The sequence below is a fragment of the Mytilus californianus genome, unplaced genomic scaffold (assembly GCF_021869535.1).
Source record: "Mytilus californianus isolate M0D057914Y unplaced genomic scaffold, xbMytCali1.0.p SCAF_6, whole genome shotgun sequence".
NCBI lineage: Eukaryota > Metazoa > Mollusca > Bivalvia > Mytilida > Mytilidae > Mytilus > Mytilus californianus.
Window position 1 is genome coordinate 114,637,203 of NW_026262712.1, and position 144,179 is coordinate 114,781,381.

General features: G+C 33.6%; 4 protein-coding genes, 2 long non-coding RNA genes and 1 pseudogene across 6 annotated transcripts; all 7 read left to right on the forward strand.

The window, feature by feature from the left end:
* Positions 1-363: 363 nt before the first annotated feature.
* LOC127704545 (uncharacterized) lies at positions 364-45,964 on the forward strand. The gene is made up of 2 exons (XR_007983322.1): positions 364-440; positions 45,423-45,964. It is a non-coding gene; the product is annotated as an uncharacterized LOC127704545 (long non-coding RNA).
* On the forward strand, positions 24,538-38,056 carry LOC127704543 (uncharacterized). Its single transcript, XR_007983319.1, has 2 exons — positions 24,538-24,773; positions 37,515-38,056. It is a non-coding gene; the product is annotated as an uncharacterized LOC127704543 (long non-coding RNA).
* Positions 45,965-48,773: 2,809 nt separating the features above from the next.
* On the forward strand, positions 48,774-54,397 carry LOC127706734 (arylsulfatase I-like). Its single transcript, XM_052211391.1, has 4 exons — positions 48,774-48,811; positions 50,790-50,853; positions 53,528-53,625; positions 54,257-54,397. The coding sequence occupies exons 3-4, from the start codon at positions 53,530-53,532 to the stop codon at positions 54,395-54,397; spliced, it is 237 nt and encodes a 78-aa protein (XP_052067351.1). The 5' UTR covers positions 48,774-48,811; positions 50,790-50,853; positions 53,528-53,529.
* A 24,294-nt stretch (positions 54,398-78,691) lies between these two features.
* Positions 78,692-82,860, forward strand: LOC127704530 (actin, cytoplasmic-like). Its single transcript, XM_052208623.1, has 2 exons — positions 78,692-78,928; positions 81,702-82,860. Exons 1-2 carry the CDS (start codon positions 78,803-78,805, stop codon positions 82,704-82,706), a joined length of 1,131 nt encoding a protein of 376 aa, XP_052064583.1. The 5' UTR covers positions 78,692-78,802; the 3' UTR covers positions 82,707-82,860.
* A 22,799-nt stretch (positions 82,861-105,659) lies between these two features.
* LOC127704531 (actin, cytoplasmic-like) lies at positions 105,660-108,615 on the forward strand. Its single transcript, XM_052208624.1, has 2 exons — positions 105,660-105,897; positions 107,461-108,615. Exons 1-2 carry the CDS (start codon positions 105,772-105,774, stop codon positions 108,463-108,465), a joined length of 1,131 nt encoding a protein of 376 aa, XP_052064584.1. The 5' UTR covers positions 105,660-105,771; the 3' UTR covers positions 108,466-108,615.
* A 20,004-nt stretch (positions 108,616-128,619) lies between these two features.
* LOC127704533 (actin, cytoplasmic 1-like) lies at positions 128,620-132,849 on the forward strand (annotated as a pseudogene).
* A 3,741-nt stretch (positions 132,850-136,590) lies between these two features.
* LOC127704529 (actin-like) lies at positions 136,591-139,436 on the forward strand. The gene is made up of 2 exons (XM_052208620.1): positions 136,591-136,780; positions 138,276-139,436. The coding sequence occupies exons 1-2, from the start codon at positions 136,655-136,657 to the stop codon at positions 139,281-139,283; spliced, it is 1,134 nt and encodes a 377-aa protein (XP_052064580.1). The 5' UTR covers positions 136,591-136,654; the 3' UTR covers positions 139,284-139,436.
* The last annotated feature ends 4,743 nt before the right edge of the window (positions 139,437-144,179 follow it).

Genomic DNA, 144,179 nt, shown 5'->3' on the forward strand with positions numbered 1-144,179 from the left:
AAGGAAAACCCCTTCTGTTGTATTTGTTTCTTCGTTTGTATCCGGAACCTTACATCAGAAGTGTTATGTATAAAATCAATATTATATCTATGTGTTACTTAGTGTGCACCCCCATTATATAAGTATTTACAAACAACTTACTAAACTATCCTGAGTTTCGGTTTCCTTTTCGGTATCGGTTTCGATTTCGGCTTATGGTGAAGAAGGATTTTCTATAAACGTTAATTGGTTTTCCAGAAAAAAAGCATACTACTATTATAATTTAAATAAGTTATCAACAAAAGATAATAAAACTACTGTCAAGGCTTCATTCAGATATGATATAGATAAATTTATCCATTTAAAAACAGCACATTGTTCTTTCAGTCATAACAATACGCTGACAAGTATAAAGTATCAGTAATATTTTACCGTTTTCAAATATTTGGAAATCTTAAGAGGTATGTAGAATACATTTAGTTTTTTTTTCAACAGATATTTTGGTACTGATCATTTGATCAAAATTGAAGTTTTAAAGCATAAAAGAGAGGCGAAAGTCGAAAATAAACTGACAATGATAATTAACATGTAACGTGAGGGTACCCAAATTGCACCCATTTTGGCAGTTTGTGTCTCGCCTAAGACGAGAGTCGCAGTATGCGAGACATAGGGATTACAATCTGGCGACGGCGTAAAATATTTGTATAATAATAATAATAATAATAATGATAACTAGAATTGCTATTGCAAGCAATAGCGGATGTCATTCGCCCCCATTGCAACTAAGTGGCAGCCATTTTGAAAATTCCAAATTTGAATGCCAGATATATATATGCCAGTTAACATTTCTGTAAAGTTTCAGAAAGTTTGGAGCATTTTGAAATATTCACATATTTGCTGTTTCCATGGCAATGGCGGCCATTTTGGAAATTCCAAAGTCAAGTCTCATCTATATTTTGCAAGTTAACATTTATATTAAGTTTCATTAAGTTTGGAGCATTTTGAAATTTTTAAAAATTTTTGCTGGTTTCCATGGTAAATAGTTATCAAAGGTACCAGGATTATAATTAAATACGCCAGACGCGCGTTTCGTCTACATAAGACTCATCAGTGACGCTCAGATCAAAATAGTTATAAAGCCAAACAAGTACAAAGTTGAATAGGAAAAATTGAGGACGCTAAGGTAATCTATTCCTGGGATTAGAAAATCCTTAGTTTTTCGAAAAATGCAAAGTAAAAATGACCATATAATTGATATTCATGTCAAACAGTGACCATTCCCAAAATTTTAATGACAGATTCCACATTGGTACATGAGAGGGAACATACCATCAATTTTTCAATGAGTTTGACCTACCTTTTTAAGAGAGGAAATGCTACTTTAAGTTTTTTGAAGCATTTTGACCTTTCTTAAATTGTTTCCATGATAACGACAGCCATTTTGAAATTTCCAAAGCCAACTGCCACATCTACACATGCCAGCCAACATTACAGTAAAGTTCCAACAAAAATGACCATTTCGAAATTTTTGCTGTTCTTTCCATGGCAACATAGTAATTCCGATGATTGTCAAAATTATCCAAATCCCGTATATAGTGGACAACGACATTGTATTAAAATCAAATGATTTTAAGTTTAAGGATACTCAAATAATTCACCAAACTCCAAAATTTATTTTTCACTTTTTCGGTTTCCATGGCAACGACAGCCATTTTTTAGTTCCAAAGTTGCACTGCAAAAAAAAGGTGGAAGAATAATAATAATGAAAAAAAAGAAACGGAGGAAAAGCAATCTGTCACCCGACATTGTCGATCGGTTGACATAATAAATTCTTTATTTAAAGAGGGCCATTCAATTAGAACTAGTCTAATTTTCAATAAGGCCCTCAAACAAAATACATGTATATAGTTTACATTCATACATCAAAATACAACATATGTCATAGGTTTGAACGTTGTTTTCAATTTAGACTTGTTTATATTTTTTCGTTTGGGCTTGTATTTTATTTGCCTTCGGGTTTATATGATCCGTTCATCCTATTTCGACTCTTCAAAATTCAAGAGTCAATCCCAAATTGAGGTAAATTATATGGCCTTCCAAATACCGTTTCGATTCCTAACATCACTGAAGAGACATTAATTGTCGAAATCCGGATATGGTGTACAAATTTTTGCACCTCATGTTTGCGGTATACCATCTTAACCGCAAGTTTTTTTTTGTTTTCTATTTGGTATTAGATTAAAATTAAGATCCATTTTGTTACATCTGTGATCTGTTTATTTTGCAATCGCCATGGCAGTCAGCAGGGTTTAAGAACATCCGTTGTTCGACCTGCTAGTCAAATGCGTTTTGTTAAAATGTACTTTTTCACTGTTTGGTCTTTTTGGAAAATGTTGTTTGTGCTGTATTTAGACCCCTCTACCAAGAAATTTGTTTTGCATGCACACGTATAAAAATTGCGGTTTTTATCCAACGCATTCATAGGTTTGAACGTTGTTTTCAATTTAGACTTGTTTATATATATATATATATATATATAAGTGGCTTAAAATGTAACTATAACACATTCTCAAGACTTTGAGACTCCCAAAGGAGAAAACAGAGAGAAAGGTTCTGGATGCATTAGCTACGTACTCTTAAACCCGATGGACTTAATGAGAGAGATAAAAAACAGTTCTAACCAAAACCAAAAGAATAAATCCCGAACTTCATTCTATTTAACTAAAACAACTATTTGTGTTGATTAAAGAATTGCTATGTACAATAAGCGGCAAAAATATTTTTCTAGACATTTAACATTGAGCTGCAAAAATTTATTCACAGCCTCTAACTTTAACCTTGTTGGCTACACGCGCCTGATGAAGCTAATTTGTTTACAGAAATATTGCGTGAATAATATAAAATATAACAACTAATTTCATAACACTCATTAGTGTGTTAAAGTTACATTATTAGGTACTTATATAGTTTAATGTAGTAACTGCATCAGTTTATTTACAAACTGATCCACGCCTAGATAGATTGAATGTTGATTGTTGCTATTTTTTAACACTATATATATATATACATATATATATATATATATATAAAAGTCTAAATTGAAAACAACGTTCAAACCTATAATTGCGTTGGATAAAAACCGCAATTTTTATTCGTGTGCATGTAAGACAAATTTCTTGGTATAGGGGTCTAAATACAGCACAAACAACATTTTCCAAAAGACCAAAAAAAGTGAAAAAGTCTATTTTAACAAAACGCATTTGACTAACAGGTCGAACAACTATGTTCTTAAACCCTGTTGACTGCCATTGGCGATTGCCAAATAAATTGATCACCAGATCTAACGAAATGGATCTTAATATTAATTTAATACCTAACAGAAAACAGTAAACTTGTGAAAAGATGGTACACCACAAACATGAGGTGCAAAATTTTGTACACCATATCCGGATTTCGACAATTAATGTCTCTTCAGTGATGTTAGGGATCGAAAAGGTATTTGGAAGGCCATATAATTTACCTCAATTTAGGAGTGACTCTTGAATTTTAAAGAGTCGAAATAGGATGAACGGATCATATAAACCCAAAGGAAAATATAATACAAGCCCAAACGAAAAAAATATATAAAAGTCTAAATTGAAAACAACGTTCAAACCGATGATTGCGTTGGATTTCTTTTAAGGAAGAGTCATTTTCAGTAAGACGCCAGTGCTTGCGGACAGTAGTTTGTCAGATCGGTATGAAAGGTGAAAACAAATGGAATTCTATCTGTGCGGATCGTCTTATCTTTGTATTCCATGAGGATCTTTCGATCTTTTTCTTGGGCTTTATCGATAGTTTCTGTGGCATTTTTGTTTTTGTATCCTCTTGATTTTAGTTGTTTTCTGAGTTGTCCCAAACGGTAGTTGAGTTTGAATTCCGAGGAGCAAATTTGCTTTAGTCTGATGGCTTGACTGAAAGGAATATCCCTGAAGCAGTGTTTCGAGTGACAACTTTTCAGAGAGGGAAACTGGTGTTTGTCAGTTTTCTTAGTGTGGAGATCAGTTGTCATGACCCCGTTTTTTACATGGTGTCGAGAAATGCAATTGTCTCGTTTGAAAATTCATATGTAAATTCTATTGAATGATGCAACATGTTACAATGATCTTTAAAATCTTGCAGATGTTCGGAGTATCGTTCCATTTCATGTCAATATCATCAAAAGGATGCGTTCTTCACGATACTCCATAAAAATGTTGGCAGAAAAGGGTTCCATTTTTGTTCCAATACTAGTACCGTCAATCTGTAAAACGTTCTTGTCGTTGAAAATAAAGTTATTTTTAAGCACTGGCTTAAGAAACTGATCTAGACAGTCAGTTGGGGGATGTTTATCCTTTCGAGTGTTCCATACTTTTTCACACGCGGTTATTCCTTCATTTTCGGAATATTAGTGTATAAAGAACACACATCCATCGAAACCAAAATTGTGTTGTTACATGTAGGTAAGGGACTTAAGGAATTTGTTTTCTTCAAATAGTCAGTTGTATCTTGAATATGAGATGGCAGTGTCTAACTTGTGGTCTAAGGTGGTAATCAACGAATTTCGGTAGGATGACCATTTGCTTTATGGAGTTTTGGAAGTAAATAAAATCTACCGGCTGTGCAACTTTCATCTGGGTGTAGATAATCGTACGTGTCATCATCAATTTGTTTATCTTTATTCATTTCTGAGATGACGTCATTTATTTTTATATATATATATATATATATATATATATATATATATATATATATATATATATATATAAGTCTAGAGATTTGCACAACGATACTAATATAAGATGGTATTATACGAAGCTATTGAGCTATTTTTATACATATAATCAGTATTGTTAAAATAACTGACACTGAAGAAGGCTATTTGTTAAGCCGAAATATTTGTCAACACGATTTATTAACAACATCTTCGTGCATAAGAATGTAACTTTAACACACTAATAAATGTTATAAAAATAGTTGTTATATTTTATATGTTCACACAATAATTCGCTAAACAAATTAGATTCATCAGGCGCAGGCGCGTGCAGCCATCCAGGTAAAAATCGGATGCTGTAAAGAAATTTTTGCAGCCTATTGTAAATTGCGATTGATCGTTTCTTCCGGTAGCCATATTGTATAGCAGCACGAAAATTCACAGAGCACAGTTTTTAGAGTTTTATAGTGTTTGAGAGTCTGTTTTCCAAAACGTTTTAGCATCTTCACTAATATTTTTATCCCATTTCTCCATCAGCATAACTTTTTTACCTCTTTTGTAAATATTCATCGTGTGTAGACTTTTTTACCCACGCACCTGTATATATTTATAAGGTCATTTTTATAAATTTCCTGTTACAAAACTTTGAATTTTTCGGAAAACTAAGGATTTTCTTATCCCAGGAATAGATTACCTTAGTCGAATTTGCACAACTTTTTGGAATTTTGGATCCTCAATGCTCTTCAACTTTTTACTTGTTTGGCGTTATAACTATTTTAATCTGAGCGTCACTGATGAGTCGTATGTAGACGAAACGCGCGTCTGGCGTATTAAATTATAATCCTGGTACCCTTAATACTTATTTACACCACTGGGTCGATGCCGCTGCTGGTGGACGTTTCGTCCCCGAGGATATCACCAGCCCAGTAGTCAGCACTTCGGTGTTGACATGAATATCAATTATATGGTCATTTTTATAAATTTCCTGTTACAAAACTTTGAATTTTTCGGAACACTAAGGATTTTCTTATCCCAGGAATAGATTACCTAAGTTGTATTTGGCACAATCTTTTTGGAATTTTGGATCCTCAATGCTCTTCAACTTTTTACTTGTTTGGCGTTATAACTATTTTAATCTGAGCGTCACTGATGGGTCTTATGTAGACGAAACGCGCGTCTGGCGTATTAAATTATAATCCTGGTACCCTTAATACTTATTTAAAAGAGAGAATGGCGTCAATTGTTTTTGAGTTGAGTTTGGTACCCCCTTTTGACTTAGTTCAGCATTACTTTAGTATTAATATCATATAGTGGTACACGTGCATGAAGTTTTGAAGCTTGAAAGATTTTATGAAATTTCGTCTTTTAGAAACTCGTATATAGTATAGTCTGATAACGAGCATTCAAGTACAGAGCACTCCGCGTTTTTATGACTGTTGTCTGAACCAGACAGTGAGATAGTGACACTTTTTTATAAATTTTTATACATTTGTGAGTTTTAACTGAAATTTAAATACAGTAATAATCGCTTTAACACATACGTATATATACTGCTTATTGTGACGCCTCTGTTATCTTTGAACAAGCTTTTGAACTTTTATTTCCGCTTTACTACAGTCCTTACAGTGAGTAGGGTGTTTATCCAGTGATTACCATCATGTCGCTTCTATCATTACGTTCACAGAGGGCTCGTAGACCAGCACAAAACTTTGCACCTTCAAGAAGCCATCTACGTCCTGAAAATCGAGGGGACTGATGTACGTACTATGTCCTACACATTAAATAAAAAGAAAGCTTCGAAAAAGAAAATTGATGCATCGGATAGAGAATTTTCTGTAGTGACGACTTTAAAACGAAGTAATTTCGTTCTTGAATGTGATCATCGGGTATATGAGGTATTGAAAGTTGAACTTTACAGATATGTGAATGATCCTGTCACAAAAACTACAGATGAAGACGGTCTGACTGTTGAAGAAAAGATTACAGTTAAATTAGTCAATTAAAAAAAACAACTATATAAAATCAATCTATATAATACAACCTCTCGCATCCTTGTCAACGGATCTCAATTTTTAGAATTTGTGAAAACTGACTTACCTAAATTATTAGAAGCTAGTAATCCCCTACTTAAAGAAATAAATGAAAGTATCAGGAGTGCATGTCTAGCAAGTCTTGCAAAAAATAGAGGCACAAGTCAACCCTGATACTGGTTGTGGTCTACACAAAAAAAACAAAACAAAAAACAGTGTAACATAGATAAAAAATTTAAACATACTGCAAATTTTAGATGTGTCTTATAACGAACTCATAGAAGATCTTCAGGTTGACCTACTGCGTGATCCCCCACTTGATAAACAATTAGCAACTCATGAGTAAGATGTCAACTCCTTGTCAAACAATAAACATCCTACAGCTATGGATTCATCACAAACAACTAGCTCTGATTATACATTCTCTGGGGACAATTATGTCTTGTCATCTCAAACCATTTCTGAATTAGCAAAGGACGGTGATTATACTTTAATATACGAAAGTAATGGCACTGAAGACATTGTTGTAAAATCAAATATAGGACCAACTAAAATTACATTTAAGGTAACTCAAAAAATACACCAACAAAAATAGTCCCTTCAGATAATTCTATCTGTGATTTTACTGACTTTGAACAACAGTTGAAAAAGAAGGAAAAGGGGTTAGAAAAGTGGGAGAAAAAAATAAATGAACGAGAATATGACCAAAGAGCAGTGACAAAACAGCTGACATTATCTCGATCGAAACTTTTGGCATTAGAAAAGTCAGTCACTGACTTAGAACATTCAAATAGATTATCAAAAAACTTGTTTACTCATTGAACATAACAAAAATGTTGAAGACCTAGCTTCTCAAAGCAATGAAACGAAAAATGCAAATCTCTCAAAAGACCGAGAAACCTGTATGTTACCACAAAATTTCACAAATGAGACTATGCAAAGCCAGACTATTCAAACACAAAAGTTGATTGACACCCAGATGGATTATTCGAGATTACAGATGACTCAGTCTGTAAGGATGTGTGATTTTATATCCAGAATCTGCTCGCTGGAAATAGAGAAAGTCAATATGAAACATGAAATTAAAAAGATAAACAACAAGCTTAAAAATTCTCACCATTCAAACCATAACAATGTGCCTTTAGCTCAGCAAAATATGCATAACATCCAACCCAACCTGCCTCAGCACTTAATATAGGCAGATCAACTACTGTACCAGTTATTCCCCCTCAGCACTTCATGCCTGATAGAGGCACATCAATCGCATAATCATATTTTGTACCTACAGTTCATCCTGGGCCAGGACATTTTCCAACACAAACTGTTTCAAATTTTGGTACCTCAATACCACAAAAAGTGTATGGTCTATGGTCGGGTTGTTGTCTCTTTGGCACATTCCCCATTTCCATTCTCAATTTTAGTTTAGCCTAGCGTACCTGTAGTCATAAGATTGAACACTTCTAAGCGGGAATCGAATTAAGAGGCACCGAAAGTGATACAAAATAAATCAACAATGTCAAAACCCGTATTAGACTCCTTAGAAATAGACACTCGTACTCAGAACACATCTATCAGTAGCGAATATCCAAGTTGCGTCCCAAGCAACCCTTCATTGTGTAATGTGGATACAAACTCTGAAACCTTAAGTTCGAATCATTTTTTAGGGGGAGGCCTAACGTCAAACCATCCACCGCAAAGTCAAGCAAATAAAACGATGTACTAAATCTAGCAACCTTAAATATTGAATGCCTCACATCAAACAAGGAATATCTTTTATCTCTGATGACAAATCATTCTAGTTTTGCCATTCAGGAAGATTTCTCATATAACTTTGAAAAATTTAAACTTGTGACGTTATGTGCCGAAAATAACTGGAGTATGGATGACATGGATCCAATTACGAATTATATCAAACCATGAGGGATTGCAGGAACTACAATTTTATGGAAAACAAAATAGTGAAGCATATCAAAATATTGTCAGAAGGTAGTCATAGAGTGTGTGCTGTGTTACTCAGTACTGATATTTTAGTTTTTATCTTGTGTTGTGTTTATATGCCGTGTCAAAATTACACATTTGAAAGTACTCCTGACGAATTGGCGAAATTATGGCAACATATGGCAACTCAGCAACGATTCTTTTAGGTGTTATGAACGCTAGTTTGAATATATTAAAGACTTATCGTCAAGATAAAGTTTTAAAAACTTTTATAGATGAGAAACGTCTGACCCTGCAAAAGACTATCCAGAAACTCATACTTATTACCACCATAGTGGGAAACAGAATTCTCAGATTGACTATATTTTGATATCTCTAACCCAAATAGACAGAATCTCTGGAATTAATGTTGTAGTGAATGACCCACTGAACACCTCATCGCATAGGTTAGTTCAAACAAAACTGACATGTTCCTTTTCTTCAAAAACGTTTCCATCAGAAAAATCAGTTATGACTATGAAAAAAAATAATTGGAAAAAGTTAGATGCTGAAAAATATGAGCAATTACTGAAATAGCGACTCAGTCGTATGTACATTGATAACAGTACTTTCTCTTTTATTGCTCTTCAACTTTGTACTTGTTTTGGCTTTCGAACTTTTTTGATCTGAGCGTCACTGGTTAGTCTTGTGTGGACGAAACGCGCGTCTTGCGTATTAAATTTTAAACCTGGTACCTTTTGTTAGCTATTATTCGTATGTTTCTCTGTCCTATATGTTCTCCTATTTATTCGTATTGTAGTCATGCCATGTAATGTTGTCATTTTAATGTTATATTTAACATTGCCATAAAAGCGGGAGGTTTGGCTAGCCACAAAACCAGGTTCAACCCACCATTTGTTTCTTAAAATGTTCTGTACCAAGTCAGGAAAATGGCCATTGTTATATTATAGTTCGTTTCTGTGTGTGTGTGTGTTACATTTTAATGTTGTGTTTCTGTTATGTCGTAGTTCTCCTCTTATTTGATGTGTTTCCCTCAGTTTTAGTTTGTAACCCGGATTTGTTTTTTTCTCAATCGATTTATGAATTTCGAACAGCGGTATACTACTGTTGCCTTTATTTATTGAAATGAGCTGTGAAGAACTATTTGATATATTAACTGCATTTGAATCTGCACCTAAAATATCTGTGGGAAAAAGAAAACGCACTTGGAACTCTTCATTACAACAACTTTGTAAACAAAGTAAGGATGCGCATTAGCAATGGAAAATCCACGGATGTCCCTAAGATAATGACAATCCTATCAACGTGAACTTTAACAACTTTAAAGACAATTAAAAGCAGAAGAACGACATTCTCTGTACGAAAACATTACGAGTGTTCAATGTGGTGATAATGCCACCTTTTATGAGATTATTCGCCGTCAAAGGCAAATTAAAAGTAGAAAACGAATGATGGATTATCTTATCGTTGATGATTACCACTATGACACGCCGGATCTTATTCGCGAAGCATGGACAAACCATTTTAGTGAATAATCAACTCCGACAGTAAAATCAACAAACGAGCAATATCGCAAAGATGTGGAGTTAGACTGCATTTTGCCCCAGGAGATATCTGAAAATGAGAAGGAAAAGTGTATTGAATTTGACATAAATACTATTAAAACTGTTTATCAAAAATGAAAACTGGGAAAGCAAGTGACCAATTTGGAATTTCTGCAGAGCATATAAAATACGGAAGCGATAAGACCGCTGAAAAACTAACCTATTTGTTAAAATGTGGCATTTAAATTTAAACGTGTTCCACAATGTTTTACGGAAGGCATTGTCTTGCCACTCTTGAAGGGACACGGAAAACCAGTATACTTACCAAAATCGTATAGAGGAATTACAGTTTCTCCATCATAAGAAAGTTGATTAAGTCAGTGCATCTCAATCTAGAAGAACCCAAATTGCTGGAGGTATAATTTAGACTACAAATTCACAGCCGGGGTGAATCCTACCTTTGCAGCACTCCCGCTTACTGAAGCGATCATTGAAGCAAAAATACTTAATATTTGTTATATACTACCTTTATCGATGCCTTATCAGCTTTTGATGTTGTTTGGCATGCCTCTTTTTTAAAACGGATATTTCAAATTGGAATTTCTGGTCAAAGCTGTCAGATTTTGAATGACTTTTACACGAATATGAAGTCGACAGTCTGTTCGGAAAACAAATTATCTACACCGTTCTCAGAACTCCAAGGTGTCCGGCAAGGGAGCGTATGGTCACCTTCTGTTTACAAACTCTTCGTTAATCCTCTTATTAATAAACTAGAAACTGAGAGCCTAGGTTTTAAAATTGGAAATGTCTATATTGGAACGCCTATGTGTGCAGACGATCTGCTTCTAATATCCAAAAAACCCGAGGAGCTTAAGACTATGATAAACTCTACAACACATTATGCAAAAACAGAAGAATATAATATTAGTAAGGAAAAATAAAAATTATGGTTTGGAACTCATCTTTAAATTGTGAAAACTGGAATCAAATGTACAAATTTCATATTGGCACAGAGGCTTTGGAATGTGTTGAAAATTATACACATATTGGAATTGATTGAGACTCCCGTGAATTAGAGGCAAATAGGACTATTGTTGGAAATCGTCGAAGAACTGCGAACAAGACTTCTTATGCGTTGATGGGCACAAGTCTATAGGTCTAAATGAACTCAACCCAGATGTTTCATATAAACTATGGTCAACATATGTGGTTCCAGTGTTCCACGCCTGTTATTTGGACTTTAAATCGTGAATCTAAATTCTAAAGACATTCATCGTTTGGAAATGTGTTCCAATAACTTTTAAAACAAATACAGAACCTTCATACTAGAGCATCAAATGCTGGAGCATATCTTCTTCTTGGTGAGTTGCCTATTACAGCTCTGTTACACAAAAAGATTTTAACAACTTTTGATACAAGAGTCAAAATACAAATGGAAAAAGAAAGTTTAGAAGTCTGTGGATTCCTTCTGGTTCAGCAAGATGTCAACCGAAGCGAAATCGAAATCATCCCTGCGGTTCCTAAATGTCGAAAATTGTATGGTTGGTGTTATCAGCTCTATATGGAAAAATGCAGGAACTGAACATATGTTTATACGCAAAGCCTATTATAATGCCAACATGCTATTGGATACATACATTTTACAGTATCACCGTTCAAAATTTTCAAATGAACAAAATATTTCAGACTGTCCACTATGTGGGAAAGGAATAGATGATTTAGAAAATTTTCTTGTTGTGTGCTCCGCTCTCTCAAATGTAAGAGACTTTTTGAAATTGTGGTGCCAAGGATTGGCATGAATGCCTGGTCTGATATCTTTCAACGGTCTGATCAATTGTTGTTGTAACGTCTTAACTGTCGTCCCCTGTGAAATTTTAGAATTGTACCAATTCATATCACACATTACTATTTTTATTTGAAGCATATCTTTGCAGTCTCTGTTGTAAATAGCTATATAACCTAAGTCATTTTTGAAATTTTAGAATTGTACAAGCGTCGTCCTTTGGTTTTCGTTGTCTACGAATATAGTCCCTAGTGTGAACAGTGTATAACTTGCATTTTGTTTTATACACTTTCCCAATTCATTTCTTGATATTTTATGCATGAAATATTAAGTAAGGGGATGAAATTACATGTTAAAAAAATTTGGGTGCTGAATCTTTATGTTAAGTAGTGATTTGGTCCAGTAAAAAAAGGTCAAAAATTAGAATGTCTGAAGCTGTGAAACTGAATTTTAGCCCCCCTTAACACAGAATTGTCAATATTTTGAGTTAGAGCTGGTAGAAGTTTCTATAATCTTGATATTATTTGTATCAATAGTAGTACACTACACTGTAAAAATCTTTTTGAGATAGAGCAGGTGCGATTTTTTTAATTTGAATTTACTGTCTAAAAGAAATGCACTACGAAATAACTGTTCTCGGGCCTGATGTTCGGTTTAACTGTTTTATTGTATAAATTTCAAGATTGTTATAGTTTAATCAGAATAGCTATATAAATTGATATGATTCATTTTACATCATAATCATACTGATGAAGGATATATGTTATCCGAAATATTTATAGATAATTACATTTAATGTTTCCTTTTTTTCTATTGCTGTTGTTTGGTACACTTTTTAGGCGTTTATATATATATATATATATTATATGAATAACACATAGCTGAAAGGGTGATAGAGCAGATTGTTACCCCGAGAAAACATTGCCAACTGAGATATGTGTCATTTAATTTATTATACTGAATGTTCAATTATTACTGTATATCAAATTTCAAATTCAAAGTAATAAACTATGACGTCTTGAACATACCAACCATCTGTATTTAATAAAGCGTACACTTGATCAAGTGTCTCCGTGAAGGGCGATAGAGTATTTACCATGGGATAGAGTATATTACCTCCCTCGTATTAACCAATCAAAATCTGGCATTTTGACATGAAGTATAATAAAATATATAAATCAATCCTTTTATAGATTGTTACCCCGAGAAAATATTGTCAACCGAGAAGAAGCCAAGGCTGACAATGTTTTTTTCGAGGGGTAACAATCTGCTAGATCACCATCTCAACTAATTAATTTATTGACATTTTTACCTATTATGTCTGTTGTTTTGTTCACAATTCGTTGTCAATATAATGGAATTTTATGCGACTGTCATACAAGTGAGAGGTTTAGCTAGCTATAAAACCAGGTTTTATCCACCATTTTCTACATAAGAAAATGCCTGTACCAAATCAGGAATATGACAGTTGTTATCCATTCGTTTGATGTGTTTGAGCTTTTGATTGTCATAAAATGTCTCCCGGTGAGCCATGGGATAGTGTAAATTATCTTCCGCCTATTACCTAATCAAAATCTGGCATTTTAACGTAAATTATAATAACTATATTTGGTATATGGGTTCCTTGCAACGTCAACAAGTTCGTCAGATAGGATTTACCTGACTTCGACCTCATTTCATGGATCAGTGATCAAGGTTAAAGTTACGTGGTCAAATCCGTATCTCAAATACTATAAGTAATAGGGAAACTATAATTTGTTTGGAATGATTGTAAGGTGTACATGTCGGACTGGCAGGTTCATCTGACCTTGCCTTCATTTTCATGATTCCTTGGACAATGTTCAGTTTTTGTGGTTAGGTATATTTCTCAGATGCTATAAGCAATAGGTCAATTATGTTTGATATATGGAATGATTGTAAGGTGAACATGTCTGTCTGGCAGGTTTCATATGATCTAGACCTGAATTCATGGTTCATTGGACAATATTTACTTTTTGTAGTTTAGTCTTTTACTCAGAAGTATAATTCGGTAGGTCACAATCGGGGAAAAAGGACGGGATTGTTGTTACAAAAATTAAAACATATCCGTCGTCATCTCTGAAACAGATATTCCATAACGGTCAACCAACTCGTGATGGCGTTCGTAAAGTTTACACAGTGATGATTTCAACTTCACCACTTAAAACTCTTGGTTTAATAGCTTCCTTGTGAGCAACAATAGGTCAACTGCATTTGGTGTATAGAATGAGTGTAAGGCGTACATGTGTGTCTGACAGGGTTCATATTACCATGACCCAATTTTCATTGTTCATTGGTCAATGTTAAGATTTTGTTGTTTGATCTGTTTCTCGGGTACTTTAAGCAATAGGTCAACTGTATTTGGTGTTTGGAATGATTGTAAATTGTACATATAAATAAGAAGATGTAGTGTGAGTGCCAATGAGACAACTCTCCATCCAAATCACAATGTATAAAAAGTTAACAATTATAGGTCAAAGTACGGCCTTCAACACGGAGCCTTGGCTCATACCGAACAGCAAGCTATAAAGGGCCCCAAACTGACTAGTGTAAAACAATTCAAACAGGAAAACCAACGGATTAATCAATATAAAAACTTTGTAAGGGTTCCGCGGAACCCAGTGTCTTGCCTACTTTTGCTGTTAGTCGCAGGCTCAACAAAAATGGGGAAAAAATTATTAAAAATCTTCCTCTAGATACTATCTTTTGATTGTAAGAAGCTTCTATCCAAGTTTAATAAAATTTTAGGATGGTTTATGAATCTAATAAATGTTTTAAAAACTTTTACTGCAGACTGTATGTAATGTTAACTGGAAGAAAAACTAAGTCCATTTATAAGTAATATACGGAAAATCAGGAAATAAATTTTTACAAAATGTCCTTCTAGATACTAGCTTATGATCATAAACAAGTTTCTGTCAAAGTTTGGTATAAATCCAGGATAGTTTAAGAAAGTTATCAAAATTTCAAAAACTTTAACCACAGAGTGAATATTTGTTGACGACGCCGACGACGGAATGTAGGATCGCTATGTCTTGCTTTTGCGACAAAAGTCGCAGGCTCGACAAAAACGAGAAACGAGAAACACCTATGAACAATAACAACAAACGACAACCACTGAACAACAGGCGCCTGACTTATGACAAGTGCATAAAAATGCAGCGGGATTAAACGTTTTTACAGGCGCCAACTTTCACCCTAACATGAGACAACAGTGTAACATTACAACATAAAAAGACACACTATAAAATATCAATTGAAATGTATTAACTCAATCAAAAAGACATTTAAACAAAAACAAGTAAACATACACTGAACGAATAAGTTTGATCTATGACACAATATAAATTTATCGTCATACTAAATACTTATCAAAGGTGGTACATATTAAAAATAGTGAGACGAGATATAACACAAAATAAGTAAACATTGAATTACAGAAATGCATTACAAATTGTGTCAACAGGTCAATTTAACACGAAAGTACGATTTGAGAGTACTCGCAGTTACTGAAAGCTAGTTAAAAGCCAAAAACAATTAACAATAAAAAATCATGTATCAGAGACTAAAATCAATTAAACCACATCCCAGGGATTTAGTGTTTTAACGCCATGGACAGTCAAAGAAGACATGACTTGTGCAATGCTTAAATAAAAGTATCCACAAGCAGTAGGATCGTTAGGATTTAACCTTATAATAAATATGTTTCACGTTATATATAGATAAAGTAATCTCTAAATAGAGAATTAACGTGGATGTATGTCTGACATGGTTCATCTGACCGTGAACTCATTTTCATACAACATTGATGATGTTAAGTTTATATGATAATTGTAGTAAAAGCTTTATATTACAGATTTTCAACATAAATTCATTTATAAATAAAGCATTGCACAAAGCACAAAAACATTAAGACAAAAGACACAAAGTTCACTTACTGAAAGCGGGTTCAAAGTCATTGACGTTGCCTTGGAATATCTATATTTAGGTACACGGACGCTGTTCCAAATCTTATATTAACCTCTCGTGATTTTTGCAGCGGTGAATATAATGTTTTATCAAAGAGGAGTTCCTATGCTTTTAGCCAATGAGAAAACAGAAAATTTATAGTCATATAATAAAATCTGAGGATAAGTTTACTCAAAGGATCGAATAGATTACAATTATCTAAATGTACGGGCCATTAAAGTGGTGGTATTGGTGCCTAAAGGAATATCTAAAACCTGTATTTTACCATAAAAACTTATCCAGTATCAGGCTTATAATTTGGTCCCATACTGACGTTTGTCTACATAAAACTCATCATTCTAATGCAATTCGTTCGTAACGATCATTTTCATTGGACGTTAACAAATATTTTGAAGGGTTAGATTCCACGTTCTACCAGTCCGTAACTAAGAAAGCCACCATTTTGAATTCCGATTTTTTTTTCATATGTAATTTCTCAAAAAAAAAAACCAAGAAAGTCACATTTTGTGCCTCAAAATTTTCTTTTTGTCAAAATTGAATCCATTCATAAGCGTACAAAAAGTATAAATACGTCTAGTGTTTATGTTTGACACCGGGAGTATACATATGACGTCACATTGTTTAGATACCAAAGACCATGCAACAGTTTCGCGGACTTTTTCATTTATTGCATTTTAAGCCAAAATATTTATCAAATGGAATTCATTTTAATATGTGGCATTAGAATGGAGATAACTGTATTGTATTTTAAGCTTGTACTTCGTAAAACTTGATTTTACTGTCGCAACTATCCGTTTACCTAGCTTCGCTACGCGTCGCTAGGTAAACTCAATTTGCGAAAGTAAAATCTACGTTTTACGAAGGCCAAGCTTAAAATACAATACAGTTATCTCCTAAGTGACGCTTTAATCAAAACAGGTGGAAGGCCTAATCAAATACGAAGTTGAAGAGCATTACAACCCGAAAATCTTTCCTTTCAAACAATTCAACATTGAATGTAAAAAGGCAAGTATATCTTAATACTAAAACAATAAAAAAATAACACAGAGACCTAATGGGTACCTTTTTTAATCAAATACCAAAATATATGAAATAAATAGTTCGTATATATTATAGGATTAAACGCCTTTTTAAAGGAATTTATTGGTGTATAAACTCGACCAATTCACTCACAAACAAATAAAAGTCCAATGACTTTTATGATATGTTTGTGAGTGACTTGGTCCTATTAATACATCAATAAATTCCTTTAAAAAGGCGTTTAATCCTTATTATTCTTTAATATTGGAGAAAAAGAATTGATTTTCCCACATTCGTAACCTCTATCACACGTATATTGTTTATTTGTGTTATTGAATTGGTGCATGAATATATGTGCAAAAATATGTACTCCGTGAAATTTGCTATCTGATAAGAAATTAACTACAAAAATAAATTGTTATCATTCAAATGAATGTTTTTGTGTTTATTATTTTAATTTAACGATTAGCGCGAAGTGAACATAAATATTTTTAACGTTGAGCCGGATTGTGTAATTATCGCCGCCATCTTGTTTACATTGGTTACAAAAAGTAGTTCGTCAACGTCGTCGTCAAGATCCACTATCGGAAACCCTCTCGACCAATCATATTAACGTATTCCATAATATGCAAACCATATAAGAATTATCATATATTAACATACATCAAGAAAAAAAAACATTGATTTGAAAAAATGGATTTGTTAAGAATTTTTTTATGCAATTATATAGATGTAAAACAGACTATACTAAGCTTCTAAATTATGTGTCACAGCTTAGGGGTAAAACAGGTTGCTTTATTATACGTCCATATGAAAATAAGAAGATGTGGTATGACTGCCAAAACTCTCTACAAGAGACCAAATGACACGGAAATTAACAACTATAGGTCTCAGTACGGCCGTCGACAATTAGTAAAACCCATACTGTATAGTAAGCTATAAAAAGGCCCCGGAATGACAAATGTAAAACAAGAAAACAAGAAAACTAACGGCCTGGTTTAAGTACAAAATAATGAACAAAAAAACAAATATGATATACAGCAACAAACGACAACCGCTTACAGGCTCCTGAATTGGGACAGACACATACAGAATGTGGTGGGGTTAAACTAGTTTGAAGGCGCCAACCCTCCTCCTAATCTGGGACAGTGGCGTAACAGTACAACATAAGAACAAACTGTAAAAATCAGTTGAAAAGGGCTTAACTCATCAGATGGATACAAAGCAGAAATACATCTAACAAAGACAGAGTGGACGTGGCAGGGTACTTATACATCCCCACAACAAAAAGACACTAACTACAGATCTGAGAGTACTCGCGGTTACTGACAGCTAGTTCAAAGCCAATAGCAACTAATAAAAAAAATCATACATCTAAAACTAAAATTTATACATGTTTCTCTGAGATTCAATGGAATTTTTTTTATGGTAATAAGTTAAAGTAAAATTGAAAACGTTTGATATTTTAGAATGCTTAGGCTTTATTTTTGGGCAAACTTTGACTATCCTTGTTGAATTTATCCACTCTTGTTCTGGTTCAGGACAGTGAATTGTATAAACACTAGTCTACTGTTACTTTTGTTTTACCTTTTTGTTTTTACGTTTTATCAATAATCAAGTTGATTTATTTGGATTTTGCATTTTTTTCAAGGGAAACATTGACATAGTTTTCTTTGATATCGAACTGTTTTGTATCATCATTGATTGTTTCTGAACTCTATGCATTTAGGTTTTAATTTATTTAGATAGGACAGAACAGATGGATGTTTATAGGCTCTTAAGAACAGGCGAGCATCCAGCGAATGGCCTCTCTGCCAAATTTAAGCTCCTAATCATGCAACTTCAGTTGTACATCATGTTGCACGTGGAACCTACAGCCAATCCCGTTTTATTTCGGCTTGTGGTTCTCTAGAACATGCTATTAACTTCAGAGAGAAAAATCAAGCAAACGATTATCCGAATGGACCGATTGTTAAGATCAGTATTGGTGATGGAATGACCAGTCATGACCTACGTACTTTTGGACAAAGACAACAGATTTTGCTGTCAGAGAACTTGATTCATCCACAAGAAACCATAAACAAATTCCATTCTTTCGCTGAAGCGTTTCAGGAAGTTTTAATAGAAGAACATGTTCCTCCCAAAAACATCGTTGTCTTGAATGTTTAGATATCTATAGCATTCAGTGCATGAAAGACCGTTTAAAGCTAGGAAAGACTCATTTTAACTATGTGTAGAAGGTACTTGAACATTTATGTTTTATATCTGAGCAACATGATATTGGAATTTTTACAATTGTAACAATGTACACTGATACCGTCGTTTTTATACTTGGACAAATAAAAAGCCAGAAATAGAGCACAACATTTTAAAACATTGAGATTATTTTGATTGCCGATGAGACGGCTTTCCACCACAGAACACAAGGACAAAGATGTGAACCAGGACGGTCCAAAGTACGGCCTTCAACAATCTAGGTCCATTTGTCGAATCCTCGTGCCTTTTATTCTTCCATCATTTATAACAATCACAGACTGATACTTTTCATGGAAGATTTACTTGTCATTGTCAATACTACGACCGCTGCTAGTGCCTGAATATAGCACAATTTGTAAAAAAGAATTAAATGTTGCTTATGTTTCGTTTTCTGTGATGAATTTATAATATTTCATCATATATCTTACATTTCTTAACTGTCTCGTAACTGTTTTGTTTATTATTATCTGATAAACTGCGCTTTGTATTTTTAATTTCTTATTTTGTCTAGGGGGAATATAATTCACATCTACCAATGGATAGTAACTTATGTAACATATACATGTGTATATGTATTATCATAAAGTCTGGAACATGTCAATCTGATATTGTATAATGACTTTTTTGAAACCAGTCATTATCGAATGTTTTTGTTTTTATATATGAAATTTTATCACGACTTTCGGTGTTTTTTTCAAATTTTTTTGGGAAGAATACACTTTTATCCTACTTCAAATTTGCTTAAACGTTGTTAAACCAAGTCTGTTTACATATGAATGCCAAATTTTGTGTATGTAATGCTTGTTGTTATTCTTGTTATTTATATATATTTATATATGGTCAAAAGCTCTCTCGAGCTTGTGTTGTATGGTTTTATAAATGCCGAATCAAAATAAAATTTTCTCATCTTATCTTATCTTAGGCATAATGTATTTTATGGAGTGGGGTGTTGGAGTGGAGTATTGAAGTGAAATTTTGGAGGGAGATTTTGGAGGGAAATTTTTGGAGTGAGCTTTTAGAGTGAAATTTTGAATTAAAATTTTGTAGTAAATAATGTACTTCACCTGCAAACTATACTGCAATGAAAATAAAAAATCTGTATGCAGTGAAACGTCATACTCATACTGTGAAGTGAATGACCTCATATAAACAAGACCTTTACAAACAATTCTAAATTCTCCTGATTTAATGATGCATAACTTAGAGTTTGGCATACTTTATAATTACTTTTACAGACAGTATAGTGATTTCCCAGTCCCACTGAAGTTCAACCGTAAAGAAAATCAAAAGACAAGATATGCTTACATAAAACACAGGAGTAAATATAAATAAGAAGATGCGGTACGAGTGCCAATGAGACAACTCTCCATCCAAGTCACAATGTGTTAAAAAAAAAAAAACATTTATAGGTCAAAGTACGGCCTTCAACACGGAGCCTTGGCTCACACCAAACACCAAGCTATAAAGGGCCACAAAATGACTAGTGTAAAACATTTCAAACATAAAAAAAACCGGTCTAATCTATATAAAAAACGATAAAACGAAAAAACGCTGAAGAACCACATCAACAAAGGACAACAACTGAAACAGGTTCTTGACTTAGGACAGGCTCAAACAAATGCAGTGGGTTTAAACGTTTTAACAGGCGCCACCCTTCACCCTAACCTGAAATAGTAGTGTAACATTACAACATAGAAAAACACACTATAAAATATCATTTGAAATGGCTTAACTCAATCAAAAAGACATATTAGCAAAAACAAGTAAACATACACTGAACGAATACAATTGATCTATGATACAATGTCAAAAAGACAACTATAACCTTGGACAAAATGGCGTTAAATAAAATAACGTACACAGGTAAAATATTTTTATAATAATTTTGTTGTTAGGAGTACGGAGATATTTTTTACAAAATAAATAAATTTTTTGTTCAAAGTACGAGAACAGCAGTGAAAATTTATCGTAAATGAATGAGAACAAACAAAAAGACATATGCCAACAAATATCATTTGGCAAAAATTGAGATTCTAGAGAACCCTATGTCTTTGGTAATGAGACACGAAATGGAAGAGAAAACACATCTTTTGACATAATGAAATTACTACAAATAGGGACAAAAATAAAATCATACGGCTAGCAAAGAATTCTAATACGGATTTTGTGTTATTATAATTTGTAGTTGCAAAATATTGGAAATTATATTAAAAGGAATATATCTCCCTCATGCAAAGCTTTTATTCCTTGCCCGACTTGGCTTTATTTTTTGTCCGTTTTGGTTTTTAAAAAGCTCTTCAAAAGCTTTGGATTTTCAAATATTTTGGCCTCGAGCATCACCGAAAAGAAATTTGTTGTCGAAACGCGCATCTGGTCCAGAAAAATTGGTACCGTTAGTGTTATTACACACTGAGCAACAACAAGGATTACAATACCCCAAAAATGACGAAAACACAAACAACAAAACAAAACAAAGAAAATAAGACTGGGCAACACGAACCCCACTACAAACCGGGGATTATTTCAGGTTCTCCGGAAGGGTAAGCAGTCCTGGTCCTCATGCTACACCAGTCATTATGCACATGGCTATGTATTTTGTGTTAACAATTTTCGAAAAAAAACTCTTTTAAACGTGTTCATGTTAATTTTCTAATACGTTTCCAATGCTAGCTTCTTTGTCTTTTCAAATTAATTACATTACTAAGGCTTTTTCCTAGCAAGACCAAATAAATAACACATATAAATAATTTGTGTTTATAAAAATATAATTTACAAACAAATGTACACTTAATACTGCGTTTTCAGTCTTTCTGTAGTATTAAGAAAAGAAAACATTTAAAAAAAAATGTTTGTGCAAATTTTGCAGTTTAGTTTTTCAAAGAAACGATAGATATTCTGTCCGACAGACTTTTCTGTTTAAGACAGATAGAAGGAAATCCGCTGCCTCTTTTTAGTTGTGTGTAATTTCGATTGTTCACACAACGGAAACCACTATCAACGACTGATTCCTAGAAAGACAAAATAAATAACATTTCAATAGTTTATGGGTATAAAAGTACACTTTACAAAAATGTACACTTAGTCATCAGACAAAAAACTGAGTAGTCTCTTGTTCTGTATTAGTAAAAAAAATAATATTTTACTTTATTGGTGACGGTTTTTTGTAGAAGAAATTGCAATCCAGCTAATTTTTCTCGGCCATAATTGTTTTTTCTTTAGTTCGGTGTCCCTGATCTCCAACATTGCTGACTATTGAAACAAGCCAAATGAATGTACTCTACTACTTGATCTGCTTATCCTTCCGGTTTTAATTAGGGTTTTTGTTGCTCAGTCTTTCGATTTCGATGTTAATCTTTTAAGAATTGCTTGTCATTTTATTGTTTTTGCAATAACTTTCTCAATTTCTCTTCGAGTACCTCAGCTTCATTAGTTTTCGACAATGCCGATAAGAAAACGCAATGTTTTTGAACAGAAACATTCACAATCATTTTCCAAACGTTCAAACACGGTTTTGGGCGTATGGTACATACAACCTGGGTTTTATAAACGACGTCGTCAATTCATGTAAACATATTTCCACAATTTGTTGCCGTCACTGCCGTCGTAGCTAGAGCTGTACATTTTCATGTATTTTATATATTTGAAATGATCCTGGCTGTGCCCGTAGAAAACTTAATACCGCTAGAAAAAATCACGAATTTCGCTCCATTCCGTAAACATCCAGTATTGACTTCCGATCAAGTGAAGTTCCTTCCGGTCATCCACTTCATGTTGACATGTAATCAAAGATTTCGCTTGATGATCGGTTTCTCAAAAAGGGTGAATTTGAATGTTAAAATAGGAAAGGTAATAAGAACAGGATTTTGAAAGTGAAACCCCATCTTTTGTATTTGTGCTTAGTCCAGTCATTCTAGCCAAAATATGACGAAACCTCAAACAAATTGCAACAGAATGTACTTCAAGATTTTCTAGCTAATTTTTGTTTACTTTTGAACATATAAAAAATCGAGAGAGTTTGGCAGAAGGGGTTTGATGAAAAATCGCTGAAAACTGGAAATTTCCCGTGACTAAAAAAGGAAAATAGCAAGGTAGATAATTTTTAATCAAGTCAATAGATCTTATTACAACAATGAATTTTTAAAAATATGACGAACTTCAAAGTGCGGGAAATTGAAAATTTTGGGTGAAAATGTAAGGTTTTTAGTGAAAAATCGCTAAAAAACGGGAATTTATATTTTCTTAAAAGAAAATAATGAGGGAGATCAGATATCAATAGATCTTATTTCAACAATGAAAACCGATTAACCGGTATGATACTTTTTCCTGCAACTAAAAAACTAACGTTAGAAGCATAACGAAAAAATGTAGTAATTTTTACCCAAACCCCTAAACTATGCAAATTAAGTCTTTATTTATATTCTACATAAATCTTTTGAAGTTAATTGTCACTTAACTTTCCATGTCAACTGTTTTGTTAGAATTTGTGCAACCAGTTCCTTTACATTCGCCACACGCTACTGAACATTCAAGTTCGTTTTTTCTACAGGACTGGTACATCTTTTAGTGTCACAGCTTGTCTTACAATTGCATCGAATAATGTTGAGTAATTTAGAGGGAGCTGCGTCCATCGAACATATAACTTGGAACATGGAACAAGCTTTTCATTAACGACTTTCCAACCCCATTCACATGGATTTAAATTGTCCTTGTCTATCCACATTTTCATTTGAAGATAAGCCCTCTGGCTATGAAATGAAGCCGCATTTGATGTTGGCGGCAAAGTATGTATTTGAACGCACGTTTTGTGTGTCAATACTATGACAGCAAACTTTCTTTAGCGGAGAACGTTCAGTCCTTCATATGGAGCACCATTATATAGAGAGAAAATAATGTTTTCATCAGCAGAATTTACAACATCCTTTGTGTTTGCATTTTATAATAACTGTTTTTGTTTGTATCCGGAACCTTGCATCAGTAATGAGATTAATAAAATTCATATTATATTTAGTGTGTAACTTAGTGTGCATTCCCATTATAAGAATGTTTATAGACCACTTAATAATTCTTTTCTGGTTATCGGTTTCATTTTCGGTATCAGTTTTGATTTCGGTTTCGGCTTATGGTGAAGAAGGATTTTCTAAAAACGCTAATCGGTTTCCAGAAAAAACACTAAAATTTAAATAAATTTAAACATTACCATTGTCATATGCTTCTCTCATATATGATATCGACAAATTTATCCATTTAAAAACAGCACATAGATCTTTCATTCATAAGTATTATATCAATACGCTGACGAATATAAAGTATCAGTAATATGTTACCGTTGTGGTGAAATTGAGCACTTACCCGGGGATTTTGTTAAGCTTTTGTGGCTGGCAATGAAGTCACGTGATTTACCGGCAGGACCCTTGTCAGCCATTCAATTTGCAGCAGCTAGACAAGTCGTAGTATATTATAGAGGTTTCTTTATACCGTTTTCAAATATTTGGAAATCTAAAGAGGTATGTAAAATACATAGAGTTGCATTTTTTTCAACAGAAATTTTTGTACTGATCATTTGATCAAAATTGAAGTCTAAAAGCATAAAAGAGAGGCGAAAGATACCGAAGGGAATTTCAAACTCATAAGTCGAAAACAAGCCGACAATGATAATTATACATGTAACCTGAGGGTACCAAAATTGCACCTATTTTGGCAGTGTTTGACCCGCCTGACACAAAAGTCGCAGTATGCGAGACATAGTGATTACAATCCGCGGCGACTGCGAAGTCCTAAACTATTTGTTTAAAGCTTTATATTTCAGGAGGTAGAAGACCTGGATGCTTCATAGCTGGTATGCAGCTACCTAATATTGCAATGTTTGCGCCTGTCATATGTTCATTGTCCTCGAACTCGTGACTGCCTTAAAAAAATACATTTTTTTGTTAAGTGAAATACTCATTATGAGTAATAGAAGAACTTTATTTGGTATAAGGTAAAATAACAAAAATACCGAACTCCAAGGAAAAATTCAAAACTGAAAGTCCCTTATCAAATGGCAAAATCAAAAGTTCAAACACATCAAACGAATGGAAAGCAACTGTCATAATCTTGACTTTGGTACAGGCATGTCCTTATGTAAAAATGGTGGATTAAAGCTGGTTTTATGGCTAGCGAAACATCTCATTTGTATGACAGTCGCATAGAATTCTATTATATTAGTTGACAACAACGTGTGAGCAAAACAAACAGACATAATAGGTAAAAATGTCAAAAATTGGGGTACAGCAGTCAACATTGTAATATGATCTTAATCACTATAAAAACAAATAACTATTTCAACAAAGAAAAACAAATGGCATATAGACACTTTATAGACAAAGTATATAGCAAAATAGAAAGACAAGAATAGAAAATTAACTATAGCACAATAACACAATTTCAGGATGTATAAGTACCTAGCCACGCCAAAAGTATATTAGCAAAAAAGTGGACTACACATTAAAGGTTAAAAATGTACAAGGACAAATAAAAAGAACACTAAAACAAGATATTAAGATGATAAACAACGTCAGTACCTAGAATCTATACTTCAAGACCATCATGTATTATTTGTGAAGTTAATACGGAATATTTATCAACAAGATGTCGGTTACTTCCAATGAATTTTTTTTAGAAAAAGGGCGAGACGTTCTTTAACATAACCTTGGCTAACCAACTTTCTGCTTAGAAACTGGTGACGTTTTATAAAATATGAGTAGCAGCTGCAAGGTCTTGAATACCTAATGAGTTGGGAAATGTATATTCCATATAAAGTTGGTATATTGCTGCTTAGGTGGGGGAAATAATTTCAAAATTAAAATCGTCTCGTTTGTCATGAATTCTGGTACTGCGATGACCGCTTATGTCAAATTCGAGGTATAAGTCTAAAAATGAGGCAGAGGAAGCCGTGTCTATTGTTTCTATAATTTCTAGTTCTGGAGGATATATTAATGGAATCCTATCAGAAAAGTTTGGATTGTTAATGGAAAGAACATCACCAATATATATTTGAATGTGAAATTAAATAATCTGGCTTCTTTGATCTTCTTGTTTTTGACAAGTATCTGAAGGAACTCTGACTTATATGAAAATAAAAAGAGGTCGGCAAGGAGAGGCGCACAGTGTGTTCCCATAGGAATGCCAACAACTTGTTGAAAAGTCTACCAACACTGAACACTTTAAATTTGCAAGACACTCATTTGCAAATCTGGCGCCACACTTTTTTTTAGACCTACAGTGTCATGTTAATAACCAAAATGTGCGTAACAACATGGGATTTACTAAACATCACGTTTTAAGGCTATAGACTATAAAGTTCTTTTGCAATTTGAATTTAAATAAACATGGGATTCCCATGGGATTTAGCCTAATCCTAATGGATTCTGCATTATTTGAATAAATCCCATGGGCCAAAAAAATCCCATGGGACAAATAAAATCACATGGGACAAAATAAAATCCCATGGGATTCAAATTATTGATATACAGTAATATGTTTGTTAAAATGAATTCTGTTTGGTAGTAAACTGTTATAAGTTTATAAGACAGTTGATGAAGTATCAGAAATGCAAGTCAATAAACTACAGTACAAAGGGTTGAAGAAATCTATTGACTTAACTAAACATAGTTAGTACTTGTTTCTCTTATGATTTTTAAAACATTTGTAATGTCTCCTTTTAAAATATTTCTGTCAATAACTACATTATATCTTTTTTCAATTTACCAACATGGCAAAATTATATGCTCAAACTTTAGTCAAATACATGTCTTAAAAAATGAGCTTTGTAAAGGATTATTGAAAGTTTTTGATAAACAACAAAGTAAAATGTCAGATGCAATTTAATTTAAAAATTAAAAGTGATATGTCAACAGATTTATGAAAAGTCCGTTAAAAAAAACTTTCTGAAAAAGAACCAATAAAATTTTAAGTTTTGGATGATAAAAACAATTTTGCAGGTACCATTGACATATCATTTTCAATAAGATACCGTGCTAATAGCCTACTAGTTACAATATATCAATGCTTGTACTTTTCATTCTAAATAGAAACAACAAATTTCACATAATGATTTCTTCACTTGAAAACAAGAATTTGTTTTGATGGTACAACATCCATAATGGATAAGGAAAACCCTTACAGTATTCTCACAACTATGTTAGAGGGTTATAACATGGCATATTTTTATCACTTTATTGAAACCATGCATGGAATCTGTAATTCAGTGGTTGTCTTTTGTTGCTGTTTATCATATTTGTATTTCTTTTATTGTTCTTACATAAATCAGGCCATTAGTTTTCTTGTTTTACAATTGTCATTTCAGGACCTTTTATAGCTTACTATGCAGTATGGGTTTAGCTCATTGTTGAAGGTCATACGGTGACCTATAATTGCTAACCTTATATGTCATTTGGTCTCTGGTGGAGAGTTTTCTCTCTGGCAATATTCATACCACATCTTCTTATTTCTATATTACATAACAATCAATTTAACCATTCTTCTTCGTAACATTGGTTATTTTTCCCAGGTAAATGTATACATCAGATTCACATTTCATTTGTCACAAGAATTTGCAATATATACAAAATGCAACCAACAGAAGCAGCAAAACTTCAAGCTTCTGTGAAAGTTCAAGTTTTTTTTTACTTCAAATGACACTATCTTAACTACCCCGGCAAAAAATGTTTGGGCTCAATGGTAACTAATATCTGGTACTGTAACGGACCATCAACAGACAAAGAAAAGATAGGATATCTGTTTATCCATTTGTTTTTTTTTATGATATTGAAGAATATCTGGGCATGTACCTATATTCACGATGTAAAATTGTATTCAGGTTATGTAAAGCTGCGTTCACACGGTACGATTTTCCTTTCGATGTTCATTCGATTTTACATAGGGATTACAATACGGCGGCGGCGGCGTAAACTATTTGTATAAAGCTTTATATGTCAGTAAGTAGAAGACATGGATGCTTCATACCTTGTATGCAGATACATTATGTTACATCTATCATATGTCACTCTTTCTATAGTATTAAGAAAATAAAACATTTAAAAAATAATGTTTGTGCAAATTTTACAGTTTAGTTTTGAAAGAAACGGTAGATATTCTGTCCGGTAGCATTTCCCTTTTTAGGCAGATAGAAGGAAAGGAAATACAAATTTTAAAAGGAAAACCCCTTCTGTTGTATTTGTGTTTTCGTTTGTATCCGGAACCTTGCATCAGTAATGTGATTTAAAAAATCCATATTATTTTTATATGTAACTTAGTGTGCACTCCAGTGGAAAGAATGTTTACTAGAATAAGACTATTTTATTTTTCCTAATCATAGGGATCATAACAAGCTTATTAATCAAGTTACAGATACAGACAACACAATATAATTATGATTATTAATACATATAAAAGACAATAATAGCTCATTATATATAATAGTTTACTGACAACTAACTAAACTTACCTGGGTTTCGGTTTCCTTATCGGGATCGGTTTCGATTTCAGTTTCGGCTTGTGGTGAAGAAGGATTTTCTAAAAACGTTAATTGGTTTCCAGAAAAAAACATATTATAATTTAAAAAGGTTTTCAACAAAAGATTAAACAAAACTATTGTCAAGGCTTCATTCATATATGATATAGATAAAATCAACCACTAAAAACAGCTCTTTCTTTTATTCATAAGTATTATATTAATACACTGACAAGTATAAAGTATCAGTAATATTTTACCGTTTTCAATTATTTGGAAATCTTAAGAGGTATGTAGAATACATATAGTTATTTTTTCTACAGAAATTTTTGTAAAAATCATTTCATCAAAATTCAAGTCTAAAAGCATAAAGGAGAGGCGATTGACCGAATGGATATTCAAACTCATAAGTCGAAAATAAACTGGCATGTAAAGACATATACATGGAACGAAAGGGTACCAAAATTGCACATATTTTGGCAGTTTTTGTCTGTTATGCAACGAAAGTCGCAGTATGCAAGACATAAGGATTACAATGCGGCGGCGGCGGCGACGGCGTAAACTATTTGTATAAAGCTTTATTTATTTATTTTATTTATTACATAGCTTTTATATAGCGCCTATCTAATAAACATAATACTCTAAGCGCTTAACATATAAAATTGAAGGAAAATATATATCACAATGCATACAATAATAGCAAATATATATGAACATAAGAATGAAACAGAAATTAAATAGAATAATGATGTAAATTAAAAGCATTGAAAGGGGAAATATATATCACAATGAATACCATAAAAACATATTAGAATATAACAGTCAACCAAAATTAAATAAAATAATGATGAAAATTATAAGTATTTACATTCCCTGCGGTATATACACAAGTAAAACATATAAAAAATTTGCATTAAAGGATTTATTCACTTAGCTAAGAGAAAATATAAGGTAGAAATTTAACCAGTAAAACACAGAGAAAAAATAAAATAAACAGTCTCTTAAATAAAAACTTTAAAACTAGAAATTAAAAATTTAAATAAAATAAAAATAAAAAGGCCCTATCACTTAAACTGTTTGAATAATAAATATCACAGGTCTTACACATCACAGTACGCCAGTCTAAAAATATGTGTCTTTAAACCTTTTTTAAAACGAGGAAACGATTGTTCTTTCCGTAAATAAATTTGTAGGTCATTCCACAATGTAGCTCCAGCTCGGTCGAATCGCCTTTCACCGTATGTTTTAGTGCGGACATCTCTTGGTTTCGTTATGAGTCCTTCATTTTCTGACCGAAGTGTTCTAATAGGAGCGTATGGTACAATCAGTTCTTCCAAATATTTAGGTGCTTTATCGTGTAATGCCTTAAAAACGTAAAGTAAAAGTTTAAAATGTGATCGTTATTGCACGGGGAGCCAATGCAGCTGCATCAGAACAGGTGTTATGGAGTCAAACTTCCTTTTTCTTGTGATAAGTCTAGCTGCTGTGTTTTGAACGCGTTGCAGTCTTGCTATAGTGGAAGAGTTTACATTATATAACAAAGCGTTCCCATTGTCTAATCTGGAGGTGACAAGAGAGCAAACTAGTGTCTTACACGCATTTTCAGTGATGTATGATCTAATGTTTCCGATGGTTCGAATCTGGTGGTAACATGATTTTGAGACGGCTGTTACCTGCTGTTCCATACTCAAGGTCTTATCAAATAACAGTACGTAGAACACATGGATGTTTCATACCTTGTATGCAGATACATTGTGTTACGAAGTTTACGTCTATCATATGTCACTCTTTCTATAGTATTAAGAAAATTAAACATTAAAAAAAAAATGTTTGTGCAAATTTTACAGTTTAGTTTTGAAAGAAACGGTAGATATTCTGTCCGGTAGCATTTCCGTTTTTAGGTAGATAGAAGGAAAGGAAATACAAATTTTAAAAGGAAAACCCCTTCTGTTGTATTTGTGTTTTCGTTTGTATCCGGAACCTTGCATCAGTAATGTGATTTATAAAATCCATATTATTTTTATATGTTACTTAGTGTGCACTCCAGTTGAAAGAATGTTTACTATAGAATAAGAATATTTTATTATTCCTAATCATAGGGCTTAAAACAAGCATATCAATCAAGTTACAGATACAGACAACACAATATAATTATGATTATTAATACATATAAAAGACAATAATAGCTCATTATTATATAATAGTTTACTGACAACTAACTAAACTTACCTGGGTTTCGTTTTCCTTATTGGGATCGGTTTCGATTTCGGTTTCGGCTTGTGGTAAAGAAGGATTTTCTAAAAACGTTAATTGGTTTCCAGAAAAAACATACTATAATTTAAATAAGTTATCAACAAAAGATTAAACAAAACTATTGTCAAGGCTTCATTCGTATATGATATAGATAAAATCATCCATTTAAAAACAGCTCTTTCTTTTATTCATAAGTATTATATTAATACACTGACAAGTATAAAGTATCAGTAATATTTTACCGTTTTCAAATATTTGGAAATCTTAAGAGGTATGTAGAATACATATAGTTACATTTTCTACAGAATTTTATGTAAAAATCATTTTATCTAATTTCAAGTCTAAAAGCATAAAGGAGAGGCGACTGGTACCGAATGGATATTCAAACTCATAAGTCGAAAATAAACTGGCATGTACTGTCAGTTTAATTGAAGTCTGGAGCTGGCATGTCAGTTAACTGCTAGTAGTCTGTTGTTATTTATGTATTATTGTCATTTTGTTTATTTTCTTTGGTTACATCTTCTGACATCAGACTCGGACTTCTCTTGAACTGAATTTTAATGTGCGTATTGTTATGCGTTTACTTTTCTACATTGGCTAGAGGTATAGGGGGAGGGTTGAGATCTCATAAACATGTTTAACCCCGCCGCATTTTTGCGCCTGTCCCAAGTCAGGAGCCTCTAGCCTTTGTTAGTCTTGTATTATTTTTAATTTTAGTTTCTTGTGTACAATTTGGAGTTTAGTATGGCGTTCATTATCACTGAACTAGTATATATATTTGTTTAGGGGCCAGCTGAAGGACGCCTCCGGGTGCGTGAATTTCTCGCTGCATTGAAGACCTGTTGGTGGCCTTCTGCTGTTGTCTGTTCTGTGGTCGGGTTGTTGTCTCTTTGACACATTCCCCATTTCCATTCTCAATTTTACATATACATGGAACGAAAGGGTACCCAAATTGCACATATTTTGGCAGTTTTTATCTCTTATGCAACGAAAGTCGGAGTATGCAAGACATAGGGATTACAATCCGGCGGCGGCGGCGACGGCGTAAACTATTTGTATAAAGCTTTATATTTCAGTAAGTAGAAGACATGGATGCTTCATACCTTGTATGCAGATACATTATGTTACGAAGTTTACGTCTATCATATGTCCATTGTAATTGACCTCATTTTGACGTTTCAGCGACCCCTTAAAAAAACATATGTTTTTGTTAAGTGGAATACTCATTTATTATGAGTAACAGGATCACTATATTTGGTATAGGGTACATGTCCGTCAGGTAGGATTCACCAGACCACAACCTCATTTCATGGATCAGTCATCAAGGTTTTATTTACGTGGTCAAGTCCGTATCTCAGATACTATAAGCAATAGGGCCATTATAGTTGGTGTATGGAATGATTGTAAGGTGTATATGACGGCTGGCAGGTTCCATCTGACTTTGATATCATTTGTATGGTTCATTGGACAATGATTGGTTTTTGCGGTTTGGTCTATTTCTCAGATACTATAAGCAATTTGTCAATTATATTTGGTGTATGAATGATTGTAAGGTGTACATGTCTGTCTGGTAGGGTTTATATGACCTTGACCTCATTTTCATGGTTCATTCAACCAGAATCATTGGTCAGTGATTGGTTTTTATGGTTTTGTCAGTTTATCCGATACTATAAGCAATAGGTCAACTGTATTTGGTGTTTGGAATGATTGTAAGGTGTACATGTCTGTTGGGCATGTTTTATTTGAACGTGACCTCATTTTCATATGTCATAATTGTAGTAAAAGTTTTAAATTATGGATTTTCAACATACATTCATTTATAATAAAGCAGGCGAGACATTTCAGCGTGTGCACTCTTGTTTCTCCACATTTTTAGAACAATTACTAATCATTTTGTAGGAAATATATGCTTCTTGACATATGCCAATTTTTTTTTTAAGTTAACTTTTTGAGGACGTCGATTTTTTCTCGGGATACTTTATTTTTAAATATATAATTTGACTGTTTTGTGAAATATATTTAGCTATGTTGGAAGACGTGCATAATGTCAAATTATAAAAATACAAATTATTTATTTTCTAAAAAAACTTTTAAGAGTTCCGCTGCTTTTTTTGCAAAATGGGTGCAATTTGGGTACTGTGACGTTAGCAACAAAGCATAATCTGATAAGTATCCCTTTCGAGATAAAAAAACAACAGTTATAGATACCAATCTTTAATATATCTTGTGTATATTAAATGAATTTGAAGGATGCCGTAAAAGGCCCCAACAGCAAACAATGTGAAACAATTAACGAAAAGAAAAACCCCGCCCGACTTAATTTAAAAAAAAATAAAAATACAACAACCACTGAATTACAGGCTCTTGAGCTAGGATAATTATATATACAGAATGTTGCGGGTTCAAACATTTTTGTGTATTCTCAATGTTCCTCCTTATAACCTTGGACAGTAACCTTGGACAGTAACCTTGGACAGTGGTGTCTCAACACAACATAAGAACAAATGGTTGGAAATAACATGACTCATCAGATCGGCACGAAGTACAAACACATCTAAAACATCAAGACAAAAGACACAAAGTTCCGAACTAAAAGTACTCGCACTTACTGAAAGCTGCAGTGGCGGATCCAGGGGAGGGGGTCCGGGGGTTGGAACACCCCTTTTAAAAAAGGCTGGATATGTGCCTGAGCTGGTTCAAAGCCAATAACAAGTAAAAGATAAATTATGTTCTCCTATAGTGTCAATCAGTTAACACCCAACGAATTTAGTATGAAGACGTCATAAACAGTCAGAGAAAGGCATATGACCTTGTACATGTCGTGCAAAGCCAAAATTTAAGTACATTATAATGACAGGATGTAGGACCTTAAGTTTTCATAGATGTACAGTCATACATTTTAGTTATGTTTTAATCCATCAAAAAGAACAATCAACGTCATTATTGATAAAAATGGTATTATAAAGTATTACTATGGTGTTAAATTAATATAATTTAAGAATAAGTTTATTCAAAGGATCGATAAGATTACAATGCTTATCTACATTTACGGGTCATTAAAGCGGTGCCTAAAGGAATATCTTTAACAAGTCGATATGTAACAAAAAATTTGTTCCGGCGTGACATTTGTTCCGCCGGAACAAATTTCATAGGAAATATGCTCCACAGGAATTTATATAACAGAAAATATGTTGCAGCACTGTAAAATTTGTTCCGGGACAAATTTTTTTACCAAATGTGAAATAAGTTCCGAAACAAAAAACACAGCTTCATGAATTTTGTTCCAATATTAGAATTTAAAAAAAAAGGGAAATAAGTTCCTGTGATATTAGTTTTGAACGAAGATATTTCATAGAAATCAATGAATAAGTTCTGCTCAAACATATTTCAAAGAAAATAAGTACCTTTGCAACATATTGCACAGAGATAATTTTCTTGTTATACTTAAAAATTATAATGCAAGCTGGATGCTGTACTGTGCTTGCATAGGGTAAATTTGCAATTAAAGGCATGACTGTGACTGTAGGATGAAGATAAGAAATAAAAGCGATGGTAATGTATCATAATTTGCATTTATGTTTTATGTGGTATTCCCCCTCCCTGTTAATCTGTCATGGGTGTTCTAGTCGGCATACATGTACTTAGCTATAAGGTCATTGCACAGTTTCAAAAGAGTGTGTCTTTCGATTCTTTATGTCTTTTAATATAATTTATCAGTCACTTTGTCCTTTTCAAATTAGTACAAATTTTCTTCTTTAACTATACTTTTTCTGAATGATTATTCTTATTCTACTCTTTTCTGGCTCATAAGTGTCATTTTGGTATTTTTTAATGAGTATGTTATTAAACATTTGCTTTACTTCACAGGATCCAAATTGGATGTTTACACTTTTTATTTATTACATTATCAATATAATACGTCTTTATACTGTACTTGAATGATAACTTTAAACTCACTGATGACAAGTGCTCAGTATATATGAAAACTTGTTTAACCAGTGGATCATATTTCACAGACAAGGAACTTATTTCACCAGGTGAAGAACAAATCTCACAAACCCAGAACTTATTTCACCAGGTAAGGAACAAATCTCACAAACCCGGAACTTATTTCACTAGGTAAGGAACAAATTTCACAATCCAGAACTTATTTCACCAGGTAAAGTGAGGAACTTATTTTATAGAGATGGAACAAATTATATAGATATTGTCTGTGAAAAAAGTTCTCTCAGAACATATTTCCTGTGAAATTAGTTCCACTGGAACTTTTTTCACAGGAACAAATTTTGCCTCACACGTTAGTGACTAAATGTCAATTTAGATGTTACTATATAAAAAACCTATGAGATATCAGGCTAATTATATGGTACTCACGTTTTGTCTACATAAAATTCAAAAGTGACGCTTTAATCAAAACAGGTGGAAGGCCAAATCAAATACGAAGTTTAAGAGCATTACAACCCGAAAATTGTGTGTCAAATTAGTCTAAGGCAATCTATACCGTTTTTTTTGGGGGCAGGGGAGGGGGGGGGGGGGATGCTGTAGACCTTTCCTTTCGAATAATTGTAAAAAGGCAATAATAAGCATATTTATATTAAAAATAAATGGGGAGTGTGTCCATGGGACACAGATGATGCCCCGGCTTGCATATTACATTATAAAGAGACATAACTCAAGAAATGTAAAAGTGACGCTAACCAAATTTCAAAGTTGATCTGTGTTTTGTATTCATATTATTTGGTTGAGGCAAACTAAAGTAAGAGAACGGAAACGAATATTTTAGCTATTTTTCCAATTTGTAAAGGGACATAACTATAGAACGGTATAAGTGATGCCACCAAAATTCAAACATGATCTGTGATTAGTGGTAATAAGCATTGTGTATAAGTTTCATAACATTTAGTTGAGGCAAACTAAAGTCAGAGGACGGAAAAGAAAAATTCAGCAATTTTTCCATTTGTAAAGGGGCATAACTCTGGAACGGTATAAGTTTTAGTACATTTGGTTGAGGCAAACTAAAGTAAAGTTAGAAAACGGAAACCAATTTTGGGACGTACATACGTACAGACGGACAAGGGTAAAACTTAATCGCCCTCCGCAAGGTAGGGGGGGGGGGGGGGGGGGGTGGAATAAAAAGTATTCTTCTTAAGCTCACATAATTCTCGTATGCATATCTTTAGTACGTAAGCATAGATGCATTTTTAAAAAGGAACTAACCGTGTCAGTATTTATGCTTTTAAAAACAAATACATATACACATACGAACAACGAATATCAGTACAACTATTTAGTATACAATACGCTTTTACCGAAGTTTACATTACGGTATTCACTTTTCCATATGTAACTTTGACAATCAAACCTACCACGTATGTAAGTTTAATTATAATTTGTCATCTCATTTCGATACAAATAAACAATTATAGCAATTTAATACGAACACGCTGATCAAAGGTATAGACGGTTTGACTTCTATATATCATGTCTATTAGATTATTTATCCTTACTCCAGCAAGCTTAAGCATGTCTTAATACCTCAAAAAAATAAAATTAACACAGAGACTCTTACAGAGACCTAATAAGTAACTTTTTAAACTAAAGACCAAACATGTTGAAATTAATAGTCAGTGTTCGTATATATCATAAATTAACATACATCAAGAAAAGAATTAATGGGTTGAAAAAAAAGGATTTTTAAGATTTTTTTTCTGCAAATGTAGAAGTCAAAAGGACTACACAAAGCTTATAAATTATGGGGTAAAACAGTGTTGCTTTATTATACGTCCATACATGTTTCTCTGGGCATGTACCTATATGAACGATGCAAAATTGTATTCAGGTTATGTAAAGCTGCGTTCACACGGTACGATTTTCCTTTCGATATTCATTCGATTTTTACCTGTGCACATGCTTTCGACTAAAATGGAATCGTGTGAACACTAAAATCGGATGTCGTTTGTTTAATTAATCGAATGGAAAATCGTATTGTGTGAATAGAACGTTGTACGATATACCTGGGCAACGGTATCAAATTGGATGGAAAATCGTACCGTGTAAAGGTAGCTTATAAAAATCGTTTATCTAGAATATATTCCTTTAGAGATCTTTTCCTAGATTCGATATTTTGTTGATTGTTTTAGCAACCTTTAAGTATTGCTAGTGGGTTATGTTCAGTATTTTTCCTTTAAAATATGTGATGAATGCGACTTCCAGAACTGAAACCAATTTAAGTTTAGGAAAACGCATCTTTGTTAAATTTATCCAGCCTTGTTCTAGACTCCGGGCAATGAATTGTATAAACACAAGTATATTGTTGATTTGTTTTTAATTTTTTTTAAAGTTTAATCAATATTCAAGTTGATTTGTCTGACATCAAAATATTTTTAAAAGAGTTTGCATTTTTGCAAAGGAACATAGCATAGTTTTCTATGGTATCGAATTTTGTTTTGTATCATCATTAATTGTTTCTGAACTCTACGCATTTATGTTTTAATTTATTTAGATATGGCAGTGCGGATGGAAGTTTATAGGCTTTTAAGAACAGACGAGATTCCAGCGAATGGCCTCTCTGCCAAAGCTCCTTACTATCCAAGTTCAATAGTGCGTCATGTTGCATATGGATCCAACGGCCAATCCCGCTTTATATCGGCCTGTGGTTCTCTAGAATGTGCTATTAACTTTAGAGCAAAAAATCAACAAGAACATGGACCGATTGTTAAGATCAGTATTACTGAGGGAATGACATTTTATGACCTACGTACTTTTGGACAAAGACAACAGATTTTGCTGTCAGAAAACGTGATTCATCCACAAGATACCATAGACAGGTTCCATAATTTCGCTGGAGCGTTTCAAGAAATTCTAATAGAAGACCGTGTTCCTCCGGAGAACATCTTGGTCTTGTAGGTTTAGATATGCTATAGCATTGAGTGCAAGAAAGACTTTTTAAAGCTAGTGTTTCATGAGAAGAGAGAGATTTTTGATATTTTTTTAAGATTGAATTATTTCCGTTTGTACGGTTAATGAAATAAAGTTTAGAAATTATTTTTGATTCAGTCATGCTAAAGATACAAACAATACATTTATTGAACTTAAATTAAATAGACAAACACAGACAATACAGTAAACTAAAAATACATTGAAAACACTGATCTTACCATGTATATGGTACACAGGTCTATATCCTATATGGAAACATCATAATAACATCGAGATATTCTGGTCCTGTTAAAAATACAAATATAACCTACATAAGTCTAATGAACTAAATTATATCTGCATATCATTTATACACAATAAGTTTAATATTCAATAAACATTACTTAAGACCTTTTATAATAATAATATAACTGTACCAATACATGTATCATTAATATATCTATGATATATTAATTCTCTGAGTTCATGAAAATACTTCTTTAAAATAAAATATCTATCATTCATACACAATCATTCTGACTTATTCAAAAATACATTTTCTCTCAGATTCAAACTAAAGGAAAACTGTGTAAATATTAAAGACTTAGAAATATTAGTAACTTACCTGATTAATGTGGAATTAGTATCCAGAATATAATGTAATTTAAATATTTTAAATATGGCTGTTATGATGTGTATCTTTCTCTCAAGGTATTCAAAAAGTGTAGTAAAACTTTGAACTCAGTGACTATGACCAATAGAAGACAAGATATTATGACTCATGACTGGCTGACTAATGAACAAGAAAAATAGAGTAGAACTACAGTACTAAGAAGATATAACATACCAAGAAAATAAGATTGCATAAGAGAATAGAAGAATTGATGAACTCTTAAAACACATATAATAAAACTCCTAATTAATATTAATTATTCTGAAAGAAAATAAATATTAATGTAAAACACTCTACCACAATAGGGCTCATAACAAGCATATCAATCAAGTTACAGATACAGACAACACAATATTATTATGATTATAAATACATATAAAAGACAATAATAGCTCATTATATATAATAGTTTACTGACAACTAACTAAACTTACCTGGGTTTCGGTTTCCTTATTGGGATCGGTTTCGATTTCGGTTTCGGCTTGTGGTGAAGAAGGATTTTCTAAAAACGTTAATTGGTTTCTAGAAAAAAACATACTATAATTTAAATAAGTTATCAACAAAAGATTGAACAAAACTATTGTCAAGGCTTCATTCATATATGATATAGATATAATCATCCATTTAAAAACATCTCTTTCTTTTATTCATAAGTATTATATTAATACACTGACAAGTATAAAGTATCAGTAATACTTTACCGTTTTCAAATATTTGGAAATTTTAAGAGGTATGTAGAATACATATAGTTACATTTTCTACAGAAATTTTTGTAAAAATCATTTTATCAAAATTCAAGACTAAAAGCATAAAGGAGAGGCGACTGGTACCGAATGGATATTCAAACTCATAAGTCGAAAATAAACTGGCATGTATAGACATATACAGGAAACGAAAGGGTACCCAAAATGCACATATTTTGGCAGTTTTTGTCTCTTATGCAACGAAAGTCGCAGTATGCAAGACATAGAGATTACAATCCGGCGGCGGCGGCGACGGCCTAAACTATTTGTATAAAGCTTTATATTTCAGAAAGTAGAAGACCTGGATGCTTCAAACCTTGTATGCAGATACATTATGTTACGAAGTTTACGTCTATCATATGTCCATTGTACTTGACCTCATTTTGACGCTTCAGTGACCGCTTAAAAATATATGCTTTTATTAAGTGGAATACTCATTTATTATGAGTAACAGGATCACTATATTTGGTATTGGGTACATGTCCGTCAGGTTGGATTCACCTGACCACAAACTCATTTCATGGATCAGTGATCAAGGTTTAAGTTACATGGTCAAGTCTGTATCTCAGATACTATAAGCAATAGGGCCATTATAATTGGTGTATGGAATGATTGTAAGGTGTATATGACGGCTGGCAGGTTTCATCTGACTTTGACCTCATTTGTATGGTTCATTGGACAATGATTGGTTTTTGTTGTTTAGCCTATTTCTCAGAGACTATAAGCAAATGGTCAATTATATTTGGTGTATGAATGATTGTAAGGTGTACATGTCTGTCTAGTAGGGTTTATATGACTTTGACCTCATTTTCATGGTTTATTGGTCAGTGATTGGTTTTCATGGTTTTGTCAGTTTATCCGATATAATAAGCAATAGGTCAACTGTACTTGGTGTTTGGAATGATTGTTAGGTGTACATGTACATGGCTGTTTGGCATGGTTCATCTGACCGTGATCTCATTTTCATATGTGATAATTGTAGTAAAAGTTTTATATTATAGATTTTCAACATAAATTCATTTATAAGTAAAGCAGGCGAGAAATTTCAGCGTGTGCACTCTTGTTTCTTCACATTTTTTAGAACAATTACTAATCATTTTGAAGGAAATATATGCTTCTTGACATATGCCATTTGGTTTTTTTTAAAGTTAACTTTTTGAGGACGTCGATTATTTCTCGGGATACTTTATCTTTAGGGACCGGTCAAAATTTCTCAAGGCATGGGACCGGTGCAAATTAGCATGGGATATGCACTTTTTTAAAGCAAAATTTCCATGGGACCTGACTTAATCTTACATCTTAATTAGGTGTGCATGGGACATTGACTTTTTTATTGAATCAAATCAAAAAGGTTCTGACTGCAAACTATGTATATGGCCCTAACAGACACAAGGAAGTCACTTAAATCAATTCCCACATTTCACTTATATCATTTCCCACATTTGTTGGCATCTAACATTCTGCAAGTTAAAATTTTCAGTTCAGACAAAATTCAGAAAGTCACTTTTAAAAATTTCTATAACTTTTTCAAATCAACTTGGATTTTCATAAATTTGCAATTTGGATACTGTGACGTTAGCAACAAAGCATAATCTGATAAGTATCCCTTTCTAGATAAAAAACAACAGTTATAGATACCAATCTTTTATATATCTTGTGTATATTAAATGAATTTGAAGGATGCCGTAAAAGGCCCCAACAGCAAACAATGTGAAACAATTAACGAAAAGAAAAACCCCGCCCGACTTAATTTAAAAAAAAATAAAAATACAACAACCACTGAATTACAGGCTCTTGACTTAGGATAATTATATATACAGAATGTTGCGGGTTCAAACATTTTTGTGTATTCTCAATGTTCCTCCTTATAACCTTGGACAATAACCTTGGACAGTAACCTTGGACAGTGGTGTCACAACACAACATAAGAACAAATGGTTGGAAATAACATGACTCATCAGATCGGCACGAAGTACAAACACATCTAAAACATCAAGACAAAAGACACAAAGTTCCGAACTAAGAGTACTCGCACTTACTGAAAGCTGCAGTGGCGGATCCAGGGGAGGGGGTCCGGGGTTGGAACACCCCTTTTAAAAAAGGCTGGATCTGTGCCTGAGCTGGTTCAAAGCCAATAACAAGTAAAAGATAAATTATGTTCTCCTATAGTGTCAATCAGTTAACACCCAACGAATTTAGTATGAAGACGTCATAAACAGTCAGAGAAAGGCATATGACCTTGTACATGTCGTGCAAAGCCAAAATTTAAGTACATTTTAATGACAGGATGTAGGACCTTAAGTTTTCATAGATGTACAGTCATACAATTTAGTTATGTTTTAATCCATCAAAAAGAACAATCAACGTCATTATTGATAAAAATGGTATTATAAAGTATTACTATGGTGTTAAATTAATATAATTTAAGAATAAGTTTATTCAAAGGATCGATAAGATTACAATGCTTATCTACATTTACGGTTCATTAAAGCGGTGCCTAAAGGAATATCTTTAACAAGTCGATATGTAACAAAAAATTTGTTCCGGCGTGACATTTGTTCCGGTGGAACAAATTTCATAGGAAATATGCTCCACAGGAATTTATATAACAGAAAATATGTTCCAGCACTGTAAAATTTGTTCCGGGACAAATTTTTTTACCAAATGTGAAATAAGTTCCGAAACAAAAAACACAGCTTCATGAATTTTGTTCCAATATTAGAATTTAAAATAAAAGTGAAATAAGTTCCTGTGATATTAGTTTTGAACGAAGATATTTCATAGAAATCAATGAATAAGTTCTGCTCAAACATATTTCAAAGAAAATAAGTACCTTTGCAACATATTGCACAGAGATAATTTTCTTGTTATACTTAAAAATTATAATGCAAGCTGGATGCTGTACTGTGCTTGCATAGGGTAAATTTGCAATTAAAGGCATGACTGTGACTGTAGGATGAAGATAAGAAATAAAAGCGATGGTAATGTATCATAATTTGCATTTATGTTTTATGTGGTATTCCCCCTCCCTGTTAATCTGTCATGGGTGTTCTAGTCGGCATACATGTACTTAGCTATAAGGTCATGGCACAGTTTCAAAAGAGTGTGTCTTTCGATTCTTTTTGTCTTTTAATATAATTTATCAGTCACTTTGTCCTTTTCAAATTAGTACAAATTTTCTTCTTTAACTATACTTTTTCTGAATGATTATTCTTATTCTACTCTTTTCTGGCTCATAAGTGTCATTTTGGTATTTTTTAATGAGTATGTTATTAAACATTTGCTTTACTTCACAGGATCCAAATTGGATGTTTACACTTTTTATTTATTACATTATCAATATAATACGTCTTTATACTGTACTTGAATGATAACTTTAAACTCACTGATGACAAGTGCTCAGTATATAAGAAAACTTGTTTAACCAGTGGATCATATTTCACAGACAAGGAACTTATTTCACCAGGTGAAGAACAAATCTCACAAACCCAGAACTTATTTCACCAGGTAAGGAACAAATCTCACAAACCCGGAACTTATTTCACTAGGTAAGGAACAAATTTCACAATCCAGAACTTATTTCACCAGGTAAAGTGAGGAACTTATTTTATAGAGATGGAACAAATTATATAGATATTGTCTGTGAAAAAAGTTCTCTCAGAACATATTTCCTGTGAAATTAGTTCCACTGGAACTTTTTTCACAGGAACAAATTTTGCCTCACACGTTAGTGACTAAATGTCAATTTAGATGTTACTATATAAAAAACCTATGAGATATCAGGCTAATAATATGGTACTCACGTTTTGTCTACATAAAATTCAAAAGTGACGCTTTAATCAAAACAGGTGGAAGGCCAAATCAAATACGAAGTTGAAGAGCATTACAACCCGAAAATTGTGTGTCAAATTAGTCTAAGGCAATCTATACCGTTTTATTTGGGGGCGGGGGAGGGGGGATGCTGTAGACCTTTCCTTTCGAATAATTGTAAAAAGGCAATAATAAGCATATTTATATTAAAAATAAATGGGGAGTGTGTCCATGGGACACAGATGATGCCCCGGCTTGCATATTACATTATAAAGAGACATAACTCAAGAAATGTAAAAGTGACGCTAACCAAATTTCAAAGTTGATCTGTGTTTTGTGGTAATAAGCATTGTGTATAAGTTTCATAACATTTAGTTGAGGCAAACTTAAGTTAGATAAAATATCCAGCATGTTTTCCATTTGTAATAGGCATAACTGTAGAACGGTAAAAGTGACACCACCAAAATTCGAACTTGATCTGAGCGTTGTGGTAATTAACATTGTGCATAAGTTTCATATTATTTGGTTGAGGCAAACTAAAGTAAGAGAACGGAAACGAATATTTTAGCTATTTTTCCAATTTGTAAAGGGACATAACTATAGAACGGTATAAGTGATGCCACCAAAATTCAAACATGATCTGTGATTAGTGGTAATAAGCATTGTGTATAAGTTTCATAACATTTAGTTGAGGCAAACTAAAGTCAGAGGACGGAAAAGAAAAATTCAGCAATTTTTCCATTTGTAAAGGGGCATAACTCTGGAACGGTATAAGTTTTAGTACATTTGGTTGAGGCAAACTAAAGTAAAGTTAGAAAACGGAAACCAATTTTGGGACGTACATACGTACAGACGGACAAGGGTAAAACTTAATCGCCCTCCGCAAGGTAGGGGGGGGGGGGGGGTGGAATAAAAAGTATTCTTCTTAAGCTCACATAATTCTCGTATGCATATCTTTAGTACGTAAGCATAGATGCATTTTTAAAAAGGAACTAACCGTGTCAGTATTTATGCTTTTAAAAACAAATACATATACACATACGAACAACGAATATCAGTACAACTATTTAGTATACAATACGCTTTTACCGAAGTTTACATTACGGTATTCACTTTTCCATATGTAACTTTGACAATCAAACCTACCACGTATGTAAGTTTAATTATAATTTGTCATCTCATTTCGATACAAATAAACAATTATAGCAATTTACACGCTGATCAAAGGTATAGACGGTTTGACTTCTATATATCATGTCTATTAGATTATTTATCCTTACTCCAGCAAGCTTAAGCATGTCTTAATACCTCAAAAAAATTAAATTAACACAGAGACTCTTACAGAGACCTACTAAGTAACTTTTTAAACTAAAGACCAAACATGTTGAAATTAATAGTCAGTGTTCATAAATTAACATACATCAAGAAAAGAATAAATGGGTTGAAAAAAAAGGATTTTTTAAGATTTTTTTTCTGCAAATGTAGAAGTCAAAAGGACTACACAAAGCTTATAAATTATGGGGTAAAACAATGTTGCTTTATTATACGTCCATACATGTTTCTCTGGGCATGTACCTATATGAACAATGCAAAATTGTATTCAGGTTATGTAAAGCTGCGTTCACACGGTACGATTTTCCTTTCGATATTCATTCGATTTTTACCTGTGCACATGCTTTCGACTAAAATGGAATCGTGTGAACACTAAAATCGGATGTCGTTTGTTTAATTAATCGAATGGAAAATCGTATTGTGTGAATAGAACGTTGTACGATTTACCTGGGCAACGGTATCAAATCGGATTGAAAATCGTACCGTGTAAAGGTAGCTTATAAAAATCGATTATCTAGAATATATTCCTTTAGAGATCTTTTCCTAGATTCGATATTTTGTTGATTGTTTTAGCAACCTTTAAGTATTGCTAGTGGGTTATGTTCAGTATTTTTTCTTTAAAATATGTGATGAATGCGACTTCCAGAACTGAAACCAATTTAAGTTTAGGAAAACGCATCTTTGTTAAATTTATCCAGCCTTGTTCTACACTCCGGGCAATGAATTGTATAAACACAAGTATATTTTTGATTTGTTTTTCATTTTTTTAACGTTTAATCAATATTCAAGTTGATTTGTCTGACATCAAAATATTTTTAAAAGAGTTTGCATATTTGCAAAGGAACATAGCATAGTTTTCTATGGTATCGAATTTTGTTTTGTATCATCATTAATTGTTTCTGAACTCTATGCATTTATGTTTTAATTTATTTAGATATGGCAGTGCGGATGGAAGTTTATAGGCTTTTAAGAACAGACGAGAATCCAGCGAATGGCCTCTCTGCCAAAGCTCCCAAAATTCCAAGTTCAATAGTGCGTCATGTTGCATATGGATCCAACGGCCAATCCCGCTTTATATCGGCCTGTGGTTCTCTAGAATATGCTATTAACTTTAGAGCAAACAATCAACAAGATAATGGACTGATTGTTAAGATCAGTATTACTGAGGGAATGACATTTTATGACCTACGTACTTTTGGACAAAGACAACAGATTTTGCTGTCAGAAAACGTGATTCATCCACAAGAAACCATAGACAGGTTCCATAATTTCGCTGGAGCGTTTCAAGAAATTCTAATAGAAGACCGTGTTCCTTCCGAGAACATCGTGGTCTTGTATGTTTAGATATGATATAGCATTGAGCGCCTGAAAGACTATTTAAAGCTAGTGTTTCATGAGAAGATAGAGATTTTTGATATTTTTTTAAGATTGAATTATTTCCGTTTGTACAGTTAATGAAATAAAGTTTAGAAATTATTTTTGATTCGGTCATGCTAAAGATACAAACAATACATTTATTGAACTTAAATTAAATAGACAAACACAGACAATACAGTAAACTAAAAATACATTGAAAACACTGATCTTACCATGTATATGGTACACAGGTCTATATCCTATATGGAAACATCATAATAACATCGAGATATTCTGGTCCTGTTAAAAATACAAATATAACCTACATAAGTCTAATGAACTAAATTATATCTGCATATCATTTATACACAATAAGTATAATATCCAATAAACATTACTTAAGACCTTTTATAATAATAATATAACTGTACCAATACATGTATCATTAATATATCTATGATATATTAATTCTCTGAGTTCATGAAAATACTTCTTTAAAATAAAATATCTATCATTCATACACAATCATTCTGACTTATTCAAAAATACATTTTCTCTCAGATTCAAACTAAAGGAAAACTGTGTAAATATTAAAGACTTAGAAATATTAGTAACTTACCTGATTAATGTGGAATTAGTATCCAGAATATAATGTAATTTAAATATTTTAAATATGGCTGTTATGATGTGTATCTTTCTCTCAAGGTATTCAAAAAGTGTAGTAAAACTTTGAACTCAGTGACTATGACCAATAGAAGACTCATGACTGACTGACTAATGAACAAGAAAAATAGAGTAGAACTACAGTACTAAGAAGATATAACATACCAAGAAAATAAGATTGCATAAGAGAATAGAAGAATTGATGAACTCTTAAAACACATATAATAAAACTACTAATTAATATTAATTATTCTGAAAGAAAATAAATATTAATGTAAAACACTCTACCACAATAGGGCTCATAACAAGCATATCAATCAAGTTACAGATACAGACAACACAATATTATTATGATTATTAATACATATAAAAGACAATAATAGCTCATTATATATAATAGTTTACTGACAACTAACTTAACTTACCTGGGTTTCGGTTTCCTTATCGGGATCGGTTTCGATTTCGGTTTCGTCTTGTGGAGAATTGGTTTCCAGAAAAAAAAACATACTATGATTTAAATAAGTTATCAACAAAAGATTAAACAAAACTATTGTCAAGGCTTCATTCATATATGATATAGATATAATCATCCATTTAAAAACAGCTCTTTCTTTTATTCATAAGTATTATATTAATACACTGACAAGTATAAAGTATCAGTAATACTTTACCGTTTTCAAATATTTGGAAATTTTAAGAGGTATGTAGAATACATATAGTTACATTTTCTACAGAAATTTTTGTAAAAATCATTTTATCAAAATTCAAGTTTAAAAGCATAAAGGAGAGGCGACTGATACCGAATGGATATTCAAACTCATAAGTCGAAAATAAACTGGCATGTATAGACATATACATGAAACGAAAGGGTACCCAAATTGCACATATTTTGGCAGTTTTTGTCTCTTATGCAACGAAAGTCGCAGTATGCAAGACATAGAGATTACAATCCGGCGGCGGCGGCGACGGCCTAAACTATTTGTATATTTCTTTATATTTCAGAAAGTAGAAGACCTGGATGCTTCAAACCTTGTATGCAGATACATTATGTTACGAAGTTTACGTCTATCATATGTCCATTGTACTTGACCTCATTTTAACGCTTCAGTGACCGCTTAAAAATATATGCTTTTGTTTAGTGGAATACTCATTTATTATGAGTAACAGGATCACTATATTTGGTATTGGGTACATGTCCGTCAGGTAGGATTCACCTGACCACAAACTCATTTCATGGATCAGTGATCAAGGTTTAAGTTACATGGTCAAGTCTGTATTTCAGATACTATAAGCAATAGGGCCATTATAATTGGTGTATGGAATGATTGTAAGGTGTATATGACGGCTGGCAGGTTTCATCTGACTTTGACCTCATTTGTATGGTTCATTGGACAATGATTGGTTTTTGTTGTTTAGTCTATTTCGCAGAGACTATAAGCAATTGGTCAATTATATTTGGTGTATGAATGATTGTAAGGTGTACATGTCTGTCTAGTAGGGTTTATATGACTTTGACCTCATTTTCATGGTTTATTGGTCAGTGATTGGTTTTCATGGTTTTGTCAGTTTATCCGATATAATAAGCAATAGGTCAACTGTACTTGGTGTTTGGAATGATTGTTAGTGTACATGTACATGGCTGTTTGGTATGGTTCATCTGACCGTGATCTCATTTTCATATGTGATAATTGTAGTAAAAGTTTTATATTATAGATTTTTAACATAAATTCATTTATAAGTAAAGCAGGCGAGAAATTTTAGCGTGTGCACTCGTGTTTCTTCACATTTTTTAGAACAATTACTAATCATTTTGAAGGAAATATATGCTTCTTGACATATGCCATTTGGTTTTTTTTAAAGTTAACTTTTTGAGGACGTCGATTATTTCTCGGGATACTTTATCTTTTAAATATAAAATTTGACAGTTTTGTGAAATATATTTAGCTATGTTGGAAGACGTGCATAATGTCAAATTATAAAAATACAAATTATCTGTTTTCTTAAAAAAAAATTTTAAGAGTTCCGATGTTTTTTTTTGCAAAATGGGTGCAATTTGGGTACTGTGACGTTAGCAACAAAGCATAATCTGATAAGTATCCCTTTCTAGATAAAAAAACAACAGCTATAGATACCAATCTTTTATATATTTTGTATATATTAAATGAATTTGAAGGATGCCGTAAAAGGCCCCAACAGCAAAAAAAAAAAAAGTGAAACAATTAACGAAAAAAAAAGAAAAAACCCGCCCGACTTAAGTACGTGTATTTATATCTACCATACCAAGCAGTACACACCCCTCTCCAAGTACGTGTATCTATATCTATCATACTCTATTTGTAGAGGGGTATGAACTGCTTGGTATGATAGATATAAATACAAGAACATGTAGAGGGGTGTGTACTGCTTAGTATGATAGATATAAATACACGTACTTCTAGAGTGGTGTGTACTGCTTGGTATGATAGATATAAATACACGTACTTAGAGAGTGGGGTGTACTGCTTGGTATGATAGATATAAATACACGTACTTGTAGAGGGGTTTGTACTGCTGTGATTGATTGATATAAATACACGTACTTGTAGAGGGATGTACTGCTTGGTATGATTGATATAAATACACGTACTTGGAGAGGGATGTGTACTGCTTGGTATTTACACACCCCTCTACAAGTATCATACCAAGCAGTACACACTTCTCTCTAAGTACGTGTGTTTATATCTACCATACCAAGCAGTACACACCCCTCTACAAGTATGTGTATTTATATCTTTCATATCAAGCAGTACACACCCCTCTTCAATTACGTGTATTTATATCTACCATATCAAGCAGTACACACCCCTCTACAAGTACGTTGTATTTGTATCTATCATAAAAAGCAGTACACCCCCCTCTACAAGTACGTGTTTGTATATCAATCATACCAAGCAGCACACACCCCTCTACAAGTACGTAAAGCTATATCTATCATACCAAGCAGAACACACCCCTTTACAATTATATGTGTATTTATATCAATCATACCAAGCAGTACACCCCTCTACAAGTACGTGTATTTCTATCAATCATACCAAGCAGTACACACCCCTCTTGAAGTACGTGTATGTATATCTGTCATACCAAGCAGTACACACCCCTCTACAAATACGTGTATCTATATCTATCATACCAAGCAGTACATATCCAGAAATCAACGCCACTTTGCTTATTTGAATATTATACTAAAGAAATCGGACACGGGTCACGGAAATTATATTGAAATGATATGGAATTTTGAAAAAATGTCTGTTTTAACTTTAATTTAAGTGATAGACAGGTTGCGGGGACAGAAAATAAATATACACAATATACACCATTTAAACGAAACATAATGACTGTCGTTGCAAAAATCAAGGTTCCTGAGCTATTCTAAAAATCGAAGCGAGAGGCTTTTAACATTGCAGTATAAAATACAGGCTAAAATGGCTGAAACGTCAAATTTGCAAACTTCGTGTTGAAAATTGGCTAACAAGGTCATTACAAAAACAGGTTGCGGGAAGAAGCTTGAAACTTGAATGTCCAAAGAATAAGCAAGTCCAAACCTTGTATGTGTAGTCGTTGAACTCAAGGTTCCCACGTAAAGTTAAAATGCCCCTATTTGAAGAAGAATAAACTCACGAAAACTCGAAAAATTCACTATAAAATTCGCGTTCATTGTTTTGATTTTGACCGCCTGACAACTTTACGGAAATATCAGAGTGATTATAAACAAGGACTCTGTGACGGGCAACTTATAATATCCGTGTTTTAAAGATTTTAATGATATCAAGCCAGTCCAGTTCAAAGGTGAAACTATTATCACGTGGTACAATTCTCATTTACATATTATGAAGAATAATTAGCAAAAGTACTACTAAATTCTGCCTATGACACCCCCTCTCCAAGTACGTGTATTTATATCTATCATACTAAGCAATACACACCCCTCTACATGTTCTTGTATTTCTATCTATCATACCAAGCAGAACATACCCCTCTACAAGTAGGTGTATTTATATCTATCATACCAAGCAGTACGCACCCCTCTAGAAGTACGTGTATTTATATCTATCATACCAAGCAGTACGCCCCCTCTAGAAGTACGTGTATTTATATCTATCATACCAAGCAGTACACACCCAGTTCTAAACTGGTTAATGAAAAAATAGTCTACACTTGTATTTATTGAAGAAAACATCATAGAGATCCATTTTCAAAATCGTTCTTTAAAAGTAAAACATGTTTCCCTTTGCTATTTCAGGTTCCAAAGAAATATGAGCGTATATACAGACATGTTACAAATAAAGATCGACGAACCTATAATGGTAAATATGAGCGTATATATAGACATAATACAAATAAAGATCGACGAACCTATAACGGTAAATATGAGCGTATATATAGACATAATACAAATAAAGATCGACGAACCTATAACGGTAAATAGGAGCGTATACATAGACATGTTACAAAAAAAGATCGACGAACCTATAACGGTAAATATGAGCGTATACACAGACATGTTACAAAGAAAGATCGACAAACCTATAATAGTAAATATGAGCGTATATATAGACATGTAACAATAAAGATCGACGAACCTATAACGGTAAATATGAACGTATATTTAGACATATTATAAATAAAGATCGACGAACCTATAGCGGTAAATATGAGCGTATATATAGACATGTTGCAAATAAAGATCGACGAACCTATTGCGGTAAATATGAGCGTATATGTAGACAAATTACAAATACAGATCGACCAACCTATAACGGTAAATGTAAGCGTATATATAGACAAGTTACAAATAAAGATCGACGAACATATAGCGGTAAATACCACCACGTGAAAATGTGAAACAATTCGAGAAAACTAACGATCTAGTTTATAGCTAAACAATCTACGAAAAACAAATATGACACACATGAAACAACGACAACCATTGAACTACAGGCTCCTGACTTGGGGCAGGCATTTAAAGAAAGTGCACGCGGCGGAGTTTAACATGTATGTAAGCGTTAATCCCTATCCTAACCTAGTGTATCATAGCACAGCATAAGAAGAAAATGTAAAGACAGTTTTGATTGGCTCAACCCAATAGATCAGTATGACTGGGTAACATAAATCCATCAGCGTGATCTCGGGTGCTTTGGAAGGGTAAGCAGATTCTGCTTAACTTGTGGCACCCGTCGTGTTATTAGTAAAAGTACAAACTCAGTGATTTGATTTTATTTGGTAGTTTACATTCGAGGAAAAGATGATGGGATTGTGGTTACGACAACTGGGACCTATTCGTCGTCATATGTGAAACAGATATTTCAAAAAGTTTTTTTTTTCAATTAGTGCGTGGTATATCAGAAACTGCAATTAATAAAAAAAAAGTTTAATATTCATATGTTCAAATGAACATACACGCTAAAAAAACCTGGAGAATTCTTATTATATAGAATTGATGCTTTGTTGCTTAGTCCCCCTCCCCATTTCCCTTTAACTTTAGTGCGAGTTGATTTAAAGTGTCTGATTTGTTGAAAATACGGTTGAGTTGTGTCGTACCTGCGACAATAATGCACGAAGCGACAGTGAGATACAACAAACCTACATGCCGTTGTCGGTAGTATCGTCGGCGTCTTCATCATTTAGATTGTTAGGTTTCTAGTTTGAATTGTTTTTATATTTTTCATTTCGAGACCTTTTTAAGCTTACTATGTGGTATGAATTTTGGACATTCCCAAAAACCATACATTCACAAATATATGTTAACTTCTACGTCATTTTGGTATGTGGTTGAGAGTTGTCTCATTGGCAATCATACCACATTTTTTTTATTTCTATATAGGGTTTTTTTTTGCATTGAATATTACCGAATTAAACTATTTTGACATGATAAATTTGTAAATCTACATGAATCGTTAAAAAACTTGTATAGGAGTTTTTCTTCAAGACCAAGATAAAGCAGTGTTCCATGGAACCATTTACGAACTTAGTATAATACTGCTTCCAAATACTGCTTCCATTTGAGAACTAAGGAAAAACCGGCAAGTGGTTTTGGGATATCCCCCTTATGTCCGAATTACTGTAAATGTTTTAGTACTTTTTTTCTTAATTTTGTCTGTCGTTCCACTTTTTCATACCAAATAACTCTGAACAACAACTTGAACTTTAATTTGAACATTTTAATGGATAGCGGTACTCATCCAAAGCGCATTACACAAACAGACAAACGACATATGGAAATCGGTCTAAAAATAGAACATATTTTTTTCCAAGATGGTCACGTGGTTTTACCTCATAGTAGTAATGGGATAACCACATCAAAGAATGACATGACCACATCAAATACTGAAACAAACACATCATGTAGTGTAAAATCGTAAAGTTTTGAAACATCATTACGTTATGTTAAAGCCATATAAAGAATTGACAAATCATCATTACGAAATAACAAGACCACATGATGTAATGAAACAACTACATTACGTTAAGTCACATACACATCAAGTTATGTGAAAACCACATTGACTAATGACATAACCACATTAAGTAATGGTGAAACCACATCGAGTAATGACAAAACCATATCAAGTAATGACAAAACTATAGCAAGTCAATACGAAACCATATCATGTAATATCGAAATATCATTATGCAATGACTATTCCATATTGACTTATATCAAAACATCAATACGTAATGTCAAAACCATATTATGTAAAGACAAACTATCATCAAGTATAATAGAACAACATAACGTAATATCAGAGTTCCACATAAGGCAGATGTGGCGTTCCATAAAGGCTTAAACACCTTACACAAACTGCATTTCTGATTCCCTGAACCATTAAAAATATATTCCAAACATTTGCAATTGCATATGATGGAATACTCGACTACTGCTTAAATGAGTTTAAATGACACAATGTCATCATAATTTCGTTTTGTATCATTATTATTCCTATACACAGCCAAACATGATTTTTTTAAATACTTTTACAGGAATGGTAACGGCAATGGACCAATCTGTTGGTACAATTATCACTGCTTTGAAGAAATACAAAATGCTGCGAAATTCAATTATTGTATTTACTACTGATGTAAGTTACTGGTTGAAGCCTCATTATGACTTTGATCTAACACAACAGCAATACAAGTGTTGTTCATTTGCTTTTTTTTCTTGTGTGTGTGTAGTGTATTTGTGTGTGTAGTGTATTTGTGTCATGAAATGATAACCTTATTCTTTCTTTTCCACCTGTTAAGGACAACAGTTTTTATATTTTATAAATTGTAAGGATTGTATAATGTATTAAAAAAAAAAAGATCAGTATTTGTGGTAGGAGTACAAAAGTCATTATGTACACATTTTCTAGTAAGGTATCACATTTAATTACCGTTTCTAGTAAGGTATCACATTTAATTGCCGTTTCTAGTAAGGTATCACATTTAATTGCCGTTTCTAGTAAGGTATCACATTTAAATGCCGTTTCTAGTAAGGTATCACATTTAAATGCCGTTTCTAGTAAGGTATCACATTTAATTACCGTTTCTAATAAGTTATCACATTTAATTGCCGTTTCTAGTAAGGTATCACATTTAATTGCCGTTTCTAGTAAGGTATCACATTTAATTGCCGTTTCTAGATATTTTAGATTTAAAGATTAAAAACGAGTGAGCTGTATTACTATTAGGTTATTATAAATTTTTTAAATACTTTATTTCTATTTTCAGAATGGAGGAGCAGCAAATATTGCAGGCAGTAATTTGCCTCTCCGTGGGTCTAAAACGACATTGTGGGAAGGTGGTACTCGTGGGGTTGGTTTTGTGTACAGTAAGAGATTGTTCAAGAAAAAATACGTTCATGAAGGGTAAGTAAAGTCGTATTAAACAAAGGGGAAGGATACTAGTATCAAGGGATACACATTGTCATGACTATAACCGAAGGAATGCAGAAAACAGATAAACAACAATCCACACTCCACTACACAGAACACTACATATTAGTACCTGGGAGACACATATATTTCATATGTTTGTACTAAATATGAGAAGTTCACAATAGGAAAATTAAAAATAAATCTCTTTTTAAAGAAGGCCAATTTTGTTCACACCAGGGCCATTTTCAAAAAGTCTTTCAATCTTTACTTAAATTCACATTATCACAATCAAATAAGTAAACTATATAGATTTTACAATATTATGGCTCATTTCTAAACAGATCACCTTAGTATGAACACCAGAAGAGAGCCCCAGATCACCTTAGTATAAACACCAGAAGATAGCCCCAGATCACGTTAGTTTAAACACTAGAAGAGAGCCACAAACCGCAATTTTGAGTATTTACCCCCAAAAATATATAATCAAAGTACTGAAGTACTGAACATCGGATGACCGCAAGTTCTTGTGGATGCTCACAAGCACTTGTCTCATAAAAAAAAAATCACATTTCTATACCTGAAAGTGAGGTTAAGGTACATAGATATATTTTTTTCAGAGACAAGTTAGTGCGTGGATGATGAATAAACGACAGGGAATTCAACCTCACCGTAATATCTATTATATTGTAGTGGTACAAATCAGTATACTCTGGTTTGTTGTTATAACAGTTACATATATATAATTTTCATCCATTTGTATATCGTTCTATTCTACTATTCAAATAATAGGCATGCAGTGCAAGTGCATGGTGGACACTCTTCTGTAATAATTCGATTTTTCTAATAGATTGGATTTGAGTAGGCATTCATATTTTCCCGCAAAACGTTCTTGAGATATTCTTCCGCATGCGTTAACTCAAATTTTCTGTGTTCTTGATTTGTTATGTATATATATATATATATATAGATAAAAACCGCAATTTTTATACGTGTGCATGCAAAACAAATTTCTTGGTAGAGGGGTCTAAATACAGCACAAACAACATTTCAGAAGTCCGGAAAAAGACATGAACTTTATTAACATATTTTAAGTATATACACCGGTTAAAACTTTCACAAATTTGTGGTAAAATCCTTCAGTATTTAGCAACTATCGATCGCTTCATGCACAAATTAATATAGGTTGAGTACCCCTCTGTCAGAAATAAGAACATACCTCCACCTAATTTTAGTTAACTGATGAAGAAACATTCAAAACTATAAAATGTTATCTAATAGACTAGCTGCAATGAAATCCCAGTTTTCTAAAATGGTAGGTGGAACCTAAAACTTAAAAGATTTTAAACTATGCATTTTAAATATTGCAAATATACATGCAATAATAATTCTTCTCAAAAATTCGCTATATTTTTCCTTATTTTGTCTTTTGTTTGAGACTGTATATTGACCTCTAGATGTCTTTCAATTACATCCAGTTTGGCGTGGGTTGATGTTTGATTGTTGTACATGTTATATATCGACGTGGGATTTGTTTATATAAATTAGGCGTGAAATAATTTTGGTTTACTGAAATCCTTTAACTTACTTCCAAATTAATGTTAATACTGAGGGAAAAAATTACATTGCTAAATAACCACTTTAAAACACATGCAAACTTTTTGAGAGGAAGGCATAATGCATGTAACATCTATTAGATCCTTTTTTAAACCATTCTAAACTACTGATAAGTGATAAAGTTTGTTAACTGTTACTTACCTTCAAAAAGGCGGTTGCATTCACTTAACTACATATACATATAAATATAATCAACAATACTGAGTGCAACACCTAGGATAAATAGAGGATTATTTTGTAATAGTAGAATAAAAAATATTACAGGACTGTGTTTTAAAGTAATAAGCATTGTGCTTACGTTACCATGCTACTGGGGCGACAAAGTCGCTTTCCCGGTCGCCACTTCGCTTTGACCGACCTTCAAAAGCGAAATCTATTCACAACAGTTTCATGCAAATTGGTGAAAGTGTTGAAGAGTTAGTGAACAAAGCATTTTTAGAGTTAATGGGCGTTAACATGAAAATCCTCCTTTTTTAATGAATAAAACCTCACATTTTGAAAAGGTATCTTATAAAATTCCTAAAAATCTAAAAGGGAGCTCACGTCAGTAGATATAATCAATTCACCAGAAAATATTACTGAGTTAGTGAACAACATGCTAGAAACAGACAGATCAGGGCAGACAGACGGACAAAGGCATACCATAATATTTCTCATGAACAGGCGTATGAAAACTGCAGGTTACCTTTCCAGGCCAACATCCTCTGAAGGAAACACTATAAGGGAGCTTCCTTTCCATTTTTATGGGGGGAAAAGGGGGGGGGGGAGGCTAGGATGAAAAATTCTGTCCTGCATTTTTTTTTAGTTCGAGATGTAATCTGTCCTGCCTTTTTTTCTATTAGTTTATCCCGACTTGTTTTTACATAAATTGTCATCCTGCCTTTTTTTTCATATTGTCTCATCCTGCCCTTTTTCAAATTTCATCCTAGACCCCCCCCCCCCCCCCCCCTAAAAATCAAATAGTAGCTCCCTAAGTTAGCAAACAAATTATTTTATTTTTACATTGACAAACCTGTATAACCTTGAAGCAGTATTAAGTTCATGTATTATCCCCCATATTATTACATGTACATTGAACTAAAACAAATTGTGGTCATTGTCAAAATTATAATTTACGGTTTACTTTTCCAATGCTTTCAATTTAAGATTAGGGCATTTTTGTCATTGGAATTGAGTTTTGTAGTCCGAGATTACGCTAACCTCCAACGACTGTTTTGCGACACCAGCTAGGGCAGTGGGACTTCAGCTGGTCCCATATCAGATAGATGATATTTGCCCGTCCAAAGTGGATGTGCTGCTTCATTGCTTCTGGAGGCGACTGGATCCATATAAATCAAGCCTCAATTTATTCATTTTTCTCTTCATTTAAGTAATTTTGATCAACCTGCCACCCGTTATCTTCTCATATTTGGACAGTTTTCACATTGACCCATCAATACTGGCATTTTAGAGGGTATGAATGCCCTTTACCGTCAAACGGTCAATTAGGCTACCGTTAGCGTCAAATATGTTAACATTTTACCGTGATTCAACAACATATCCTTATCGTGATTCGTCAGAGGTCTCAAATAATTATTGTTACCGTTTTTTTTGGGGAAAAATTAACGTGATTCATCAAAATCTGTCGATTTTTTTATCATCTTGAAGAAAGTCTTCATTTTATCGTCATGCACCAAAAATTACCGTTAACATCATTTGGCAAGATTTTTTACCGTTATTCGTCATGAAGGTACCCCCATTACCACCCTCATTTTAACTTACACTTGATAAGAATGTCACATGACCAACATTATGGGATCAAGGGAAGCAAATGCTCTTTAAATTATGCATGTTTCAAAAATTGGGGAAAAATTACACAGAGAGTTGAGTCATTTTTTTCAGACTTAATTTAAATAATGACTAATGTAGACTTGCCTTCTAATTCTATAAAAAAAAAATCACAACTACTGAACAGGAACAATCATGGTACTTTTTTGTCTATGAAACTACACTATGACATCTGATCTGATAAACCTACAAACAGACACAGAAATATCATCAAATAGTGAAATATAAGATTGATTGCACCTTGTATGGATAGTTCCGATACGTGTTACATGGGGAGCCCGTTTGTTTACAAATAATAATGTCACGTGATCACGCACTGACCGTCACAAATTTTTATCCCCCGCCATTAATGCATTATTCTTATTTACTGTACTTACACAATTCACAAATGCATAACCCATTTATCTTGCGGACATGCAATGGGAATGTGCACGGTTATCAAAAACTACAAAAATATTGCATGTACAGTTAATGAAGAAGTTATTTCATCAAATAGATAAGATTTTCGCTCATGACACAAATCGACTGTGTGTCATCGCCATCGGCATCGGGGATAATTGATAAATGGGATTAAATTGACCGCCAAGAAGGTGTAGAGAACCACCTCTGGAGAACCTTTACATTAATAAGTAATACTCACCAAAATTTCTCTATAATTAACGCTATTTTCTGTTGGAAAATTTCAGAAGGATGCTGATAAACTTATTTTGTGACACAGATTATTTTCTTGTTTTGGCGCGAAATATATTCTTACTCTTAATGCTTGACGTAACAAAATTTGTATAGAATTATATTTAACTAAAGCTCAGCGTAAATATGCAGAAGCATGACAATACATTAATGATGAAATGTGTAAATATTTCTGTAAAAGAATATAATTTTACTTTACCAGTATACTTCACTTAGAATTACATTTGAGCGGAAGAAAATCTCTATGTGAATCGGCTAAAGGTTACCTCGGCTGAATCCCGGGGTCGAAGTTCAACATATCAACGGAAATTTTTGCGTGTGCTTGCGTTGCTTTAGATCGAGGCCACAGCTTTTCAACCAATCGGGGAAGTCTACTTGGGGCATACATCTATTTTTACTGCAGGTTTCGACATGTTTAAATCGGGATTATAGAAAAATGGAATGTTGTTGGTAGATACAAAACAGAAAATGATTAACACTTTTAGCAAAAGATAAATTGGATCGGGGGTCTGTGAATTCACATTATTTGTACAACTCTCCTTACTCTTGGGAAGCGTGTGGTTTACATCGAGGCTTGCGTTGCTTTACATCGACGCCATAGTAGTTCAACCAATCGGGGAATGTTTATTTGGGGCATACATCTATTTTTACTGCAGGTTTTGGCATATTTTAATCGAAGTTAGAGAAAAATGGAATGATGTTAGGAGATATAAAACAGAAAATGATAAATATTTTTAGCAAAAGATGAATTGGATCGGGGTTCTGTGTATTCACATTATTTGTACAACTCTCCTTACTGATGGCAAAAAATGGAATTTCCTTGACCTAAATGGTTCGCGAAAATTAATATTTTAATATATATATAGTAATAACATGATTGAGAATAGCCAAACTACACAACTGTAGCTAACACGACAATATGAGTTTCCCTTTTCCATCTTAGGAAACTCAATTGGATCAACTGAAAATCTTTGAAAAGAATAGGCTTTATTTTTTCAACATTTCCCGGCCTTTTGAGTTACGTTGAGAATGTAACCTAAGTTTAATAGATCACGAATATTGTTTCATTCTTAAAAGAAATTGGAATATATTATAAAATATAAAAAATGTTGTTATATTTAAAACGATTATAATTTTTATCACGTTATCTTAGTGTTGATTTTTATTTGTAAATAATCAATTTGCTTTAGTCTAGAATTTTAGTTTAAAGACCTTTTGTCTGATTTTAAAAATATACCTTAAATTGTTATAATATTCGAATTAGCTCTCGCCGCGATATAGCCTTTCTGTGCTAATGCGGCGTAAAGCAAACAACAATCAATCAATCAACGAAATTTAACATTAACATGTGCTATGTTCTTTCCCCAAATACAATAAACGAGTTATTGTTGACCAACCATTTGAAGAAATGTGTTGATTTTAAACTTTTCGGTGTTATATCCACATTCATGATTTACAAAGATAAAAGATCTCTTTAAAGCCTTAAGGTCAATTAAAAATGTGTTACTTATTCTGCTGTGTTTTATTTCTGCAATAGCCCTATCCCATAGAAGGTATAAACCTAGAGTTACTTCATGTATGCCGAAAGAGAAATATATCGTCAAGTCCAGTGAATAAAAGACGTAGGGTAAAAAGCAAATTTCTCGAGCTGTACGGCTGAGCGGATGCTACCACTGGGGACTAGCAGTCAACCAGCAGTGGTATCTACACAGTGAATGAAAATGAATTTATCAAAAAATGAATTTATCAATCCATAAAAGTTAAAACCAAGGATGTATAAGTACTCAAATACGTAAGAAGCTCTATGATAAAACAAACACCTACACAGCATAGCAAACTAATTTCAATTTTGCCTGATACAGATGAGACCTTAAATTCTTAATATTTTCTAAACTTATCAGCGGAGAATTTAGATAGGTATGTTATAAATCTAGTCTGTACCCAAACATTGAACATTAAACGGATGATACCATCGGGTAGTAGCAGTTCACCATCAGCGGTATCAACCCAATACTAGAAAACGAAAATAACACCTCAGAAATCAATCAAACACAAACTATTCAGCTAAAAACCAAGGAAGTATAAGTACATGGATACGTTAGAATCTATCTGACAAAAGGGAACCTAAACAGAATAGCCAAATCCATCTAAGTTCAACTTGCCTGAGGGAGACGGAACCTTAATTTACAAATATTTTCAGCGGAGAGTTAAAAAGGTTTGTCATAAATCATGCCAGTACAGAAGCAATGACAACTGAGTTTATGATACCTTTGAAGACTGTTCATCAGCAATGGTATCAACCCGATGACAGAAAATGAAAATACCACTTTATGATACGTTATAAATGGACAATATTTTGCACATACACAAAAAAAAAAATATAGAGAAAGCAAAAAAAAAAAAAACTTTAATTCCTCAAGACAGTTATAAAATAAATACTCCTAAATATTTTTTATTTAATTACAAATCATATTTTTTGAGGTATTTTTGTACGTTTGAAGTTTGAATAAAATCCTTTCATATTTTTCTTATAAACTGTGTGATATAGTTATAAGGAGGAGAAAAAAGAGAGGCGAAAGGGCATTCAGACTCATAAGTCGAAAATAAACTGACAACGCCATGGCAAAAACCAGACCAAAGACAAACAACAGTACACAAAACACAACATAGAAAACTAAAGACCGAGCTGCGAGCAACACGATCCCACAAAACTGGGGTGATCTCAGGTGCTCCGGAAGGGTAAGCAGATCCTGCTCCACATGTGGCATCCGTGTTGCTCTTGAAAGTACAAACTGAAATTGACATTTTGATTTTTTGGGTGTCATTTTTGGTAGGATGAATTTAAAATTTTTTTGCTTTGAGAGTCATATTAACATTCTAACAACGTCAAACACGTTATTGATAGAGTCTTTGTGTAAACCATGCAAAATGATATTGCATATGTATTGAAAATACTACAAAGTTAAATAAAGTTTTTATGAAACCGAAATTGATATTGTTACATTAATAGTTTCAAAACTATGTATAAGGTTAGATAATTTTTTTTCAGTTCTAACAATAAAAATGAAATTGTATCGACTCTTAAGCCCACACGAGAATCCTTGCAATGGTATTTTTTAATTAATTACACCTTATATAAGAATGCCGGATTTTGATTGGTTGTAAGCCATTGTATTTTTCGCATATTCTTAATATTTTTTCCTCATTTCAAACAAATTTACCTGTTTTTCACCACTGCCGGTGAATTTGCCTCAAATTCCCTTCTCTGCCGTGGTATTTGCCATTTTGGATATTCCCTTTTTACCCTCGCGAGCCAGTTCCCGCCAAAATTATTCGGAACCTTTCTCACTTTATCTCGACAACATGGTTAAGCACTATTGATTAAGTTAAACCGAAAACTGTCAGAAATATACATATAAAGAGGGGGGAAAAATGTCTATACAAATGAACGATTTAATGATGGTATAACAATGACGTTTACACATATAGATACCATGACGTTACAAAAAGACAGCACTAACGCGTATAAGTACATGTATAATTCCCGCGGTACTACGATTTCCCTTCACATGTACAGACAGTTGCAATCAAAATCTATTCGGTGTAATTAAACAGATATATCATGTTATGGAGGGGTATATGCGAAAAATACCAGTCTTGGGACCAAATTTCCCTCGCCTAGCGGCTTGGGAAATTTCACCGTCCCTTGACTGGTATTTTTCGCAAATACCCCTCCATAACATGATATATCTGTTCAAAATCCTATAATAATGATATAGTAGATTCAATTGGGAGGCATGTCGCATTTGAGCATGTTGGAAATCAACATCGATCTAGATTTATTTCGGCTTGTGGATCAATAGAAGCTGCTGTTAATCTTAGACGTTGCAGAAAACAAGAGGGTGGAGTGATTGTTGAAATCACTGATTCAGTAACCCTCCTGTAATTGCATGCCTGCCATGATCTACGTATCCGAGATAACGGGAACAAACAGATAAAGGAAAGGGAACCAGTAAAATTATATCTCAAAATCATGGACACTGACCTTTCATTTTTGCTCTGCTTTTTAAGTTTTATATTTCATATACTATCAATTTATTACAGTCTTTTAAAAAGCTTGTTATTTTGAAACATAGGAGCGATCATCTTTAAGATTAAGGATATTAGCTATAACAAGATGGTTTACTTCCTATATTGATATATTCCTCAATATTAACAAAGACGTACAACTCAATCAAGAATCTGTAACAAACGTGATATAATTTCAACTTAGTAATTTTCAAAACTTCTCATTCCTCAGCAATAACAAGCCTCTTTGTATGCGTTTATACATCTTAATCAATACGTTATGCTAGTGCATGTTCACACTATATTGATTTGATTATCAGGGTTGTGCTTCTTACACAAAAAACAAACAGAGTAATGCGAATACTCGACTAAAGCCGATATTACATAAAAGAGGGACGAAAGATACCAGAGGGACAGTCAAACTCATAGATCGAAAACAAACTGACAACGCCATGGCCAAAAATAAAAAGACAAACAGACAAATAATAGTACAGATGACACAACATAGAAAACTAAAGACTAAGCAACACGAACCCCACCAAAAACTGGGGGTGATCTCAGGTGCTCCGGAAGGGTAAGCAGATCCTGCTACACATGTGGCACCCGCCGTGTTGCTTATGTTACATAAGTTTCAGTCACAATTACGAATTGGTTGACCGATACGAAGCGTCTGTATCTCAACTCAAAATCCACATGTTTTTTCGCGGTCTTAGATCTTTAGATACCAGAATAGTAGTCTAATCTATAAATTTTGCAAAGTGTGGATTCTCCTCGCGGGTATTGGACGCATGGCAGGAGACGCTTACCTTGTCGATACACCCGATATCGCTCCTTTTGGAGTCCATGCAATTTGCTCAGTTGTTGATTTTTCCTGGATTTGTATCGTTTTAAATGATTGATGGTAAACTGATGCTGGCTGCCTCGAAATAGTCCCATACTTCATTCACGAAAGAGGACATTTTGGTTAATAAGCCATATAAACAAGTGATGTTAATCAGATGTGGATTCTTACAAATTCGAATGATCTCGTTGCTAGTACCCGGTGCGGTCTGTTGAACTGTTCAATAAAAAAAGCTTTGTTATTCTTTTCATATATCATTATTAATTTGATGACGTTTAAACCTGAACCAGATAAGGACATCAGAAAATCGAACAAAAATATAAAAATATTTGTCGTAAAGCATCTCAACAAAACTGAATGTTTTAAAGCGCATGGGTTGCTATCTTACTAAATTAAATAAATTGACCATTTTTCACACATTTATTTTATCTAATTTAAATTTTTGTCCTTTGGCATGACATTTTTGCAACAAAATTTACCACTAAATTAGAAAAAAATCAGGAAAGGGCTTTATGATTTATATATAAAGACTATGTTAGTTCGTATTACTGAAAATTAGACATGTGCGTGACACGGCTATTGAATGTTTTAAAATTTTATATAAATTGTTACCACCATGTTAAAATGATTTAGTTATACTGACAGATTGTAAATATAATTTTTGACTATAGTACATGCATACTATTTATTTTGTAAGAAATATATGCCTGTGCCATATTTTAATTACTCATTTTTAAAAGTTGACTTTTTGTGGACTACGCACGAGACGTTTTCGTAGATTTTACTTTTTTTCACTGGATATTCCATCTGTTGATATATAATGTGACAGTTTTGTGTATATTCAAATCTTTTTAGCTATGTTGAAAGACGTGCATAATACCAAATTATAAAAAATACACAAATTGTGTTTAGTCTCTTAGAAAATTTTCGCCCCTTATTTTGCAAAATGGGTGCAATTTGAGTACTGTGACTTCACACTCTTAATAGGCCAAAAAAAAAAAGAAAGAGATTTTGATGAAAGTGGACGTTAATGTTATTTCTACCACTGGGTTAATACCTTTGCTTGTGGAATGTCTCCGAGAGTATCTCCAGCCCAGTACTTGGGTACAGGCATGAAAATACGAAATGTAAATTTATATTATAAAATTTTTAAATCATTTCAAATTAAGGAATGCATCGCCCTCAAACACGGCTCTAATTCTTTTTTGAATTTTTTTGGTCCATCAACGTTAGTATTAGGTTTTGGACTTTCAAACTATTTTGGTCTCGAGCATCACTGAATAGATTTTAATTGTCGAAATGCGAAACTGATGCAGAATGTAGGAATATTGTTTTATTCATGTGTGCTGTTATAACATTTCAAAATCATTTAAAATATTAGGAATTATCTCCCTCAAGCCTACATGTAGTTCTGACTCCTTGTGTGGGTTATGCTTCACTTTTTTTTCTTTTTGGTTTTGTCAGTTCTTCGATGTTTGTATACAGTTTTGGACTTTCAAATGTTTCTGCCTCGAACATCACTGAAGAGACATTTATAGTGAATATGTGCATCTGGTGCAGTAAAGTTGGTACCGTTAATGTCAAAAAAAAATCTCATCAATTTAAACCATATTTAGGGCCATAGGGTTCGACAAAAATAATATTCAAATCAATTATGTTATAGAGGATTATGAACAATAAATATTTATTTGAAAATTAAGCTAGAAATAGGGGCTATATTGAGGTCTAATTGAACTTACTCCTTAATATGGTGAGGGAGTTTAGAATGCTGGCCAGATGAGTTGTTTATTTTTTTATTTTCAGTTGGTCCTTTATACTTTTTTAAAGCTTACTTGCATATTCACCACAAACGTAATGAGAGTTTTAGTGTTGATTAATCTGTCAACACGATATCTCTATACGAGTTTGAAAATTCAAATGAAGCAATTCAAAGTTTTCGATAGAACTTTGTTTTGTATTATAATCAACCATTTTCTTATATATGTTAATCCATGTTTTATTTCTTGTTTTTTATTTCCTTCCGTAGAAATTGAAGTCTATAGGTTCTTAAGACCAAACGAGAATCCAGATGGTGGTCTGTGTGCCAAAGAAAAGATTAGTGCAGTTTCAATTTTCAAAATGTCGCACAGGGGAGTAGCCTTTCATCTCGCTTTATTTCGACTTGTTGAACACTAGAAGCTGCTCTTCGTTTTAGAAGAAACAACCAACAGCAGGGACATCAGAATGGACCGATTGTAAAGATCACCATTGCTGAATTTTCCGCAATGGTCTGCTATGATGTACGTACTTTTGAAAGGCGGCAAACTTTTTTGCCGAATGTAGATGTCAATAAACAGCTGCGCCTTGAGTGCATGATACGCCCGTCGTCTTGTGTGTGAATTTTTATGCAATAAGCATAAATAGTTTCTGACATACGGCGTGGCATGCGAAAACTCCCCCTTTTTTTTTTACAAAAAACTCAATATCTCTAAAATAAAATTTTGAATCAAAACCAAAAAGTATACAGATCTTTAGATTAATATAACTAAGAAGTGTGTAAAATTTTGAGCAATAATCATAAATCGTTTTTGAGATACGGCGCGACATGTGAAAACCCCCCTTTAAAAAAAAAAAATCAATATCTCAAAAATAAAATTTTAAATCAAAACCAAAAAGTATACAGATCTTTAGATTAATATAACTAAGAAGTGTGTAAAATTTTAAGCAATAATCATAAATCGTTTTTGAGATACGGCGCGACATGTGAAAAACCCCTCCCCCTTTTTTTTTTACAAAATACTCAATAACTCAAAAATTTTTTTTGAATCATCACCAAAAAGTATACAGATCTTAAGGTTAATATAACTAAGAAGTGTGTAAAGTTTTAAGCAATAATCATAAACTGTTTTTGAGATACGGCGCGACATGTGAAAAAACCCTTCCCCTTTTTTTAACAAAATACTCAATATCTCTAAAATAAAATTTTGAATCATCACCAAAAAGTATACAGATCTTAAGATTAATATAACTAAAAAGTGTGTAAAGTTTTAAGCAATAATCATAAATTGTTTTTGAGATACGGCGCGACATGTGAAAAAAAGCACACACCTGTTTTAGTTACTAAGTCCCGTAACTCAAAAAGTTTTAATCTTATTTTCACCAAAAAGTATACAGATCGTTTGACCATCATAAGAAACAACTGTGTTAAGTTTCATGAAATTTGGATAAGTCATTCTCAAGTTACGGTGCGACATGTTTACGCCGGACAGACAGACGGACAGACGGACAGACAGACAGACGGACGGACACCGGACATTTGTATACCATAATACGTCCCGTCAAAAATTGACGGGCGTATAAAAATCAGAATCTAGAATTAATAAGACAATATCACGCGTTCGCTAACAGTTTTGAGGAGGAAGTAATAATACAAGATTATGTTCCTCCTGCATACATCGATGTTATCAGCGTCTAGCTATACAATCGGTGTTATCAGTGTCTAGCATGTTATCAGCGTCTAGCTATACAATCGATGTTATAAGCGTCTAGCTATACAATCGATGTTATCAGCGTCTAGCTATACAATCGATGTTATCAGCGGCTAGCTATACAATCGATGTTATCAGCGTCTATCTATACAATCGATGTTATCAGCGTCTAGCTGTACAATCGATGTTATCAACGTCTAGCTATACAATAACAGATCTTTTGAAGCTCAGACATACACTTTGAGCAATGTGTATATATGAACACTAATTTATTTTCCATTTTAATAATATGTTAAAATTAGGTTTAGAATTGTGATTTAATTACAATTCTTTGCCAAATTTGGTTTTCAGTGACCTTCAACTAAGTAATTAAAAATGGATTTCCAACTATTTTGATCGAGTGCAACTGATGAGTCTTATGCAGATGACGTGGGGGTCTTGTGTTGTAAATTTTAAGCAATGAGGTTTTTTTATGAATTTTTATTCACCTATAGAATATAGTTTCCTTTCTTCTTTCGCCGTTTATCACCGAGATTTATGACGGAATGTTTTTTTTACTGATAATGAGTAATTTGACAGATGCCACTGGTAAAGCTAGACCTGCATACTCAAAGTTGTTCAATCATTTATAACTACGAATTGAGATCATCTCAAATTAATATATTTGTTCGACGATATGGAACTAATTATGGTAATAAAATGACCTTTATGTATTTTGGAACCTTGTTGTTGAACTTCCCGCCTTACTGAACATGCTTTTTTAACAAAATTGTCCAGCTTATCTTTAAAAGTGCTGGAAGATTAATTTGAGTTGTTTTCCTGTTATGTTTTGCCTGTTCTATAAACGGACGAGTCAATTGTACTTTATTTGTGTTCGTGCATACAATGTATGCATATTTTTGCTTATCTATTATTATATTTTTATGCATTATTCACTTAAGAAATTGAGTTTTGCACGAGGTGAATTAATTGTTTGTAATTTTTCGTAATTAAAAAAATTCACGCTTGAACGATAATTAGTATTAACGATGCTCCCAATTTATGTTTCTCACACACGTCAACTTCTAGACTACGTCCTTAAGATTAGTGCATTTGATTCTAACATTTTAGGTTATATACACGGTATAAAAGTCTAATGAAATCATATGAAATTAAACACATATTACTGTTTCTGCTGTTCCTCGTCTTGAAGATTCTGTGAGGTCTTCAACAATGAAGTCAATAAAATATCGTACAGTGAGCAATCTCAAGACGACTGACCCCTTTGCTGTTAACATAAAGTATGCCAGTTATGATTTTTATTATCATTCATTCTTGATCGAATTTTGATTTGGATCCATTATTTTTACAGCCCGTTAGTCTGACAGCACACGAAAATAGTTTTAAAGCGAATTTTAATTTCGAGCAAAGTCAATATCAATTTGTTTCAATTAAGAAATGAATGCTTCTTTTTGTAATTTTATTGGGGTGTACTGAAAAGTGTTGACCGAAGCACATTTTGTTTCCGCGCTTCATTCTAAAAATGTGTGCACGATCAACACTTTTACACCCCAATAAAATTAAAAAAAGAAGCATTTATTTCTTATAATTACATTTTATGCTAATAAGACCATGAAAAAAAAAAGTTTTATCAAGTTTTTCTTATATTTACATGAGCACTTTTTTGTTGAAGCACGTGTCACCACGATGTCACATTTCATTTTGATATGAAGGTTAATTTTTGAATGACGCGCTATTGTTGTTAGCCAATCAAACTAACGGATTCCCGTGAAACATAATACTAAACCCCTAACGGGAAGGATTGTGCCTGATATTCATATGATGAAGACATTATCTTTCAATCAGTTTAATTGAAGTCTGGAGCTGGCATGTCAGTTAACTGCTAGTAGTCTGTTGTTATTTATGTATTATTGTCATTTTGTTTATTTTCTTTGGTTACATCTTCTGACATCAGACTCGGACTTCTCTTGAATTGAATTTTAATGTGCGTATTGTTATGCGTTTACTTTGCTACATTGGCTAGAGGTATAGGGGGAGGGTTGAGATCTCATAAACATGTTTAACCCCGCCGCATTTTTGCGCCTGTCCCAAGTCAGGAGCCTCTAGCCTTTGTAAGTCTTGTATTATTTTTAATTTTAGTTTCTTGTGTACAATTTGGAGTTTAGTATGGCGTTCATTATCACTGAACTAGTATATATATTTGTTTAGGGGCCAGCTGAAGGACGCCTCCGGGTGCGGGAATTTCTCGCTGCATTGAAGACCTGTTGGTGACCTTCTGCTGTTGTCTGTTCTATGGTCGGGTTGTTGTCTCTTTGACACATTCCCCATTTCCATTCTCAATTTTATGTAATGTAATTATTGATCTTTAAAAAAATCTCATATCAAAAGATTAGATAGCGCAAAATTCTAGTTTTAGTTATCGTAATCCCCTGAATAACAAAACATCAACACTTCAAAAGAATTAAATTTCCTCACGGAACATTTTATTCCATTTATCTATGTCAAAGACGAGAGGACGCAGTAATAGTGGTAAGTCGCCATTATTAATGACGATACAACTCTAAAAAAAAATATATACATTTGTATAGTTATTTACTAACAAAATTACGATGTAAGGAAAGTATTCTGATTTTAACCGAAACCTTAATAACAACAAAAAAACCCATCAAATACTGGTTATTACGAGGAGAAATTATGCCAATATAATAGTACAAAACCAAAAGAGGAAAGGCCAGTTTTCCATGAATTTATTTCACACTAATGGTCTGTTTTTAAAAGGTCTTTAAATCTGTACAAAAACTATCACACAGCTATACTTTGAGGTTTTTACAACAGTATGTGTTATTTCAGAACATTTACTAACCAGATTATAAATGTTTTAAGTGACTTGCTTTAAAATGTAATTTTGATATATATGTTGGAAATCTGAGAGATGAATGAAAAGGACACAAGAACCAACACCAAAGTTATCGGGGAAAGTATGGGTAACATGTCCCGTCTTCCAGATATAAATTCAATCATTTTTGTAAGATTTTTAAAAATTATTGTAAAGTTTTCTTCTGTTATCATTCACCCGAATAACAGTTTGATTTTATGAATAAATGTGAAATTCTCGAAAACGATTAAAATGTGAACAAATGGATGTTTTGGAGGGTAATGAAACAGCAGCCCACCAACCAAAACTAAAAACATCGAGAGGTCAACATATGGTCTTAAATATACACGAGTGTGTACATAGTACCGGCTTGTCTAGCTCTAAAATGACGCGAATCTTTTAACTGCGTCTATGCGTATGTTGCAATGCACTGTGTTGAGAAAGATTTTCATTTTGTATTGGTATATCCAGCAAATAGAGCAATCAAAAGTTTTTTTTTGCCACGTTATTATTGTTCATGGCCTAATACTTTTAAACTATCTTGTTTGATGAAATCTACTTCAAGATCGCTTACAATTAAGCACTGTAACTATTTGAAGAATGCATGGAAAGCTAGATCGGATATTATTGGTTAGTTATATTATTATTGTATTGTTCTCTGCTATCAGTCTTTTGTCACATTGTGTACAGGTGTATATATTATGTATTGCCAAAGCATGTCCTGTTAAGCCATAAAGAAATTCAACAATCCGCAATAACTATACCTGAGATATTTATCACTTGGAAAAAAGAGAAAGGTATTTATGATACACATGTTTTTATTTCCGAAAACAATATTATATTTTAAGGTAGCTCTTTATGAGCAATATATATATATATATACCCGAAAAATGTCGCCAATAACCATGCAGAGATAATAGGAGGGAGACGTCGAAATTGACAGCCAGCGACGTCGTGCATTTTCGCGCTAACGTTGAGGTTACCAAAGGGGGCGCAAATTTTAGGACTAATTGCAATTTATCTTCGAATCTAACACGGTGACATATATTTTTTGCCATTTGGAGAACGCATGACAAAAGGCAGTTAATGTAGAAAAATGACATTTTAAGAACTTCTCGATTTCCTGAAATTTTAAGGTTAAAATAAGTTCCATTTTGAGCATCATTATCCATAATTTTAAGCATGGATTGATAATTAACTAGTCATTCTTGTATGGATTTATTTTTCCCTTATTTTAACTTACCACAGCTCCAGATTGAATCCAATCTTTTTATTTATGACGAAGAATATCTTAAATATATAACATTTTTATAACTTTGCTAAACATTTTTACAAAAGTGCAAAAATCCCCAATTTTCAGCCTCGGCCTCAATTTTTCTCGAAAACAAGCAAGATTACCTATATTTTATTTTGTGATTTTTTTTTATAACTCGCCCAGGCATACAACATATTTGAAAATTATCATTATGACAATATAACGTGAAACTGTATCGGATGCCCTTAAAGCGAATCATCCGGAAGTGTTCTGAAGTGTTGGTCCAGTTGGCGTTATAATAGAAATGCACAGTGGTCTTTTTTCTCAGGCATATTTTCCTGACAATTAAACGTCTTTTAGTTCTTAATCAACCATTGTCTATCTTTGCGTTTATTTCTTGTAATGCAGTGGACTATTATAATGTGGATTTATCTGTTGTTAATGTTAATCTTAAAGACGCGGAATTTTACTATCTTCGGTATTGCCTTCAGATATGAAGCGGATTGGACCCGTATAAGTACTAGTTCTAGCATATGTACTGTTTGATACCTCCGATATTCGGAGCTCCCCTCGAAAGCTGCGAGGGTACAGTGGTATCCATGTACATTCCATTACAGTATTAATGGAGATGTGCCACAAGTTTATGTACAACCCACCACCAAGGACAAATCCCTAACCCAACACCATGGGAGTGCAAGGACACCGGGAAGTCTGTAATTATGGTGGAGGAAGCCAAAGTACTCGGAGAGACCCACCGGGCAACTCGGCGGGAACAGACAAACCGAAGAGATGTCTTAGGATTAAACTGAGTGATCTTCTGGTCAAAGTCGGGGGCTACTTTGACCAACCGAGGCCCCCAAAGTACCCATTCTAGTTTAAACTCCGGTCTGGTTACCAGAGATTGTTTGGGAGGGTTAAAATCACCCTTCTAATGTACTGAAATTTCCAGCGCCCCAAGTCAGGATCGAACCCGGGACCTTCAGCACCGTCGCCATCGGTCATTTTTTTTCTTTCTCTTTAGACATCGGTCTTCACCACTAGACCACTAACCCACACACAGAAATATACATAAGAAAACGTGTTGATTGTTAACTCAAGTTTTTTTTAAATTGCTTATGGCATTGTTTTATTAGATTGGAGCAGACGGGTGGCCCACGTTGAGAAGAATCTGCTTATCCACCCTGAGTACATATGACCACCCCGGTTACTGATAGGCTTCATATTGCTTTGTATGTAGTTTTCTTTGTTGTGTTTTGTAGACTGTTTTTGGTCGTCTTTTGAGATTAATAATTCTTTTGGTATCTTCCGTCTCTCTTTTGGAGCAGAACTTCTATATCATGGATAGCTTGTTAGGAATAATCACGACAAGAGTAAGGAATGTGGATGCCTTTGTTTCAAAACGTTCAAACACGTTCGTTGGTGTATATAAACTCATCATATATATACCAGGATTAAAATATTGAAGCCAGACGCGCGTTTCGTCTACAAAACTCACGAGTGACACTTGAATAAAAAAAAAGGTAAAAAAGTATGCTACGACGTCACCGATAAATTTCTAATCGTGTTGATGTAACCTGTAAATATAGATTCCACCACCGCAACAAGTGTGTTACGATATTTCTCCCCTCGAGACAGTTAAATTTTAATATTAAAAGCGCGAGGCTTGCTGAGCTTTTTAAATAATTAAAATTTAACTGTTGAGAGTGGAGAAATATCGTAATACACGAGTTATATTGGTGGAATCTGTTTCTCTAATTTTTGTGCTATTTTCACCTTTCTTGATCGGTGTGAGAAAAATATTTCTCCTCACTAGTGAAATATCTGTTCTCGGCAAATGATTGGTCGAAATTTAATTATGACGTCAGATTTTCTTGGTTTCTTCTGAATTTTCTTATTGTGACGTCAGGAAAAAAGGCGACCATGCCTGATGACGTCACACATAAAGAACACAACTTTCTGCAAATCTTTGAAAAGGAAGGATAAAAGTCATTAGAGAAACAGATTCCACCACTATAACTCGTTTATTACGACATTTCTCCACTCTCAACAGTTAAATTTTAATTATTTAAAAAGCTCGGCAAGCCTCGCGCTTTAAATATTAAAATTTAACTGTCTCGAGTGGAGAAATATCGTAACACACTTGTTGCAGTGGTGAAATCTATATTTCTCTAATGATTTATATCCTTCCTTTTTAAAGATTTGCAGAAAGTTGTGTTCTTTATATGTGACGTAATCAGGCATGGTGGCCTTATTTCACGACGTCACATTAGGAAATTCAGAAGAAACCAAGAAAATTTGACGTCATAATTAAATTTCGACGAATCGTTTGCAGAGAACAGATATTTCACTAGTGAGGAGAACATTTTTTTCACAATCGGTTGGGAAATGTGAAAAAAGCGAAAAAAGGAGAGAAACGCGTATCCACAACTTGTTGCATTTACAGCAGGCGTAACTTCAACTATAAACTTTTATGTATCTATATAGCTGAAATGGTTTTAGTTCCCGCGTTTTACTTATCGTGTATTCAAACTTGTATTGGGACGGACGAGTACGGCATTGTCTTGCCCTCTGCGTTTTCTATCAGTTTAAAAACAATTATGTTGATTTTGTGAATAAAATCTCGCTGGTCCAATTCAGTAAAAACAATAGTTTGAAATTCCCTAGCTGAATAATCGGAGTGTTCTAGATATGATAAAAATAGGGCCTTGCCGTCATGGCACTGGTTTCTGAGTTAACAAAAACAGCTCTGCGATGGATGACCAGACAATGATAAGAAAGAAAAAAAAAAAAAAAAAAAAAAAAAAAAAAAAAAAAAAAAATAACAGAGGCAATCTTACTTCGGATCATTTGACCCACTGACTTGATCAACGAGTCCTTTGTTAATCAGAATATAATCTTGAAGTATAACCCCTTTTCCGATCGAATGCTATTGGTCTTAAGATTGTTGATATAAAACGTCACCATGATCAACGACTTTGTGTTGTAATTATCTTTCATCTCATTATGTAAATAGTCTGCATATAGATGCATGGGTATTGTTGAAAAAATGTCTTATTAAACGATGACCCAAAAAATTGTTCCTCAAAATTGTTCTATCAATACCTTCCGTTACCTTGATGATGTTTTTCGGTAAATAAATAAAGAATTAGCTAACTATAGTGCCGAAATTTACCGAAATGAACTTAGGTACCACCAGCTCAGTAGTCAGCACTTCTGTGTTGACACGAATTATCATTGATATATTTATATATTAACTAATTACAAAACTTTGAATTGTTCGAAATACTAAGGATTTTCTATCACAGGAATAGATTACCTTACATGTACCTGTATTTGACAGAGCCTTTTGGAATTGTTCTCACTCGGAGCTCTTCAACTTCGTTCTTTGTTTGACATTTAAACTTTTTGATTCGAGCGTCACTGATGAGTCTTTTGTAGACGAAAAGCGTTACTGGCGTACAAAATTACAAGTCTGGGATCTTTGATGAGTTTACTTTTACTTTATATTTATCTAATATAACCAACAGCAATAACTGCCCTTTCCTAGAATCATTTAAAATTAAGGACTATATCTCACTCAGTTAAAAGCTCTTATTTCGTGTCCAGATTTGGCTATACTTAGGACCTGCTTAGTTTGATCAGCTTTTCAACGTTCGTATTAGGTTTTGATTTCAAATACTTTGGCTTCGAGCATCACTGAATAGATATCAATTGTCTAAATACGCATTGGGAGCAGTAAAATTGGTACTGTTATTGTTATTTTAACGACTGATACATAACAAGACCAAATAAATTACACATTTCAATAGTTTATGGATATACAAGTAAAATTTACCCCAAAAATGTACGCTTAAGGTCAAGTTGCAGTAAATGTTACAGATTTTGGTAAAGTATTGCATACAACTTTGGCTCGTTGAACTATAACTGAAAATCGAAAAAGTAATGCATTTATCTCTTTTATCATCTGAAATATGACTGATTGAATTCTTTCAAAATAGGTGAACATTTGCATAGAAAGCATTTAAAATCGGCGAAAAACTTCTTAAATTTGTCTTAAAATCATCAAATCTCTAATTTCTACTATATATAAGGAAACAATAGATATTGTGTCCTGTAGCACTTTCTGTTTAAGGAAGACAGATGGAAATCCGCTTCCTTCTTTTAGTTGTGTGTAAATTCGATTGTCCGCACAAAAGAAACCACTATTAACGACTGGTTCATATAAAGACCAAAATAATAACATACTTCAATTATTTATTCATATAAAAGTATTATTACCAAATATGAACATTTATTTAACAACAGAAAAATTGGGTTGTCACTATTTCTGTAGTATGAAAACAATGAAACAATACGAAAAAAAAATTGATTGTGAAAAATTTTACATTTTAATTGTTCAAGGAAACGGTAGATATTTTGTCGGTAGCATTTTACTTAGAAAGTAGATAGAAGGACATTGTAGTTATGTGTAAATTTGATAGTACCGCTAGGATTTTTTTTTACAACAGGACGCCCATCTATTTTTCTTTGATTATATCGTTTATAAATCATTTGCATTTATTATATTATTTTCTGTTCCAAAACAGTATTTAACCGGAATAATAAATACTTCCGTTGTACGTAATGTAAGTCTGTCTTTCTATATCGTGACGGATTTGCCGTAGGAGGAATTGTTATCCAGCTTATTTATCTCGGCTACAATTGTTTTTCTTCGGATCGTTCTCCTTCATTAACGTATGCACCAAACCAATGAATCCAGCCAAGGGAAGGAATTCTCTACCATTTGAACTTTTTACCCTCCCGGAGCACATGAGATCATCTCCGGTTTTTAGTGGCAGTCATTCTATTTCTATGTTATTTTTCAAAAACTTGTTTGTCTTGTTGTTGTGTTTCGTTTTTGCCCAGAATATGTCAGTTTCTCGAAATTCGAGTTGTGAATGTCCCTATGATATCTTCCGCCTTTTTTGTTTTATATATTTCGTGTTTTATATAACATTTAAGTATATTGGTGTGGTGTTCATGATTTTCCTCCAAGCATACTTCCTATTAAACATTTACGGGACTGACACGGTTGATCAAGTTCTTTGGCATAATTAGTTTTCGACAATGCCGTATCAGGAGATTTCAATGTTTTTAACACGAACATTTACAATCATTTTTCAGGTGTTTAAAAACGATTTTGGGCGCATGGTACATACTACCTGGGTTTTATAAGCGATACGATCGATCCTACACATAAACTTATTCTAAAAGGTTACCAATTCGTAATCAGATCTTTGAATATTGTTTTTATCGGTATACATATTGATTTTGTTATCAATAGATTTAAAAAACATACCAACTATTTCTGTTATACACGTATGTACATTCACGGTTCTACAATCAGTCGAAACCTTTATTTTGGAATTGCACACTGTCATGTCTCTGACTGTTAATAAAATCTTTACACTAAATCCATTGGATGTTGGACGTGCACTGATTGATATTTTAGTCTTAGATAAATGATCTTTTTATTAGTTGGTATTGGTTTTGAACTAACTTTCAGAAACTGCGACTACTTTTCTGTACTTTGTGTCTTATGTGTTTTTGTGAGTTTTTTGTGTGCTTTGTATCGATCTGATGAGGTAAGCACTTTTCAACAGATTTTATAGTTTATTCTTATCTTGTTCTGTTACACCACTGTCGTAAATATGTTTAACACCGCCACATTCTGTATGTGCCTGTCCCAAGTCAGCAGCCTGTAATTCTGTGGTTGTCGTTAGTTGCTGTATATTATATTTGTTTTTCGACTTTTGATTGATTGATTGATTGATTGATTGGTGTTTAACGCCACTTTTAGCACTATTGTGCTATTTCGTAGCGGTCAGTTTTCATTGTTGGAGGAAGCCGGAGTGCCCGGAGAAAACCACCGACCTTCGGTAGGAAAACTGAAAATCCTAGTTATTTAAGACCTGTCACGTGCGGGATTCGAACCCACAACCTCAGTGTTGACAGGCTAGAGAGTTCGACTACTTAGACCACTCGGACACCGAGGCCCACGTTTGTACATAAATCAGGCCGTTTGTTTACTCATTAGAATTGTTTAACATTTATTTTTGGGCCTTTTATAGCTTACTATATATATATGCGGTTTGGTTTTTTCTTATTGTTGAACATGTTGAAGGCCCTACGGTGACCTTCAATTGCTAACATCCACGTCATTTGGTGTCTGATGGATAGCTTTCTCATTGGCAATAATAACACATCTTCTTTTTTCTATATTGGTACAAGTTTAACTTCGTATTTTTTCTTAGCTCACATTTACTGGTACTCATTATATAATTGCTATTCATGCTAAGCATATTTCTTTCTAATTAGAACAATATCTGACTTACCTGACATATTTGGACATTATATATATAACACATAGCTGAGAGGGTGACAGAGCAGATTGTTACCCCGAGAAAACATTGTCAAACAAGGCGAAACCAATGTTGACTATGTTTATTCGAGGGGCAAAAATCTGCTCTATCACCCTCTCATCTATGTGTTATTCAATGTACTGCCATCATTGTCTTTTAAATTTTAAATTGAAAGTAATTAACTATGACGTCATGTACATATATGATATGGATGACTATGTATGAAGAATTATGGCACCTACATTTGTTGTGGAAAGAAGGTAAAACAATATGTTCACGGTGTATAGTATCAAAGCGTCAAGATATTTTCAAAGGACCTCTGGGATGTTTTTATTAATCGATAATTAATTAAGAACATAAAATATATACAAATATATGAATAAAAATATTTTAAATTTGTATACATTTCAACCAAGGACAATAATTGTTTCTTACACGTTTCTTTAGCGTAAGTATCTGATATATTTTAGGTTATAGAAAAGACATTGCAATTTGCTTTAGGAAGTGCAATCCTACAATTTCATTGGTTCAAAAGCCATTAGTGTGATGAACCGACATTTTCAATCCGTTTCTTGAAACATTTTGCACCAAAAGAAGTCTATGCTCTAGAAGGATAAACATCAGTAACACATCTATTTCTAAACTTTGTGACCCGCTCGAAAAATTACTGAATTTCGCTGCATTCCGTTTACTTCCAGTATCGACTCTCGGTCAAGTGATGTTCCTTCCGTTCATCAGCTTCATGTTGAAATGAAGCCAGGGATTTAAGTTCAACGTTCCCTATATACTACTAAAAAAGTTGGTGTTAATGTTAAAATGGCGGGAATGTCTTATAAAACATGTTCTTATATATTCCAAATTTCCACAAGTAAATTAATCAACCAATTTGAATATTGAAAAAGGAAAGGAAATAAGAATGGAATTTTAAAAGGAAATTCCCTCCTGTTGTATTTGTGTCGTCGTGTTTATGTGATTTTAAAAATCCATATTATATTTATGTGTAACTTAGTGTGCACTCCCATTATACACCTGGAGGTTAAAATCAAATACAATGCTAACAAGTGTAAAATTACCTGTGTGATCTATAATAAAGGGTGAGGTCAGTATGAATATTCAGTAATGCTTCAATACACAGTACACTTAACGTAAACACGCTATTAAACTGAACGCTTTTACCATACATATGCAAATGATTCATTTCATATCGCCATATATGGTAGCATATATCGCTTTTTTCCCAAGGTGCAAAAAACGAGGAAGTCCGGTGAATAAAACAAGTGTGGATTTTAAAGTCTCCCCAGTCAATAGTTGTAACAGGAATAGAAAGGTTGTAACAAGCTTAGAAAATTAAACAAATTCAAAATGTGTGATGACGACGTAGCCGCTTTGGTAATTGACAATGGATCAGGAATGTGTAAAGCTGGATTTGCTGGAGATGATGCCCCAAGAGCTGTATTTCCATCAATAGTTGGAAGACCCAGACATCAGGTTTGTAAATTAATAAGTACACCTATTTAATAGTAAAGCTTCTTCTTCTTCTTCCAGGTAAGGAACCGAATTCAATGTTTGAATGTATGAGGTACCGCGAAAACTATACGCAGTGTCGGACAACACAGAAAGTTTTCTCTTGGCTATTTACAAGTTAAAACGTTCTCTATATATATACAATTAAAATTATGTACAGGATGTTACTGTCTAAATTTTAGCAGAGCATGCCTTTAGCTGATGTCGCTGATGTTGGCAGTTGGTTCCAGTCTCGGTATATATATAGGAATTCGTTTTATTCAGGGTTGTCGCAATTGCCTTGGTTCACATTCTATGTTGTTTTGTATGATGTATTTTAATCATCTTATATTTCAATGTTCGTCGCTTTAAATAATTGTCTTGTCAAAGCGAATTCTCAAGAAAAAAGGGAGCGCCTAGTCTTAATACAATGTGAAATGCCGGTACACGTTGCTATTGCCCATATTTGGAGTAGATTTATACTTGAGTAGCGTTGGCCACGCCCATGTAACTATTTAACTTTTTGATAGACAAACAAATCTGTGGTGTCAGCATATTTACACTCGCTTTCAATTTCCTTTTGTTTGTGTTTTTATTAAGTTTTGTTTGTCATATGTCAGAAATTCAATCGTTGCGACCTAAAATGCTCAATTGTGCTTTTTAATCATAGAATATGTATTCGCTACAGCGGAACAACGCCTTATATGGTCACCACATGTGACAATGACAGTAAATACCTGTTACTAGTGTGACCCGACAGGTATACGACTGATCAAGACTTGAATATTTCTACTTAAAGTGGGAGTATTTTAACAAAATTTTTTATCATACCAAATGTTATTACGTATAAGTGAAAACAAGTAAATAGATCCCGATCGAGTGGAGTGTGGCCGTGGTTGGGATAATGCTTTGATTAAAACATTACCTAATGATTGCTCGCATGTTTTCTCGACGTTCATTCGGGAAAAACAGTCAGACAACTTCCTGTTTGGGTCAAGTGTATCAAAAAACAAAGGTCATCAGTAACGAGCTGAGGGAGGAAAAAGTTTATAAAGCGATCATTATGAAACTTTGATAGATTATGATCCGCTTTTTTAAAACACAAAATACAATCATAAAAATGCTTTGTTTGAAGTGTTTACCATGGTTTAAATATGTCTCTTAAAAATGTTAGGCATAACACATTGTTTCAACAGGACCCCAGATAGCTTCAACTGGACGAAAGAGTTGTGTGAATTCAGAACTTATCCGTATTGGAATAAATAGCAATAAGTTGTATGGTCGAATCATATACAAAGCAAGTCATTTTCCCAAAGAAATCCAATATTGAACAGATATATCATGTTAAGGAGGGGTATTTTTCGCAAATACCCCCTCAAGAACCTGCTATATCTGTTTAATTACACCGAATGTTAACGTTCAAAAACACATTGATGATCGTGACGTTACAAGCGTCCAGTCGGAAAGAGTATTTTTTGGCAAATACCATGGCAGAAAGGGTAAAAAAGGCATATCCTTTTTGCATATACCCCGGCAGCGTTAAAAAATGGTAACAGTAAATTGGTGAAAAATACACTGGATATCAACCAATCAAAACCCAGGATTCTTACATAAGGTGTAATTATACCAACAATACAGCAAAAACAAACACAATATACTGTGCAATTCAGTGATATGTCTTAAAATTTAGTATCATTGCAATATCAAATTGTGTGCAAGGGTGTCGCTGCAAAGTTGCAACGAATCACAATCTCGCACATGAAGGCAAACTTCAAATGAAATATACATATGCATGTCGGAAATTTACCAGTTATAAAAGTACACATTTTCTCTTCACACTTGTAACATAAACCTGGAAGTAAAATTCGTTATGTCTGCCTATGATTAATAATAAATAAGCTTTTAAATTAGTTACAGTCGGCAGAGCATACAAACAAGGACATACCATAAAATCTAATGAGCTTTTAACCGACAAAAATATGAATTAGGGTCTGGATGGGGGTTCTTAATTTCTGTGTTTTTAATTTTTTTTAGGTAATTTTATCTAATCTTTATATTTTAGCACCCAATTATTCTGTATTTTTTATGCCCCCGCCATAGCGGAGGGGGCATTAAGTTTTACCCTTGTCCGTCTGTACGTCCGTCCGTTCGTTCCAAAGTTGGTTTCCTTACTCTATCTTTAGTTTGCCTCGACCAAATATTATGAAACGTATACACAATGCTTATTACTACAAAACACAGATCGAGTTTGAATTTTGGTGGCGTCACTATAACCGTTCTAGAGTTATGCCCCATTACAAATGGAAAAATTGCTGAATTTTTCGTTTCCGTTCTCTAACTTAAGTTAGCCTCAACCAAATGTTATGAAACGTATACACAATGCTTATTACTACATAATACGGATCATGTTCGAAATTGGGTGGCGTAACTTTTACAATTCTTGAGTTATGCCTGTTTACAAATGGAAAAATTGCTCAACCAAATGTTATTAGACTTATATACAATACCTATTACCACAAAACTCAGATCAAGTACAAATTTGGGTAGCGTCACCTTTACTGTTCTTCAGTTATGTCCCTTTATAACTTTATAGGATATGCAAGCGGGGGCTTCATCTGTGTCCCATGGACACATCTGTGTCCCATAGGCACATTCCCCATTTATTAATTTTTGTCTTTTTATCTCCATTCTTTTTGTGAATTTTAGGGGAACTGACAAATTCAATTGATATTAATGTACACGTGTTGTGTTTTTTCAGGGTGTAATGGTTGGTATGGGACAGAAAGACAGCTACGTTGGTGATGAAGCCCAAAGCAAAAGAGGAATCCTTACACTGAAATACCCTATTGAACACGGAATTGTCACAAACTGGGACGATATGGAGAAAATCTGGCATCACACTTTCTACAATGAACTTCGTGTTGCCCCAGAAGAACATCCCGTTTTACTGACAGAGGCTCCCCTCAACCCTAAAGCCAACAGAGAAAAGATGACACAGATTATGTTCGAAACCTTCAACTCTCCCGCTATGTACGTTGCTATCCAGGCTGTATTGTCTTTATACGCTTCTGGTCGTACAACTGGTATTGTGTTAGACTCTGGTGATGGTGTATCCCACACTGTACCTATCTATGAAGGTTATGCCCTTCCTCACGCTATAATGAGGTTGGATCTTGCCGGTCGTGACCTTACAGACTATCTGATGAAAATTCTGACAGAACGTGGATATTCTTTCACCACCACAGCCGAAAGAGAAATCGTAAGAGACATTAAAGAAAAACTGTGCTATGTAGCATTAGACTTTGAACAAGAAATGCAAACAGCCTCTTCATCGTCATCTTTAGAGAAAAGCTACGAATTACCTGACGGACAGGTTATCACAATCGGCAATGAAAGATTCAGATGTCCAGAGGCAATGTTACAACCTTCTTTCTTGGGCATGGAATCCTCAGGTTTGCACGAAACGACATACAACAGTATCATGAAGTGTGATGTTGATATTCGTAAAGACTTGTATGCTAATACCGTACTTTCTGGTGGTTCAACCATGTATCCAGGAATTGCCGATCGTATGCAGAAAGAAATCACAGCGCTTGCTCCATCAACAATGAAAATCAAAATTATTGCTCCACCAGAAAGGAAATATTCCGTCTGGATAGGTGGTTCCATCTTGGCTTCACTTTCTACCTTCCAACAGATGTGGATCAGCAAACAGGAATACGACGAAGCTGGTCCATCCATTGTCCACAGAAAGTGCTTTTAAACTGCAAAACGTCTTGCTCAAAACTTCAATTAATTGTTATGTTATATTATTGGTACATACAGCATCCGTTTGTATCATTGTTTAATTCAAACTATTTTTTTTTATCATTTTTATAAAATTCTTCGTTGTACAAAAATAAAGCTGTAAAATCTTATTTTGCCTGTCTAATAATATATGTATTGTTGTATTGGTTAAAAGAAATCGAACGCTTATCGTTTTCTACCTCTCAATGTGCCAGTTATATATCCTGCTTAATTTTATCCTTGATCTTGAAAAAGAGGGGCGAAAGAAACCTAAGGGACATTGAAACTCATCATAAGTCGAAAATAAACTGACAACGCCATGGCTAAAACAGAAAATGACCACAGATAAACAACAGTACACAAAGCACAACATAGAAAACTAAAGACTGAGCAACACGAACCCTACCAAAAACTGGGGGTGATCTCAGGTGCTCCAGAAAGGTAAACAGATCCTGCTACACATTTGGCACCCGTCGTGTTGCTCATGTTAGTACAAACCCGGTGATAAGTCTTAATTCGGTAGGTCACATTCGGGGAAAAGGGGACGGGATTGTAGTTGCAATTGAACATATCCGTTGTCATCTCTGAAACAGATATTCAGTGAACAGTGAATAGTATGAATCAACACCACCCAGTATTGATTTTGCTTGAATAAGATGTACTAGTTCTGCTGGTAACTAATGTTTCGATAATAATAATTGATTTCCATTACTATGTTTCAAAATTTAACAATACTAAGAGTGTAGAAAGAAGACATTGATGACGGTTTTATGAAATGAAAAAAATGAGAACAACAATAAGCAACCAAAGTGCGTTTAAACACAAATCTTTATAACAAACGGACTGAGGTTAGTTTTTAGATTGTGAAATTTCTTTTCTTTCCCGAATTACAATACATTCGTATAAATTGCAGTTTATGTCTACAATTCGTGCTAAAATTAATCGTAATACAATTTTCTTCAAGTGCTTCTTTATTTCTTTATCGATATGGGCCATTCTCCAATTGTACTCCTTAACAGATTGGTGGTCAGTATATCCGTATCGCTGCATTTGACTTTTATTGTTTGCTGTTGATATCTTTATTTGTTGGTCAATACAACATGTATAGCAGTATTTGTTGGTCAGTACACATGTATAGCAGTATTTATTGGTCAGTACACATGTATAGCTGTATTTGATGGTTTATACACCTGTATAGCTTTTTTTGTTGGTCGAAACACATGCATAGCTGTATCTGTTGATCAGTTCACCTGTATAGCTGTATCTGTTGGTCAGTACACATGTATAACCGTATCTGTTGGCCAGTACGCCTGTTTAGCTGTATATTTTGGTAAGTTCACCCGTATCGCTACATCTGTTGATCAGTACACACGTATAGCTGTTTCTGTTAATCAGATCATCCGTATAGCTGCATTTGTTGTTCAGTACAAACTTATAGCCGTATGTGATGTATAGCTGTATTTCATGGGTAAGTGTACAGCTGTATCGGTTATATAGCTGCATTTGCTGTTCAGTACATATACAATATATGTACATTGTCGGAAAATATAAAATTTATTTGTATGAGCTTTAGAAACGGGACGAAAAGCGAGGCTCGCCGAGCTTTTCTCCTGTTTCGCAGCGAGTACAAATAAATTTTATATTTTCCGACAATGTACATATGGGTCATTTTCAAAAAATGTCGAATTTTCAGTACACCCATGCTTATTTTTTTTTTTATTTCTAATGGAAAATGCAGTTGTAAGTGTTTAAATGAAATTTTGTAGGATTTATGAGTCAGAACATTAATAATAAACACGATTTAGATCTATTTTGATAAGATTAAAATATATTTAGGTCCGATTTTTGCGTAATTTGTGTGCGTACAGTGTCAGAGTAACACATTTCAAATGATTTTTTTCCTATTTTCTGATCGCCTTGATATCTGCAAAAGGGACTTTTTTAGAACGTTAATAATAACTCTAACGAAAAATCGTAGCTTCTTTATTATTATATGTAACATTTATTCTACAAACTAAATTCAATCAGCGTACATGAAGTTCATGTCCATCCTGTTACCGCTACTTAAATCAACCGTTAAATTGTTCTCCCTATGAATATTGAACTAGTCAGTGTTGATTTCAAAAGCGCAAGGTAACCTAAACATTTAACACAGCACGTTTCTTGTATAACAGTGTAGACAAAAGAAATTTCAAGACATTTATTGAAAAAAAATAGTGGGTACTTTTTTGTCATGTCTATGCTGTTACCAACTTATTGATTAATTACACCAATATTATACTTGTAAAAAGTACAATAACGTGTTGGAAACCAAAATCACAACAGAAAAACATTATCACTTCATCAAAGGGAGTAGTTATTTCACAACAGCATTCAAAAATTAAGAAATTGTCTATCCTGTTATGTCTATCCTGTTACTATGGTTGCTATGGTTACAGTAACAGGATAGACAATAGTAAACAGAAACGTCTTTAAAAAGTTTACAATAACATATAGTTGCACACATAATGAAATGTTTCGTTGTTTGAACTCATCTAAAGGTTATAACGTCTTATTCTTCGCAATTTAGCATTTGCAGGTGCAATACTACTATCGGTAACATGATAGACAAAAAGGTAACAGGATAGAACTTAATATAGTGATATATCATTAACGTACGTTCCTGTTACCAATAAAATAAAGACAAAAGTAGACCAACATGCGAGGGATCTACTTGATGTTGGGTTTATTTGAAAGAGAGAAAAAATGCTGAACATTATGAATTGCTATCTTAGACTTGTATTACTGGTGGTTATTTTTATAACCTTTGAAAAGCAATTTTTAGAGGCATTTTTCAGTACAACATGGAAAATTGGCAAAAAAACTATTATTTCACAGAATGAATATATATAGAAGTTTTTACTCTTGAAAACCATCTTATTGGCTACGAAAAACAAGCTTAAATTTTTATCGAAACCTTTTCTAATTAACCCGAAATTTCATTTGAACATGGTAACAGGAGAGACAAAATATTGCACCACCAAAAATTGATCTTTCGTTTTACAATGCTTTTTTCTCTAAAGTTTTGGAAATTTATATCAAAAAATGTTTCAATATATTCTTGTATGACATTATCAAGATTGCATCTTTGTATATGTTGTTCTATAAGTACTGTTTGTTTTGATTTGCTTATGACGAGGGTTGTTTGAATAAGAAACTTTAAATCAATTTTGCGATTTCAAAATTCGACATTTTTTGAAAATGACCCATATATTGTTTTTATCCTGAAATTTACACCCAACACTTGAAACTTTAGTTGTTAAAATCTAAATCATTCTCTCTAATTTTTCCAAGAAACCGACATAGTTTAAACGCGGACCGCGAAGAGGACCCCAAAATGAACTGGTACGCAAAAAGAAATATCCACATTACCGCTTGCTCAACATGGAAGAGGGGTAACAGGAGACTTTATTTGTAGAGGTACAAATAAAGGCAAAAATTTATTTGTGTACCTGTTATTTGTACAATAGTTGGCTGATTGCTGGATAAAAACTTATAGCTGTATGTGATGTGTAGCTGTATTTAATGGGTAAGTGTACAGCTGTATCTGTTGGTCAATATACATGCATACATGAAGCTGTACTTGTTGGTCAGTACACACGTATAGGCTAGCTGTATCTTCTTGTAGTTTACGTATTTTGTCGAGTACTTTTGTAACTGATAGCGTTTGACTTCTTTAGCCGTACAGTTTTATTGTCTTGCTTGACGGAGTCAAAAAGCAAGACATAGGTATGCTGTTTCCGGCGTCGGCGGCGGCGGCGGCGTCAACAATGTATTAGTTTGTGATTAGGTCTAGTTTGTGGTGAACCACAAATTGTAGGTCAATCATATTTGGTATACAGTTGTATTAGCATTGGCACATCTCATTTCTCTGGAGAAAATTTGGCCCTGCCCCCTCAGTCATGGTCTATTGACTTTGAAACTTTTGTTTATTTTACATGTATTAGTTTGTGATTCGGTCAGTTTATGAGGAACCATTAGTGGTAGGTCAATGATATTTGGTATGCAATTGTATAAGCATTGGCATATCTCATTTCCATGGAGATAATTTGGCTCAGCTCCCTTAGTCATGGTCTATTGACTTTGAAAATTTTGCTAAGTTAACATGTATTAGTTTGTGATTAAGTCAGTTCAAGGGGAACCATTAGTGGTAGGCCAATGTTAATTGGTATTCAGTTGTATTAGCATTAGCATATCTCATTTCAATAGAGAATATTTGGCCCCATCCCCTCAATCATGGCCTATTGACTTTGAAACTTTTGCTTAGTTTACATGTATAAGTTTATAATAAGATCAGTTTAAGATGAACTGCTAATGTTATAATAAGTCAATGATATTTGGTATGCAAATTTTTTAGCATGTGTAAGTATCGTTTCCATGGAGATTATATAGCTCCACCCTCTCTTCATGGATCATTGATTTTGAAACTTTTACATAGTTTACAAAATAAATGTTTGTGTTTTGGTTTGTTTAAAGGGAACAACTTATAATAAGTCAATGATATTTGGTATGCAGTTGTATTAGCATTGGCGGATCTCATTTACATGGAGATGGTTTAGCCATGTACCTCAGTCATGGTTCATTGACTTTGAATATTAGCCTAACTTGTTTAATATTGCCATTTTATTTTCAACATTTGCAAAAAAGCGAGACATATCTCTGTGATAACAGTCTATCCTTTCACTTTATTCAACTCCTGTGTTCTGGTTCATATTCTGGACGCCAGTCTTTGCTCCTTTCAATTGGAAATACGGAATAACCCCGCCGCATTTTTATAATGTTTGACCCGTCCGTCCGTCCGTCCGTCCGTCCGTCCGTCCGTCCGTCCGTCAGTCCGTCAGTCCGTCAGTCCTGTTATTTGTCATCGCAACTCCTCTCAAACCACACAACAGAATTTCACGAAACCTTTTTAGATAATAAGGACATACTATGTAGTTGTGCATATCGACAGGAAATTACGATTCAATTCTTTTTCGAGGAGTTACGCCCCTTTGAACTTATTTACTTTAATGTACTACTGCAACAGTTTGTCATCGCAACTCCTCTCAAACCACACAACAGAATTTCACGAAACCTTTTCAGATAATAAGGACATACTACGTAGATGTGCATATCGACAGGAAATTACGATTCAATTTTTTTCCAGGAGTTACGCCCCTTTGAACTTATTTGCCCAATATACTACTGCAACCGTTTGTCATCGCAACTCCTCTCAAACCACACAACAGAATTTCATGAAACCTTTTTAGATAATAAGGACATACTACGTAGATGTGCATATCGACAGGAAATTACGATTCAATTTTTTTTCCAGGAGTTACGCTCCTTTGAACTTATTTGCCCAATATACTACTGCAACCTTTTGTCATCGCAACTCCTCTCAAACCACACAACAGAATTTCATGAAACCTTTTCAGATAATAAGGACATACTACGTAGATGTGCATATCGACAGGAAATTACGATTCAATTTTTTTTCCAGGAGTTACGTCCCTTTGAACTTATTTGACAATATACTACTGCAACCTTTTGTCATCGCAACTCCTCTCAAACCACACAACAGAATTTCATGAAACCTTTTCAGATAATAAGGATGTGCATATCGACAGAAAATTACGATTCAATTTTTTTCCAGGAGTTACGCCCCTTTGAACTTATTTGCCCAATATACTACTGCAACATTTTGTCATCAAAACTCCTCTCAAACCACATAACAGAATTTCATGAAACTGTGTAGATAATAAGGACATACTATGTAGATGTGCATATTGACAGGAAATTACGATTCAATTTTTTTTGCAGGAGTTACGCCCCTTTGAACTTATTTGCCCAATATACTACTGCAACCTTTTGTCATCGCAACTCCTCTCAAACCACACAACAGAATTTCATGAAACTGTGCAGATAATAAGGACATACTATGTAGATGTGCATATTGACAGGAAATTATGATTCAATTTTTTTTTCTGATACAATGTTTTTTTCTTACACTTATTTTATTTCTCCAATGACAATGTGGGGACGTGGGGTATGTGAGCGCGCTCACTAAGGTTCTTTCATTGCGCCTGTCCCAAGCCAGGAGCCTCTGGCAGTTTTTAGTCTTGTATGTTTTTAAAATTTTGGTTCATTTATATGTTTCGGAGTTTAGTGTGACGTCCATTTTCACTGAACTAGTACACATGTTTGTTAAGGGGCCAGCTGAAACCCGCCTCCGGATGCCGGAATTTCTCCCTGTGTTGAAGACCCATTGGTGGCCTTAGGCTGTTTTCTGCTCTTTGTTCAGGTTGTTGTCTCTTTGACACATTCCCAATTTCCATTCTCAATTTTATTGTACACCTGTGTAGTAGTATTTGTTTGTCAGGACACCTGTATAGCTGTATTTATTGGTCAGTAAACATGTATAGCTGTATTTATTGGTCAGTAAACATGTATAGCTGTATTTGTTGGTCAGTAAACATGTATAGCTGTATTTGTTGGTCAGAAAAAATGTATTGCTGTACTAGTATTTGTTGGCCAGTTGACATTTATAGCTGTATGCTATTTTTAGTTTACCTATATATCTGTATTGGTTGGTCAGTACCTCCGTATAGTTGTATTTGATGAACAGTACAATTGTATAGCTGTTTTTGATGGTCAGTACAAATGTATAGCTATATTTATTTGTCTGTATACCTGCGTATCTATTTTTGTTGGTCAATACATATGTATAGCTGTATATGTTGGTCAGTACACGTGTATAGCTGTATATGTTGGTCAGTTCACATGTAAAGCTGTTTTTGATGGTTTGTACACCTGTATAGCTTATTTTGTTGGTCAGTACTACTGCATAGCTGTATTTGTTGGTCAAAACACATGTATATCTGTATCTGTTGGTCAGTACACCCGCACAACTGTATTTGTTGGACAGTACACATATATAACTGTATTTGTTGGTCAGTACATATGTATAGCTGTATCTGTTGGGCAGTACACATGTATAGCTGTATTTGTTGGGCAGTACACATGTATAGCTGTATTTGTTGGTCAAAACACATGTATAGCTGTATCTGTTGGTCAATACACCTGTATAGCTGTATTTGTTAGGCAGTACACATGTATAGCTGTATTTGATGGTTTGTACACCTGTATAGCTGTACTTGTTAGGCAGTACACATGTAAAGCTGTATTTGTTGGTCAGTACACATGCATAGCCGTATTTGTTGGTCAGTACATATGTATAGCTGTATTTGATGATTTGTACACCTGAATAGCTGTATTAGTTTGTCATTTCATCTGTATACATGTATTTGTTGGTCAATATACATGTATAGCAGTATTTGTTGGTCAGTACATATGTATAGCTGTATTTGGTGGTCAGTACACCTGTATAGCAGTATTTGTTAGGCAGTACACATGTATAGCGGTATTTGAGGGTTTGTACACCTGTATAGCAGTATTTGTTGGTCAGTTCACATGTATAGCTGTATTTGAGGGTTTATACACCTGTATAGCAGTATTTTGTAGGCAGTTCATATGAATAGCTGTATCTGTTGGTCAGTACACCAGTTTTACTGTATTTGTTGGTCAGTACATATGTATAGCTGTATTTGATGATTGGTACACCTGTAAAGAAGTATTTGTTTGTCAGTTCACCTGTTAACATGTATTTGTTGGTCAATATACATGTATAGCAGTATTTGTTGATCAGTACACATTTATAGCTGTACCGGTATTTGTTAGGCAGTACATATGTATAGATGTATCTGTTGGTCAGTACACATGTATATCGTATATAATAGTCATTACAATCGTATACCTGTATTGGATGGTCAGTACACATGTTTATCGTTTATTAGGGTCAGTATAACTTTATAGCTGTATTTGATGGTCAGTACAGCTGGATATGATGGTCAGTTCAACCGTGTAGCTGTATATGATGTTCAGTACAGCTGTTTATGATAGTCTGTACAACAGTATAGCTGTATATGATGGTCAGTACAGCTGTAAAGGATGATCATTACACATGTATATGATAGTCTGTACAACCGTATAGCTGTAAATGATAGTCTGTACAACCGTACAGCTGTATATGATAGTCTGTACAACCGTAAAGCTGTAAAAGATGATCAGTACAGCTGTATATGATAGTCTGTACACCGTATAGCTGTATATGATAGTCTGTACAACCGTATAGCTGTATTTGATGGTCAGTATAGCAGTAAAGGATGATCAGTACAACTGTATATGATAGTATGTACAACCGTACAGCTGTATATGATAGTCTGTACAACCGTATATCTGTATTTGATGGTCAGTACAGCTGTAAAGGATGATCAGTACAGCTGTATATGATAGTCTGTACAACCGCATAGCTGTATATGATGGTCAGTACAGCTGTAAAGGATTATCAGTACAGCTGTAAAGGATGATCAGTACATATGTAAAGGATGATCAGTACAGCTGTATATGATAGTCTGTACAACCGTATAGTTGTATTGAATGATCAGTATAGCTGTAAAGGATAATCAGTACAGCTGTATAAATAAAGGCTACAGTAGTATACTGCTGTTCGAAATTCATAAATCGATTGAGAAAAAAAACAAATCCGGGTTACAAACTAGAAACTGAGGGAAACACATCAAATATAAGAGGAGAACTACGACACAACAGAAACACAACATTAAAATGTAACACACACAGAAACGAACTATAATATAACAATGGCCATTTTCCTGACTTGGTAAATGTATATGATAGTCTGTACAACCGTATAGCTGTATATGATGGTCAGTACAGCTGTAAAGGATGATCAGTACAGCTGTATATGATAGTCTGTACAACCGTATAGCTGTATTTGATGATCAGTACAGCTGTAAAGGATAATCAGTACAGCTGTATATGATAGTCTGTACAAGCGTATAGCTGTATATGATGGTCAGTACAGCTGTAAAGGATGATCATACAGCTGTATATGATAGTCTGTACAAGAGTATAGCTGTATATGATGGTCAGTACAGCTGTAAATGATTATCAGTACAGCTGTATATATGATAGTCTGTAATAGCGTATAGCTGTATATGATGGTCAGTACAGCTGTAAATGATGATCAGTACAGCTGTATATGATAGTCTATACAACCGTACAGCTGTATATGATAGTCTGTACAAGCGTATAGCTGTATATGATGGTCAGTACAGCTGTAAAGGATGATCAGTACAGCTGTGTATGATAGCCTGTACAACCGTATAGCTGTAAATGATAGTCTGTACAACCGTACAGCTGTATATGTGGTAGAGTGTTTTATATTAATATTTATTTTCTTTCAGAATAATTAATATTAATAAGTAGTTTTATTATGTGTATTTTAAGAGTTCATCAATTCTTCTATTCTCTTATGCAATCTTATTTTCTTGGTGTGTTAACTCTTCTTAGTACTGTAGTTCTACTCTATTTTTCTGGTTCATTATAATTAGTCAGTCAGTCATGTGTCATATTAACTTGTGTTCTATTGGTTAGTCATTGAGTTCAAAGTTTTACCACACTTTTTGAATACCTTAAGAGAAAGCCTTACATCATAGCAGCCATATTTAAAATAGTTACATAGTTAAATATTCTGGACAATAATTCCATATTAATCAGGTCAGTTACTTATATTTCTAAGTCTTTAATATATGCACAGTTTCCTTTAGTTTGAATCTGAGAGAAATGTATTTTGAATAAGTCAGAATGATTGTGCATGAATGATAGATATTTTATTTTTGAAGAAGTATTTTCATGAACTCAGAGAAATAATATATCATAGATATATTAATGATACATGTATTGGTACGGTTATATTATTATTATAAAAGGTCTAAATCAATGTCTATTGAACATTATACTTATTGTTTATAAATGCTATGCAGATATAATTTAGTTTATTAGACTTATGTAGGTTATATTTATATTTTTAACAGGACCAGATTATATTTATGTTATTATGATCTGGTGATGTTTCCAACTAGGAGATAGACCTTTGTACCATATACATGGTAAGATCAGTATTTTCAATGTATTTTTAGTTAACTGTAGTGTCCGTGTTTGTCTATTTAATTTTAGTTCAGTATATGTATTGTTTGTGTCTTGTGAATAGTAGTTACCTGTATGTCAATTATAACATGTAAACATTATAGTAACAAATAGTTCATTCATAAATCTATGAATGATTAACGTAATATTATTGGACATAATGTAGTACTTAATCCTGACTTGGTTTGTAATTGAGTTTGATTGAATTTTATATATTTACAACATATACACTTTAATAGTATTGGTTGTATTCTTATAGAAAAGAGCGAGTTTATCGTATTTTATACATGTACTTTCCGTTATAAGAATTAGAGTTATATCCCTTTGTACACCGTTTTGTCTATGTATTTATGTTTTGTTATTTGTGTACTTTTAGGGTTATTTATGATGTCGTATAAATAAACATCTTTAACATCTAGACGAATCATTTTATTCCGTCCAAGAACCCTATTACATTTGGCGCCCACGAAGGGACTTAAACCAGATATAAAGCATATAAGTCACTATGAAAAAGAACGCTATCATACATTTGATCATTTACGTGTAGCTTTGAGGAGGATTGAGAAAGAACATAATCTTGATGAACTACCAAAGGTGAAAGCAACATCAAAAGAGGCCATTACTAATGAGAAAGAGGAGGAATCTGAACTTGCTGCAACACTCAGGCAAATCAACACACGCTTTGAACAGCTAGAATCTGGACAACCAAATAAGCAACAAGATCAACCAAATCAACAACAACAAGACACACAACTACAACCGTACCAACAGACATTTAGTCAAAATCAGTTTAGAGGTAGAGGTTATAATAGAGGTGGTAGAGGAGATAGAGGTTATGGAAGAGGTTATGGCAGAGGTTATGGCAGAGGTTTTGGCCAGACTCAACATCAGTCAACATCAGACAACACTTATAGATTTCAACTGATTACATGCAACCGTTGTGGTAGAGACTCGCAAATTGCCAGAGGATGCCGAGCCAACACTGATGTAAATGGCAAACCTTTAAACTAGATTATGTCATCGACAAAGGGCAGCCGATCGACATGCACATACAAAGCCCTAAACATAATTTATGCAAATCAACAATACCACCAGGACTTTGTGGACGACCAACAAAATCAAACATTATCATCAATGGCATTGAAACTTCATCTCTTCTAGATACAGGATCTACTATTTCAACAATAGCTTATGAATTTTATACTCAACACTTTAATGACACACCACTCAAACCTTTAGAACAGATTATCAGCATTGAATGCGCAGATTGAAATTCACTACCGTACCATGGATATATTGAGGCCAACATTCAATTGAAAGAAACTGATCAGCATTATCCAACCATACTACTTGTCGTACCAGATAGTCCGTATCATTCCAAAGTTCCAGTCCTGTCGGGAACAAATATATTGACAACCATCATGGATGATTACAAAGATAGATTTGGCAACCGATTCCTTCAAACATCTGATTTAACAACACCCTGGTATTCTTCTTTTAGATATATACTACTGAGGGAGAAAGAACTTAGAAAGTTAAACAACAGAATAGCATTGATTAAATCAGCTGAATACGAAAGAGTCTTTATACCACCAAACAGTCAGATGTCTATTAAAGCCATGACAACCAAAGAATTACCATACCACTTCTCATCTGCTATTACTCAACAAACACCTTCATCTATTTAACCAACAGATTTAGATATTGAACCATCATTGATAGATTATAAGTACCAGCACAACGACATGTTTAACATTAGAATTTGCAACATCACTACAGGAACAGTCACCGTTCAACCAAATGCTTTAATTAGTGAACTACAACCTGTACTTATCCAAGATCAACCTATCAACAAAGAGAAAGAATTTACACCACCGTTATAACAACAAGTAGATATATCCACTGATAATATAACATCATATCAACTTCAACTTGGAAAAAGATTTTATCACATCATACCAAGATATATTTTCCAAAGATGATTATGATATTGGACATACCAACATAGTACAACACAAGATACTGTTAGAGGATGATCGACCATTCAAACAACGATATCGACACATACCGCCTTCAATGTATGAAGATGTTAAGAGCCATTTATACCAAATGCTCGAAGCAGGAATTATTAGAAAGTCTCATAGTCCGTATGGCTTAATTGCCTCCAACGTTGTTTTAGTAAAGAAGAAGAATGGCACACTTAGAATATGCGTGGACTATAGGGAATTGAATTTAAGGACAAAAAAGGATGCATATGCTTTACCAAGAATGGAAGATATGTTAGACTGCATGGCTGGCAACAACAAGTACTTCTCAACCGTAGACATGAAGTCAGGTTATCATCAGGTAGAGATACTAGAGGAACATCAGGAGAGGACAGCATTCAACGTAGGACCTCTTGGGCTCTTCAAGTACAACCGGATGACTTTCGGACTTGCTTGCGTTCCCGGCACTTATCAACGTCTTATGCAGGATTGCCTAAGAGATCTTCACATGCGTATATGTTGCGTTTTCATTGAAGATGTCATTATATTTGCTAAAACATATGAGAAACACCTAGAGCGACTTGAGATGGTCTTCGACAGATTTCGACAAGCCAACTTGAAGCTTTCGCCATCAAAATGTTCTATCTTCCAGCCAAAAGTCAAATATGTTGGACATATTGTATCTGAAGAGGGAGAAGAAACAGATCCAAAAAAAGTTGAGAAAGTTATGAATTGGCCTTCTTCAAAGTCACCTGAAGAAGTACGTAGATTCATCGGATTTGTAGGATACTACCGCAAGTTCACCCGTAACTTCAGTCAGATAGCAAAGCCACTTACATCCATCATGCCAACTTCAAATGTAAAGAAAGGAAAAAAAAAGACTAAGAAACAACAACAAGAATCATTTCAGTGGACTGATAAGAAAGAAACAGCTTTCACAACATTAAAGCAACTCTTATCTTCAGCACCGATACTTGGATATGTTGATTACTCTAAACCATTTGAACTACACACCGATGCCAGTGGTCAAGGCCTTGGTGCCGTACTATATCAAGAGCAAGATGGACTGCAACGTGTAATTGCATATGCTAGCAGAGGTTTAACAAAAGCAGAACAGAACTATTCAGCACATAAAATTTCTAGCACTAAAGTGGTCCATAACTGACAAGTTCGGTAACTACCTCTATGGCCACAAGTTTAGAGTACTCACAGACAACAACCCACTCACATATGTACTCACGTCTGCAAAACTAAGATGCTACTGGACACCGTTGGCTTGCTGCACTAGCCGCTTACGATTTCGATATCATCTACCGTCCAGGCAAAACCAATGCAGATGCAGATGGACTATCCAGATTGACAACCACCAGCAAAGATTCCATTATAGCAGTATGTGGATGCATATATACTCCGTTGATTGACTCCTATGCCATATCACCAAATTCCATCGACATCAGTAATTTGGATATGCATATAGATGTTTCAACTGACACGAACTGGTCAGAAGTCCAAGCTATGGATCCACTGCTTCACACATGGATAAAACAACTGAAATCTGGACAGAAACCAGCAAAAGGAAAGATAACACCAAGTCCACTGAATAAACAGTACAACCATCTCAGACTTATAGATGATATACTTTACCGAGAGATTACCATCGACGAAAAGATACATCATCAATTCATACTACCATCTTCACACATCAAGTTAGTCTTAGAAGTACTTCATGATGAAATGGGTCATCCAGGCAAAAATAGAACTACCAGTCTTATTAAAGAACGCTTTTACTGGCCTGGGATGAACAAAGATATTGAGGACTGGATCCAACATTGCGAAAGATGTACTAGTATACAGAGAAAGAAAGATCCAGGAAGAGCACCACTAGTCAACATCACAACAACTCAGCCAATGGACCTCATATGCATTGACTATCTTACTCTAGAACCATCAAATGGAGGAATTCAAGACATCTTGGTAATCACCGACCACTTTACACGTTATGCACAGGCTATACCAACATGCAACCAGACTGCAAAGACAACTGCAGAAGCATTGCTCAACAACTTCATCGTGCATTATGGTTTACCTAACAGAATTCACTCAGATCAGGGTCCATCCTTTGAAAGTAACATCATTCAGGAACTTGCCGTATAACAGGAATTAAGAAGTCAAGAACCACACCTTAGCATCCGATGGGCAACGGCATGACTGAGAGATTTAATAGAACATTACTGTCAATGCCTGGAACTTTACAGCCAAAAGATAAAACCAACTGGAAAGCTTATGTTGTTCCGTTAGTTCATGCGTACAACTGCACTCGACACGAAGAAACTGGACAATCACCAATACTTTCTTATGTTTGGCCGACAACCAAAGCTTCCCATCGATTAAGCATTTGGACTTGTAAAGGAAAAAGATAGGAAACCACAAACTAAGTACATCAAAAAATTGAAGAACAGACTAGTAGATGCATACAAGCTTGCTTCAGAATCAACAAAGAAGGCACATGAGAAGCAGAAAGAATAATATGATTTGAAAGTTAGAGGAGCAGTCGTAGAAAAAGGCGATAAATACTAGTACAGAGAGTTGCGTTTGATGGTAAATATAAGTTGAGCGATAAATGAGAGAACGATATCTACATTGTACTAGAACAACCGAACAAAGATATACCCGTCTACGTTGTACAGAAAGATAGTGGCGAGGGGCGTAAACGAACGTTACATAGGAATCTTTTGCTGCCTGTGGGATATATTTCAAGTCGACAACCAACAACAGAACCAGTACCTAGACCAGTTCCTAGACCGAGAATAAGAATGCGAACGAAAATCAACAAGAACAACTCAAACACAGACTGTACCATGGAGGAAAGCGATAGTGATGATTATGAGATATTTGAACATCAACGACCAATGGTTCACAACACTCCATCCAGTGTTGAGGATGATGAAAAAGAGAGTCTTGATGGACACCAAGAAGTACTACTACCTCCGGAGTCAGATGGGGACGCCCATGATATAGATGTACAGGAACTAGATTCTGTACACAAAGATGATGAGCAGGAGATGCCTTTAGAACCAGAGACGCTTAATCCAGCTCATGTTGAAGATGAAACACCTCCAGTTTTGCCTCGTCGATCAGGTCGAGAGAGGACACAACCTAAGTGGTTACAGTCTGGTGATTTTGTGACGAAGTCTGCACTTCCACCTACTGATACACCTGTAGTGACACCAGCTGAGTGGAGACAGAAGGCAGATTACCTATCTAGCTGTATAGACAGAGGTTTATTTTCAGGGATAGAGCTAGAAGCAGGAAAGGCTTTATTAACTATTTTGACAGACCATTGATGTTTAATATTTTAGCTTTACTATTAATACTATTAATATTATATTTGATAATATTTTAGTGGATTATCCTGATTGAGTTCTACACTGTATTTATTAGTGATTGCAGTATCAGTACATTGCAGCTTCAATTATAATACTATTTCATTTTTTTTCTTTCATAGATATTATGTTGTATACTCTGAAATGACGTGGACGTCATTTTAGATGCCAGGGGAGTATGTGGTAGAGTGTTTTACATTAATATTTATTTTCTTTCAGAAAAATTAATATTAATAAGTAGTTTTATTATATGTATTTAAGAGTTCATCAAGTCTTCTATTCTATTATGCAATCTCATTTTCTTGGTATGTTAAATCTTCTTAGTACTGTAGTTCTACTCTATCTTTCTGGTTCATTACTCAGTCAGTCATGTGTCATATTAACTTGTCTTCTATTGATTAGTCATTGAGTTCAAAGTTTTACCACACTTTTTGAATACCTTGAGAGAAAGCTATACATCATAGCAGCCATATTTAATGTATTTTGAATAAGTCAGAATAATTGGTACAGTTATATTATTATTATAAAAGGTCTAAAGCAATGTCTATTGAACATTATACTTATTGTTTATAAATGCTTTGCAGATATAATTTTTTTATTAGACTTATGTAGGTTATATTTGTATTTTTAACAGGACAAGAATATCTTCATTATATTATGACCTGGTGATGTTTCCAAATAGGAGATAGACCTTTGTACCATATACCTGGTAAGATCAGTGTTTTCAATGTATTTTTAGTTAACTGTAGTGTCCGTGTTTGTCTATTTATTTTTAGTTCAGTATATGTATTGTTTGTGTCTTGTGACATAAAATCCAAAAGTCTATCTTTATTGCTGAAAATTCTATTTGAAAAGAAAGCATTATGAAAGGGTTAAATCATTAGGTACATACTTTTTGAATGAATATTTGTAACTTTAAAGTATATATTTTTTTATTTCAGTATTTAGGCTAGGCTAATTGCTTTATTTGTTAGCTAATGAGAAACGTTTATACATATTTAACGGATTAAATGGAAAACAACTGTCCTATTCCGGGCTTGGTACAGGCATTTTCCGGAAAATTTTGGGTTAAACCTGGTTATCCAGCCAGCTAAAACTCCCATGGTTTCCCATGAATCCATGGTTTTTAATTATGAAAGTCCCTTTAATTCATTACTACAGCTAACTTGATGGTTTTCTTATTGCCGCGACATAGTTTTGCTTTTTCTTATTAATGAACATTTCATTGTTTTATTACTTATTCATTCTGTACATATGTACACCTTATGATTGATTGATTGTTGTTTGCTTTACGCCGCATTAGCACAGAAAGGCTATATCGCGGCAAGAGCTAATTCGAATATTATAACAATTTAAGGTATATTTTTAAAATCAGACAAAAGGTCTTTCAATAAACTAAAATTCTAGACTAAAGCAAATAGATTATTTACAAATAAAAATCAACACTAAGATAACGCGATAAAAATTAAAATCGTTTTAAATATAACAACATTTTTTATATTTTATAATATATTCCAATTTCTTTTAAGAATGAAACAATATTTGTAAATGGAACATTATTAAATAAATCATACATATTATTGACATTGGAATGCTTCTTCTGAATATCAGCAAAGTCAATACAATTAATTAAAACATGTTTAATAGTATACTTGCAGTTGCAAGGTACACATTGTGGTTCATCTTCATTTTTTAAAAGATACTCGTGTGTCCCTCTAGTATGACCAATTCGGCATCTAGAAATAACACACTGATCTTTTCTGCACATTAAATTATTAAAAGGTTTACCTAAATTAGGTTGTACAACTTATGTAATTTTCTTTTAATCAAAACAGGTATGTGAGTGTGACTTATCATCTATTACCTAATCACCTTATATGTAAGCACAAGTGTAGGTTATGTAGTAGAGAATTGATAAGAAGTAGTGGATTCGTAAACGATAATCAACGAGCGACTTTAGTCGCAAGTTGATTATCGTTTCCGAATCCACTACTTCTTATCAATTCTCTAGCTTAACCCATTTCTAGTAAAACGACTGTCTGTTTTACGTTTTGACAATGAATCAACAATATTTCATAAAAAAAGTTTGGTATTTTGTTCTTTTTTATTCTATAATAGCTGGAAATGAATATATCCACACGGTTCGCATCTATATTTAGACATTTGACAAGTTAACATAAGTTTAATATAACTTAAATGGGGTGTTAGCTCCCCTTTTTAATACCAGATTTTATTTTTGTATATACATATTTCATTTAATCTTTAATCATTACAAATTATTTAAATTAAATAGATTTTGGTATATTTAATTTATTCAAAAAGACATATATTGATATACAGAATTTATTCATCTTGTTTTGAAAAGTTAAAAAATTTTAATTACCAAAATTTAGAATCTTCAAAATTTATATATATAATATTTAGCAACGTGAATTGGTATAATGAAATCGTAACACCATTATGTCGTTCTTAGTCAATTAAATATTATTAGCGTATATGCCATAAATCTGCCATTTCATAATTCATATTGCTGTTTAAAGTATTAAAATTATGCGCTTACGATTTAAATTGAACAATTATATTTAAATTTTGTTTAAACTGTTTCCGTTTCATTTAAGTTAAGATTATTTTAGCGTTATTACATTTGGCATATATCGTTCACCGGTCAGTAAAATAGTTTTATCTGTGGTACGCATTCTGAATCCACATCAGAATTGCTCTTGCTACGGATGTACAATGAATAATTATGTTGATTTCATAAACTTACCATCAAGCTGTTCATAGCCGTGATAGTCTAGTCGTTGATAACGAATGTCATAACGGTGATATTAACAGTGCAAAGTTCGAACCTTGTACCCGGAATGAATTTTTTTCATTGTAATTTTTTTTTCTGGACCAAAATATTGTTTTAATCCTAGAACATGTAGAAGTATCATATATTTCATTTTCATATAATGGCGATGATTTTGTTTCTGTTTTTATTGTCAAAGAAGTAGTTTTAACCCATTTCTTAAAAAAAAATAACACCCAAAATAAAACAAATTGAATAAACATGAACAAACCAAGATATATATATATATCATTAGATTACAAAAGCGAATTATCAATGAGACAGAAATACAGTTAAATGACATGTATTGACAAGTAAGCGCTTTAAGAGTACTATTTATATAATGATAGATGTCAGCCATCGTGGTCTAGTGGTATCATGCATAGACTGAAGACTGTATTGATTACGAAGAAAATACGCGCGGGTTCGAATCCTACACATGCCACTCGTTTTTGAGAGGATAAAAGATCGTAAGTTAAAAGTTTAAAGTTATAATATAAGTTCTCTTAAGTTAATACTATGGTCAGTAGATTCTTGAAAAATAATCTACAGTCAGAACAATAGACTGACGTCAGAGAAATGGGTTAAGAGACAACATAACTTTACCTCTGTATATTTTCAAAAAAAAAAAATCCAATATCATTTATATCTACATTACCTTGAATATGTCGGAATAATCAATACGCAAACTTTTACTAATACTTACATCGTGTGTCATCTTGCATCTATTTACAATTTACATGAGGACATAATGTCAAGGAAATTCTGTCGGAAAAGATACTTAATAATATAAAACAAACGACCTGTTCGAATTTTAATTCTCACTAGACCTTGCTTTAAAGCGATTAAATATTCTGTGTTTTTGTTACTAGTTTTTCTGCTTTGTATCGATCTGATGAGTTAAGCCCTTTTCAACTGATTTTTATAGTTTGTTCATATGTTGAACTGTTACACCACTGTCCCAGTGGGCGCCCGCTTATATGTGTAACCCGCCCCTGTCCCAAGTCAGGAGCCTGTAATTCAGTGGTTGTCGTTTGTTGTTGTAAATCATATTTGTATTTTGTTCATTTTTTTTTACATAAATCAGGCCGTTAGTTTTGGCGCTTGAATTGTTTTACATTTGTCATTTTGTGGCCTTTTATAGCTGACTATGCGGTATGGGTTTTGCTCCTTGTTGAAGGCCGAACCGTGACCTTTAGTTGTTAATTTTTATGTCATTTGGTCTCTGGTTGAGAGTTGTCTCATTGGCAATTATACTGCATTTTATTTTTTATAAATCTATTTTGAATATACTAAACAAAAACAATTCAGGGACCCCATGAACCACAAACGTAGCGAGACCGGATGCGTCAATTTGATAAACGTCTCCTGCTATGCATGTATTTTGGGCCATGTCATTTCAAACTTGGTCAATACGTCACAGTATATATAACGACATACATATATAGGTCAAACGACCTTATCTTAATTTTAAAGCACTGCTGGACTTTTAGTCCCGAGGTTATCATCAGATCAGTAATCAGTCTCTGGGTACTGACATGCTTTATAACATCTCTTTCTAAAACCATCCGTTGATACATTAAGAAACTATTAAGAGACGTAGGTTTAAACTCCCTCAGGTAATGTTGATCCAAGTTGGATTTTGCTATTATTTAAGGCCCTTTTCGTCGTATTTCGCGTTTGTCGGTACTCTGGTTTTCAAATATTTGGCTTTGAGCGTTCCTGATGAAGGTTAATCAAGAAAAGTGTTTCGGACGCATTTTAGTTATAAATTGTTATTTTCATCATTTTCTAATATATAAAGAATAATGGGATTTCTGTTTTTTGAGACTGACTTTATCAGCAAAAATATCAATCGAGCCTGCAAAGGCGAGCCGATATTCGAGCTGATGAAGTCAGTATCCAAGAATAAAATGCCATTATTATTTTTATCGGCAATTTGTCATAACAATGTTTGTTGTTTGAGAATATGAAATAAAACGAAGATACAAGTGAAATTATTTTTACGCGTGGAAAACGTTGTGATGGTTATTTGGTTGTATAAATGAAGTTGCGTGCATTCCATTTATAAATTAGTGCGGACAGACATAAAAGCTTGACGTTGCTTAATATTTTCAAGTATCAGGTCCTGTCCATGATATTTATAGAATAATGGCATTTTTGTTTTTAATACTGACTTTGTAAGCAAGAATATCAAGCGATGTTTTGAACAATATATTTTTTGGTTGAGAATATAAAATAAAATGAAATTGTCAGTCAAACTATTTTGACGCGTACAACACGTTGTGATAGTTGTTCGATTGTACGAATGAAACCCGTTTGATTTGAACATGCACGCGCGTAAAATATCAATATAGATAGGTAAAGGCCCTACGATGCGACTGAGTGAATGTTTCTACTGAAAAATGGGAAGATGACTATTGGGACGTTTGTCTAAGATTCAAGTTTGAAATGCATCTGTTTTAATTTGAAGAAAAAGATCCAGATATAAATCAGACATTGTAGTTTCAGTTGTGTCAAGTTCATTGGGATAGATGAAATGAAGGCATGCGTTGAAATGTGACTGTATTTCTGACTAAATATAGTACAATTATTCATTTCAATTCATTTTTATGTTTGCTTTAGATTCTGTCATTACACATGTCTCTATCATGGATAGCTTTTATACATTTGATACGGTGAATTTATTTAAAAAACTGGAGGAACTATTAAACGTTTATAGAGCGAATTATAAATTTGAATAATTTAACATCATCATTTTTCTCTTTTGTAAATTAACATATTGATTTATACAGATACAAAAAAAAAATCCATTAAAAAAATGTAAAACTTACTAAGTATTTTTGTACTACCAGGACATAGTTTCACCTTCTTTACAAATACTTCGATACGACTCTGAATAATCAATTTTATCGAGAGGAAACTTAAGGAACTATTTGAAAACAATAATACATTAGAAGTGTATGTGTGTAAGATTTTACTATTAATTCATTATTAATTTCACTAGCCTTCAATCAATGAAGTAAGTTTAAATCGACCATTATATCTAACATCTTCTTTGGATTATTATATGATAAACGTCTAGTATTGATGTTGTTCTGGTAACTATATATGGATATATTTGAGTATTTTTACTACTAATGATATACTTAGTATCACATATATCTAGGTCTATCATTTATATTATCTGATTGCCACTTGCAAAGATCTTCTTTTTCGCGTAAACAGATTTATCTTGTTATAAGAATCTTGCTGTTTATTGAAAAAGAAAGAATTAACATTTATGTATTAAAAAGATTTCACTTAGTGGTTTAAACATTGCAAAAAAAATGTTCGTTTATTGAATAAATCAATTGTAAAAAAATCTACCTGAAATGGACTAGATCTTATATTTTAACAACATACCACTGTGGAATTCCTTCTTTTTTAGTTTCTAAAAGAATTTGTTACAATAACACCCGTGAATATTGTTAATTAGCAAATATTTGTCTGATTGGAATTATCATTAAATAAATCAGTACTTCTTTGTTAAATTCGCCAACTGCCTAAGACAAGTAAGAGTAAATTTGTTTATTTAGATAATTGTCCCTTCCATTTTAGAAATAATGTCAGCGTGATTATTTTTGATAATGAGGAAAACTAAGAACACTTTTTTCAAAATGGCTTATGAAACTTGTTTTGCCCAAGCAAATGAGATACGGAAATATTACGTTCTTTTGTTTAAACATTTCAAAACATATGTGGTATACGATTTTGTATATATATATATATATATATATATATATATATATCCTTTCTCAGTATAATAAATCTCACATTTATATTTAAACACATTATGTACATTATACGCGTTGACTAACATCCCTGTATTCTACTATTTCTTTTTTTGATATATTCATTTCATGTATATTTTCCTTATTTATTGTTCCCATTATTTTCAAATAAGTTCACTGCCTAAATAGCCTCGTTGCAATTGGTTCAGCCTCATCTCCAGTACGGAAGGTTGTAGCTTCGATGCCCGGTCGAGTCAAACCAAAGACTTGAAAAGTAACTGAAAATAATTATAATAGCTAATTCGTCTTTTCTTTTCTAATTGTTTATTGATCAGATATCTGATATTATGTTGTTATCACAGGAAACATGATATGTTTTCTCTGAAATGTTACTGAGAAAACGAAACGTCAAATTTGCACACATTAAACAAAGTCCAACTATTTTTTCTTTAATGTAAATAAAGCAATAAAAAGTAAAGTGATATAAAGAATTTAGAAAGAATTGATCGAAAATAATCGGATTTTAAAAAGAAAAATTTCCTTGTTTCATTTGTGTCACTATTTGTATCCATGAAATATACATGTCATATCACTTCATTGTGCCGTAACTAAAAAATGTTATCATAATCATTTAATGTAACTGTGCGTGTACCTCCATCATAAAAATGTTTCTAATTTATAACCTGATGGTTTACACAAAATAAACAAATTATGAAATAACGCGGGGTTTTATACCTTAGTGTAAGATAATTTTGAATATTTAATAGGTAAATCTATACTTCAAAAAGCATGACGTTTAAACAGGCATATTAAATTGCAAGCCTTTACTATATTTTATCGCCATATATGGTAACATATCGCTTTCTTTACAAGGTGCATAGACGAGGAAGACCGGTTAATAAAACTAGTGTGAATTTTAAAGTCAAACCAGTCAGTCGTTGTGACAGTAATAGGAAGGTTGTAACAAGGTAAAAAAAAATCTAAAATGGACGATGAAGACGTAGCCGCGTTGGTAATTGACAATGGATCAGGAATGTGTAAAGCTGGATTTGCTGGAGATGATGCTCCAAGAGCTGTATTTCCATCAATTGTAGGAAGACCCAGACATCAGGTTTGTTAACATTTAAAGTTAAATAACTTTTTATCAAACTATTAAGTAAACTTTGTCTATTTTTATTTATCCCAATTGCCTTGCTACACAAGGGAAAGCAAAATGATGTTGTGTTTTTATTCAAAACTATATATTTCAATATCCGTTTCTCCGCTTCTCTTGTTACAAATCGATAAGAAAAATGTTTTGTACAGTACACGTTGCCAATACCCATATTTGGTGATGATTCACACCTGAGTAGCTTGGGCCACGCCCACGTATATGCATTCTTGGAAAACAAATATTTGTGTCACACGTCGTTCATTAAGGCTCATAATTTTTGTTTGTCATCGATCTAATATGTAAGCGTTGCGACCACAAATGCCTAATCGTGTCTTTCATCATTAGAAATATACAATACGCAGAAAAACGACCTAAATGGCGACCAAGGGCGATTATGACAGTATATGACGGGTAACTAGTGGGAACCAATATGTTGAGGACTTTAATCTCGAATAATTGCCTATATTTTTCTCTAAATACCCAATGCAATGTCGTGTTAATGAACTATTTAACTATATACCGTGGCGTGAGGCCTAGGTTAGAGAAAGTGTTGATTTAAATATTTCCAAACTGATTGCTTGTACGTTCGCTCGCTGTTTATTGGGTGAATGATTAGAAGAAATATTTGAAACATATTAAGTCCCTTGCAAACAAACACACATTTCCATTAACACTGCAAGAAAAAACCAAAACATAATCTATACTTGCTAATCAATTGTATAGTAAGTACGCTGTATATGTTATTATCTTACCTCCTATACATTTCTAGGAATATCATTGGTCAAAAGCAACACGTGGAGACCCTGTTAATTTAATATGTGGTTAGTGGGCGTGTTTCATTTTAATATTGGGTTAGTAGCAGTGCTACGTCCCTTTGTAAAACAACATGACGTTGAAGAAAAATCTGAAACGTTTCGCACAAACAACAGATAAGGAAATTGATGACGAACGACTGAAAATAAATGCAGTAAACACATTAAAGCTAACAAGAGGTTATTGTTGGCATTTGTTTTTGTATAGACTAATGGCAGTAGGTTCTTAATTTTGAAGACTTGATCACTTTGAAAGGCCATTACTCTAAATACCACATGTTAAGATAGTCGGTAAGATAAATTCGTTACAAAGTGTGCTTCGTTCTCACCGATATGGAATTTACTAACCCCATATATATCGCATAAGGTCACTAGCACACTGTGTAACAAATAATATTACCGTCATACCAAATTGTACGACACATTTTGAGAGCACTGCACAGTCTTCAAGATCGACAACATCGCATCAGAACTTTAAATGCATAGAGATTTGCATATCAAAAACCTACCAAGTATTAAGGTACAATTTATGTTCTCCCATTTGCAACATGAACAGACAAGTTGAATTCCCGAGTTCTACCGATATTTTTTTTTGTTGGTACGAGACAAATGTTAGAAAATGTAAATACAAGGGTAAATGGTCGGACATAAAAATTGCTATAGGAATTATAAACAATTGATATTTATAATGACGTTTTGTGGTTTTCAGGGTGTAATGGTTGGGATGGGACAGAAAGACAGCTACGTCGGTGATGAAGCCCAAAGCAAAAGAGGAATCCTTACACTGAAATACCCTATTGAACACGGAATTGTCACAAACTGGGACGATATGGAGAAAATCTGGCATCACACTTTCTACAATGAACTGCGTGTTGCCCCAGAAGAACATCCCGTTTTACTGACAGAGGCTCCCCTCAACCCTAAAGCCAACAGAGAAAAGATGACACAGATTATGTTCGAAACCTTCAACTCTCCAGCTATGTACGTTGCTATCCAGGCTGTATTGTCTTTATACGCTTCTGGTCGTACAACTGGTATTGTGTTAGACTCTGGTGATGGTGTATCCCACACTGTACCTATCTATGAAGGTTATGCCCTTCCTCACGCTATAATGAGGTTGGATCTTGCCGGTCGTGACCTTACAGACTATCTGATGAAAATTCTGACAGAACGTGGATATTCTTTCACCACCACAGCCGAAAGAGAAATCGTAAGAGACATTAAAGAAAAACTGTGCTATGTAGCATTAGACTTTGAACAAGAAATGCAAACAGCCTCTACATCGTCATCTTTAGAGAAAAGCTACGAATTACCTGACGGGCAGGTTATCACAATCGGCAATGAAAGATTCAGATGTCCAGAGGCAATGTTACAACCATCTTTCTTGGGTATGGAATCCTCAGGTTTGCACGAAACGACATACAACAGTATCATGAAGTGTGATGTTGATATTCGTAAAGACTTGTATGCTAATACCGTACTTTCTGGTGGTTCAACCATGTATCCAGGAATTGCCGATCGTATGCAGAAAGAAATCACAGCGCTTGCTCCATCAACAATGAAAATCAAAATTATTGCTCCACCAGAAAGGAAATATTCCGTCTGGATAGGTGGTTCCATCTTGGCTTCACTGTCTACCTTCCAACAGATGTGGATCAGCAAACAGGAATACGACGAATCTGGTCCATCCATCGTCCACAGAAAGTGCTTTTAAACTGCAAAACGTCTTGCTCAAAACTTCAATTAGTTATGTTATATTATTGGTACATACAGCATCCGTTTGTATCATTGTTAAATTCAAACTATTTTTTTTATCATTTTTATAAAATTCTTCGTTGTACAAAAATAAAGCTGTAAAATCCTATTTTGCCTGTCTAATAATATATGTATTGTTGTATTGGTTAAAAGAAATCGAACGCTTATCGTTTTCTACCTCTCAATGTGCCAGTTATATATCCTGCTTAATTTTATCCTTGATCTTGAAAAAAAGGGGCGAAAGAAACCTAATGGACATTTAAACTCATCATAAGTCGAAAATAAACTGACAACGCCATGGCTAAAAAAGAAAATGACCAACAGATAAACAACAGTACACAAAGCACAACCTAGAAAACTAAAGACAGAGCAACACGAACCCTACAAAAAATTGGGGGTGATCTCAGCTGCTCCAGAACGGTAAATAGATCCTGCTACACATGTGGCACCCGTCGTGTTGCTCATGTAAGTACAAACCGGGTAATAAGTCTTAATTCGGTAGGTCACATTCGGGGAAAAGGGTACGGGATTGTAGTTGCAATTGAACATATCCGTTGTCATCTCTGAAACAGATATTCAGTGAACAGTGAATAATATGAATCAACACCACCCAGTATTGATTTTGCTTGAATAAGATGTACTAGTTCTGCTGGTAACTAATGTTTCGAGAATAATAATTGATTTCCATCACTATGTTTCAAAATTTATCAATACTAAGAGGGTAGAAAGAAGACATTGATGATGGTTTTATGAAACAACAATAAGCAACCAAAGGGCGTTTAAACACAAATCTTTATAACAAACGGACTGAGGTTAGTTTTTAGAATGTGAAATTTCTTTTCTTTCCCGAATTACAATATATTCGTATAAATTGCAGTTTAATGTTTACAATTCGTGCTAAAATTAATCGTAATACAATTTTCTTCAAGTGCTTCTTTATTTCTTTATCGATATGGGCTATTCTCTAATTGTACTCCTTAACAGATTGGTGGTCAGTATATCCGTTTCGCTGCATTTGACTTTTATTGTTTGCTGTTGATATCTTTATTTCTTGGTCAATACAACATGTATAGCAGTATTTGTTGGTCAGTACACATGTATAGCAGTATTTATTGGTCAGTACACATGTATAGCTGTATTTGATGGTTTATACACCTGTATAGCTTTTATTTTATATTTATTTGTCTGTATACCTGCATATCTATTTTTGTTGGTCAATACATATGTATAGCTGTATATGTTGGTCGAAACACATGTATTGCTGTATCTGTTGATCAGTTCACCTGTATAACCGTATCTGTTGGTCAGTGAGCCTGTTTAGCTGTATATTTGGGTAAGTTCACCCGTATCGCTACATCTGTTGATCAGTACACACGTATAGCTGTTTCTGTTAATCAGTTCATCCGTATAGCTGTTCTGTTAATCAGTTCATCCGTATAGCTGCATTTGCTGTTCAGTACAAACTTATAGCCGTATGTGATGTATAGCTGTATTTCATGGGTAAGTGTACAGCTGTATCTGTTATGTAGCTGCATTTGCTGTTAAGTACATATACAATATATGTACATTGTCGGAAAATATAAAATTTATTTGTATGAGCTTTAGAAACAGGACGAAAAGCGAGGCTCGCCGAGCTTTTCTCCTGTATCGCAGCCAGTACAAATAAATTTTATATTTTCCGACAATGTACATATACAGTAAACATGTATTGTTGAATTTGTTGGCCAGTTGACATTTATAGCTGTATGCTCTTTTCAGTTTACCTATATATCTGTATTGGTTGGTCAGTACAACCGAATAGTTGTATTTGATGGTCAGTACATACGTATATCTTATATGGCCAGTCCAACAATATACATTTGTAGTTGTATTTTATTGTAAATACAGCTGTATACAGTAGTCAAGACACTGTATATGACACATGTATATCGTCTATAATAGTCAGCACAACCATATACCTATATTGGATGGTCAGTACACATGTATATCGTATATGATGGTCAACATAACCATATACCTGTATTTGATGATCAGTACACATGTATATCGTATATGGTGGTCAGTACAATCGTATACCTATATTGGATGGTCAATACACATGTTAATAGTATATGATGGCCAGTACAACCGTATACCTGTATTTAATGGTCAGTACACATGTTTATCGTATATGATGGTCAGTATAACCATATACCTGTATTTGATGGCCAGTACACATGTATATCGTATATGATGGTCAGTACAACCGTATACCTGTATTGGATGGTCAGTACGATTATATATCGTATATCATGGTCAGTACAACCGTGTACCTGTAATGGATGGTCAGTACACATGTATATCGTATATGAAAGTCAGTACAACCATATAGCTGTATTTAATGGTCAGAACACTTTTATACCTGTATTTGATGGTCAGTACATATGTATATCGTGTATGAAGGTCAGTACAACCGTATACCTGTATTGATGGTCAGTACACATGTATATCGTATATGATGGTCAGTACAACCGTATAGCTGTATTTAATGGTCAGTACACATATATATCGTATATGAAGGTCAGTACAACCGTATACCTGTCTTTGGTGGTCAGTACTGATGTATATCGTATATGAAGGTCAGTACAAACGTATACCTGTATTTGATTGTCAGTACACATGTATATCGTATATGAAGGTCAGTTCAAACGTATAGCTGTATTTGATGGTCAGTACCCTTTTATAGTTGTATTTGATGGTCAGTACATATATTCATCGTATATGAAGGTCAATACAACCGTATAGCTGTATTTGATGGTCAATACATATGTATATCGTATATGAAGGTCAGTACAACCGTATAGCTGTATTTGATGGTCAGTACACATGTATATCGTATTTGATGGTCAGTACAACCGTAAAGCTGTATTTGATGGTCAATGCACATAAATTTCGTATATGAAAGTCAGTACAACCGTATAGCTGTATTCGATGGTCAGTACACAATAATTTCGTATATGAAGGTCAATACAACCGTATAGCTGTATTTGACAGTCAGTACACATGTATATCGTATTTGATGGTCAGTACAACCGTATAGCTGTATTTGATGGTCAGTGCACATGAAATTCGTATATGAAGGTCAATACAACCGTATAGCTGTATTTGATAGTCAGTACACATGTATATCGTATTTGATGGTCAGTACAACCGTATAGCTGTATTTGATGGTCAGTGCACATGAATTTCGTATATGAAAGTAAGTACAACCGTATTGCTGTATTTGATGGTCAGTACACATGAATTTCGTATATGAAGGTCAGTACAAACGTATAGCTGTATTTGATGGTCAGTACACATTAATTTCGTATATGATGGTCAGTACACGTATATATCCTATATGATGGTCAGTACAACTGTATAGCTGTAATTAATGGTCAGTACACTTTTGGGTCCTCAATGCTCTTCAACTTTGTACATGTTTGGCTTTATAACTATTTTGATCTGAGCGTCACTGATGAGTCTTATGTAGACGAAACGCGCGCCTGGGGTATTAAATAATAATCCTGGTACCTTTGATAACTATTTACACCACTGGGTGGAGGCCACTGCTGGTGGACGTTTCGTCCCCGAGGGTATTACCAGCCTAGTAGTCAGCACTTTGGTGTTGACATGAATATCATTTATATGGTCATTTTTTTTTATAAATTTCCTGTTGACAAAACTTTAAATTTTTCGAAAAAACTAAGGATTTTCTTATTCCATGAATAAATTACCTAAGCCGTATTTGGCACAACTTTTTGGAATTTTTGGTCATCAATGTTGATCTGAGCGTCACTGATGAGTCTTATGTAGACGAAACGCGCGTCTGGCGTTTTAAATTATAATCCTGGTACCTTTGATAACTATTTACACCACTGGGTCGATGCCACTGCTGGTGGACGTTTCGTCCCCGAGGGAATCACCAGCCCAGTAGTCAGCACTGTGGTGTTGACATGAATATCAATTATATGGTCATTTTTTATAAATTTCCTGTTTACAAAACTTTAAGTTTTTCGAAAAACTAAGGATTTTCTTATCCCAGGAATAGATTACCTAATTAGCCATATTTGGCACAACTTTTTGGAATTTTGGGTCCTCAATGCTCTTGAACTTTGTACATGTTTGGCTTTATAACTATTTAGATCTGAGCGTCACTGATGAGTCTTATGTAGACGAAACGCGCATCTGGCGTATTAAATTATAATCCTGGTACCTTTGATAACTATTTACACCACTGGGTCGATGCCTCTGCTGGTGGACGTTTCGTCCCCGAGGGTATCACCAGCCCAGTAGTCAGCACTTTGGGGTTGACATGAATATCAATTATATGGTCATTTTTTATAAATTTCCTGTTGACAAAACTTTAAATTTTTCGAAAAACTAAGGATTTTCTTATCCCAGGAATAGATTACCTAATTAGCCGTATTTGGCACAACTTTTTGGAATTTTGGGTCCTCAATGCTCTTGAACTTTGTACATGTTTGGCTTTATAACTATTTTGTTCTGAGCGTCACTGATGAGTCTTATGTAGACGAAACGCGCGTCTGGCGTATTAAATTATAATCCTGGTACCTTTGATAACTAATTATAGCTGCTTTGATGGTCAGTACACATGTTTATTGAATATGATGATCAGTACACATGTAAATCGTATGTGATGGTCAGTGCAACCGTATACCTGTATTGGATGGTCAGAACAGATGTATATTGTATATGATGGTCAGTAATCTTTTATAGCTGTATTTGATGGTCAGTACACACTTATTTCTTATATGATGGCCAGTCCCAACTATAAAGCTGTATTCGATGGTCAATAATGCTGTATATGATGGTCATTTCAGCTGTATATGATAGTCAGTACAGTTTATATGATGGTCAGTTAAACCGTATAGCTGTATATAATGTTCAGTACAGCTGTATATGATCGTATGTACAACCGTATAGCTGTATTTGATGGTCAGTACAGCTTGATATGATGGTCAATTCAATCTTATAGCTGTAAATGATGTTCAATACAGCTGTATATGATCTTATGTACCCCCGTATAGCTGTATTTGATGGTTAGTACAGCTGGATATGATGATCAGTTCAATCGTATAGCTGAATATGATGTTCAGTACAGCTGTATATGATTGTCTGTGCAACCATATAGCTGCATTTGATGGTCAGTACATTTTATAGTATGGTTAGTGCAACCGTATAGCTGTATATGATGTTCAGTACAGCTGTATGTGATCTTATGTACAACCGTATAGCTGTATTTGATGGACAGTACAACTCCCATTGTTTCCCATGTATCCATGGTTTTTAATTATGAAAGTCCCTTTAATTCATAACTACTGCTTACTTGATGGTTTTCATACTGCCGCAATATGAATAGTTTTGCTTTTTCTTATTAATGAAAACTGATTTGTTTTATTAATTATTCATTCCGTTCATATTTACGCCTTATGTATTTTTCTTTTAATCGTATCAGGTATATGAATGTGACCTATCATTCATTACCTAACAACCTTATATGTCAACACAAGTGTAGGTAATGAGACAACATAACTTTACCTGTGTATATTTTCTAACAAAAATCCAATATCATTTTTTATCTACATAACCTTGAATATGTCGGAACAATCAATCCGAAAACTGATATTTTACTAATACTTGCATCGTGTATAGACATGGACAACATGTTTAATCAGAAATACGCTATTTATTTACAATTTACATTAGGACATAATGTCAAGGTTAGGACATTCTGTCGGAAAAGATACTTAATAATATAAAACAAACGACCTGTTCGAATTTTAATTCTCACTTGACCTTGCTTTAAAGAGATTTGAATATTAATATTCTGTGTTTTGTTACTTGTTTTTCTTATTTGTATCGATCTGATAAGTAAAGCCCTTTTCAACTGATTTTTATAGTTTGTTCCTATGTTGTACTGTTACACCACTGTCCCAGTGGGCACCCACAAATATGTTTAACCCAGGTCAAGAGCCTGTAATTAAGTGGTTGTCGTTTGTTGCTGTAAATCATATTTGTATTTCGTTCATTATTTTTACATAAATCAGGCCGTTAGATTTCTCGAATTGTTTTACATTTGTCATTTTGGAGCCTTTTTAGCTGACTACGCGGTATGGTTTTTGCTCATTGTTGAAGGCCATACCGTGACCTTTAGTTGTTAATTTCTATGTCATTTGGACTCTGGTGGAGAATTGTCTCATTGACAATTATACCGCAACTAATTTTTATAAATCCATTTTCAATATACTAACCAAAAACAATTCAAGGACCCTATAAACCACAAACGTAGCGAGACCGGATGCGTCAATATGATAAACGTCTCCTGCTATGCATGCATCTTGGGCCATGTCATTTCAAACTTTGTAAATACGTCACAGTATATATAACGACATAAATATATAGGTTAAACGAATTTTAATTTTAAAGCACTGCTGGACTTTTAGTCCCGAGGTTATCATCAACTCAGTAGTCAGTTGCTGGGTACTGACATGCTTTATAATATCTCTTTCTAAAACCATTCGTTGATACATTAAGAGTGTCCACATGTGACGGGAGCCACATGTGGAGCAGGATCTGCTTACCCTTCCGGAGCACCTGAGGTCACCCCCCAGTTTTTGGTGGGGTTCGTGTTACTTTGTGTTTAGTTTTCTATGTTGTCTCATCTATACTATTATTTGTCTGTTTGTCATTTTATTTTTGGCCATGGCGTTGTCAGTTTGTTTTCGATCTATGAGTTTGACTGTTCCTCTTGTATCTTTCGTCCCTCTTTTATGACATTATTAAGAGACGTAGGTTTCAACTCCCTCAGGCAATGTTGATCCAAGTTGGATTTGGCTATCATTTGAGGCCTTTTGGTCGTATTTCGCGTTTGTCGGTACTCTGGTTTTCAAATATTTGGATTTGAGCGTTCCTGATGAAGGTTAATCAAGAAAAGTGTTTCTGGCTCATTTTAGTTATGAATTATTGTTTTCCTCATTTTCTGGTATATATAGAATAATAGGAGTTTTGTTTTAAATACTGACTTTATCAGCAAAAATATCAAGCAAGCCTGCAAAGGCGAGCTGATATTCGAGCTGATGAAGTCAGTATCCAAAAATAAAATGCCATTATTCTTTTTATCGGCAATTTGTCTTAACAATATGTTTGGTGTTTGAGAATATGAAATAAAACGAAGAAGCAAGTAAAATAATTTTTACGCGTGGAAAACGTTGTGAAAGTTATTTGGTTGTATAAATGAAGTCGCGTGTATTCAATTTATAAATTAGTGCGGATGGACATAAACGCGTGACGTTGCTTAATATTTTCGAGTATCAGGTCCTGTTCATGATATATATAGAATAATGGCATTTTTGTTTTTAATACTGACTTTATCAGCAGGAATATCAAGCGATTATTTTAATTAGAAATAAAATGAAATTGTCAGTAAAACTATTTTTACGCGTACAACACGTTGTGATAGTTGTTCGGTTGTACGAATGAAACCCGTTTGATATGAACATGCACGCGCGTAAAATATCAATATAGATAGGTAAAGGCCCTATGATGCGACAGAGGGAATGTTACTACTGAAAAATGGGAAGATGACTATTGGGACGTTTGTCTAAGATTCAAGTTTGAAATGCATCTGTTTTAATTTATACTAACCAAAAACAATTCAAGGACCCTATAAACCACAAACGTAGCGAGACCGGATGCGTCAATATGATAAACGTCTCCTGCTATGCATGCATCTTGGGCCATGTCATTTCAAACTTTGTAAATACGTCACAGTATATATAACGACATAAATATATAGGTTAAACGAATTTTAATTTTAAAGCACTGCTGGACTTTTAGTCCCGAGGTTATCATCAACTCAGTAGTCAGTCGCTGGGTACTGACATGCTTTATAATATCTCTTTCTAAAACCATTCGTTGATACATTAAGAGTGTCCACATGTGACGGGAGCCACATGTGGAGCAGGATCTGCTTACCCTTCCGGAGCACCTGAGGTCACCCCCCAGTTTTTGGTGGGGTTCGTGTTACTTTGTGTTTAGTTTTCTATGTTGTCTCATCTATACTATTATTTGTCTGTTTGTCATTTTATTTTTGGCCATGGCGTTGTCAGTTTGTTTTCGATCTATGAGTTTGACTGTTCCTCTTGTATCTTTCGTCCCTCTTTTATGACATTATTAAGAGACGTAGGTTTCAACTCCCTCAGGCAATGTTGATCCAAGTTGGATTTGGCTATCATTTGAGGCCTTTTGGTCGTATTTCGCGTTTGTCGGTACTCTGGTTTTCAAATATTTGGATTTGAGCGTTCCTGATGAAGGTTAATCAAGAAAAGTGTTTCTGGCTCATTTTAGTTATGAATTATTGTTTTCCTCATTTTCTGGTATATATAGAATAATAGGAGTTTTGTTTTAAATACTGACTTTATCAGCAAAAATATCAAGCAAGCCTGCAAAGGCGAGCTGATATTCGAGCTGATGAAGTCAGTATCCAAAAATAAAATGCCATTATTCTTTTTATCGGCAATTTGTCTTAACAATATGTTTGGTGTTTGAGAATATGAAATAAAACGAAGAAGCAAGTAAAATAATTTTTACGCGTGGAAACGTTGTGAAAGTTATTTGGTTGTATAAATGAAGTCGCGTGTATTCAATTTATAAATTAGTGCGGATGGACATAAACGCGTGACGTTGCTTAATATTTTCGAGTATCAGGTCCTGTTCATGATATATATAGAATAATGGCATTTTTGTTTTTAATACTGACTTTATCAGCAGGAATATCAAGCGATTATTTTAATTAGAAATAAAATGAAATTGTCAGTAAAACTATTTTTACGCGTACAACACGTTGTGATAGTTGTTCGGTTGTACGAATGAAACCCGTTTGATATGAACATGCACGCGCGTAAAATATCAATATAGATAGGTAAAGGCCCTACGATGCGACAGAGGGAATGTTACTACTGAAAAATGGGAAGATGACTATTGGGACGTTTGTCTAAGATTCAAGTTTGAAATGCATCTGTTTTAATTTGAAGAAAACGATCCAGATATGAATCAGACCTTGTAGTTTCAGTTGTGTCAAGGTCATTGGGATAGATGAAATGTAGGCATGAGTTGAAATGGGACTGTATTTCTGACTGAATCTTGTACAATTATTCATTTCAATTCATTTTTATGTTTGCTTTAGATTCTGTCATTACACATGTCTCTATCATGGATAGCTTGCAGAATGAAATCTCATGTATTATACATTTCATACGGTGAATTAATTTTAAAAAATGGAGGAACTATTAATTGTTTATAGAGCTAATTATAAATTTGAATAATTTAACAATATCATTTTTCTCTTTTGTATATCAACATATTGATTTATACAGATACAAAACAAAATCCATTAAAAAAATGTAAAACTTTCTAAGTATTTTTATATTACCAGGACATAGTTTCACCTTCTTTACAAATACTTCGATACAATACTGAATCATCAATTTTATCGAGAGGAAACTAATGGAACTAGTTGAAAACAATAATACATGAACATTAAGTATGCGTGTGTGTGTGTGTGATTTTATTATTAATTTATTATTAATTTCACTAGCCTTCAACCAATGAAGTAAAATACTATTTAAGTTTAAATCCACCATTATATCTAACATCATCTTTGGATTTTAATGTGATAAACGTTTAATATTGATGTTGTTCTGGTAACTATATATGGATATGTTTGAGTATTTGAACTACTAATGATATACTTAGTATCACATATCTCTAGGTCTATCATTTATATTAACTGACTGCCACTTGCAAAGATCTTTTTTTCGCATAACCAGATTTATCTTGTTATAAGAATCTTGCTGTTTATTGAAACAAAAAGAATTAACATTTATGTATTAAAAAGATTTCACTTAGGAATTTATACATTGCAAAAAAACGGTCGTTTATTAAATAAAACAGTTGTAAAAAAATCTACCTGAAATGGACTAGATTTTATATATGATTAACAACATACCACTGTGGAATTCTATCTTTTTTAGTTTCTGAAAGAACTTGTTACAGTAACCGTGAATATTGTTAATTAGCAAATATTTGTCTGATTGGAATTACCATTACATAAATCAGTAGCCCTACTTCTTTGTTAAATTCGCCTAAGACAAGTTAGAGTACATTTGTTTATTTAGATAATTGTCCCTTCCATTTTAGAAAGAATGTCAACGTGATTATTTTCGATAATGAGGAAAACCAAGAACACTTTTTTTCAAAATGGCTTATGAAACTTGTTTTGCCCAAGCAAATGAGATACGGATATATTACGTTCTTTTGTTAAAACATTTCAAAATATATGTGGTATACGATTTTGTATATATATATGTATATCCTTTTCTCAGTATATTAAATCTTACATCTATATTTAAACACATTATGTACATTATCATATATTTCATGTATATTTTCCTAATGTATTGTTCTCATTATTTTCAAATAAATTCACCCTCATCTCCAGTACGGAAGGTTGTAGCTTCGATGCCCGGTCGAGTAAAACTAAAGACTTGAAATGTAACTGAAAATAATTATAATAGCTAATTCGTCTTTTCTTTTCTAATTGTATATTGATCAGATATCTGATGTTATATTGTTATGACAGGAAACATGATATGTTCTCTTTTAAATGTTACAGGGAAAACGAAACGTCAAATTTGCACACATTTAAACAAAGTCCAACTATTTTTTCTTTAACGTAAATTAAGCAATAAAAGTAAAGGGATATAAAGAATTTAGAAAGAATTGATCGAAAATAACCGGATTTTAAAAGGAAAAATACCCTTGCTTCATTTGTGTCACCATTTGTATCCGTAAACTTTACATGTTATATCACTTCACAGCAGTGCTGTAATTAAAAAATGTTATCATAATTATTATTCAAAACCATATATTTCAATATCCGTTTCTCATCATTGTCACAAATTGATTAGAATCTTGAAGAAAAAGTGTTTTGTATCGTACAATGTGCAGGTACACGTTTCCGGTACCCATTTTTTTTGGATGATTTATACCTGAGTGGCTTTGGCCACGCCCACGTATGTACATTCTTGAAAACAAATATTTGTGTCACAGGTCGTACATTTAGGCTCATATATTTGTTTGTTTTAAATCAGTTTTTGTTTGTCGTCGATCTATCATGTAAGCGTTTCGACCACAAATACATAATCGTGTCTTTAATTGGAAATATGCAATATTCAGGAAAAAATGTCCTATATGGTGACTACCGGCGACAATGGTAGTATATACGTGTAAGTAGTGGGAACCGATATGTTGAAGACTTTGATAATGAAACTTTAATTTCGAATATTTACCAATATTTTTCTCTTAATACCCAATGCAATGTCGTTTTAATGAACTATATAACTAGATACCGTGGCGCGAGGCTCAGTTAGGGAATGTGTTGATTTAAATATTTCCAAACTGATTGCCACACGTTTACTTGCTGTCTATTGGGTGAATGATTACAAGAAATATTTGAAACAAATTAAGTCATTTACAAACAAACAACTGAAGCCTGCCTCCGGGTGCGGGAATTTCTCGCTGTGCTGAAGACCCATTGGTGGCCTTGGGCTGTTTTCTGCTCTTTGGTCGGGTTGTTGTCTCTTTTTCACATTCCCCGTTTCCATTCTCAATTTTATTACCATTAACACAGCAAAAAAAAAACATAATCAATACTTGTAATAAGTGATATATGTTAATATTACCGTCGTATCAAATTGTACGACGCATCTTGAGAGCACAGCACAGTCTTCAAGATCGACAACCTTGCTTTAAGGTACAATTCATATTCTCCTATATGCAACATGAACAGAAAAGATAAATTCGTAAGTTCTTCCGATAAGTTTTTTTGTTAGTACTAGACCAATGTTAGAAAATGTAAATTATGTGGTAAATGGTCGGAGAAAAACATTGCGATAGGAGTTATATACAATTGGTATTGATATGGACGTTTTGTGGTTTTCAGGGTGTAATGGTTGGTATGGGACAGAAAGACAGCTACGTTGATGATGAAGCTCAAAGCAAAAGAGGCATCCTTACACTGAAATACCATATTGAACACGGAATTGTCACAAACTGGGATAATATGGAGAAAATTTGGCATCATACTTTCTACAATGAACTTACATTTTAATGTTGTGTTTTTGTTGTGTCGTTGTTCTCCTCTTATATTTGATGCGTTTCTCACAGTTTTAGTTTGTAACCCGGATTTGTTTTTATCTCTATCGATTTATGAGTTTATGAACAGCGGTATACTACTGTTGCTTTTGATTTATTCGGGTGGCACCAGAAGAACATCCCGTTTTACTGACAGAGGCTCCACTAAACCCTAAAGCTAATAGAGAAAAGATGACACACTGTACCTATCTATGAAGGTTATGCCCTTCCTCACGCTATTATGAAGTTGGATCTTGCCGTTCGTGACCTTACAGACTATCTTATGAAAATTCTTGTATGCTAATACCGTACTTTCTGGTGGTTCAACCATGTATCCAGGAATTGCCGACCGTTTACAAAAATAAATGACAGCGCTTGCTCTAGCAACAATGAAAATCAAGATTATTGCTCCACCAGAAAGAAAATATTCTGTATGGATCGGTGGTTCCATCTTGGCTTCACTCTCAACCTTCCAACAAATGTGGATAAGTAAACAGGAAACAGGAATACGACGAGTCCGGTCGATCCATCGTCCACAGAAAATGCTTTTAAACTGCAAAATATCTTGCTGAGTACTGCAATTAATTGTTATAATACATATATTAGCGTTGATATGCTACTTTTGTATCATCTGTAATTTAAAATTATCTTATGTTATTTTCGTTAAAGTTTTCGGAATACACAAAAATAAAACAGTAAAAAGTAATTTGAGTTGTTGTTTAATATATGTACTGTTGATTGAGTTTTAAAAAAGTATAAAAAGACATGTAAGATACAAGGGTAACAATTTGGCACGTAAGACGTGCATCTCGTCTACATGCGACTAATCAGACTCATCAGTCGCGTTGAATTAAAACGATTGGAAGCCAAATCAAATACAATATGAAAAAAAAAATCGAAATGTTGTTCATAGATACCGTGATATTACGGCTGCAGTTTGAATAATTCAACTTATTGTTCAGACTAAATTTATAGTAAATGAGCCTATGAATGATGTTTTGTTAAAACCGAATTGCTGGTTTCTAGGCTGCTGACGTAACATCCTCCAGCAGTAGATGTACAAACTCACCAGAGGTACCAGGCTAATGATTGTGTACGGTAGACGCGTAAGAGAGTTTAAAGCTTAATGACATTTTCACTTCTCAATGTGCCAATAGTATATATTATTTCATTATGTCTGTGGTCTTCAATTTCATTATCCAGCATCACTTAATATTGTTTTGTTTTACTGAATTTTACTGGTGCAGCTATTTACTACCATTACAGTGATCTATAATTTTTCTTCATCAAAATATTTGTCGAAAGTTAAACAAAGGTTTGCAAATTACAAAGGTTATATTACGACTGAAGAAAGTCGAAGAAATAGATATACATCTTTAAATGAGTCCTTTTAAAATAATGGTTAGATATACACCTAGTTTTAAGATTGTAAATTTAAGTCTACTAAGTAGATCTTCTATTCCGCTAGTATTTGGGAAATAGGCAAACGATATTCCAATACTTGTTTTGCCATGGCGTTTTCAGTTTCCATTCTACTAAAATGCATTCTGATTGTCCGTTCGGAATCTTCTGCCTCTTTTTTAACAGTTGGCATCTAAAATGCATTTAATACATACCTTTATGAAAAACAGATGACTTATATTTGCATATCCGGATAGTTTTTTTTTCCTTTCCTCAGTTCCAATAATTGTGTAATATACAGTTTGTTCATATATGTCATGTCAAACATTATGATATTCTCCAACGCGATTTAAATTCTTTATCTAATTCGACCCTTCTCATTACCGGCTTTTACCGTTATCCAACGCGATTTAAATTCTTTATCTAATTCGACCCTTATCATTTCCGGCTTTTACCACTGGCAAGACAACGGGTGTCATAGTAAGATTTGATCAGCGTCTTATAATGGTTCATACCAATAGCGGTTGTTATTAGAAGCCTTATTGTTGAAGCGTTTGATGTTTATTGTTTGCTCTATGTTGGTCAGTATACCCGTATCGCAGGATCTGATTTGTCTAGTTTTTTTCACTTGATTACAATAAAATTGAAAATGGAAATGGGGAATATGTCAAAGAGAAAACAACCCGGCCAAAGAGCAGATAACAGCCGAAGACAACCTATGGGTCTTCAACGCAGCGAGAAAATCCCGCACTCGGAGGTGGTCCTTAGCTGGTCCCTAAATAAAATTGTGTACTAGTTCAGTGAAAATGGTCGTCATACTAAACTCCAATCATATAAATGATCTAAAATTAAAAAAACATACAAGACTAACAAAGGCCAGATGCTCCTGACTTGGGACAGGCGCAAAAATGCGGCGGGGTTAAACATGTTTTGTGAGATCTCAACCCTCCCCTATACCTCTAGCCAATCCCCATATCCCTTTGATATAGTAAGTTTAATATACTTTACATTGGACTCCTCACTTACAAATGAATTCTGATTATTTTCGATTCTAAGATCAATCACAAGTCATTGAATTACGACTTTGTTTAATTGAAGCCAGCATTGCAGAATAGGAATATACTCCTCTGAAGGATAGATTTTTTTACTTTTCAAAAATGTAGACTGTATCGTGATATTTTCTGATCTGCTTACCCTTCGAGATCACCAATGTTTTTTGTGGGCTTATTGTTGCTCAGTGCTTAGTTTTCTATGTTGTGTTTTGTATACAGTTGTTTGTCTTTTGATCATTTTGTTTGTTATTTGCCATGTAGTTGTTAGTTTGTCGTCGACTTATGAGTTTGCATTTCCTTTTGGTATCTTCCGCCTCTGTTTCTGAAATTTAATGCAAAGTATATGTCACACCGCATTTTTCAAGCTGTTAGTTGTGTGAAAATTCTGATCTTGTACGGATTATAGAAGAAAAAATGCGATATTTAGTTATTCGAAAAATTAAAAACAACCAAACATAAAATTAATGAAGAAATGTCCTGAATTCTTGAAAGAAGCTGCTACCATAAGATGAAGTCGAATGCATAATTTAATTTTTCCAAATGAAAAATTCGTAAAAATTATTTTCATATCTGTATCCGTTTAGCTAATTTCAGTAAAAAGGACCAGACCATTTAGTGACATTTGCGGTCAAGATAGAGGAAAACTTCAATACTGCATTCAATGTACGAAAAAGTCGAACCTTTTGCTGAAACCTCTATTCTAATGAAGAAACAGCATAGAGTATAATTATTAGGATCATTATAAATGTTTGTATGAATGAAACATGCAATAATAAATAATGCAACAGACTTTCTGATTATTGAGGCTAGGACATTTGTTATAACGGTGTGAAATTGTGAAATAACCATTACTTTGTTTCGCTAAATCAAATTATATGGTTTTAAAAGAATTCAAAAGCTATGGTAGGTGCATCAACATGTAAGCGTTTCTGATATGCATGTATCACACGCCATGTCATTCAAGATTCAATTAAAACACTTAAGTAAGGCGTCAGTAATTTACCGATGTTCTATTTAGAAAAGATTAGGAAGAGACAAATCAAGGTAGCACTCACAAACTGAGTGAATCGCATGAATCCAAAAGTAGAGGGACCTGTTGTGTCGACAGGGTAAATGTTTTCTGCTTAGCATGCATCCCTAACCCAGCAAATCACATGTAGTCGGGAATATGACACAATTGGAAGTTGTTCTAATTACTAAAGATCTAAGACTGCGAAAACATGTCGCTACTAGATGACACAGCGACACATCGTGTTTACCAACCAATTTGATATGATGACCATAAAACTTGTCGATTTCAGTCGTTCTTCAGCATACTTCTGTTCGGTCAATAAGGAACACACCCCTGTTTATGAAATCCATATAGTGTGAACATGTGCCACCGTAATATAATAACTGAGATATGTAAACGCCATACGATGGAGCAGAGGGTATGTAACTGCTGCGAAATGGAAAGTTGAAGTCATCTCGTTTGTCATAGATTTTAGTTTGCAGCCCTCCACCTGTGTCAATATCGAGAAAAAGATCAAGATATGTAGCATGTTACTTTCGGTAGTATCCTTGATTTTAAGTTAAACAGAATAAATGAGATGTAAGCACCCACTGAAAAGTGGGTTATTGAGTGACGAAACATTAATATATCTGAAAGTGTAATAAAAGAACTTTTTTAGAATTAAGTTTTTTTCTTTTTTTCTTTGAGAAATTTCTTTAGTTGTTTCCCTTTGGACGGAAATATATTTTCAATGGTAATGAAGAGCCAGCAGAATTGCCAAAGCTATCTATATATATATATTAATGTGTGTAATCTTTAAGTTCTTATAAACTTTTCATTCCATTTAATCTTTTGTTAAGCAATAGTTATTTTTATTCCAAATTGGTTAAAACGCCTTATTATCACTTTCAACGTATCCTTTCCTGCATGGGTAGCAGCCCATTTTGTCCAATATAGTACCAATATACAATTGCAAACGGTACCAAAAGCGAGACAGAAGGTACTAAAGAAATGGCAATGCCATGGCAAAAACGAAACACTACCAAAGACAAATAGCAGTCTACAAACACAACATATGTTAAAACTGAGCAATAACAGAATCAAATCGGTAATTGACATATAGACTATTGGAATACCGACTGTCTGCTGAAATATCAATCCACTAAACTCAACAAATATATTGTCGATAAAAAATTTCGGCATTTTGATGCCGTCATCGTTTGTGTATTTGTTGCGTGAATCGGTTTGTTTCCTCCACAAAGTAAAATTTGTTCATGACCTTAAACAAGGAGTTTACATATTGCTAATTTTTGTGGAAAAACCTCTGTTAAATAAGAAATGAATGATTAGTCAATACTTAGATAGGGAAAACGAAATAATTTGTGAATATCTTTTGACTTGGTGAATTGAGATGCATGACGTTTTATTTTGTTTTGGGTCTTGTAAGGCCAGCTACAAAGTATGCATTTCGATTCCCCCAAAAAAGGGATAAATAAAATCATCATAGATACCAGGATTAAAACTTTGTACGCCAGCCGCCCGTTTTGTCTACAAAAAGCTCATCAATGACGCTTGGATAAAAAAAGTTAAAAAGGCCAAATAATGTACGAGGAAGAAGATCATTGAGGATCAAAATTCCGAAAGGTTTTCTTGGCTGGTGATACCCTCGGGGAGAAACCGTCATCAGCCATGGCATAATCCACTATGGAATATGATCTTTTTTAAACGTTAACATGTATTTCTGAAAAGATAATTACTTTTTGATTTATTTTAAAATTTGGCCTAGATTCTGCTATGTCACTACCACAGATAGCATGTGAAGCATAACGGTTAAAAATGTGATAAGGTTTGAATCGGTGAATTTATTTTAATAATGCAAGAGCTATTAAAACTCGATAGACCACGGACTAATTTGAATAATTTTTCTTCACTTAGTTGCCCCTTTTGTAAATTAAGATATTGATTTCTACAGGTACAACATGATTATATTTTAAACAAAATCATAAACTACGATCGTTAATATAAACAAGAGTCTTTACTTATAATTTGATACGACATTTAAATATCAATTTTATTCAAAGGCTGTCTAAACAATTAGATTTAGGAAGTGTGTGATTTAACTATTAACTTATATATAATTTCAAACTATGAAGAAAATACATTTAAATTCTATCATATCTAATATCTTCTTACGACTGGAAGTAAATACCTTTATATCTATCATATCAAACATCTTCCTACGACTTTACTGATCAGCGTCCTACTTTGTGAACAGTATGTGGATGGTTTTTTTTTATAAATTGAATCATACATGTTTTAACGTCTATTTCTATATCACCTAACTGTCCCTTAAAAAGATATAGACATATTATTTTACAAAAATACAAAGAGGTTCTGATACTGCCATTGGCTTTATATCGACACAAAAGAATTCCTCATTGATATATTGAACAACATGATTGGGTCAGTCCTGAGTTGGATTATTACAACATGTGCGGAATCTGTCCTCGATCAAGGACGTAGTTCTTGAACAAATTGTATTATAAAAGTTATATCGGATTTTTGTCTAATTTTAAAATTAATAACACTGGCATTATTTTTTTGTTTTAAGAACCTAAGTGACCCGAACGTACTGTTAATTTGCAAATATTTGTCCAATTGGCTTTATCATTAAATTAATGCATATTTAACTCCTTCTCAAATTAACCAAATGCAAAGTCAATATAAAGTACCCCTTTTAACATAACTATCTGACTCTTACATTTAAGAAATTATGGGAATGTTTTTTTTGTGATCATGATGAGGCTGTTATATTTGTGTCTACATTAGTATCCTGTACCTGTATCGAATATCACGTCACAGCTGTGATTACAAAATTTATTATTATAAAAAGTTCATCAAGGTCACAATGAATTATCAAATATATGATGCAATATCAAACTTAAGAACCGGAAGTCGTAGAGACATGGGACTACCACCATTCAACTCAGGACCACTTGACCTTTCAAATGTCACAAGGTCAAGGTCATGGTACACTCTGAAGGTCAAGATTAAATTTCATCATGACCTGAAATTGACCTCAAATTGAAGGTCTTGAATTACTGATCATCTTTCCAGTTAATAGAAGGTTGATATCTGTTACCTTTAAAAAGATATACATATGTTACTATAGTTTTAAGAATTATGTTAATGTAACTTTTGAACAGACGGTCGGACATTTTTGAGCTTAATGTATAAAATGTAGAGCTCGTCGAGAGGAACATTTTATACACAGTATGTATGCAGCAAACTCTTATCGTTTTCTTAATATGCAAGCTTGAAATTGCAGCGTAATTTTTTTTTGCACTCGGTGACCTTTGACCTTGGATGCAAATTGAAGGTCACCTGAATTTAAGATTATTGGTGTAGGTCCCAAGTCTCTACGACTTCCGGTTCTCGAAATACAATTTTTCAAAAATTGTGTATATTATTTCAAGAGAAATAACTCCTTATAAGGGTCAATAACAAAATTATTTTATATTTTCATTTATATTGCCATCTGTTCCTGTACATGTTGCTGTTTTCAAATCGATTCTATCCCTAATACTTTTTGAGAAAAATGCAAAGGAAAGAAATTGCTTCAAGGGGATATAACTCGCATAGGGGATAATGAAATCCTATGCGGCCTCATATGGTAGAACATCATGATGAGATCTACCTATTGTCCAAATAAGGTCATGATATCTTTAAAAACAACGAGGGGGGGCCATGTCGAAAAAATCCAATAAAAGGGAGATAATTTCTACAGGGGATGATGAAATCCTTAACAGGGTCATGTGGTAATACTTCAAGATGAGGTCTATCGATGGTCCATATTTGGCCTTGATAACTTCAACAGAAACGGGGGGAGGGCATTCCCAAAAAAATGTTGGAAGAAAAAAAAAGAAAAAAAAAAAAAAAAAAAAAAAAGAAAAAGAAAAAAAAAAAAAAAAAAGAAAAAAAAAACATTAGAAAAATTATAAGGTCTTTCCTAAGAATGTTTGATATTGAAGTCACCGTAATCATACAAAATAAATCAACGATTTGTCATACTCTTATCTTTCACGTTTGTTAAAATTAAATGGAAACAAACTAAAAATTAAATGGTTCACTAACAAATTGTAAAACTACGTGTGTAGTCTATACATAAGTGTGAGATAATTATGCATATTTTGTAGGTAAAAGCCATGCATCAATAAATATGACGTGTGCAACGAAACTTTTCCGTTACTTGTTCGTAAAAGATACATTCTTAATTGCCACATATAGTAACAAATAGCTTTCTATCCCAAGATGCAAAGATGAAATAGACAGGTGAATAAAACTAGGGTGAATTTTAAAATCTGTACAGTCGATCCCTGTGATAAGACCAGACAGGTTGCAAAAAATAGAATAAAACAATCTCATAAGTTTCAAAATGAGTGATGACGACGTAGCTGCGTTGGTAATTGACAATGGATCAGGAATGTGTAAGCCCCAAGAGCTGTTTTTCCATCAATTGTTGGAAGACCCATACATCAGGTTGTTAAAAAATTTCCAACTTTATATTTAATAAATAATGACCTTATAAACAGTTAAGCTTTCCGTTAGTATGGGAAATTAGTTAATTTATATCGCAACTACCTAGCTACAAAGTGGAAACCAAAGATATGCTTTATTTATTCGGCTTTTTATAGCCTTTTTTATTACTTCAATATTCGTTGTAAGAATTCTATTTATGTGCCATAACAAATCATTTCAAAATTGTAAGCCATAGCAATAAACTAGTACTTAATACAATGTAATTTGGAGGTACACGTTACTGATGTCCATATTTGGAGATTATTCATACTGGAATAGCGTTGGACACGCCAACGTATGTATCTTTTTGATAAAATTATCTTTGCCACTCAAGCCGACATATACCCTAAAATTCTAATTTTGTTGTTGTTGTTGTATTTGTTTCTCATAGACTAGACATATATATATAAGCATTTCGACCTTAAACTTAGCTAAATTTAACCTTTTTATGTATAAAAATTCAAAACGAGGAACAATCCTTATATTGTACCAACACAATTAGGTGGAATATACCTTTTATGAATAAAAAAAAAGGAAAAACGCGGAATCATAGATTTTTTTCGGTAACCACGTGAGATAATGGCATTCATCACGTGTAGCTAGTGGAACCGATCCGTTTAAAACATAGATATTTTAAATATGATTGGGACTAATTTAGAAATGAAATTGTCTTCTTACCCAAAATGTTGTCAAAACTGACGATGGCGCAACATGACGAAAACTTCAAACTTCAAATGACGTATGAATATGTACATCGGAAACTAACCTGGCATCAAGGTATTCCTTTGACCTCCAAATTCCAACAGGAACATGAAAGGGAAATTCGTACATAACTGTCAACAGCTTGTTGGTAGACATGGTAGAAGGCTTTTTGATAAAAAAATAAAATATTTTTGGGTTAATGGTTGGGGTTAATGATAAACCCGATAAAATGCAATTTACATTGGATGCAATTAAAATTAAGATGCACGTTTTGTGGTTTTCAGGGTGTAATGGTTGGTATGGGACAGAAAGACAGCTACGTTGGCGATGAAGCCCAAGCAAAAGAGGAATCCTTACACTGAAATATCCAATTGAACACGGAATTGTCACAAACTGGGACGATATGGACAAAATCTGGCATCATACTTTTTACAACGAACTTCGTGTGGCACCAGAAGAACACCCTGTTTTATTGACAGAAGCTCCTCTCAACCCTAAGGCAAACAGAGAAAAGATGACACAGATCATGTTCGTAACCTTCAACTCCCCAGCTATGTATGTACATGTTATCTGGATGTGGATATGTAGATATAGAAAAATATCAGCCCGCGAGCCAGAATATGAAGCTAAATGTCGAGTGAGCGTAGCGAACGAGCCATTTAGCTTCATATTCTGTCGAGGGGGCTGATATTTTTCAATATCTATACAATCCACATTCAGATAACATTTTTATCATCTTTCAAAGCAATGTTTTTTATCAAAATTTCCTTTTTCAATAATTTCGCGGGAATTGTTATTACCAGAGTGTCTCTGTTATTACTAGGCAACACACGTCATCAAAATATTAAACCGCGGATACACCTTGTGGCCAAAATACGCAGGGTAAAATATTCCCATTAACTAGAGGAAGAAAAATGTTTCGTGTACATGATAATGCATATATGAGAGTATAATATTTGAAGATGATACAAAAAAAAAAAAGAAATATTAAAGATTATATTGAAAGATCGTAGTATTTCATATCACTAGAAGAAGAAAATTTCTACTCGCTGACTGCTGAACAGCATACGGTTCATAAAAAAATTCCAGAAACGCATCAAAATGCTGTTTGTTTTCAAGACTAAAAGTACACATATATATTAAAGTAGTCGTAATTCGTAAAGGAGAAGTTAATTTGAGAAAGACAGATGTTGATAAATTGTCCTTCTTGTATGTAAATACCTCGACATCTCGCACCTTGTACCCGCCATTCATTTGTACGTGAGAAGACAAGGAAGGTAGGTGTTATTTTTGTAACGACTACCCCACCAAATTGCATTAGGACGGTATTCTGGTTCAGGTTATGGGGTACCATTTCCTATAAGTGCTTTGCCAAATGTTATCATTGAGGAAAACATATTTGGTTCAAACATGTCAAAATTTTCCGTCAGATATTTTCTTCTCAAATAATAGTCCATCTTGAAAGGCAGGAAGGCGTCAAAGCAAAAATTTAAAATAGCCTTCCAAGACGTCATAATTATTTGGACTACTCAAATAACAGAACCAGATCACCTGGATTTTTGAAATATTATACAAAATTGCTTCGCTGCATTCTGTTTGTCCATGTACATTGATATATCATTCTTTTGATGACTTGGAGTTAAAATGACAAGGTACATCATGTTTATGATTCTTGAAAAAAATTATGCTTTCAGTGTATTCAACTAGGTAGCTCAGGGGTCAGAGCATCTCTTTATGAGAATGTCTTAGGTTCAAATCCTAACTTAGTTACACTGAAACAGTAAATACTATAAATAGAATCTTAACATGTTTTACATGTATTAATCATTTGATATTTTGCCCTCTTCAGTCTATATCATGTGAATTATCAATGTACATATACAGATATAGCCAATATATATGATTAACACCATTTTTCACAACATAAACATTAAATTGTGACTTTTTGTGGAATTTTTCAGGATACCAATTTAATATGCAGTGAACATGATAATAAATTGTTGTATGTGTGCTTTTTTTTATGAAACAATTATTTTCTTTGTTTTACAAGCAATTTGAGAAAACTTGGTATATGTAATTCAGGCTCAAATAATTTGACATTACTGTCATTAGTGATACAGTACATGTATGTACATGCACTCAGTTTGACTTTGACTTTCATTTGCTGAATTTCCCCCGAATTGAAGTAAAAAATGTCTGTTTGATTGGTCTTCAAAAGCATTATCTTTGTCAGCCATTTCGTATGTTTGTTTTGTTTTGTTTTGTTTTAGCAGACGAAATAAGTATTTTAGACTTGTCAGAAAGAGGGTTGTTGTTTTGTGGTAGATTTTCCCCCTATCTTATTATTTAAAATGAAATGTTTAATCTAGAGTGTATAATATATGTGCATTTAATTAATCAATTTTTATTATAAGTTTTACTGTGAATTTTATGTTCACTATAAATGTTTTTAATAATTTAAACTGCCACCCCCGCATTGTTGACATTTGTATCGATAGATTGATTTCAATACAGGTCACATCAATAGTTCAAATTAGGTCAAATAGTTCAGTTCTGAAAAAAAGTAGTCCCGGCAGAACTTATCAAGACTGCCGTCGACACCATTTTATCAACATCTCGTTTTAGAATGTAAAGTAATTTTAGGAAAAAAGAAATGGTTCATTGTAAAATATGTACTGCAAGTGTAATTTATTTTATTAAAAGAATTTATTTGGTGACTTATCACCATTACAATACAAGGCAATATGTTGGGAGAATTTGTTGATAAGTCCTGCTCACTTGATAATGTCTCCTCACTTGCACGCGCTAACTGGATACGAGTTTTACAGATATGTTCAGGAAGCTGATATAGCGGTAGGGAAGGATGATAAATTGCTATCCAGGCAGTATTGTCTTTATACGCTTCTGGTCGTACAACTGGTATTGTGTTGGACTCTGGTGATAACGTTACCCATGCCGTACCTATCTATGAAGGTTATGCACTCCCTAACGCTATTATTAGGTTGGATCTTGCCGGACATGACCTTACAGACTACCTTATGAAAATTCTGAGAGAACGTGGATATTTTCTATCACAACCACAGCCAAAAGAGAAATCGTGAGAGACATTAAAGAAAAATTGGCCTATGTAGCATTAGACTTTGAACAAGAAATGTCCACAGCCGCTTCATCATCATCATTAGAGAAAAGCTACAAATTACCTAACGGACAGGTTATCACAATCGGCAATGAAAGATTTAGATGTCCAGAGGCAATGTTCCAACCATCTTTCTTGGGTATGGAAGCCGCAGGTATCCATGAAACGACATTCAACAGTATCATGAAATGTGATGTCGATATTCGTAAAGATTTGTATGCTAATACTGTACTTTCTGGTGGTTAAACCATGTATTGCCGATCGTATGCAGAAAGAAATCACAGCGCTTGCTGCAGCAACAATGAAAATCAAGATTATTTCTCCATCAGAAAGAAAATATGCTGTATGGATTAGTGAATCTATTTCGGCTTCACTTTTCACCTTCCAACAAATGTGGATTTGTAAACAGGAATACGACGAGTCCGGTCCATCCATCGTCCACAGGAAGTGCTTTTAAACTTCAAAAGATCGTTCTCCAAACACTGCAACTAATTGTGTTAATATGAAATACCGAAGACGGCATACTCTTGAATCATTGTTTAAAGACTACCTCCAGATATGAACTAAAAAATAGACTCGTCGACTATAAATGAAAAGAAGCTTTATTGAGATCCAATATTTTAGAAAAATCAAAGCACGATGCTCAATCACAAATATTTGTATTGTTTTTGTAGTTCTTTCTTTAACACAAATAAAACTGTAAAATTATTTTGGTGTTTCTTGTAATATATATATATAAATACCGTTCCGATTCCTAACATCACTGAAGAGACATTGATTGTCGAAATCCGGATATGGTGTACAAATTTTTGTACCTCATGTTTGCGGTATAATATCTTTTCCGCAAGTTTATTGTTTTCTATTTGGTATTAAACTAGTAATTAAGATCCATTTTGTTACATCTGGTGATCCGTTTATTTGGCAATCGCCATGGCAGTCAGCAGGGTTTAAGAACATCAGTTGTTCGACCTGCTAGTCAAATGCGTTTTGTTAAAATATACTTTGTCACTTTTTGGTCTTTTGGAAAATGTTGTTTGTGCTATATTTAGACCCCTCAACCCAGAATTTTTTTTTGCATGCACACGTATAAAAGTTGCGGGTTTTTATCCATCGCAATCAAAGGTTTGAACGTTGTTTTCAATTTAGACTTGTTTATATTTTTTCGTTTGGGCTTGTTTTATATTTGCCTTCGGGTTTATATAATCCGTTCATCCTATTTCGACTCTTCAAAATTCAAGAGTCTATCCTAAATTGAGGAAATTATATGGCCTTCCAAATACCGTTTCGATTCCTAACATCACTGAAGAGACAATGATTGTCGAAATCCGGATATGGTGTACAAATTTTTGCACCTCATGTTTGCGGTATACTATCTTTTCCGCAAATTTATTGTTTTCTATTTGATATTAAACTGGTAATTAAGATCCATTTTGTTACATCTGTTGATCCGTTTATTTGGCAATCGCCATGGCAGTCAGCAGGGTTTAAGAACATCCGTTGTTCGACCTGCTAGTCAAATGCGTTTTGTTAAAATATACTTTATATAGCCATACCCCGCGACACCCATGATTATATTTCTCTAGAAGCCATTGAATAGGCCAACCACCCGGATTTTTACCAAATTTTTCAAATTTCGAGCCCAAGTTTCAGATTTTTGAACATAGCGCCACTCGAAACCTTGCGCAAACGATGCGCCTGTTTCTCCCTTACAAGACCTATATAGGAAATAAATCAAGGTTAAGTACATTTTGGTTCAAAGTGGTCTATATATTTATTTTTATTACCAAAAGTTTCATTTGTGCAAATTTGTTTGTGAGTTCAATTAAACAAAGACAACAAAGGTGCTATTTTTTCAGGGAAGGACTTCTTTTACATACGTTCTAAATTGAAATGGGTGCAATGGTGATCTAACACCTACAACCAATCCGTTGACATGTGCAGATTTACTGTGGTACTGAATGTTACCCTGAAAAGGGGTGTGGCTTGTTTTATAAACAGATGTGGTAAATCCTATTTCGTGATAGAGATGTAAGTTTCTGCCTTTTAAATAATTTTTTTAACGGCCGTTGCTATCTTTTACAATTTTTCGGTTTTTAGATATATCGCCTTATTGTTAGCTGGCTTATTGTTCGCTAGTAATTGTTCGCTAGCTTCAGCCTGGTTATTGACACCTACAGTTTACAGGAGAAATACAGGGGTCGTATCAAAGATAAAAAAATCATTCAGGTATACCATGCATGTAACATATACGTACATATTCGATTTGAACGGTATTATTTTGAAAAAAGAACGGATATTGAGCAAATATATAGCTATTGTGGATTTTCTGTGTTTTCCCCATTTCTTTCATGTGATACTTATTAAATGTAAACATTTATTCATAAACGATTTCTCTTTCAATTCTATAAATCGAAAAAAATCGGCAATCTATTCACATCCGAATCCATTGCTTCTTCGGTAATATAATTATTAATATTTAGTTGTACGAGTTTTCCATGGAAGACCGCATTGCTTGCCAATAGCCGTTAACTTGTTTTTGGAATGTTATTTTATGACTCTACATTTTATCATCCCCATAGTAATTAAGGTACGGAGAGGACATTGTAACGGGACTTTCTGTCTGTCCGTAACGCGTCCAAAACACACTTGGGGAGGTTGCGTTTCTCAACAGATCTTCGCTATACTTGTTTTACATATTGAATACAATTGACTGTTATTAGTTGTCCCTTTGTTATTGATATATTTTCTCCGTTGCCAGGCATAACCTTTACGAGAAACACGTCTAGTGTCTTGTCAAAGGCTAGAACTGCCTACCCTGTCAGAGCATTTTTGTTTTTTTTTGGTTCCAGTTTAACGGAGCCAGTTTTTTTCATATAACTTTGGGTTTTAATGAGAAAATTTCCCTTTTTCTCTTGTCCCTGGATTTGTTTTTGTTTCTTAAGTTTCCTTTGTAGGGTTCTACGCTTCGGTTTTCTACTCTTATCTAGTTTTACTATGCGTCCCAATGGTCCATTTTATTTCATCTCTGACCAAACATAGGGGGAGGAATATGCTGGTCGATGGTATATTCTTTTCTCGGAAGAATTTTTATTTTACAATATTATGCTGCAGCATTAGATTTGATTTTTTTGTCGGGGCCGATCAGGTCTCGCTGCTTGGTAATTATTACCCGACAGTATTGAAGATCACGCGGTAACTCAGAATGTCTGTTTGATGTGTTGCATTGTGTGCGTTTATGCTTTATTCGTGCCGTGTCCATTGCGCGTGCCTGCCTTTTCTCCGTATTGTCAAAGTATGTTTTGTGCTATTGGAATCCTGAACAAAATATAACCAATAAATATGAAATAGGACATTTGCATTATCTAAATATTCTGTACAAGTTGTCTCTGAATACAGATTTAAATTGAACATAGCTTGAGTGAATTTAAAAAAACTACCAAGTATAAAGTACATTACTAAGGAATCTGAGACCAAAAATAACGGACTATGTATAGACATGTGCCGCCCTTGTCAATAGACATACAACAATTGTCTGTTTGAATATTTACTACTTTTTTTTTTCATTTTGCTAGTTTAGAGTAGCTTTAATCTCATCTTCTAAAAATAATCAATAGAATATAAAGATTTTCCTTTTATTCATTCATGAGAGTCTCTTACTTTTTAAACCATTTTTCTCTATTCTTTATTTATTTTGAGCATTATTCTCTATTCTTTATAATTTAGCATCCCATTCTCCTCTATTCTTTTCTTTTTTTGTCCAAGATTTTGTAGTATTGGTCCATTTATGTCTATTCTGTAAACTCCATCCAGACCCTCATTCAAACCAAATTCAAAAATGAAATTGAAGAATTTAAATCAGTTAATGGATTACAACCCAAACAAGAAAAATATCGTTGTGGTAAATACATGTAGGCAAAAAGATCCTTTCAATTCAGTTACTGGTAAGCAGTATATACAATCATCATTACTTTGAGACGACCAAATACAATCTAACCTGTCGTAGTCGTTGTGAACTGTAGGTGTAGACAATTATTGAGTAAAAAAAACAATTAAAATGGACGATGAAGACGTAGCCGCGTTGGTAATTGACAATGGATCAGGAATGTTTAAAGCTGGCTTTGCTGGAAATGATGCTCCAAGAGCTGTATTTCCATCAATTGTAGGAAGACCCAGACATCAGGTTTGTTTACATTTAAAGTTAAAGAACTGTTCATCAAACTATTAAGTAAACTTTGTCTTTTTTTATTTTATCCCAATTGCCTTGCTACACAATGGAAAGCAAAATGATGTTGTGTTTTTGATTTATTCAAAACTATATATTTCAATATCCGACAAGTGTTTTATACCGTACATGTTGCCGGTACCCATATTTTGTGATGATTTACGCATGAGTGGCTTTGGCCACGCCCAAGTATGTACATTCTAGAAAACAAATATTTGTGTCGCACGTCGTTCATTAAGGCTTATAATTTTGATAGTTTTTAATCAATTTTTGTTTGTCATCGATCTTACATGTAAGCGTTGCAACCACAAATGCCTAATCGTGTCTTTCATCATTAGCAATATGCAATACGCAGAAAAACGACCTATATGGTGACCAAGGGCGACTATGACAGTATATACAGGTAACTAGTGGGAACCAATATGTTGAAGACTTGGATAATGATACTTTACCAATATTTTTCTCTTAATACCCAATGCAATGTCGTGTTAATGAACTATTTAACTAGATACCGTGGCGTGAGGCCCAGGTTAGAGAAAGTGTTGATTTACATATTTCCAAACTGATTGCTTGCACTTTCGATCGCTGTCTATTGGGTGAATGATTAGAAGAAATATTTGAAACATATTAAGTCACTTTCGAACAAACAAACATTTCCATTAACACAGCAAAAAAAAAAACATAATCTATACTTGCTTATCAGTTGTATAGTAAGTACGCTGTATATGTTATTATCTTACCTCCTATACATTTCTAGGAATATCATTGGTCAAAAGCAACACGTGGAGACCTGTGTTACGTCCCTATGTAAAACAACATGACGTTGAAGAAAAATCTGAAACGTTTCGCACAAACAACAGATGACGAAATTGATGATGAACGACTGAAAATAAATGCAGTTAACACATTAAAGCTAACAAGTGGTTATTTTTGGCATTTGTTTTTGTGTAGACCAATGGGAGTAGGTTCTTAATATTGAAGACTTGATCACTTTGATAGGACACTAGTCTAAATACCACATGTTAAGATAGTAGGTTAGATAAATTCGTTATACAGTGTGCTTCGCTCTCACCAATATGAAATTTACTAACCCCATATATATCGTATAAGGTCAATAGCACACTGTGTAACAAATAATATTACCGTCATATCAAATTGTACGACGCATTTTGAGAGCACTGCACAGTCTTCAAGATCGACAACCTCGCATCAGAACTGTCAATGCATAGAGATATGCATGTCGAAATCTTACCAAGTATTAAGGTACAATTGATATTCTCCCATTTGCAACATGAACAGACAAGTTCAATTCCCGAGTTATCCCGATAGTTTTTTTTTGTTGGTACTAGACAAATATTAGAAAATGTAAATACAGAGGTAAATGGTCGGACATAAAAATTGCGATAGGAGTTATATACAATTGATATTTATAATGACGTTTTGTGGTTTTCAGGGTGTAATGGTTGGGATGGGACAGAAAGACAGCTACGTCGGTGATGAAGCCCAAAGCAAAAGCGGAATACCTACACTGAAATACCCAATTGAACACGGTATTGTCACAAACTGGGATGATATGGAGAAAATTTGGCATCACACTTTCTACAATGAACTTCGTGTGGCATTAGAAGAACATCCCGTTTTACTGACAGAGGCTCCCCTCAACCCTAAAGCAAACAGAGAAAATATGACACGGATTATGTTCGAAACCTTCAACTCCCCAGCTATGTACGTTGCTATTCAGGCCGTATTGCCTTTATACGCTTCTGGTCGTACAACTGGTATTGTGTTGGACTCTGGTGATGGTGTATCCCATACTGTACCCATCTATGAAGGTTATGCCCTTCCTCACGCTATTATGAGGTTGGATCTTGCCGGACGTGACCTTACAGACTATCTGATGAAAATTCTGACAGAACGTAAACATTTTTTTTTAACAACCACAGCCGGAAGAGAAATCGTTAGAGACATTAAAGAAAAACTGTGCTATGTAGCATTAGACTTTGAACAAGAAATGTCCACAGCCGCTTCATCATCATTATTAGAGAAAAACTATGAATTACCTGACGGAAAGGTTATTACAATCGGCAATGAAATATTCAGATGTCCAGAGGCAATGTTTCAACCATCTTTCCTGGGAATGGAAACCTCAGGTTTGCATGAAACGACATACAACAGTATCATGAAATGTGATGTTGATATTCGTAAAGACTTGTATGCTAATACCGTACTTTCTGGTGGTTCAACCATGTTTCCAGGTATTACTGACCGTATACAGAAAGAAATCACAGCGCTTACTCCACCAACAATGAAAATCAAGATAATTGCTCCACCAGAAAGGAAATATTCCGTCTGGATCGGTGGTTCTATCTTGGCTTCACTTTCCACCTTCCAACAAATGTGGATAAGCAAACAGGAATACGACGAGTCCGGTCCATCCATCGTCCACAGAAAGTGCTTTTAAACTGCGAAATATCTTGCTCAGAACTACAATTAATTGTTATAATATATATATTTGCGTTGATATGATGCTTTTGTATCATTTGTAAATTCAAATTATTTTGTATAATTTTTATAAAAGTCTTCAGATTACAAAAATAAAACAGTAAACACACATTTAATGTGTCGTGTGATATATGGATGGTTGTCTGGGTTTCAAAAAGTTATATGAGATACAAGGGAAATAATTTGGCCCGCCAGACGTGCATTTCGTCTACGTTAGACTCATTACACTCACCAGTTGCGCTCGAATTAAAACTGTTGGAATACAATATGAAAAAAAAAATAAAAGAAATCGAATTGTTGTTCATATTACGGCGGCAATTTGAATAAATGAACATTTTGTTATGACTAAATTTACAGAAAATGAGCGTATGAATAATTTTTTGTCAAAACCGAATTGCGAAATACTGGGCTGGGGCTACCATCGTGGACGTAACGACTACCAGCAGTGTCATCGATCAAGTGGTTGTATAAACTCATCAGCGATACCAGGCTTCTAATTTGGTACGCTAGACGCTTAACATACTTTTTGACCTCTCAATGTGCAAATAATATATCCTGTTTTATTATGTCTGTCGTCTTGAATATCCTAAACCAGAATCACTTAATATTGTTTTGCTCGACTGAATTTCACTGGTGCTGCTTTTAACTACCATAACAGTGATCAATAATTTCTCTTTCCAAAATATTTGTTGAAAGTTAAATTACAAAGGTTTAACTAAGGCAGTAGAAAGTCGTAAAAATAGATAATTGTCCATTAAGAAATGCAGCTTTAAATTAGTCATATTCATATAATGTTGAGATATACACTAAGTTTAAGAAAGTACATTCAGTCTACTTAGTAGACTTTCAATTCCGCTGATGTTTGGGAAATGGGCGTAATATATTTTTTATGGGAGGTTTTGAAACAGAACAGTGCTCATTCTTAGTGTTGTATGAGTTATCAAAAGTAAGTCGATGTTATATGTAAAAATGAGTAAAAGATGTAGAAATGCGTCAATGTGACAGCAATATAACCAGAAAAGTCATTACGGTTGTCATTCCTTAATTTGTACATTTGTTATTACCATGAGAAATATGACTGGTGCCACATGTGAAGCAAAATCTAAAACGGTTCCGGAGCACATGAGAGCTGCAACAGTGTTTTCGTGTGGTTTGTTTTTGCTCATTCTTTATTTTTTTATGTAGTGTTTTGAGTCTTTTCTTTTTTTGCAATTGCGTTTCAAATGTTCTTCTACTTATGTATTCTGATTGTCCGCTGGGTATCGTCTGCCTCTTTTTAGTAAAATTTGGCATATAAATTGCATTTAATGCATACCTTTATGAAAAAACATATGACTTGAATTTGCATTTCAAGATAGTTTTTTCCTTTCCTGATGAATTCCAATAATATTGTATCGTACAGTTTGTGCAGACATGTCATGTCAAACTAAATGATATTTTCCAACGCTATTTAAATATTTTATCGAGTTCGGCCCTTCTCGTTACTGGCTTTGACGACTGGCAAGACAACGGGTGTCGCATGCAAAGTAAGATATGACTAGCGTCCTATAGTGCTACATAATAATATCGGTTGTTATAAGAAGTCTTATTGCGGAAGCTTTTGAGTTTAATTGTTTGCTGTATGTTGGTCAGTACACCAGTAGCACTGCATTTGATTTGTCTTCTTTCTCTTTTCTTCACTTGATTTCAATCCCCATATCCCTTTGATATAGTAAGTTTTAATAGTAGTAATTTACATTGGACTCGTCACTTACAAGTGATTTCTGATCAGTTTCGATTGTAAGATCAATTACTGGTCATTGAATAACGACTTTGTATGATTCAAGCCAGTATTGCAGAATTCGAAAATACTCCTCTGAAGGACATATTGTTTACTTTGCAAAAATTTAGATTGTATCGTGATATTTTCTACGGGTGTCACATGTAGAGCAGAATCTGCTCACCCTTCGGTATCACCTTAGATCACCACCGGTTTTTTGTGGGCTTATTGTTGCTCTGTGTTAATTTTTTCTATGTTGTGTTTTGTATACTGTTTTTTTGGTTGTTTGTTTTTGTTTTTTGCCATGCTGTTGTAAGTTTGTCATCGATTTATGAGTTTGAATTTCCTTTTGATATCTTCCGCCTCTGTTTCTAAAATTGAATGAAAAGTATATGTCACACCGCATTTTGCAAGCTGTAGGTTGTGTGAATATTCTTATCTTGTACGAATGATAGAAGAAAAAATGCGATATTTTGTTATTCAAAAAATTTAAAACAACGAAAAAAATAGAATTTTGAAATGAAATATAAGCAGATAGTTCTTTTAAGATACTGAATCAATTAAGAAATGTCCTCCATTCTTAAAAGAAGCTGCTACCATAAGATGAAATCGAATGCCTACTTTAATTATTCCAAATAAAAAAGTCATAAAAATTATTTTATTATCTGTATCACGATTAGCTAATTTCAGTAAAACGGACCCGATCATTTAGTGACATTTGCGGTCAAGATGGAGGAAAACTTACATACCACATTCTATGTATAAAAGTCAAACCTTTTGCTGAAACCTCTATTATAATGAAGAAGCAGCATAGAGTATAATTATTAGGCTCATTATAAATGTTTGTATGAATGAAACATGCAATATTAGAAACAGAATTTTTATATGAATATTGAGGCTTAGTCATTTGTTATAACGGTGTGAAATTGTGTTATAATCTTTACTTTTTTTCTCTAAATTAGATATGGTTTAAAAAAATTAAAAAAATTACGCAACATTAGATAGTAGGTGCATCAACAAGTAAGCGTCTTCTGATATGCATGCATCATACCCCATGCCATTTAAGACTCAATTAAAACACTTAAGCAAGGCGACAGTAATTAACCGATGTTCAATTTAGAAACGATTAGGAAGAGACAAATCAAGGTAGCACACAAAAACTGAGGAAATCGCATGAATCAAAAAGAAAAGAGACCGGTTGCATCGACAGTGTAATCGTCTCCTGCTTAGCATGCATCGGTAACCCTGCAAATTCATACGTATTCAAAATGTCACAATCGGGAATGGGACACAATTGGTAAAATTACAGTTCAGATTACTATAGATCTAAGACCGCGAAAACATGTCACTACTGAGTTGACACAGCGACACATTGTGTTGATCAACTAATTCAGTATGGGTGACCATTAAACTTATGTCGATTTCAGTCGTTCTTCAACATAACTCTATTCGAGCGGTTTTTGTGTAAGGAACATACCTCTGAAATTCGTATAGTGTGAACATGTGCTATAGTAACGTAGTTACTGAGATATGTAAACGCCATACGATGGATCAAAGGGTATAATACTGCTGAGAAATGGAAAGTTGAAATCATCACGTTTGTCATTAATTTTAGTTTGCTGTCGCCCATCTGTGTAAATATCGAGGAAAAGATCAAGATATATACCAGACCTTCTACTTTCGGTGGTATCCTTATTGTCAAGTTCAATAGAATAAATGAGATGTAAGCACCCATTGAAATGTGGGTTATTGAGTGACAGAACATCATTAATATATCTGAAAGCAAAATAAAAGAACTGTGTGAAAGTACTTTAGTTGTTTCTCTTTGGACGGAAATTTATTTTCAATGGTAATGAAGAGCCAGCAGAAGTATCAAATTTATCTGTGATTAATGTGTGTAATCTTTAAGTTTTTAAAATCTTTTTATTCCATTTCATCGTTTGTTAAGCAATAGTTAGTTTTTATTCCAAATTGATTAAAATTCCTAATTATCACTTTCAATGTATCTTGCTTTGCATCGGCAGAGGCCCATTTTGTTCGTTTTATAACCAGTCTACAATTGCAAAGGTAATCAAAAGAGAGACGGAAGATACCAAAGAAATAGTCAAACTCATAAGTCGAAAAAGAAATGACAATGCCATGGCAAAAAACGAAACACGGCCAAAAGACAAACATCAGTCTACAAAACACAGCATATGTTAAAACTGAGAAATAACAGAGTCAAATCGAGAATTGACATATAAACTATTGGAATCCATTGGAATACCGACTGTCTGCTGAAATATAAAATCCATCAAATTTAACAAATACGTTGTCTGTCGATAATATATAAAAGTCCAGCATTTTGAAGATATCATCTTCGGTGTATTTGTTTCGGGAATCGGTTTGGTTTTTCATAAACTAAGATTTTTCATGACTTAAACAAAAATTTTTTTTTTTTTTTGAAGTAAATTCTCTGTTAAATGAGACGATGCAGTCGATATAAAGATAGGAAATACGAAATAATTTGTGAATATAAAGATCAGACGACTATTTTTGTATATACAGATCTATAATCGTGAAGCATTTCTCTGGTGATTGAGATGCAGGCCGTTTTATTTTGTTTTATGTCTTTTCAAGCCAGCTACAAGATGGAATATGTGTTTGTTGAAGGTAAACATGTATTTCTGGAGACATTACTTTTGGATTTATTTTTAAATTTGACTTTGATTCTGCCACATATAATACACGTGACTACCACATATAGCATGTGAAGCATAACTGTTAACAAAATTATATCTCATATGTAGTACATTTGATTCGGTGAATTCATTTTAATAATGCAAGAGTTATGAAACTCGATAGAGCACGGACTAATTTGAATAATTTTTCTTTACTTTGTTGCCCCTTTTGAAAATTAACATATTGATTTGTACAGGCACAACACGATTATATTTTAAACAAATCATAAAACTGCGATTGTGGATATAAACTGTTCAACAAAAAGAACCAGAGAAAACAGTTTTACCTTCTTTACTTATAATTTGATACGACATTTAAACATAAATTTCATTTAAAGGAAATGTCTAAACAATTAGATTTAGAAAGTGTTTGATT

Excerpts from the sequence above, each read along its gene's own strand:
- LOC127706734 (XM_052211391.1), top strand. The coding sequence starts at position 53,530 with ATGGTAACGGCAATGGACCAATCTGTTGGTACAATTATCACTGCTTTG. Across the intron at positions 53,626-54,256 it reads TTATTGTATTTACTACTGAT|AATGGAGGAGCAGCAAATAT; the intron begins GTAAGTTACTGG and ends TTCTATTTTCAG.
- LOC127704530 (XM_052208623.1), top strand. The coding sequence starts at position 78,803 with ATGTGTGATGACGACGTAGCCGCTTTGGTAATTGACAATGGATCAGGA. Across the intron at positions 78,929-81,701 it reads TTGGAAGACCCAGACATCAG|GGTGTAATGGTTGGTATGGG; the intron begins GTTTGTAAATTA and ends GTGTTTTTTCAG.
- LOC127704531 (XM_052208624.1), top strand. The coding sequence starts at position 105,772 with ATGGACGATGAAGACGTAGCCGCGTTGGTAATTGACAATGGATCAGGA. Across the intron at positions 105,898-107,460 it reads TAGGAAGACCCAGACATCAG|GGTGTAATGGTTGGGATGGG; the intron begins GTTTGTTAACAT and ends TGTGGTTTTCAG.
- LOC127704529 (XM_052208620.1), top strand. The coding sequence starts at position 136,655 with ATGGACGATGAAGACGTAGCCGCGTTGGTAATTGACAATGGATCAGGA. Across the intron at positions 136,781-138,275 it reads TAGGAAGACCCAGACATCAG|GGTGTAATGGTTGGGATGGG; the intron begins GTTTGTTTACAT and ends TGTGGTTTTCAG.